This window comes from Asterias rubens, chromosome 1, assembly GCF_902459465.1.
Source record: "Asterias rubens chromosome 1, eAstRub1.3, whole genome shotgun sequence".
Classification (NCBI taxonomy): Eukaryota; Metazoa; Echinodermata; class Asteroidea; order Forcipulatida; family Asteriidae; genus Asterias; species Asterias rubens.
In genome coordinates, this window is record NC_047062.1 from 9,470,726 (window position 1) to 9,614,904 (window position 144,179).

Genomic DNA, 144,179 nt, shown 5'->3' on the forward strand with positions numbered 1-144,179 from the left:
GCATTTCTTTACAGCGACTAACAAGCGTTTTCTTCAAAGCGACTAACAACCATTTTCTTCACAGCGACTAACAAGCGTTTTCTTCCCAGCAACTAACGAGCGTTTTCTTCACAGGAACTAACGAGCGTTTTCTTCACAGTGACTAACAAGCGTTTCTTTCACAGCGACTAACAAGCGTTTCTTTCAAAGCGACTAACAAGCGTTTCTTTCACAGCGACTAACAAGCATTTCTTTACAGCGACTAACAAGCGTTTTCTTCAAAGCGACTAACAACCATTTTCTTCACAGGGACTAACAAGCGACTTCTTCACAGGGACTAACGAGCGTTTTCTTCACAGCGACTAACGAGCGTTTTCTTCACAGCGACTAACGAGCGTTTTCTTCACAGCGACTAACAAGTGTTTTCTTCACAGCGACGAACAAGCCTTTCTTTCACAGCGACTAACAAGCGTTTCTTTCACAGCGACTAACAAGCGTTTCTTCCACAGCGACTAACAAGCGTTTCTTTCACAGCGACTAACGAGCGTTTCTTTCACAGTGACTAACAAGCCTTTCTTTCACAGCGACTAACAAGCGTTTCTTCACAGCGACTAACAAGCGTTTCTTTACAGCGACTAACAAGCGTTTTCTTCACAGCGACTAACAAGGGTTTTCTTCACAGCGACTAACAAGCGTTTTCTTCCCGGCGACTATCAAGCGTTTTCTTCACGGCGACTAACAAGCGTTTTCTTCACGGCGACTAACAAGCGTTTCTTTCACAGCGACTAACGAGCGTTTCTTTCACAGCGACTAACAAGCGTTTCTTTCACAGCATCTAACAAGCGTTTCTTTCACAGCGACTAACAAGCGTTTCTTTCACAGCGACTAACAAGCGTTTCTTTACAGTGACTAACAAGCGTTTCTTTACAGTGACTAACAAGCGTTTTCTTTCACACCGACTAACAAGTGTCTTTTTCACCAGGACTAACAAGCATTTTTTCCTCACAAACTCTTGCCTGGCTTTAACAGGCTACTACTTTTTTCTTCACAGTCTGTATTCTGTTCTTCCAAGATGATTGAAAAATGAGTGACGGTGTTGAATCTCCCTTTGATGTCCTGGATTTGTGATCCGAGGTCAGCGGAATCAAAGCATCAAAGGTTAAGTATCGGGTAAGGTTTAAGTTATTAAAGCATGAGGGCGAGTTTTTCCCCACAGCTCTAACTTTTGTTCCTCTACAGGCTGTTATAATTATTATTTATTTTTACAGCATAAAAACACATACAAAATACGCAAAGAAAAGCCAGGGACATAATATGCCTGGAATTTTAAAAAAAAGTTCACCAAAAAAAATGTAGCCCGAAGGCCTTTATTTTCAGTATCCCTGGCCATCTATTAAAAATCTATAATTATTTAAGTCTTAAAGACATTAAAGTAAGAAGGTATAATGAGTTAAAATGCAAAAAAACCCACACCAGGGAAATAATAAATCCTACTCGTTCAAAAATTTAACATAAAAATGTATATTTATAAAAAATTAAACAATGTTTTTGGTTTGTCACAGTCCATTATCGAATAGTCCTAAGGGGGAACTGTGTCGAGCAATTGTGCACAGACGGCAGCATTTGGAACACCAAAGATGACATTGGTTTGGTCAAGTATTGAGGTCCCAGGTATTATATGGTGAACCTGACTTCGGCTGAGCTGAGGTGATGCTAGCCCACCTTGTTGAGCTGTTATAGGCTCTCTTTTAACATCGGTCTCATCACAGTCGCTGTGAGCCATAACCGCTCAACAAGGTGGACTAAAATAATGGGGACTGTAATGAACCGATGTTAAAAGAGAGCCATATTAAACCGCTCAACAAGGTGGACTAAGGTTGATGCATGCAACTATAGGGACAGTGGTCATGCAAAAGTGGGATAATATATCAGCAGGTTAAACTTGACTGGTGAAGAACAGACTATCTCTACAAATGGAACAGCTCAGTCAAGAATTTTGGAGGATCATAAACAAATCTATATGGATCGATTTATTGATAATGGAGGGAAAACTTAAATCTTGAAAAAAAGAAAAACCCTAGAAAACAACAGATTTCCAAAAAGATATCTAAAAAAAAAAGACAGTTGTAACCAGCCGTAAAATACTAGAATCATTTGATATTCTACAACAACAAGATGGATCCACCAGCCAGCCTTTAAGGTTAAACAATTTATAGAACCAGCTAAACTTGCTTTTACAAAAAAGATACTTCGTTTATTTTCGACCACAGAATGAGATGATTACCTCTGGAGGTAACCTACACCCTGAGCCAATCATCAATGCTTTTTGGACAGAGTAGCACCATCTGCAGAAAGGACTGTGTCAAGTCTGTGCCACATGATGAACTGATGAAGATGTCTAGCCCTGGCTACAAGTTCAAAATTTTAAAGTAAGTGAAGTTGTTGAGGCTAAGCAATATCTTTTGAAATGTCTGCCACTAACTGAGGGAACTGTGTTAAAGGAACACGTTGCCTTGGATCGGACGAGTTGGTATATAAAAAGCGTTTGAAACCGTTTTTCATAAAATGCATATGGTTGGAAAGATGTTTTGAAAGTAGAATACAATGATCCACACAAACTTTCCTCAAAATTGCATGGTTTTCCTTTTACTGTGCGAACTAACATGGTCGGCAATTTATGGGAGTCAAAAATTTGACTCCCATTAATGGCCGATCGTGTTAGTCGACGAGGTATAAGGAAAGCGTTCAATTCCGAGGCATGTTTGTGTGGATCATTGTATTCTACTTTTACATCATCTTTCTAATCATATTTTTGTTATGCATTTTATAACAAACGGTTACAAACGCTTTTCAAAGACCAAGTCGACCGATCTAAGGCAACGTGTTCCTTTAAGTCTAGCAAATTGATAATTATGCACAGGAACAAACTTGCAACCAAACATTTGATTTTAGATCTCCCAAACAAATATTTTATAATGCAAACAAATCTCTGAAGTAATAAAAACAGTTGTGGACCAGCAGCCAAAATACTAATTAGTTTGAGATTTTGTAACCTTAAGCAGAATGAATGACCAGCCAACTAATCAGTTTTAAAATTATAAAAGCATAGCAAGTTAAAACTTGCTTTGATAAAATTTACTGTTTTGTACAATCCAAACAAATTGAAATCCTTCCAGAAACAAAATGAGTCAACTCTTGATAATACAGATCATAATGCATAAAGATAAATATGTGCCAACTAAATTTTCCCTCATCAGTTGAACAGTCTCTTGTGAAGTGGTAACTGCAACTGGACCTGCATGAGCATCTTGGGAGGGAACAGGTGCCAAGAGTCATGATCAAACCACTTTGTAAGTTTGAACAAATTCATTCTGAACTTGTCTTTAAAGAGAAGATCATCCAACGCTCAGAATTGGTACCTTGAACATTTTTAAAATATAATCATTCTAGAACTTTTATATGAAGAGAAGTTTTATCCCAGAAAATTGACAAAGTAGTTCATGTTTCAGAATTAGCACCTTTGTAGTGGTTGTAAAACGAAGGTTTGAAAAATTTAATCATTGCCATCCATTTGCAACTAAACACACCATACAACCAACTGGTGGAAAACATCGTTAAAATAGGAGGCCAAGTTGTCTAGAAACGAAACACACACAAAAAGAAAAGAAAAACACCTGGGATTTTGCTTGTGTCTAACTACTATGTCACTGTGGTCAGGTGGAATAAGACTGCAGGACTTGCAATCACAAGATTGTGGGTTCGAATCCCACCAAGCTCAACCGCTGATTTCACAATGATTAGAATAATTGTCGTCTACTGAATCACAGTTTCTTGATTTTGTGCAATTCATTCATAATCATAGACGTTAAACCAATGTTTGTTTAAGAGATATTGGCTGTTGCCAGCATGGTGTTTATATCCCCTTGTGGGAGTTTGCCAAGTTCTCTTGATGGGAAGATCATCTAAACAAACAAACAAACGGCTACTTGAAGAACTGATTGGAATGTTCTTGAACATGATAGCATTCAAAATTAGCTATTCCTTTGAACAAAAGATTGTTGTTTTACAAGAGTTTATACAAATTATGTTTTATATTTTTTTATTACTTTCTACAGATTAAGATGATGCTCTCTCGAGAACCTACACCCAATCTTGATGCCAATCACTGCTTTTTGGACCAAGTTCCACCAACTAAAGGAGTGTGTCATATAAGTCCATCCAGATGACTCTTACATGTCACACGTTCTGTTGAGGTGAGTAGGGATGTTGAGGTTAACCAACACTTGTTGAACCGCGTGCCACCAACTGAAGGACTATTGTCAAGTCTATTATGATGATAACTTTGGAGGAAAAACAAAATATGCAACACCAAATCTGATTTAGAAAAAATTCTTTTAAGTAGTAAAGACAGGTCAAAATGCTAAGAAGTAAAATGTGAGATTCTTCAAGAAGTGTGAAAGACCAGCCAACCACTGATGTAAAACAATCAGTTAACTTGCAAAAAAACAACAACAACAACAACATTTGTAAAACCAAACAAATTGAAATCGTTCAATTGAAGTCTCTTCTGGCAATTTATCACAAAGATGATGTAAATAAACAGAGATTAATTTTTTTGCTACTATCTTTTCCTTAGTTGATGAGCAATCTCTTGTTCACTGATACCAACAGACTTTTTGAATGAACATCGTTGGAGGATGGAGGGGTGATCACAACTGGACCTGTTTGGATGAGCATCTTTGGAGGATACAGGTGCACAGAAACAACAATAAACCGCTTGGGTAAGTTAACAAAAGTTCATCCTTAAGTTTTCTTTGAAGAAAATGTTCATCCCACAAATTTGGCAACGGAGTAGATGTTTCAGAGACCTTTGAAGGTTTCCAATGGTCAATTTGAAACAATACATTCATTCACATCTTTTAGTTTTCAATAAAGTCATCACATAACCAACCAAATGGTGGAAAAATTCAACAAAATAGGAGGTGATTGAAGTTTTCAGAAACTGATTATAATCAAAAGACACGTAATAAGACTGATTTGGAGTTAGTCGAGTTATTGTTTCAGAATAAACACATTTGAGGGTTTAAAATTGTTGATATGAAAGATTTAATCATTCACCAAACAACCAACTGGTGGACAAATTTATTAAAATAGAAGCTCAAGTTTTTTTTAGAAATGAAAACACACGCAAAAAGAAAACCCGAAAACCTGGGATGTTGAGTGAGCAAGTCCGATACTAGAAGAACTGATTGGAGCTGGAGAAGAATTGTCTTGCACTAGAAAGCTTTCGGCCTGAACTATTCCTCAGAACGACTGATTCTGGGTGATAAAAGAGTTTATCAAAATCAATCTCTTTTAATTTTTAAATTTTTTACAGATTGAGATGATGCCCATACACCCAATCTTGAGGCTCATCAATGCCACTGTCTGAAGGAGCTGTCTAGCTTGGTGACTCTCTGCTTAATTCTTGAAGTGACGTAGGTATTTTGAGCCTAACCAATGTTTTGGGGACTGCGCTTGCCATCAACTTAAGGACTACGTCAAGTTTAGCAAGACGATTCTCCGCTACAAGTTAACGCTTTTTGGAAGACCCCATAGAAGAAAGACTGTCAAGTCTAACCAGATAGTGCTCAACAAATCAATGGACAAAGGGATGGTGAAACTAACCAACGTTTTTCGGACTGCCGGCCATCAGTTGAAAGACTGCGTCATGTATCTCCACTGTGATTTCACCTTGCGTAGTGATACTTTATGGAAGTCGTCACATTAGAAAGACTGTGTCAAGTCTAGCCAGATGGTGTTAAACTGGAACAATGAAGAGAGGACCATCTTAGTTCTTGTCCGAACATGCAGCTGGCTGTGGCTATTGCTATGGCTTCATTTAATGCTTTCATACATATTGACATGGCGGTCAGGCCACACCCACAGCCGCTACCTCAGTGACGGCTTTATATTATTGTTTACTAGACTTTTCTTGAAGCTGTCAAACTCCAATTACATTATTGTCAATGCAGCTTGTTAATCCATCAGTTGATTTGGAGATAGAAACCCTGACTTTCTTATGACAAAGTTGTGATGTTAATGTTTTCAACTATTTTGAGGGAATAAGATTTCAAGATTTGTAAGATTAAATTAATTGAAAGTATTCTAGGCCCTTCTAGTGAGGCAAACTTGACACATTGCTCAATAAGTGTAATATTCCAAGAAGTGTGGGAAAAAGAGTACACTGTGAGCGCCAAATAGACAAATGCATTATTGGAGTGAAATGCGCGCATTAGTGAAATGAGCGCAGAGCAGGGCCCAATTTTCATAGAGCTGCTTAAAAAGAAAATTATTGCTTACCTTTTTGTTTGTTTGCCACTTTATGTGCTAAAGCATGCAGCTCTATGAAATTGGGCCCAGACTCTGTTGCGATATGGCAACAATCACAACACCAGGGCTTGGTTTCACAAAGAGCTTAAGATAATAAATTCAGTCTGAGTTACTTGGTAACCTGTGATGCCACAATACAAATCACCATGGTAATATTGACAACTTGTCTTTAGGTAATTTTAAGTGTTTTTTGTGAAACCGAACTCTCTACTCCTCACCCTAATACAGACTAACATACCATCCGTCGATTTCAGCAAACTCTTCCCAACTTACAAATAATCTTAGGACTTAGGACGAGTCCCAACCCTGCACTGGAGCATGCAGACCTTAAGATTAAATTAGGACGAGTTACTCTTCCTAACTCGAGATAGGATTAATCCTAGCGTTTCGTGAAATCGGCTGCATTGCACACATTAACTTAACCAATAGCACTAAAACCTTAACAAAAAACACTCACAATATAGTATTTAATTATTAACACCACACCTTAGCACTAACCACTATGCAGTCTGCGATTTGAATCAAAATAGTAAAGTGTTATTTTATGAAAAGCATGCATTTTGTCTACATAAGCGCTCAAATACAACTTTGTGGTTGATGGGTGGAAGATAAATTATTAATTTGAAGTGTTTATTCATCTTAGTTCAGATGAATATGATGCTGTAGCAAAGCCTGTATTAGTAAACATTCATATAAGCAAATAAGTATGTATTATTTGTATTTATTTAGTAATTTGAATTATTGCAAACAAAAAATTACGCCCCGAGGTTTCGACCCTTAAGAATTAAGAATTTTCACAACAGTCACACAAGGTAAAAAAAAACATTTTGACCCTAGCAGTCTTTCTTGTAAATGCCTTAAAGGCACTGGACACTTTGGGTAACTACTCAAAATAATTGTTAGCATAAAAACTTCCTTGGTAACGAGCAATAGAGAGCTGTTGAAAAATCATTGTAAGAAACGTCTCCCTCTGAAGTAACGTAGTTTTAGAGGATGAGGTAATTTTCCACTAAAATATTTGAATTTTATTTCAAGACCTCAGAATTTGATTTTGTGGTCTCGAAATCTAGCATCTGAAAGCACACACCTTTGTGTGACAAGGGTGTTTTTTCTTTCATTATTATCACGCAACTTTGACGACCAATTGAGCTCAAATTTTCACAGTTTTGTTTAGAGATACACCAAGTGAGAAGACTGGTCTTTGACAATTACCAATAGTGTCCAGTGTCTTTAAGAACCTAGTAGACTTATCAGTATTTGGGAGGGGACTCGCACCAAGGTTGTCTGACCTGTATGATGTATGCTGGCAGAAGGGAGGCAGGATCCTTGTAAAGCGTACACTGCAACACAGGCCCAATTTTATCAAACTTGGAAGCACAAAAAACGTGCATGAAAAAGTATTAAACAGGTTACCAGCCAAAATTTAACTAAGTTAAGCCTACATTGCATCTGGTGCTCTACGCAAATTTGCCTAGCAACAGAATTTTTCTGCTTAGCTTTATGAAATTGGGCCAAGATGATTTGATATTACAGGTGATATAGTTCATAATGTATACCAGTTGGCAAACAACAATAGTATGGGCAGTTGAACGCTCTTGGTGGTTTAGCATAATATTGATTTCTCCACGTTAAATGTAATCAAGAATTGGTTAAGTATCGGTGTGTTGCCGGAGGAATAGGAAATTAAGTTTTAATTAAACCATTGTAGAGATTCCAATCATCAGGTTGGCATGAGAAAGCAAGCATGGGACCAAACAACGTTCTCAAATTCCCAAAGGGTTTTCGAGTTTGCGTAACTGGTAGCTGTGCAACTGGTAACATTTTTAACTGAAGATAGAGGGGCAACTAGGGGCAAGTTCAATCAGCGACTATTTGTCAACCACTAGTCAATGTTCCATGGTTACCTATGCATGAAATACATCCTGGGTACCACGCAAAATTGCCCAATGGTCGAAAATAGCTAACTTTAGTCCCTTGATCGACTTTGCTTTAGGCTGTCGCACCGGAAAAGACTCATTTCTGAAAAGGCGAAATGTTAACTGCTGTAATAATATTAACCAGTTGTTATGTTTATGAGTAATGATAATAGGCCCTATGTGATGTACATGTCAGATATTTTGATAATGTGAGAGGCGGCCAAGGTGCAAATTACACCATCAGAAACATGCAAACTATTGTGTATATAGTTAATTACTGTAATTAAAATTTAGGTGGTTGATTCATGGGTTAGTGCTGTAACTGTCGCTGCTTTTGCTAACAGAGGGTGTAACAAACCCTCGCAGAACAGCATGAAAAAAAATTATGAGCGAGAGGGCGCTAATGTTAAAAGTGAAGAAACAGGGCCTTTAATGGGTGCGTTCGATTAGCTTCCCTGGGTCTACCCCACGTTGCTCACTCTGGTGAGCCCCTGACAAGAGCTAAACGAACTATCACTCACCGCTCTCATAGTGACGTCATGAACCTGGGGCCAGCCCCCAAGTGACCCACTCCACAAGTAGGGCACTGGGGGCTGACCAGGGTGAGCCCCTGGAAAGACGTCAAAGCTATTTGAACGCACCAGGGGTAGACCGGGTCGACCTAGGGGAGCTAAACGAACCCATAATTACAACTTCTAAAATTTGTAATTGGACGCCTCATTTAAAACAATTGATTTCACAGATTCATGTGTGAAGGCCTCACTTTTAGCAGATTACAAACAAAAATATTTTTGCAATTTGTATTAGTTGGACATTGAGAAGCATTTGATAGCATTGAGAAATTGGCTTATCTAAACGAAAAAAAATTCAATTTCAAGCTTTCATTGATCTTAAAGCCATTGGACCCTTTTGGTTCAGAAAAAAAAAAAAAAAGTTCACAGATTTACAAATAACTTACAGGGTTTACAGAAGGCAATGGTGAAAGACTTCTCTAGAAATATTATTTCATGAAATGCTTTACTTTTTGAGAAAACAGCAAAACAATATAAATTCTCGTTAACGAGAATTACGGATTTATTTTAAACACATGTCATGACACGGCGAAACGCGCGGAAACAAGGGTGGGTTTTTCCGTTGTTTTCTCCCGACTCCGATGACCGATTGAGCCTAATTTTTCACAGGTTTGTTATTTGAAGTTGTGGTACACAAAGTGTGGGCCTTGGACAACACTGTTTACCGAAAGGGTCCAATGGCTTTAAGGATATGCATGTATTTTACTTAAAACTGCAGAAATTAAACAAGATTATTGGTGCAATTTCTTAAACAAGGGGAGATTTCCTGTATGAATGCAGCCTAAATACTATATTGTAAAATTTATGTGTGATAAGCACTGTATACTCAGCGATTAAAACATGAAACACACTTTGTACACATTTCTTGAAAAATGTCAATGTTAAATTTATTGCAATGTTATAGACGGTTTTCTCAGTCAATTTCGGCAAATAAGTACCTGGTAGCCAATTTAACCACATGTGCAACTCTATTTCCTGCAAAATCAAATGCTTATGAAAAAGGTCACATTTGATTAAGCAAAATAATTATACCATTCAAGTTCATATTTGGGCAGTCATTTCTGAAATTTGGGCAGTCAATCTAAATTGAATGATTGTGTGTCACGAAAAAGAGAGCTGATATTGAACACTTAAAAAATTTGAATGCCTCAAAGCGAAATTGAATTTATGAATTCTGATTTTGAAATGCTGCAGTAACAGCTGGAGAGGCAAAATACATGTCGCTTTAATTCGAACGCACACAAAATAAAACGGCTGCTCATTTGCTGAAACTGACCGAGAAAACCTTTAATACTATTTTTATAATTATATTCAATTTAAATAAGAATTACAATGCTTTCTTAGTAAAAAAAAACATATCTCCAAGTTTTCGCTCAATTGAAAGAAGTTTGTTTACAACCCCAACATTGTATGTGAAATTGTAAACAAACTATATACGATAAGAATAAACTATAAATAACAGTAAACTTGCGAGTACAACCATGGATGTAATGATTCTCTTTTGAAACAGTGTTGGCTCTGAAGAGAGCCGATTTGGACTAGACATTTCTACACCGCTGTAAGGAATCCCTCAGTTAGCTCAGAGCAGATCACCCATGTTGAGTTTCTTGCACTATAAATTAGTGACCGTAGTATGGACACATGCATGAGTAAATGGTGCCAGACTACTTTCACTGCCAGCCTCATTGTGGAAACAAAATGGATGATAATATCACGTAACTGGGAGCTTATTTAAATACTGATCATAAACCTGGATTAATCGTAAACAGCCCAAATCTAGCCTTGCTCAAGGCAGTCGCAATATTCACTCCGAAAAAGACACCCAACCATATACGCTGGCGTAGTGTGTATAATCACCCACCCGTATATACACACTCACATCACTCAATGCCCGCCAGACACTACTGTGCACAAGTCATCTGCACTCGTACCACTTTCTGCATGTGGACAGTACTGGGGGTGTCGTGTCGTGCGATGTGATTACGCACAGTGTATAATAACAGATGGGGGTTTCTTACAGTGGCGGTCTTTTTTGGCGGTCTTTTTTGGCGGTCTTTTTTGAATAATTCGACCGCCTTGAGCAAGGCTACCCCAAACCCTTCAAAACTAATCAACACATTTTATTTGATTCTCTTGGATTGAGGACTGCACCCATAATGATAATGCGTGACATGCGATCTGCAGACATACCACCCTAGTTAAAGTTTAGGTTGGAGTTTGTCTACCTCCATGGTTAGAGCAAGGAAGGATCCTAGGGAGTTAGAGTGATGGATTTTGGTCCTTTTGGTAACACAAAACACAATGTCCACAAATTTACATTAAACTTACACCATTTGAGGATAATGATAGTATAGAAAACTTACCTTAAAATATTACTTGCTGAGGTGATGTAGTTTTTGAGAAATAAATAAAAATGTCAAAAAAATACGTTTTACATGCTAACATTATTTTGGTCTCCTAAGACCGAAAATTGTTTTTGTGACTTGGTTTACTCATTTCTCAAAAGCTACAGCACCTCAGCAAGTAGTAGTTTAAGGGAAGCTTTCTACCATTACTATCATCAAGCTGTGTAAGTTTGATGTAAATCTGTGGACATTGTGTTTTGTGTCGTACAAAAAGTACCCAGACCCTTTAAACAAGGTTTCTCATTTTTGTTTGCAAAAATATAATTTTTATTTATTCATTATTAATTAACCTCCAATAACCCATGCTTTCAAAAATACCTTTCATATCGCAATCTGTTAACAATTTTTGGGATAAGCTTTTTCGAATTTGCTCTTAATATTTCTGAAATACCATGTTTATCAAGTTACATGTAAAACCTTCTATCCTGCCAAGTGCTCACTTTCTTAGGCTGTTTTGCAGGAGTACTCCTCGAGCTTACTCTTTCCCATGAACTCAGAGACTATCACTGTACAGAGCTGCTTCTGTTGTTATCAAAGAAAGACAAATAGATTGGAAACAAAATTAAAATGAAACAAAAAATAAACACTGCGATTGTCCCCCCAAACAGAGCGACAGAAACTTGTCCACCCAGGAAACCAACACTCTGCACATGTGTTGATAAAATTCTAAACACCGTGGATGACTCAAATAGAAACTAACTTTGGATAAATTGGTGGGGATCAGAGAGAGGGAACTGTTCCAATGCTACCAGGATACATGCAAAAGTCTGTCTGTCGTTTTTGTCTTGTTTTCCTATTGCGTTTAACTACTTTGTTTACTTTCTGCTTAGATGTTGTTCAGTGGGTTTCAATATGATTCCATTGTGGTTTATTATGTAGTTTTCTGATTAATTATTTTTATTTATTTCCAGTAGTTTATTTCTGTTAGTGTGTTAATAATTTTTCCTGTATTGCACGTATGCATAGTGAATTTCCTCCATGGTAGGACCAATCAAATTGAATTAAAAATTGAATTGAATCAATATTTTGGACATGATGCCGAGTAGGATCCAATAATTTCCATATTGGATGGGTGCCTGTCCAATAATAAAAAATTGTAGAGCATTACACTGCAAATTAATGGAAAGTGGTGCATATTCAACCAATCAAATGACAAGGATCATGTGTGTGGTACTAATAACAAGCATGTTTGAATTCAAAATGCAGGGGACAAGTCTGCGCATTAGATTAACATGGGATGCCCAGTATAACTGCTATACTTTTATTATGATGTCTTTGGTCAAAAATTACAATAATATAAGAATTTACAAATGTGTACATTCAAGTCTTATCAAAAGAAGAACAATTTTGTAAACTATAAAACATGTGTAAAGTGGCTTGATATTATTGATAATTTGTTTGTTGAACAAACAAGAAATTTACTCGATCTGGATTTGGACCTATAACAAACTGGATTACTGTGCCAGCACTCTACCAACTGGGCCATGCAGTCCTAATGTTTGTGGTCTATCTATTTTTGTCAAAGACTCGATGTATGCATCTTTTTTCTGCTAATAATTGTTAGCATAAAAAGTTACTTTGGTAATGAGCAATGGAGAGCTGTTGATAGTATAAAAATGAGAAATGACTTCCTCTGAAGTAACATAGTTTTTGAGTTAGTTGAATTTGTGACCTCAGCTGAGGTCTCTAAATCAAGCATTCTGAAAGCCAGAACTTGTGCGAACAGGGTGTCTTTTTCTTCCATCAGAAGACTGGCTTTTGACAATTAGATGGAATGAGATATAAATAAAAGGTAGGGTTTTTTTTTCCTGACTGGCAAAAAGCAACTTACCACTTTATTATCCGTTTCACATGAATCTAGGTCTAGGACAAGGCCATTATTGAGTTTGCATTTGGTCTGGGACATCTCAAAGGAAAGATAGTACCTCATTCCTTGAACAACCTTCAAAAGATAGAATGAAACAAAATGAAACGTTATCAATACATGTTTTGCAAAAGTAACTTCCTTAATTATGTAAGAGGGGTTTCTCTCATATGTAAGTTACAGGACAATTTAAAGCCATTGGACACTTTTGGAACAGAAAAAAAAAAGTTCACAGATTTACAAATAACTTACAGGGTTACAGAAGGTAAGGGTGGAAGACTTATTCCATGAAATGCTTTACTTTTTGAGAAAATATTCAAACAAGAGAATTACGGATTTACTTTAAACACATGTCATGACACGGCGAAACATGCAGAAAAAGGGTGGGTTTTCCCGTTATTGTCTCCCGACTCCAATGAACGATTGATCCATGCATATTTTATGCATCAAGTTGAAAGTTAACCTGATAATAAGGCACTGGACACTATTGGTCATTGTCAAAGACCAGTCCTCTCACTCAGTGCATATCAACATATGCATAAAATTACAAACTTGTGAAAATTTGAGCTCAATCGGTCATCGAAGTTGCGAGATAATAATGAAAGAAAAAATAAAGAGACCTCATATTCTAAATCTGAGGTCTCGAAATCAAATTTGTGGAAAATGACTTCTTTCTCGAAAGCAACATTACTTCAGAGGGAGTTGTTTCTCACAATGTTTTATACTATCAACCTCTCTCCATTTATACTCGTTTACAAAGTAAGGTTTTATGCTAATAATTATTTTGAGTAATTACCAATAGTGTCCAGTGCCTTTAAATAAGGGAAATAATGTGTGGTGAAGAGGTTTTCAAGTGGTTTAATCCCAACGAGGTAAATTATCAAGAACCAGGCCTCGGCGGGTTTAAACTACTAGTTGAAAACCGATTCAACACACATAGATTCCAGTTCATAAATACCTTTGGTCAAAAAAGAAAATAAATGCAAAAATTATAATTGTTCAATGATTTCTTTCAACACAACACCCCTCTAGCTATAAAATGGTAAGGCCCTCGCCGCCCTCGGGTAAACAACTCCTTATAGGGGAATGCTGTGCGAGTTGCGCGTATAGCATGATTTGGCACAACTGTCCCGGCCGTTACTCTCGACCAATAGGAATGAAGAAACTGTCTTATAAGCACAGGTGCAAGCTCGCGTGTCACGCCCATGTTTCAACACTTTTTAATGGTCATAAACAAAGGTTTTATACACACCCACATGAGGTGCTCTCCACCAATAGGAATAGCGAAACTGTCTGAGGTATTTATGAATTAAACATTAAACATGCAAACTTTTGATACTTGAAAAAGGGACACGTTGCCTTGGATCGGTCGAGTGGGTCTATGAAATGAGTTTGAAACCATTTGTTATGAAATGTCAATGATATGGTTAGATAGAAAGATGTTTTAAAAGTGGAGTATAGTGTTCAACCGTAGGCTTCGAAAATTCAGTGGTTTTCCTTTGATTTTTACTTTCTGGTGTTGGTGAATTTATACTACTGCACAAGCTCCACAAATCGGGATGTACCTGTGCAGGTGAACTTTGTGAACTAACCCGGTCAATCATTTATGATGGCGCGTCGTATTTAGTTCACAACAAACGACGAAGGAAATCCATGCAATTTCAAGGCATATTTTGTGTGGATTGTGAATAAATTCTACTATTATTTTATCATAAGTTGTATCAAAGAGTATTTTTGTCCTTCAGATTTTGTCATCAAATATAATTACAGCAAAAATTTTTTTGGGGGAGGTTATGTGCTTTCTCGTTCCGATACGTGCGAGACTTGCAGTGTGGCAGTCGCTTAATTAGTATTGGCTATGCCTACAAGTATGCGCACCAAAGATTATAGAGCGCCGGAGGCGCAAGATGGGGAACTGAAGCTTTATCTATACTATACTATAGACCTTATGCATTGACGTCATCCAGCCGCCATCTTTGAGGTCAAACGGTGACGAAACAATCGAAACGCACATAGATTGCCCAATGAATAACCTCCTTTTAACCTCAAGGCGAGGCGCCGTACTGAAATGACGTCATGTGCATAATGTCTATTGTTTAACGTAAAATATGCATGGGCGCCATTTCAGCAAGTGAATATTTTGTTTCCCATTAATGATAGGAATGGTCATTGTCTGCACTGAACTGCACTGGTCTATATAAAAATTGTTGTATCAAAAGAGTTACTTGCCGAAATGGCGTCCAGTGGGATCTCACATTTCAGCCAGAGTTACGCATCTTGCGCCTTAGGCGCTCTACAATCTTTTATGCCCACCTATCTATGCGCTCAATCCTCAACGCCCACCAAACATTATCACGAAATAGATGCAATACAAAAATAGCAAGTGACCCATAAAAAAAACTACCACCAGGACCACGTAAGCACAACCACGGACAGACGAAATGAATTATAAAATCCCTTTAAACAAGAGCTTTTATTTAGCACATAGAGATGAGTGAAAGTGGTCTAACCTGTTTTTTAGCAGATTTTATGTCAGTCAGCTTGCTCGCGAAGAGTGCATTTGATTTCTTGTTGAGTTCCACGACAGCGAAATGTGCCGCACGGACAACCCCATCATCGTGATCATCTGCAGGTTCCAAGCCACCTAGAAGTCCCCCTTCTACAACTAATGATGGAACAACAAGTAGTATCCCTACTAGAAGGGACAGAATCAGTATGGACTGCATGGTTGAATTATTTTAATGCTAAGATACAGATTCTTGTCGTTTTCTTTTTTTGACGTGACGCAGGACTAGACCACTGATCTCTATATAGGTCAGTGTAGATTGTGACATGCTCAGCAGCCGGCCAGCCGGAATCGATAGGTGGCGCCCTACCTACTCTCCAAGTCCCAAGCTCTAAAAGTAGGACCACTAAAAAAACACATTATTTACCAAATCTCCTTAAAAGTTGAAACCCAGAACCCCAGGTTGTGATGACTCTTACAATTACACAATATATTAATTGCATGACCCCAAAAACATATCATTTAAAAACAAGTTGTGGGTCTACAAATTATAATTTATAAGTAACTTGGCGCATGAATATTGATCGATTTAGAGTAGTGCATCCTAACTTTGGTTTTGTGCACACCCTGCTCACAGTAGTACAGTGTGTTCTAGTTCTGCAAGTATCGATTATCATTTAAGTATGAAGCAGTGTCACGATTAAATCTTAGATGAAACTAAATTATTTGTAATACTGCAGACATAAAACAAACGAATGATGTGTAGGCCTACTATGATGCTGCTAAATGCAATTATGTTCAACAGAACTACTTTTTTATAAATGATAATTAACAGAAAATCTTAGCCCATATTTGGGACAAATTGGATGTAAAAAAACCCAATAAACAACCTTCCCGTCCATATCTGTGCCTCAACTACATTGGACTCATTCAAGACTGCTCTCAAAACCCACTTATTTAGATCCATCTAAGCTTGCTACAGTGTCAGCTATTTCATCCAACTTAAAATTGTAATTTTTTATTGACCACACTTTGTCTTTCTATAGTGTGTTTAATTCCTTTTATGTTTCAGCGCTTAGAAACCTGGTATTAAGCGCTATACAAATGCATGTTGTTATTATTTTTACTATTTATTTATTTTTTTGTTTGACCTACCCAAACCCCAGAATTTCTTTTTTGCTAGTAAAAATGGGATGATGAGGCTTTTACAAAGAAAGGTTTGAGCTTGTTGAAAGATTCAGGTTACTGTTATGTTTGTTTTAAAACCGGGTTAAGGAAATTGAACCGGACTAACATTTTACCATTACCTTTGCAAATTTACCTCTTTATTCAAAATTCTTGCGCATGTTAAAAAGAACAAGTTACGTTTAAATATCGTGAAGCTTTTAACAACTTTATAGTAAAACAAGATTGTCACTCAAAACATCAGTTTGTATGAAAATGATGAGTTAAAAATCCTGAAAGAAAATACAACCCCAAATCACTACTGTTTGGAAAACTTAACGACCTAATTAGGTCGTAATTAATACGTGTTTCATGATCAAAACCAGCTTTCTTGAACCTTACCCTGACTTTTGATATAATGATCTTGAGAACTTAGGTACTTAGATTTGCTGTAGTAGGATTCTTCAAAAAGTGCATTTCTTGATTTTGACAGCTAAATTCAATCGAAGGATTACTTTGATTAAAATAAACAGAGCAGCAACCAAACAGATTATACCCCAAAACCTGCTCACATTATGTTTGAACTACTACTGCTCAAAATACTCTGCATACATTCAAAAATATTGGTATAAAAATGCAATTGCCTAAAATGTTTAATAAAAATACTTTACAACCAGAAAAGTCTGCGTACTTGATTGGCTCACTTGCCTGCATTCTGAATAATTAGTAATTTCTGTGTAACTAAATCTTGCGCACGATCCCAAGACTGAGGCCTAAAAACTGTGTCTTTTTATGATTGCGCGTCAAGATTTCCATCGAGCGACCAACTATAAACCGACCTTTAAACTACAATGTGTTTTTGGGTATGTCCCTGCACACAAACTACACACTGTGACAGCGTATTGGGTGTTATGCTCTGGCAAAATGTGTGACAAACTGGGTTTCAAGCTCATGTATAGTTTGCCAATCGGATGATCCAAAATCAGCCAATCACATTGCAGTAAATTTACCAATCAGAACAATGAGTTGAACAATTTATGACCATAATAATAGGGGGAAGTGTTTCTTACGACCAATCACAGACTGTGTTCAAGGCACAATTTGGAGCCACTTATTTGACACTTTGTCATCACTTTTCAATTACAATGGATGTGGAAAGAAAACTGACAACTTTAAGGCTTTTTGTTGTCACCCACCACTATCACCACTTTATTAGATGCATTTGTGTCATAAAATAAATATACAGCCAATGTAACAGGTCACTCTTTTGCTTTAAACCATCATATTTTCAAACTTCTAAACTAATGTTAAAACAGCCCTGATATACACACTTTATATATCATAAAAAGATTGCCTCAAAACAACAAAATATGAAGATTGTAAGTTGGCCAAGAATTTCTTAATATAACATTTAAAAGGTCTGCCATACTTTTGTGATGTTCAAAACAAAAATTGTATTTATTTTTTCTATCCCAAAACCTACATCTAAAACCCTGTATGATATAAAATGGTAAGCTTCCTCCATTTTTTTGTTCACTTAAAAATGCACCCACAATGGAGATCAATGACATGTAAGTCGAAAAAATTGAGTCTCCCTACAAACTCACAAAATTTCCATTTGGTAACTGCATCACTGCGCTAAGCGCAGACGATTATGACAGTTCTTTTCCTGTATTCAATTTATTTAGCTGAAACTTTCACAGCCGACTTTTACTGTATCTTTCTTGATATTTGTGCCTACAAATCAGCATTACTATGCCAAAAACCACACAATGACCCTGCCTAAAACCTTGATGTTTGGGTTCATTTCTTGTTCTAATACTTGTATAATTAGTCTGTTGTTTTCTTGCCACCTTAACAATTAATATAATGAGACTCTGAGTAAGTAAGGCGCAATCAATCCATTTATCTTGGTTTATCCAGTAAAGGGACTGTGTAAGTCTTGTGTAGTTTCAAACGTTGCAACCAGTTCAAAGTGTATGATTTTGTTTACTTCGCATTTTATTTGAACTCATTAGTTAGAAGTTACATGAGACTTGCACAGTCTTAAGGACTGATAAGCGAGAATTCAGACAGAGGAACCGGAGTGGCCGGCATGTGGTCTGCTACAGATGGATACACTCCTCTCTGCTGACTGATCCAGTATACAGAGTGGTAAATCCTCGTCGGCAGGTGTGGCAGAGTGTAGCGCCCTCTTGTGACTGGTAGGTTCCAGTGGGACACTCTCGGCAAGCGTCTCCATCATCAAACGTACCAGAAGAACAAGGAACTGAGTAGAAAGACAAAACCAAACAACATTTTACATTTAGAAATATGCTTCATTCTGTGTATATTAAGATTAATATTACTGTGTGGACTTAAAAGTTAACTCTTGGAAAGTCCATTGTACCCTTAGTTATCTAACAGTGCTGTCAGTTCAAACAAATGGACAAAAACACATATATCATGTTAAACACTTTGTGTCCGTGTTAAAAAATAAAGAGATTTCAATCATGAATTCTAGTACGATATGTCTCTCTTTGTATGAAGGAAATATTCAAAACACTGTAGCACTTACCACATCGTGCATCCTCCGGATCAACTCGAACCATTCCGGATGGGCAGACAGGCACGCCGAAGCTTGAAGACTTATTTGTGTCGATGTCATATGTGTCACTCTCAATGCTGATGGCAAAGTGACCACCCACTGTCTGGTTGACGAGATAACTTGCACCATCCTGAAGCTCACTAATTGCTAACACAGAACTGCTATGATTTGCCACTGGTCATTTAAAAGGAAAACAATAACGAAATGAATAAATGAACCTTTACACACCATGTTGAACACCATTTGGTAAACTCAAAATACCTATAGGTAAACTCAACACCCAAACCATTGGTAAACACAACACCCAAACCATTGGTAAACTCAACACCCAAACCATTGGTAAACACAACACCCAAACTATTGGTAAAATCAATACCCAAACCATTGGTAAACTCAACATCCAAACTATTGGTCAACTCAACATCCAAACTATTGGTCAACTCAACACCCAAACCATTGTTTAACTCAACACCCAAACTATTGGTAAACTCACTGGTTACAACAATCATAAGCCTAGCTACTGATGTAGGCCCCTACTTACCATGTTCATTAGTGAGGTTGTTGGTATCTGGAATATGTACAACATGCTCCAATATGATATTGACTGTAATCAAATTCTCATCAACTGATCGCTTACGTCGTCGGCCTTGTGGTTGAACTACAGAGGGACTACAGCCATTGACCTGAGGGGTACACAAATTCATCTTGCACCATAAGCAACAATATCAACTTGTCCAATGCAGCCCAACACACTATGGCTGCCTATGTCACATTTTATGTTATATTTATTACTACCTGGGACAGTTCATCCATTTTGATTGGTCGAAAAGAGATCACTTGGCCATGTTTAAACATGCGATATTAACATGGTGAAGAGTGTTTAAACATGGCCTGAGAAAATTAAATCAAAAGAAGGCACTGTCACATGATTGCCGGAGTGTGCAAATTTCATGGCCCAATTAAGTCTGTGGGTTAAAACTAGTGTGTAAGTTTAAACTAGTGTGTGATAGTTTGACTTTTTAAATTTCAAAGCAAAGTAGTATAAAAATTACTTTGCTCTCAACATGGATAGAAATTCAACATAGGTATCAATGTAAGCTGAGGCAAAGTGTCAGATTTGTTCTCAACATTTAAAGGTTTTTTAATGTTTTTACTAGAAAGGTATCTATGAATGTGAATTAGAGTGACTCAGTCTTAAAAACCTGCAGAGTGATGGCCTTGTGATAAAGGACCTCACCTCCGGTTCGCAAGCCAGGACCTTCCTGGTTTTAAGCAGCTATTTTATTTTTAAACAGCTGTTTAAAAGACCTCTTTCACCCCCACTAATATGATTAACCTCAAAGAAAATTTTAAGAAAAAAAGAATGAACCAAACTCAATGACAGTGAAACTTTTTGCAATATCAGAGCTCACAATACAAGTGTTCTAGTAAGGGCCAGCTGGTAGAGGGCTTCATTTCATGACTAATTAGTACTGTATCCGCCTGTATTCGTTTAAAGAATGGATGACAAAAGAGTCTCAATGAATTTCTAGCGCCTAGATTTGCTCTGTTGAAGCAATATAGAATCAATGCTCATTGGACTCTATATCCTCCTGCAATTTACACACCTTAGACTGCTTGACAGCGCAGGCATTGTCCTTGACACACTTGATAGAGTTGACACTAGATGAAACTGCGTTACTGACTTGCTGATATACCATGTTATCCTTGGCCACATCGATTCCGTTACACACCAAGTTGTCGTATTCCATGACTAACTCCAAGGCAAACTTGGATGGTGGTTTGTAGTCTGTAAGAAAGACACAATCATTACAGTACAAAAGCAGATGTATCCTTTGGAAAGTTAATCGTCCAAAATAAAACCTATTAAAAGAAGGAACAGGGCCCAATTTCATAGAGCTGCTAAAAGCACAAAATTAGCTTAGCATGAAATTTGTGCCTCGATAAAAACAGGGTTACCAACAAAAGTTCCAGGTGATTTTTAGGATAAGCAAACAACAGTTGAATACCAGTATTAACAAGCAATGTGCAACAAATGGAATTTTGGTTGTTGATCCTGTTTTTATCAAGGAAGAAATGTCATGCTAAGCAATTTTTTGTGCTTAGCAGCTCCATGAAATTGGGCCCAGTTGTCCACCCTAGTGACCTAAGGACCTACTAGTTTTCCCAGTGAGTAAATTTCTGGAAAAAAAAATTTAATTGGGAAAGATTGACCAACCTGTACACTTGGGGAAGTTGACTCTCGGGTTCGTATCCGTTTCATGTGACCACTGGTAATTGGTAGATGGACCACAGCGATAAGCTGACAGAATAGCCCTGCTGAAGCCATAGCCTTTGAGGCATGAGATGGTACAATTCTGCTCTTCACCGACAGTCTCGCAGTGTAGCTCTCCATTCAACGGGGGTGTCAAGATCTTACAGCCTGAAATCATACAGAGTTACAGAATGAATGTGTTAGAATATTATCCCATCCGTAACTAAAAACAAAAAATACAGTCTTATTTGTTTGCTTTTATTCTCATGGTCCAAGTGAGTGAAAGGTAGGTTTAAGTTTCCACTTTTTTTTTGTAATATCTCTGAAAATCAAACAAATTTTGATGTTTAAAAAAAGCTGAATTAGCTGCTGAAGGAAGTATCACTGCCTAGGTTCCATCCAATTAAACCACAATACTTTTGTGTTTCCCAAAATACGCAAACTTTCTGAGTGTTTGGTAGAACTCAAGTTTTTAATCAAATTCTGATAAAATTACCCAAAGTTACTCATTTCAAAGGCATTTCTTATGACAAAAGCTGTTCATTTCTTGAAGATATTGCGTCATTGTAAAACACAGCTGACAGACAAGTTCAATGATCATCTTTTCTTACATAAATTATCATCTCACTGCATTTCATCTGAGCATCTGATAATTACTGAAGCCAGTTTGTGTGAAGTGGGCATGGCTTACTGTGGAACAGCATCACACGATCAGGATAGTGTCAAGACCTTGTAATATTCAGACAACTATATATAGACTATTAAATCAATCTTGAATTCAGGAGAAACTTCTAAGATATGGGTGACTTACTTGGGCATGGTCCAATGTTGCATTGTTGGGTTTCAGTGAGAGCGCCAACACAAGGGTTACCTCCATGAGCTGGTTGGGGATTGGTACAAGTACGTTGATGTGACTGAGAACCACCATTACAGGACACACTACAGACACTCCAGTCACTCCATGAAGTCCAACCACCATCAACTGTTAGGGTGATGAAATAAAAAAACATTAATCAGATAAGTATGGTGGTTTATTTCCCTACATCTACCTAGTTTCTAAGGGTCTATGAAAGGAACTTTGGAATCGCAAAAGCAAAATGTCATTTCCCAAAACCCAAAGTTATGGCTCTAGCTCCTGGTAAATAATGTTGTGGTTGTGTAATTCTATGAGGCACCAATAGACCGATCCAGTAGGCTCCGCCCACAATGCACGTGTGAGCAAGAACCTGTGGGGCTCTCCAATGCCTTTCTGCACAACTCTGCCGCATGCGCCAAGCATACCCGCACGCCTGTCGGACCTTAGTGTCGGACCTTCGTTGCATTGTGATTGGTCAATACGCAATGGGCGGAGCTTAATGGATCGGTCTATTCATATGCTTAGTGAAGTTCTGTGTTTTAAGAGTTCTAGAAATGTTGCCACAGGGAGAGCTGCTGCTTCTGCAATGTTTCTATACTCAACAATACAAACTCAAGGTTTTAAAAATTGTATTATTAAAGGGTGAGGGAAAATTATTTTGAAAAATATAGTTTGGTATCCTTGTCAATCGTGTGAAATATCTAAGATTCCAAGATTTTAAAATACCAGTATTTGTACTTTGATTAAACTACCTTTTTCAAGCTCACACAGCTGTCCTGAGAATCCTGATGGGCATTGACAAGAGAAAGTTTCTATACCATCCACACAGCTGCCACCATTCTCACAGGGTGATGGTGTTCCACAGTCATCGATGTTAATCTCACAGTGTAGTCCAGTGAAACCAGAGGAACAAAGGCAGATGTAGTGACCCAAGTCATCTTTGCAGGTACTGCCAAACTGGCATGGGTTGGAAGCACAGTCATTCACCACTGTAGGGATTGGGTTACAAGAGAGAGCAATGCATCAATGAAGTTTGGAAGAGTAAGTTCATTCCATCCTCTAGTTTGCCATAGAAACACTAAACAACTTACCTAAGAAAATATTGTTTTAGTGGAGACCAATGAAACAATGGTTTAAAATTTGTCAGGGATTTGGTGTACTTTTTTCAAAATATGTGCTCGTGAACTTTTGGGGCAGTCTTTACTTTTTTTAAATATTTTATTTTAACAGTGATTCACATGGGAATTTCTTTGGAAGATTGGTGCTGTTATAAACTTGAGCTTTCAGATTGAAGTAAAACTTGTCTGAGTAAACCGACTACTGGGTACAAGATGATGTTAAATAGAGCCTCACAAACTGTCCGCATTGGTTCTAAACATTTAAAGAATTCATATAAATTCACACAACCACACACGATCTAGAGAGCAGAAAAGTCAGGCGCCTTGATGGGTCACAGCAGTATATCATTTCTTCACTCAAGGAATTGCACAAACAAACAAACTTTGATAAAATGTCTCTTCGATACCACAAAGCTGCTATATGAATAAATTGATCTGTTGGGTAACATTTGGGAACCTCACTAGGCAATATAAGTTGTTACTAGCAGGCATAATATTTGGTTCATTGGAAAATAAGGAGCATTTCATCGAGTACAGCGGCTGATATACCTAGTTCAAATTTCAACGAGCTGCTGTGCACAAAACTTGAAATAGCATGAAATTTTGTCCTTGGTAAAAACAGGATTACCAACCAAATTTCCTTTTGTTGCATAATGCTGGTTACTGTTATTCAGCTGTTGGTTGCTTATTCTGAAAATCAGGTGGAAATTTGATAGGTAATCTTGTTTTTATCAAGGAAGAAATTTCATGCTAAGCAAATTTTTATGCTTAGCAGCCCTATGAAATTGGTTTCAAGATTTCCCACAAGGAAAACAAAAGGAAGAATATCATGCCTGTACTAGCAGACATCAGAGAGAGACTTCAAGAAACACTGTAAACACAAAACCCAATCTATTTACCGTCACACTGTGAGGGTGTCTGAACCTGGACTCTTCCAAGGGAGGCTGTCTGGAGGAAGTCAGCTGCTGTGATGACATTACCAGGGTTTACAGAGCCACAGGCACTAGCAAGGTTGCTAATCACAGACCCCTCTAATGCTGTGTCCCACATGTTTACACCACTTACTGCACCATGTAGCTTAGTTGATGAAGTGGATGCTGGTACAAAAATTCAAACAGTAAAAAGTATACAAACAGATTTGTTAAAAAAAAAAGTTCGAAATGTTTGTTGTTTTAACTTCCAACAAATTTATCTGACAGTAGTTTTGTCAGTTTTAGGGACACGAACTAACAATGTAAAATGTTAACAAGTTTGTTCAAAGACTTAATTAGTATCGCAACAACTTTATGTAATCAAAATGGGAAAATAATTAACTTTTCTGTGAAAGCGTCATTGATTATGGGCCTTCTGAACAGTTTTGGCAGGAAGTGCCTGGCTTAGGGAAAACAATAGTAACAAAGTGAACATCCGCGTCATCCTGCTGATGAAGACCGAAGTGTCGATCAAAAGTATCGATTGAAAACAGTTTTTGTTGTGATCAAAAATTTACCTTAATTGTATCTAACTACCAACACAGATGAACTTTCACGCTAACAAAGTAACGGTAGTCTAGTTAGTAAGACACTGCTCTAGAATTGCAAGGGTCGAATCCCACTGAAGTAATATGCCTGTGATAATTTTTCACAGGACTCGGGAAAGTACTGAGTAAACAGTGCTATTAACACACATCGGTGTATGGGTAAAAATCAAAATTAATATTCTTTATCCCTGATGCAAATTTAACATCTATTAAAGTGGAACATAATGGTCTTTATGCAACTCACCTGAGCCTTGTATCTCTCCAAGTGTGAACTTCCCTCCACTATTGATACGGTGACCAGGTCGTATAAGATGTTGGTTCTGGACTACATGACCATCTTTATAGATGATTAGATTCCCTCCGTGTTCATTCCAAGAGACGGCAAGATGATGCCAAAGATCGTCGTTTACACTGACCAACGTGGAATACTGGTATCTAGGGTATGAACAAAAAGTGAGTTTTGTTTATATGAGACACGTACATAGAAACATAACGTGTCAACAATGTGTGAACTAATGTCTTTGAAAGTCTGTTGTGTGCAGATATTTTGTCTGGAATGGTCCATTTGACCTGCTTCCTCGTCAATTTTGCAAAAATTGCCTTTCAAAAAAGTTGCAATGCAAAAGGATTCATGGAAAAAGTCACTGAGTTACACCTCCATGGTTACTTGTATACTAGTGCCTGGGTAAGCTTGGGTGCTAACACCAAATTGTTCGTGAAGAACACTTTTTACCGTGTCCCTACTACACGTCTAATCATGGCCACATGATCTCCTCTCAACATATCAGAATGGATAAACAGGCTGGGGTATTTATGATGAATAAACTGGAAAGAAAACAACTATATCAACAAAGTTCTCTAGAACCACAAGGTAGATGACCCTTACCCCTTGATAAAGATAGTTAGGGCCTGAGGATCACTGATGGCAAACTCAGCTGCTTGAAGTGTTGGGCTACTACCTGGTGCCATGTGGGACAGTATTACTGCATCGGTTGACGATGAGCGGGTGCTTCGAATCCACAGGGACAGGGTGAAAGCTTGCAGGCTCTCCTCCACGGCTTGCTCTATGGTGACAAACTGGCTGGGAACATTGCATCGGAACACCATATCAAAATGACACGGTTCAACTGTCAACATAAAAACGATTTTCACATCTTGATTTTGTTTTTCTTTCTTATATTCAAGTAACACCCCATTCAGACTGTGTCTGAATTGGCAGCTGCGGCTATGGCTGCGGCTGTTGCTAAGGGTGTTGCTATGGGCCTCTTATGCTTTAACACATGAGGATCAAAGCCACAGCCGCTAATCCAGACACAGCCTGAGGCTGGAAAGGCAAAATAGTCTGACACTTTTGTATTTCAAGAGACAATATGCATTATTGTTAGTCGACACAGGGAACGTGACAAAGAAAGTGAGAGACCAAAGGGTTATCTGTCCTCATTTTTAACACTTACCTTTTTTTGGATTAAATATTCATAATTTTACAAATGACTTTTTCAACACATTTTTTTTATCCATATAACTGTCCCTCAGTTTGGTTCTGAAAGTGAAAATAAACAGAGAGTAAAAATAAACTTTTATTTTTAAATGAAATAGTATCATGTCTTACAATCGTTGCAATATCTGCCGACATATCCTCGTTGACACTTGCACCGGTATTCATTCAAGCCGTCAATGCACTGAGCCCCATTTTGACAGAGATGTCCCATACAATCATCGATGTCTTCCTGACACTGGTCACCACTGCAGAGAAATCAAAGCACAGGAAGCATCTGAATGGAGGCTACTATTTGGGTTATAATTCAGTACAGGCGAGTCACCCGAAACTTTATGCAACTACAAATTTACATCATACAAAAAAGAAACAATCAGAGATAATCAATGAGTACCTTAGTTCTTAGCCTATATTTTTTTTCACTCAACATAATATTGTAATGGACAATGCTTGGTGTGTAAGTTAGAAATGATTAAGTGAAGGAGCATGCGGGAGATGATCGTGGGTTAAGCACTGATCAGGGCATGTGTTGGCTTGCAGGGCATGCTGGTACAAGTTGGACCTAAATGCATTATGAGTATGCAGTGGAATTCCCTGAAGAAAACAGGTACATTCTTTGCTCTGATTATTACCCTGTGTTATTTACTTGTGCAATCCGGCTAGCGTGTGGTTGATAAGAGGTGTATGCAAGCGGGTTCTAGGCCTCATAGATTAACCGAAGCTCTGTGCTGTTTGAGTGTGAGAATATCTCTGTATGAGTTGATTGGCAAAGGCTGAGTGCTTGTCAATCTTTTGTGGTAGCAGTCCGTCGCTGAGTTGGCCAACTCTCACCGTGTGGTTGACTTGCAAGACAATTGTTCAGGGTATTGGGCACTGTGTGAAGTTGTAAATCTCAGGGGGGTGCACGTGAGTGAAGTGGGAAAGACTGTGCTGGGTGCTGGTCTATACTTCTCCTCAACATGGCGGCTGGGTGACTGCTGTGTGCTTTACCCCACTGTGTGGTTGGTTTAGCTGGGCAACTTCACACGTTGTTGACATTGATGTAAGCTGCTTAGGCGCAAAATTTATGGGTAAAAATTGCAACCTTTTATAGTTGGGGCAATATACTTCCTCTCAAATGAGTCTGGCCACTCATTAAAGTTAAAGTCGGTTTAGTGACTTTAACTTGAGCTAGCAAGAGAAAGGGTGCGAGTTAATAATCACAGACTGGTTAACAGCCTGCCCGCCACAATGTGGAAGCAATTTCAAACCCTGCTCCACTCAAACCCCAATGTTTCCCTAAAAATAAAATAAACCCTCAAAACCAGCAAATAGTAAGGCTATGCTAACATAATTTTGAGTTTGTGAATATTAAATTTTGGTTTGAGGTGTTTGTACAGACACAAGGCACTTTGAGATCAAAGCATAATTTACTTATGCATAAAATTTAAAGGAAACTTGTGATCAAACATTATTTGTTGATGAAGTTGACTTACGTGTACCCAGGTGGACAGAGGCAGGAGTGAGCGTTCAAACCATTGATGCATGTACTTCCATGAAGGCATGGGTCAGGCTTACAGTTGTTGATTTCAACCTCACACCCCACACCTTTGAAACCTTCAAGTGGAAAGATACAAATTAAGCTATTAACATATTAGACTAAGTGGAAAGATACTAATATTAACACATACGACATTAGGTGGAAACTCATATGAGATCAATTGGGTAGGAACTGAAACCCCAATCCCCATATTAAGGCTAGTCTTAGAATATACCCCTTATGCCATGATGATAGCTGATAGACAGACTAACAGAAACAATCAAGTAATGGTTAGTTTGAGGTAAAAGCAACTTGATTTACCTTGTGGGCACACACAGTGTCGAGTGCCGAGGGAAGATGGGACACATTGAGCATTGTTTCGACATGGCTCAGCAGCACAGATATCTAAAGATGTCTCACAGTGAGTTCCAGTATACCCAGCACTGCATCGACATGTATAACGGTTGGCCTAGCATCAACAGAAACAAACAAATAAACAGGTTTTGATCAGAGACTTTTAAACCAAGCATCAAATCCACATAGACATTTATAACATGGTGTTTGTAAGGGCAGATGTATTCCTGAAATCATCTCAATATATTCAGCATTAAAGTGGAGTGTCCCAGGCTCATGGGGAATCGTGCTGTGATTGGCCAGGCTGGGAATCCAACACACACTCAGGAACTTGTTAGAACATAATACAGTTCCAGCTTGTCAAAAACTGCTGGCAAGCTGGCTGCTTAAAATGGAGAAGTAGGCCTACTACTTTGTACAAGGTGTACTTTTCTAGTGACATGATGATCGTCATAGAGGTATTAAAGGTCAACCTATTGTAAATCAGTGCTTGAACTCTTACCTGATCAATACAGCTGGCTCCATTTTGGCATTGGTGACCGACACAATCATCGACATTAGTCTGACAAAAATACCCTTCAAAACCAGTTGGACATTGGCAAGTGAACCCAGCCTCATTAGCATTGCAGGAGCCACCATGCCTGCAGGGGTTTGGCTGGCAGAAGCCTGGGTTGATCTGACAGTGAACGCCTCTCATCTTATTCACACAGCTACAGGTGTAGGAGTTGATTCCATCAATGCAGAGGCCATGATTTTTACAGGGATTGCTGAAGCATTCATTGATGTTGACTTGACAGTCCTGGCCAGTAAATCCAGGGTTGCATTTACAGGTGTAGGATTGCAGGCCATCGATGCAGATCCCAGAGTTTTTGCAAGGGGAGCTCAGACAGTCATCTACGTTGATCTCACACTGTTCACCGATCCATCCGTCTGCGCAGTTACAGGAGAACATATCAACCATGTCATAGCATGTGCCACCATTGGCACAGGGGTTGGATTGGCACTCATTGATGTTAATGCTACACTCACGACCAGTGTAGCCTGAATCACATCTACAAAGGTACGATTCAATCCCGTCAATGCACTCACCGTGACCGCAAGCACTGGTGAAGCAATCATTCTTGTTGTTCTCACAGTAGATCCCATTGAAACCAGAAACACACTCGCACAAGTAACCATTGATCCTGTCCACACAGGTGCCTTCGTTCTGGCAAGGGGACGACACACATTCATCTATTTGAATATTGCAAAGGGTACCAGTGAAGCCATATTGGCATTCACAGATAAATGTATTATCGCCATCAATACAGATTGCATTATTGGCACATGGCTTCTTGGCACAGTCGTCAAAGTTGATTTCACAATATTCACCTATAATGGATAAAGAAAACCAATATAAATTATCTTTTAAAACTATCATCAAAACAAATTAGATAAGTTGGATTTTAAACTGTGTATGGGGTTAGTACAATCTAATATTCTAATAAAGACAATCAAATAATGATCAAGTTGATTCAACAATGGCTTTTCTTAGATCTACATGTATCAACTCAAGAGCATTTGATGTATTGGTGTGACTGCAAACATTACTAAAACACAGAAACAAATTATTTTCTCACAACAAAATTAAAATGCAAAGTTCCTGTTCCCCTGTGATATGTAAATACTGTCATTAAGAGCATCTTCTGATTTCCACTCACCAATGAATCCATCACTACAGAGACAGAGTTCGTCACTAGAGGGCGATGAACATGAGCCACCATTCAGACAGGTAACTCCTTCAAAGCAAAGGTCCAATTCAATCTCACAGTCTTGGCCTGACAGACCAGCTGGGCATGTGCAGAAGTAGTCATCCCCTTCGTCTTCACACGGTGCATCATGGTGGCAAGGATTGGGGCTGCATAGATCACTCCTTACTTCACAATTCGGTCCTAAAAAACAATGTGAATTTACTTGGTTAAGATGCCTAATACCTTGTAGTTGTAGAGGCTAAGCTTAGTAGAGGCAAGACAGTCGCTATCGGGTAGAGGCTACCTCTACGGGAGAGAAATGTATACAGAACAAGAGGTTGGTGGAGGACAGGTAGAGGCTACCTCTACGGGAGAGAAATGTATACAGAACAAGAGGTTGGTGGAGGATGGGTAGAGGCTACCTCTACGGGAGAGAAATGTATACAGAACAAGAGGTTGGTGGAGGAAGTTGTCTTTGTTAGGGTATCATGCAGGTCAGCCTTTTCTCAACAAAAGAGGTCATAATGAGTCACTTCTTATAATCAAATTTATACTAAAATATTGTGAGATTACCTAAGACTAAAATCCTCCACTATGCAAAGCCAAATATCTGTCATGCTTGAAGATGGAATGAACAGCCAGATTTACACTCACCCTCATAACCATCCGCACAGATACACTGATAGCTATTGATGCCATCGATGCATGTACCATTATTAGAACAAGGCTCATTCGTACATTCATTCAGGTTTGTCTCGCAGTGAAGACCTGTGAACCCAGGCTGGCACTCACAACTGTAGCCGACACTTCCAGTGGCTTCTTCAGAGCACACACCATCATTGTTACAGGGATTGGGATCGCATAAATTTAGATCCAAATCGCAGTGAACCCCTCCATGACCACGAGGGCAGGCACACTGATAGTGGTCATCTAAATCTTGACACGTAGCCCCGTTTGCACAGGGGTTGACAGCACATAGGTCCATATCTATCTCACAGTTGTCTCCCTCATAGCCTGTATTGCAGGAGCAGAGATAGGAGGCGTTTCCATCAATGCAGGTGCCACTATGCTGGCATGGGTTAGATACACACTCGTTGATGGAAGTCTCACAATTATCACCTGTGAAGCCAGCAGCACAACAGCATAGGTACTCTCCCTCACCGTCAGTGCATGAACCACCGTTCAGACAGGGTTGGCTTAGGCATTCATTGATGTTTGTTGCACAAGTGGCACCAGTAAAACCCAAATCACATGTACATGTGAACCCATTGGTCTGGTCATTGCAGGTTCCACTGTTCTCACAAGGTGCATCAGTGCAATAGTCTATGTCAATAGAGCAATCATCACCTGTATGTATCCAAAACACACAAAATTACATCAGGAGAACAATCAACAAAATGCAAAATTATAAACTTTGCAAAGTCACCCACAACAACCAAATCAACCCCACCTAGCAAGCTCCCATAAATGCCAGCGACTGCCCAAACCCCCCAAAAAGAAGTTAAAAAAGAAAAAATGATCATCTAGGAAACAAAAAGACAGTGAGATATTGGTTTTGATCCTGAAAGTGCTGCGCTCTTATGTGCCTATTCTGTACACTGTTTTGGGAGTCAAAATGTACACAAAGGAATTAACTCTCAAACTGGTGGAAATGCATTGTGCACAGGTGCGTCCTACATTGATTTGCTGAAGTTTTCTTTTTCATTGATTACCAAATTTGTAATAATAATTTAAACATTTTGAAAGTTGTTATTGTTTTAAGATTATCTTTGTTCAGATAAAACATTTGATATTAAACAGTCGATATATTTAATCAAGAGTAAGATGCTGTGTCAAACTCATCGCTAGCTTGATGCAAAAGTTCAGAACACAACAGGCATTATTTTGAAAAAGTAGTCAGACTATTTATCCCCCTTGTCTTAGTTTGGCTACGATAATATGAGTAAAGACTAAGATGGAAGTCTGGTTACCTTCGAATCCTGTCGGACATAAGCAACTAAAAGCATCAAGTTCATCTAGGCAGGTCCCACCATTGAGACAGGAATCTTGTTGGCAATCATCCACGTTGGTCTGACAGTGCTGGCCTGTTAAGCCCACTGGGCACTCACAACGGTACGTCCCTATCTGCTCTACACAAGTTCCACCATTCAGACAGCAGGAATCATCCAAGCAGAAAGTTTGCACTATGGAAATAAATTGACAGTTTTGTCAATATAAACGTTCTGGGCAGCTAATCTGATGGGCTATATTATTGTTGTTTAAAATGCCAAAGGAGTTCTTTCTATTCTAAAGTTTTCAGTTTGTATAAAACATCACATTCTGGACTTCAAAGTTTGAAGGAAAAACCAGAATCAGACTGAAAACAATCATCAAGTAAAAAATATAGCAATGGAATCAGGACTCACAACAAACACTGTTTACATGTAATTGTTAATTTTGTTTTTACCCTTACATCTATGTGTGTTTGCACTGTATACTCATTACTTTTTTTGAGTTCTGTGAAAGAAAAATCACAGGCATATAACTCGGATGTGATTCAAACCCCTGACCTTTGCAATTCTAGAGTGTCTACCAACAACTAGACCACCGAGATTGCCCGGCAGCTAGAAGTAAAACCTGAATTTATTTTCTTTATCCCTTATGCAATTTTTTTTTTTTTTTAATTTAACAGTAAAAACTGTTTACTTACTATGACACATGTCTGATGTTGTTGCACCAGTGCTTTGGGTTATTTCCCACTCAGGGCATGAATCACATGAACTCTGACCTTCCTCTGACTGGTAGCTATGAAGAGGACAAGAGGTACATGGCTGCACCCCTGTAGAGGAAAATGTTCCTAAACCGCACACATCTGAAATAAGGTGTTGCAGAAGATTAAAAATTAACTATACCAGCCTAGAATACTAAATGAAGTGGGGAATGAATCTACACATTACACAGCCATGCATGTACATGTACAAGGGTACATGCAGTCCTGCAGAGTTGTGCCATCTTACACAGCCAGTGAAAACTGTGAAAATTATCCCAATATGGTTGGTCCATTTTCCAATTTAAAAAGAGAAGGAGGTTTATTTGTTCATATAATGTTTAAAAACAGAGCTTGAAAATTGATTTTCTTAGAAAGAGTGACTTACTTCTTTCCAAATATTTTTGAGGCAATAAAAGGAAAACAAAAATCTTCTTGCAAAAGCAAAGCCCTCATAAGTAACTTCCACCATGCCTCTACTCACTGTTATATTTTACCATTTAACCATCTGTAGGATAATATTAAAAAGATCACCTTTTTGATGACCAATGATCAAGTATGAAGGCAGGCCAAGCAATGTTTTTTCTTTTGGTCCTTTCTTTGGTCATTACTTCAGCAAGTTCACTTTAGGAAATTTATAGGCTTTAGTATAATAATTTGATACAAAAACATGATAAGTTCATACCTGTACACTCCCCAACAGTAGAAGAACCCATTCTGGCTGTAGACTGACCGACCGGACATTGCTGACAGTAATTAGACCCTACCACGCCCTGGTACGATCCTTTCTCACATTTCAAGCATGGCTCAAGTCCAGTGCTCGAGAAGTGACCACATGGGCAAATACCTGAAACATATTTTACAAGAGAAAAAACAAACAAATGTCGTCAGAAAACAAAGGTACACAGGTGTTCTTGGCTTCTTCTCCGCTGGGAGAGTTTAGAATGCTAGGGGGCAGCAGACTTGCCAGGTAAACTCTGGCAGAATATTCTCAGCATGAGCACATTTCTGAGAAAAATAGATTGACTTGGTAAGTCTGCTGCCACCAAGTGTCCTTAAACGTCTCAAATTGATAGCTTCAGCGGTGGCTATTTGAAGAATGTAATTTTCTAGAAAGAATTAATTTTCCACTAAAAGTTTTGTATTTGATTTAGAATTTGAGGTCTCCGAAATCATGCATCTGAAAGCATACAACTTTGTGTGACAAGGGTGTTTTTTCTTCCATTATTATTGCGCATTTCGACGACCAATATTGAGTTAAAATATTCACAGGTATGTTATTTTAAGCATATGTTGAGATACACGAAGACTGGTCTTTGACAATTACTAAAGGTTTCCTAAAGGTTTTTACTAAATATAATGAAAACCAATGGTATCAGCATGTTGTTCTCTCTTTAATTTCCCAGAAAATGTTTTAAACGCTATTCCCATCTCTCAATGTCCAATTAAGATCGGGTCATATTTCATAATCATACAGAGCCGCAACTGAATCAGCTTGACCCTGACTATCACCCTGAAGGCCCTATCACAGCGGCCTCAATAACAAGAACAAGAACGAAAACGTTATCATAACAAACCCCTCAATTGGTTGAATAAGCGAGGGCGCATTCTGTGCTGAGCAATTCAACCAATAGAACCTTCTCTTTGCGTCGTTATCGTTATCGTTATCGTTGCAGTGGGACTGGCCTTTAGTGATAGTGTTCTCTTTCCACATATTATGGATCAACATGACACAACAAGTTCAAGAACACCTACCTAGACATTCTTCAGCGCTCTTGGTTGTATTCCCGATGGTTGATGTTCCTGGGGGACATGTCTTGCAGGTTAACTGTGCCTCTTCATCCTGATAGGATCCTACTGGGCAACTACTACATGTAATGGTTTCACTGTCAAAGTAAAATCCCAACCCACATTCCACTACAGTATAGGGAGAAAATCAAAATCAAAATTTGAAGTTTTTTTATACCATGCAACAATTACCTTAGAAACAAAAAGCAAAAGATTTTAACCTGAGACCCTAATTATAGATTCCCTTCAAAAGTATGTACAAAAAATATATATATATTTGGAAAACTAAAAAATCATGGTACATTCTGTACCAATGGGAGACTTTTGAATGCTAGGTGGCAGCAGACTTGCCGGGGTAAATTCTGGCAAGAAGTTCTCAGCATGAGCACAATTTGAGTAGTGAGAAAAGCTGCTGTACAGTATTTCAAGATTGTTGAATGTGTTTTCATAATATATAAGAGTATCTAAAAGAAAATAGATTTAGCTGCTACCAACTGCTGACAAACATGGTATAAATGAAGAAAACAAAATTATGGCAGAGTCTTTCTCAAAGACTAAAATGTGTGGCAAAGAAGCTTCAAATTGACATTGCCAAATTAAGTTGCAAACAAATAAAGACTAAAGCCGCATTCGCATTGGACTTTTTGGTCTGATAACTTACCCGCCCGGTAAATTAACTTACCGGCCCGCAGTGGAAACGCTGCTATGCCTTTAACCTGCATTTTTGGAGCAGCGCGTATTGCATGTGGTGGTTCAAACATCAGCAGACCTTTTAGATTGAAGTCAAGTGAGAGTATTGTTAAGTTACCGGAGTGGTGCGTTCGCATTGGACTTCTAGTCCCTGTTAAGTTAACATTGTTAAGTTACCGTGGCTAAAATCGGCCTGTTAAGTCAACAGCATCGTGGCGGTAACTTACCACCCAGGTTAGTTACCGGCTGTTCGCACTTGGACTTAATACTGGAAAGTTAACAATTTGCGGCGGTAAGTTGAGCATTTTTAGTCCAATGCGAACACGGCTTAATATGACAACACAACACACATAAACAGTCAAGTTGGGCAAAGAAGCTTCAAATTGACACTGCCAAATTAAAGGTCAAATTAAGTTGCAAACAAATAAATAAATAGACATACCACAATCCAAACTATATGTTGACACATGTGCCAATGGGCAGGATGGGCTTGGTTCATAATCGACATAAACATCTGATGGGTGGGGATCTACATCCAGGCCCTGAACATCCGGAAAAAGGTTCCCTTGATCGCATTCCTCCAGTACATTGTCTGATAGCTCAAAGAGAGTATCGTACCCATACCATTTCTCGTCCTCAAACACATCACTTTCCATCATTGGATCAGTGGGTAGGAGATATACCATATCAAATGATATCGTCAGCTCAAAGTCCATTGAGACATCCCTTTGATGGCGAGTTTGACTTCTTTTGCGATTCTGGAGTTTGGTGGGATGTCTACGACGATACCTCTTGGAGTTATCTCTTGGGTCTGATGGAAGTCTACCCTCTTTTTTCATATCACTGAGCCACTTCTGTGCATGTTCCATAAGCTCCATGTCAGAGTCCATCTCGAGATCGCTGCCATTCTTAGGTTGAAACATCTGTTGGATGCCACTGTGGACACTTTTAGATGAATCTCTCCATCTGGAGACATCACGGCGACCTCTTGATGATGTGGGTCCGCAAGTCACCTGCACATTGTCAACATTGCATTGGTCAGCATTATTGGTGCAGATGTCGCTGAACAACGACTCGTTGAGAAGCTGGATGAATTGTACTTTGATCTGATCTTGTGTTGCTGGATCAGAACAGTCTCCGCTGAAATACTGTAGCTCAGATAACATGCGTAACCCACCTGGGCGTACTCGTTCTGTTTTATGCATTGAGAAAAGATGGTTTGTCAGAGATATTTTTTTTACCTATGATCACACATTAGTTTTAAGCAACTGACAACAGCATTTCTCATGAAATCACAGCCTTCAAAAAGATATTGGTAAATTTAAAGCACAGATGAGAATATTGTTTGTAAACGTACAAACAAAGAATCCTGTCAATGTAAGTTATACAACGTCCTGCCTAGACTGCCAGTCTAAATAGCAACTTTGCACGTCAGTTTTGGGGTGTGCCTTACAAGTATTACCATAATACAGTGTCGTTGAAAACATTAACATTTGACTGGCACTCTTTGTTAATACTCACTGTTACAATCAGGAAACCGCTGCAGAGGTCTCCATAGGCCGGACAAGCCACAGACGAAGAAAGTCGTCCCCACATCTATTGATACATCGTAGTTCTCATTGCAGAACATTGAACAGAAGTGACCATACGCCCACTCATCACAAGCTTTAGCTCCGTTCCTTGGATCATTAAGCTCTGGACATGAAATGGCTATGAGTGTAAAAGGATTGAAAAAAAAAATTAACAATCTGATAAATTTTACCCGTTTTCATGATCAGTCCTCAATTCAACACACAAAGAAACCATAAACTTCACGTTGTTCTATTCACTGCGCAAGTCTTGCGCGTATGTTCCCCCAAACAAAATGGATTTTTACATGGGCAAGATTTGGTTTTGACAATTATTGTAGTTTAACGTGGTGAATAACCATGCAATTATAAATTGCTGTTGGGAACCAATACTAAGTGATAACAAATATGAAAGTAAAATCATTTGACCAGTCTAACAAAGAAAACCCAAGAGTTAAACTTGATCTCACTTTCCAGTTACTTGCAACATATTTTAATTTTAATTTTTAAAAGAATGTGTGCCCATCTTAAATTACGCAACTTTGTAAACCCTTGTTCCGGTTGCCCAATGATTATCCCAACATGATTCAATTGCCAGGTACTGGCAAAAAAATATTTAAAATAAAATAAAACAAATTAAAATAAATAAATCATTGTCTATGGTTAATTCTATGTGTAATAATTATGAATTAGAATTTCTGCTTGCAATATCAACAGAAAACAACTTTCAAAAGCAAACCCTTACGTGTGATTGTCACAGTAAACTGGCATATGCTGGTCTTTCCATTATCCAAATTGGTTGCAGTGCATTGAATGTTAGTACTACCCCATGGAAATGAAGCTCCGCTTGTGTGAGAGCACGATGTTTCCAATTCATCTCCAGTCAGCTCTCTGAATTCCGGCTGCAAAAAAATACAAAAAATTAGGAACAACTTATTCAAACAACATACAAGCAAATAGTCTGCCACGTTTTTTTAAGAAGTTAAAACTTGCCTGTAAACATGAAGTTTTGTTCCTTTCTGTTTTTTCAATTCAATTCAATTCACATTTATTTCCACAAAGGATTTTCACAATATTACAGAACTACATTGTAATGTATAAACTAGTGGGAAACCTAAATCTACTAATTTGATATAGATTTAAATTATTGAAAACAAAATGTGTGGCTATTTTTGTGTCCATATTTTGGGCACACTGGCTGATTTATTGTCTTGTATTGTCCTGTTTTATCTTAACTGCTGACTCTGGAAGAAGCAGGTATAAATTCTCAGTGGTTCAACTGATGTTCATCAGACGACTGACAATTATATACTGTTAAAGTAGCAGAGCTACAAACAATTGTATCTTGCAACTGGAAAAATTGTGTACAACAACTGGAGAGATATTTAGAATTACAATCGACATAACAGGGGAAAAGTTTCGAAAATCAGGGAAACTTTCCATTTTTTTTGTCAGAACTTATTTTTAGGAGCTTCAGGGAGAATCAGGGAAAGTTGGCAGCTCTGTAGAAGCCAAAACAATAAGCATGCTTCCAAATTCGTCTTGTGCTCAGTACTTAGCATTGACTTAAAGACACTAGACACTATTGGTAATTGTCAAAGACCAGTCTTCCTACTTGGTGTATTTCAACATAGCCTATGCATGAAACAATAAGCCTGTAAAAATTTGAGCTCAATTGGTTGTCGAAGTTGCAAAATAATAATGAAAGAAAAAACACCCTTGTCACCATGAAGTTGTGTGCTTTCAGATGCTTGATTTCGAGACCTCAAATTCTAATTCTGAGGTCTTGAAATCAAATTCATGGAAAATCAGTTCTTTCTTAAAAATTACATTACCTCAGACGGAGCTTTTTCTCACAGTATTTTTTTTTATCAACAGCTCCCAATTACTCGCTACCAAGTAAGGTTTTATGCTAATTATTATTTTGAGTAATAACCAACAGTGTCCACTGCCTTTAAAACCTTCAACTATCACAAGCGCTTAGATTTAAAACTAGCCATCTTTGTCTGTTAATGAATGGGGGAATAAACTCTGATACGTCTGCAAACTCCTTAATTCTTACCACTGGCCACCTGACGATAGTTTTTGTTTTATTGGTGATGATATCTTGATCATCCGGACATGATACGATGACTGGTGACAGGTTATCTAAGTGGAGAGAAATTAATGAAACTATAAAAAAGAATCTTAAACTCTTGAAAGAAGTCACACATTTTTATCTGTGTAAAACTTTTAGTATCACGACTTTGTAACAATGGTTGCACATTTCAACCAGGCAAGAGGCACACTGAAAACAAATTGTGCCCTAACGGTCGGTACATGTTTAAAAAAAAAAATATTTTTCCTAGAAACATATATATATACCTCTATGCAGTGCGTTATGCAGTAAAGTTCACATTTTAGGCGACAAGGCGTTAAAGACATTGGACACTATTGGTAATTGTCAGAGACCAGTCTTCTCACTTAGTGTATCTCAACATATGCATGAAATAACAAACCTGTGAAAATTTGAGCTCAATTGGTTGTCAAAGTTGCGAGATAATAATGAAAGAAAAAACACCCTTGTCACACGAAGTTGTGTGCGTTTAGATGGTTGATTTCGAGACCTCAAGTTCTAAACTTGAGGTCTCGAAATCAAATTCGTGGAAAATCACTTCTTTCTCGAAAACTAAGTCACTTCAGAGGGAGCCGTTTCTCACAATGTTTTAGAATATCAACCTCTCCCATTACTCGTTACCAAGTGAGGTTTTATGCTGATAATTATTTTGAGTAATTACCAATAGTGTCCACTGCCTTGTACATGTAATCCTAACCAAAAAGTCTTTTAATCTGTAATTACGTCTTTATGAAGCCTGGGATTGTAACTCATTTATTTTTTCCTCAAAAAGAAAACATAGATAACAACATTTTTCAAAAGCGACACATGAGAATCAACTTTAACTGCTTCCAAAACATTTTCCATACCTCTATGATGTATTATTGTTCAAAATATTTTTTAAAGGATTTGGGTACTTTTTGTAAAACAAAACACAATGCCCACAGATTTACATTAAACTTATACCGTTTGAAGATAATGATAGTAGAAAGTGTACCTTAAAATATTAGTTGCTTAGGCGCTGTAGTTTTTGAGAAATGAGTAAAACTATGTCATGAACATACGTTTTTACATGCTAAACTCATTTTTGTCTCATGATCACTGAGACAAAAATTATTTTCATGACATTGTTTTACTCATTTCTCAAAAACTACAGCACCTTAGCAAGTAATATTTTCAGGGAAGTTTTCTACTATCATTATCTTCAAACTGTGTAAGTTAAATGTAAATCTGTGGACATTGTGTTTTTTGTCCTACAAAATGTACATATTTATACCCTTTAAGCTTCCTGAGTTGTAATTTTCCTTTGAAATAGTGTTGTCAAAATAAAAAATTACTTGACAAAGGATGTACCACAAAGGTTCTCATAATAAGCATTGGTATTTTCTCTTTTAGAAAATGTGAGTTATGAGTGAATCAAACAACCTTAGCCGTAAAGCATGACCGATAATCTGCCATGGTATGCTGACCCTCAGGACGCACATTGAGCCAAAAACATAATAAAAGATGGTGTCATTCTTTCCATTCTTGTTTGCCACATTTGTTTAAAAAAAATTAAAAAGGAGAAAAAAGTCTGGAATCTGGGGTTACACAATGACTCCCTTGAAAAGGGGAGATGATGAGCATGAATACCAGCACCGATCTGTTCCTATTTGTACAAAGAAAACAAAGTGTAGCCCGGTAAAGTACATTGTGTACAGCCTACACAATGGAATGTATCTCGTAGATACTTCTGCCAGCCGTCCGACTGACTGCAAAAAAATAGGGGACACTCCAAAGTTTTTCCCGAGCGTTAAAAAATATTTTCTGTATGCCAGTTCAGAAAACTTCGATGTAAAGTAGTTAAAGCTATCCTGTCGCAGATTTTCACAAAAATGTTACAATGGCCAAAGGGATATAAGGAAGAGCAATAGTAGCTTGATAGAGTATTTTTCTCCGAGGCAACACAGCTGTTGCAATAGACTTGATTCAAGTCTACTGTTGCAAGGTATTCACCACAATGGTACTCACCATCATGGCTACCATGTAATTCCAAGTTTACGGTAAAAAAATATCCAAAACAAACTTACCCATGATATTAACACTGAAAGTACACACAATACTGTTCCCGGCGCCATCACTGAAATTGTAAGACACTACTGTGTCCCGGGTGAAATTGTATGGTGAGTCGATGTCATTGGGTGTCTTGATAACTGTAAGTTGATCACCGGAGTTGTCAGTTGCCATGGGAACATCAAAGGAGAGGAGAACCCCAAGGGTCTGGCCAGACATTGATCCAACTAAGGAGCCAGGGCAGACTTTGAGTATTGGTGGAACGGTATCTAAAATTCACAACATGAAAATACAATTTTTATAAATTGATGACATTTTTTCCTCCGAGGTTGACTGATGAGATGGCTCTATTTAGAGAGAAATTGTTCATCTATTTAACTGACCTTGGCATGTCACAGAGAGCATGTACAGATTTTGATCCCATGTACCATCAGCGAGGCACGTCACCATATCATGTGAGGCTGTCAGCTCAAATCCATTACGGCAGAAGAAACTGCAGGTGGTACCATAATAAGGTTGTCCTGGACCTCGGCAAATTGAAGGATAAACACCTCCATTGCTTGGGATGAGATCTGCTGGTAAGGGGGCACATCTAGCCACTGCAAATAAGAAATTAAATAATTTTTCTTTCACTACACACCAAGAACCAATAAGAGAATGAGTAGGAGTTGACAATGAATAGTTTAGTTTTAGATGTTGGAAGAAAACTGAAAATGAGAAAAACTGAAAGTTTGCTTCAAAAGCTGCAGTTGTTTTTCAGGTAAGAATAAGATTAAGTCATCAATTCAGACTTTTAACTTAAGATTACCTCTATTAGAGACAACAGATTGGACGAGTTGGGATTTGAATATTACAACCAATAGCAGAGATGCCAACATTGAACTTTAAAAAAGAGTAGCATCTCCCAAAAGTTAAGGGGGAGCGTGGCTTGGGCTCCCTAAACCGATCTTTCTATTACTCTCTACAATGCTAATTAGCTCATTTTCAGGCATTGTCGTGAAATAACAATTACCTCTGTATGCACTACCAGAACGGCTACACATGTTTATAATGGCCAGTGAAAAAAAAATCCCTTATCTTCTGACTTTGTTTCAAAAAAAAAAAAACATAACAAAGGGTGGCCTTACTTAAATGTTTTTGTTTTAATGGTCAGAAATGCAACAACAAGCTATTGGGAGAGAGAAAAAAAAAAAACGTGTCCGGATTTTGGGCAAAAAATACGTGTCCGTATTTTGGGCATTGTCTGGACATCGGCGCTACATTACTAGTAAGAAAACATGGAAACTGTCTAGCTTAGATCTCACAGGCCACTCAGTTGAAGGTATTTTTTTTCAGAAGGTCTCCTTTTTTGTCGCCATTATTTTTTACTTTTTGTGCCAAGCTTCGATGAAGAACATGTACAGACAGCGCGGGCACAATAATAGTGGATACATGAGGAATGAGGTTACTGTGACACGTTAGCTCACACACAACCTCATTCCCCACGCACGTGTGCACTATTCCCCATGGTGTAATAGAGATCAATGGGTACGATCTTGCAGCAATGCACTAGCGTAAAAATACTCACCGGCCAGCCAGCGGGGGAGAGGGCACGCAACAATCATTACGTCGAGACACGTATATTGTTCGAGTGAATTCGCCACTATTATTCAACACTGCGTTCTAAAATTAAGTGTTTTTTCTTTTCTGTTACAATTATTTTGATATTTTTCTTAATTTTTATTTCCACTTAATAGTTCATTCGTTGTTTGCATGTATTGTACGATTTAATACAATTATATTGGGCGGTTGTTTGGCGTGTTTTATTGAGTATTATCGTAGCGTCGTAGTCACGGCTCGAAATCGTATTTGCTACGCCCAAATCGTGTATGTTGGTATCTCTGCAATAGCTCAACTGATGCCCATCACTTTATGAGGGAAAAAATCTCCCATTGATTCCACAAGGAGAAAAAATCAATTTAAACTACTTTAAATAAAGGATCTATTCATATTTGTAATAAGGGGATAAAGAGTAGGTGACGAGTTCTTAAGTGGTCGTTTAAAACCGGGAGGGTCCTCGCCGTGCAATAAAGACCGATCCAAAGGTGAGGTCCTTTATCGCCTGGCCACGACCCTGCAAGGTTTTTAATTGCTCTTTAAGACCGAGTCAGGTTATCGGGCTAAATTTTGCAAAGGGTCAAAATTGCATTGATGCTCACCGGTTGTGCGTATATGTGCATGCTAATAGTTTGAGTAAGCTTGCACCCCTTTGTTTGAACACTTCTCACCGTGTTTATATCGCATGTTTAAACATGGCCATGTGATGCCCTCTCCACCAGTCAGAATTGATAAAGCGGTATTTATGAATGAACAGCAACACTACACTTCTGTAGAGTGGCCTAATTGACTTACATTGACATGATGGTCTTGGACCGTCCCTGGTCCAAGACAAAAGACTAGTGGTAGCATTCCTGGAGCATTTTGCGGTTTCCGAACCTCGCAGGGTGTAGCCATTCAGACAGCCAACCTGGCAGGTACTTCCAAGTTGATCCTCACATGTTCCAATAAAATGCCCGAAGAACGGTGGGTTGAGGGGTCTACATCTGGCAACTATTTTGTGTTTTAAATAAAAATATACCTAAATAAAATAAAGGTCACTTTGTCAAATGCTTATTCGATACAATTTCTGGCAGAGGTTTCTTTGTTAAGCAGTGGTATTCATTTCTTGTCTTGTTGAGTAACTTATTTAACTTTGTAAGAATGATTTTTAGTCATACATTTAGGCATATTAAACTATTTAGCATTGGTATTGTTTTAGATTCAGAAATTATTCCAGTGAATAATTTAGCCCAATGTCACTGAGATGCTTACCATTCAGGCAAACTGGTGATTAAAGGAACAGATACCTCTGCATTTACCTAAGCTCTTTTCCCTTAATAGAAAGGTGCGAACAAACTTCATATTACAAAACCTTATTGCTTTGGCCCTTTCCAGTAACCAGCAATGAAGTTGGGATGGTACAATGTACAATGTACATACCTCTGACACTGACTTCAAAGTTACAAGAAGCTTGATTCCCTGCTGTATCTGTAGCAACACAGTTGATAATATTATCCCCAACTGGTAGCAGTGCTGGTTGTGCTGGATTGCAGGTAATAGTTGGCGATTCATCAGAATTATCTGTAGCTTCTACTGTCCATGTAACAATTACATTTAGTGAGGTGTCCGTTGGGTATGCCACAAAGTCAAGTGGACAAGTTGTGAAATGTGGGCTTTCATAATCTACACATTTAAAAATAAATCAGCCAACAGTAAGTTATTTGTGGAATTTCTCTAGAATTCCGAAAAACCTACTGCACGGTAGTAGAATATAAACACGATTAAAAGAACATAATCTACATAGCAAGTAGCTGCACACATGGTGTAAACGCATACCAAATATATATTGATAACTCACCATGCAATGCCTCAAATCCCAAATAGTTTGTGGTTATAGTTTGGCAAAATCAAAATCGTTTGATCAACAACAACACTTCCCATGGTGTCTAGGAACAACCAAGGGCCAAATGACATTTAGAATAATTGTCCAAGGAATAGGGAATGATCTGCTAAAGTTCAGACAAACACTTCCATGTGTAGATTTCTAGAGATTAAATCTAATCTTACCAACACAGCTGAAAGCAGTGCTATCATGAGACCAATCTCCACTACCAAGGCATCGGATGAAGGTATAGGAAGGAGGGTCTACTCTATACCCAGATTGAGAACAGCGAAGGTAACAGATGTCATTGTAATCTGGAGAGATGAGGCATTCAGCTGGAGATATCTCCAAGCCCTCAGTAACAACTAAAGCTGGACAACTTCTCTCTGTAAAATAGTATTGTTTGAGTTGTTTCAAGAGAATTAGTTTCTGGATAGAATGATATCTGTTTTAAAGTTAAAATTAGAATTGTACACACACATTGACAATATTGATACAATACTACACTCAATAATGAAATGGTATAACAGTGTTAAAGACACTGGACACTATTGGTAATTGACAAAGACCAGTCTTTTCACTTTGTGTATCTCAACATATGCATAAAATAACAAACCTGTGAAAATTTGAGCTCAATCGGTCATCGAAGTTGCGATATAATAATGAAAGAAAAAACACCCTTGTCACACGGAGTTGTGTGCTTTCAGATGCTTGATTTCGAGACCTCAAGTTCTAAATCTGAGGTCGCGAAATCAAATTCAAGGAAAATTACTTCTTTCTCGAAAACTATTCCACAGAGGGAGTCGTTTCTCACAATGTTTTATACTACCAACCTCTCCCCATTACTCGTTACGAAGTAAGGTTGTATGTTAATAATTCTTTTGAGTAATTACCAATAGTGTCCACTGCCTTTAAACGGCTATTGAAGGATTTTACAAACATTATGAAAGTGGTTTTATTAAACATAATTTTAGTGTGAAATTCATGTGGGGCTGCTTAGAAATAGGGTTAACAACTGCACACACACCTTCACAGGTAAAGTCCACCACATCCCATGTACTATTGGCAAGGCAGGTAGATTGCGGGTTACCAACACCTCCATAGCCATAAGGACAGTACCAATGGCAGGTGGTACCCAGCAGTTCAGTTGCAGGTGGGTAATGAAGGCAGCCTGAACGAAGCACTAGACCAGGCCGGTCAGCCAGGGCAGGACATGAGATTGCTGTGAACAGTATAACAAAGATAAATACCGTTATAGGAATGGTAACAACTCATAGAGAAATGGAATGGTTTGTGATGAGCTACACAATGTATATAGACAAGGGTACAAAAAATATTTAAAAAATGGAATGGTTTGTGATGAGCTACACAATGTATATAGACAAGGGTATAAAACAACTCTCATGAAAAATGACTAAAGACATCAATGAAACTGTTAATTATTGCAGTGATTATTGTATTGCATATAATATGTATATAGCACCATGGACAAAATTCACAAAGTTAAATAAATTAGTCACAATTGTCATCAATGATTATCAAAATCGATGACGAAATTTTGGTTGATTTCTCATTCATTTCTAGAAGTGTGTTCAAAACACACCACTGTTAAGTAACGAGTGGCTCTTATCAGAGCCATCATTTCTCAAACCTCACATACTTTTACAAGCATCAACTCTTACTAACTTTTTTAGGCAATTACTTTCACATTACTAATACAGCTGTCAACAAAATTCAGGGTAACTAAAAGAAATATGGAAATAAAACAACCTGAACTCTGTGAACCATGAACAAACCACAGGCCTTTTACTTACGTGAGCATGTAGGGTTTTGCTCTGTCCACTCCACTAGAGGAGCTTCACCGTTCTTTTCACATTTCCTGCTTTCAGGGCCTGTCAGTTGGTACCCCGTGTTGCAGGTGAAGCTACAGGTAGATCCATAGATGTTACTTGGGCACTGGACAAGGGAACCACTGGCTGGTGCTTGTAGGGGCTGGCAGCGTAGAACTGTCAAAGTACATCAAGAGTTACAAGGAATGCCAACAAATGCACACACACTTCAGGTCTTTCAACAATGTAGTTGATATTCTTGATATGTTTTATTTAATGATAAAAGTCGCTTTAACTTTAAGAAACTCATAAAAGTCTAAGCTTTTCAGAGTAAAACTTGTTTCAAGACTTTTCCAGAACCAATTGGTAGTTATAGAGTCGTCTTAAATACTAGTATTGTACTTTTCAAGAACCAATTGGTAGTTATAGAGTGGTCTTGAATAGTGGTATTACACTTTTCAAGAACCAATTGGTAGTTATAGAGTCGTCTTGAATACTAGTATTGTACTTTTCAAGAACCAATTGGTAGTTATAGAGTCGTCTTGAATACTAGTATTGTACTTTTCAAGAACCAATTGGTAGTTATAGAGTTGTCTTGAATACTAGTATTGTACCATCTAAGAACCAATTGGTAGTTATAGAGTGGTCTTAACCAATCGGTAGTTATAGAGTCGTCTTAAATACTAGTATTGTACTATTCAAGAACCAATTGGTAGTTATAGAGTTGTCTTGAATACAAGTATTGTACTTTTCAAGAACCAATTGGTAGTTATAGAGTGGTCTTGAATAGTGGTATTACACTTTTCAAGAACCAATTGGTAGTTATAGAGTCGTCTTAAATACTAGTATTGTACTTTTCAAGAACCAATTGGTAGTTATAGAGTTGTCTTGAATACTAGTATTGTACCATCTAAGAACCAATTGGTAGTTATAGAGTCGTCTTGAATACTAGTATTGTACTTTTCTGGAGCAAGATTTTACATTATCAGTAACTCTTGCAAAATTATCTCCTGTCAGTGCATTATCCCCCATCTTACCTTATTTTTTCCATGGTGGCCATTTTATTTGTTTCAAATTAATTTGAGATTTGTTTTTTATACCAAATGTTAATGGGGGTAAATGAATCTAGAGAAATATGAGACATGTATTTCTGTCTAGATCATAATGTTTTCTTACCCCGCACAGTGATGTAGACATCACAGCGTCTGCTATTTGAAGCTTGGTCTGTGGCAATGTAAGTCAAACGTGTTGTGCCTTCAGTAAACGATGACCCAGATCCCTGGGAAATATCCAAGCTGGAGACAAAAACAAACCAACATGATCACAGTCAAAACAAATCAATACGATCTCAGTCAAAACAAATCAACACGATCTCAGCCAAATTAAATCAATACAATCTCAGACAAAACAAATCAATATGATCTCAGACAAAACAAATCAATATGATCTCAGACAAAACAAATCAATATGATCTCAGACAAAACAAATCAACTCAATCAAAACAAATCAACATGATCTCAGTCAAAACAAATCAATACGATCTAAGTCAAAACAAATCAATACAATCTCAGACAAAACAAAACAAATTAACATGATCTCAGTCAAAACAAATCAATACGATCTCAGACAAAACAAATCAACATGATCTCAGACAAAACAAATCAACATGATCGCAGACAAAACAAATCAACTCAGTCAAAAAAAATCAACATGATCTCGGTCAAAACAAATCAACATGATCTCAGACGAACTATACCAAAGGTCAATACAACATTTACAAAAGTGAACATTGTTAACATAGGCAAAAAGAATGTTTAAACCTTAGTAACAGCAGAAATTTGACAGCATAGGGGTGAAAACAGTAACTATGTGAAGGTGACGTTAGGTGGCAGAAGACTAACCAAAAATACGCATGCTCAGATTTAAGCAAACAACGGAATTTACCAGGTATATCCAATGCTGCCTAGCATCCCAATGTTCAAAACTAAAAACTATTTTTTACATGTGATCAATATATAATTTATTTAAAATATTTGATGATGCAGTGATTTGGAGACTAAAATTTACAATACTGGAAAAGGACACAGTAAGTTGGGAAGGGTTGGGGGTCTGGAATGTTAAGTCATGGCCAAGTGATTCAAATAATATTAACTTTGTTCTAACACATACCTGGCAACATTTACATCCCCAGAGTTATCAGTTGCTACCGGTGTTTGAAAGATGACAACAGCTTGCCGCATTCCTGGTGGAGCAGTCTTCTCAATATACATTGGGCAACTCTCAGTAAACACTGGTGATTGATGATCTGTTACATACAAAGTTAGGGATAATATTAACAACCTCAAACAATCATAGTTCCTGATCAGCATTCTCTAAATAATCATTCATAATAAACATTATCCCATCCTAGTGAATAGTTTACCTGTGCATGAGACGACCCGTGAATCACTCCAAACACCCTGAGCAGTACACGTCTTACTGTAAGGACCATTCAAAGAGTAGCCCTCATCACATGTAAATGTACATCTTGTGTTGTAAGGAAGTTCAGACTCAGTGGAGCAACTACTCGGTTGAACTGTGCCCTGATCAAGGCTCAAGAGCCCGGTGCAAACCACAGCTGTCAATAAAAGAAACACTTGTTTACTTTGTTGATTTCACTAACCGTTCAAATTTGCAGGCACTTGGTACGTTTCATTGCATACATACCTTACTGATTCTACACAACCTGCAAAATGCTGAGTGTAGTTGTATTTGCACATCTGTTTTGAGTCAATTTGAAACAAATGCTGTTTCAACTGAGAAGTTCTAGCTCATTCCTGTTGAATGTTCCAGTTTTTGCAAAACAGGCATACTTTATGTCCACAGTTGTTATATATAGAGGGCAGCAGACAAAGACAACAGTTGAGTTCACTATTTTTCATATTCTTTTTCTATGTTCTAAAGCAAACCTGCAAAGACTTAACATTAAGGAAATTGAATAGTGTATTGCTATATGTATACAGGTAATTGGTGGCTTGTGGCTTTTCACCAACAATGTAAGAATGTTTTCCATTACAGGCCCTGATTCATAGAGTGGTGGCTGATGAGTGGCCTAGCTGAAGTGGGATTTAAGTTTTGGTGTTGTCAAAGATTGGGTTTGGCAGTTTGTTTTCAACTAATACACAATTATTGCTTTGTCTTTCAAGCTAATACTAATAGGTCTAGTGTAGTATGTTGTATGATGCACCTAAAAGAAGAAAATCACTGCCATAACTGTTCTTACCTTCACAGAGTAGGTCAGAGCCAGTCCACGATCCATCAGCAAGACAACTTCTTCTTTGACTGCTCAAATATGTCTGGCTGCTATGAAAACCAGGATTACATACAAATGTACAAGTAGACTGGTAATCCACCTCCTGCCCGATACAGCCCGACACATAGCCATTCGAAATGACTGGTACTCTGCACGTGTTTGCTGGTGATGAAATAACGACATGAGTTCAGGTTAGAATGAGACATTTGGATTGAGATTGTTTATCTGTTTACATCACTATGGGAATCTCAGTTTATACCTCTAGGAGGAAGACATCTATTAAGATATCTGCTCAACCAAAACTAAATGAAAGAAACTTTCACAATCAAAATACATGGTATTTTGGCTGAATTATGCTAAGCTCAAGTTAACTGAAATGGAAACTTACGTATGCAATCTACAGACGGGCCGTCCCAGTAGCCAATGGTCGATGATGATACGATCTTACTGCAAACACTGGATACTACTTGGTTCTGACTGACTGAGGTCACTGTGTAGCCTTCTTCACAACTAATGTTACACACTGAGCCATATACTACAGAGCTGTCACAATTACCCTGGCCTGAAGCAAGGCTAGTCACACTGTGCTGGGGGGCAGGCAACGGTCGACATCTTGTGACTAAATGAACAAGAAAAGGAAGTAACAGTGAAGGTGAGGGAAAACCAACATCCATTTCCTTAAACATGTTGCTCATGTAGAAACAATTGCGCACTTCTCCAGAAAACTGATCAATGTGCCTACACAAAAGAAAACGTTATACAATTGAAAATAAAGAATATACTTGTAGTTAAATTAAACCCAATGTTTTTCAATTCAATTAAATTCAATTACACATCTATAGGTCTATGTGAACAAGCTTTGAACCATTAAATCAGTTACACCATGTAATTTCCTTTTGTTCAACCCAACCAGTGCTATGTGTGACACCATGCATTTTTTAGCTGTAAATTACTTTTTTGTTTGAAAAAAAAAACGCACATAAAACAATAACTACAGTAGAGAGCATAAAGTCATGTTACAATCATGTGTTGTGCTGCACCCAATTAAAACTATGTGAACAAGCTTTGAACCATTAAATCAGTTACACCATGTAATTTCCTTTTGTTCAACCCAACCAGTGCTATGTGTGACACCATGCATTTTTTAGCTGTAAATTACTTTTTTGTTTGAAAAAAAAAAACGCACATAAAACAATAACTACAGTAGAGAGCATAAAGTCATGTTACAATCATGTGTTGTGCTGCACCCAATTAAAATGAGTTTGGGCCAATTTCATTAGCTCTGCCATTACACTGTCCCAAGGGCGCATTGTACAACTCTGACAAACCAATCTTCATTATACATTTTCAATTTACTTCCAAAAAGAAAGTTATTTTTCCCTCACCTCTCACATCAAGATAAATGTCACATGTTGCTGAATTGCCGCTGCTGTCTGTGGCTCTATAGATCAGGCGATAAGTCCCTTCTGTAAATACTGTGCTCTTATTGGCTGGTACAGATGCTCCATTTATACTCTCAAGCGTTGCTACAGTGTCACCACTGGCTTCCAAAACCTGTGTAGTTAGACACGTACAAATTTGAACTAAACAAGCAGACTGTAACTTTATGGAAAATACCAGTACAAATTCAGCATTTGCAGGACTTCAACGAGAAGGGTAGCATTGCAATAAACTGAAATTAAGCTTAAAAAAGTATAAAACATGAGTTACTCCGTCATGTTTGTCTCTCTACAGTTTCCTCTCATCCATGAAATCCCAAATAAAGCTGATAATCATACCTGTATGGGCTCCCAGTTGTAGTGAACTTCAGCAAAGTTGGTTCCCTGTTCAGCGAAAACAGTGATGTCAGGCGGGCATATCAAAGTGGGTGGAGTTATATCTGTCAACCGAACAACACAATCGAAAAAAGAGAAATATAAGAAGTAAAACTTTCTAGGAAAGCTCAATGATGGTTTGCTCAGAAATCACAGCAAAAAACCTTGAAATGTTCACTTAGACAGTTATTGATTAGGATTACAAAATCCTTTCTGCATATGACAAGTGACCTATAGGCTTAGGTAGAAAAACATACAGCGAAACTGAACTGTTGAAAACACCTCAGCTTTTGTCAACTCTAGCAACTTGTTAAGGCTAAATACACAAATAATTACAATCGAAATTCAGGGAAAATTTATTCCAAAATAGAAAGGAAATATATTTTTACAAAATAAAATAGGAAACACACAACAAAGATAATGACACTGGTCTACAAAAAAAAGAACCAAATGAAATACAAATCAAATCTGTACAAACAGACTTCATCAGTTTCTTACCGTGACACTGTATTGGCATTCCATCCCATTGACCAGACAACAGACAGGAACGACTTCCTGAGCCACTACCCATGTATCCCAGATCACATGGTGTAACACACACAGTGCCATAACTCAGTGGTTGGTCTATCTCTGTAACCTCTACCCCATAAAGTGTGCAGGTGACGGCCATATATCCCGCTGTGATGTCTGGTACAGGTAATGGATCACACTTTACCTCTACAGTTGGGAAGAGGTAACACATCTATTAACTTTTGTTTAATAAGTTTTTACAAACCATTTAAAGTTTGGTGGCATTCATCTCAAGCGACCGTTTCCTATAAACTGTGCCACTAATTATTTGAATTTCATCTTATTTTTATTTTTGTTTTCTGAAATTAAAGAGCACAGTTTTTGTTTGTTTCACACAAAGGTCACAAAAATGTGAAGAAAAGCAACTTCATTGGGTAGCGTGTTTCACACAGAGGTCCAAAAATTTAAAGTTGTTTAGGCTGCTTTAAGCGGAAGCACAATTTGGAAGAATTCTTTGCACGTTTTTCATAAACTTGAAATTCACATCTATATACACAGAATTTTACCTTTTGATCATGGATAGCACAAACAGTGACTGTTGAATTTATAAGTTATTTACGTAGGTTGTTTTTCAATGTCGGCCTGATTTAAAAACATGCTATGCAATTTATTTACATAGTGTTGTTATTATAAACCAACCTTCACATGTGATGGTGTTGCCATTCCATTCACCCACACCATTTCCATCATCAGTGCATGTTACATAGGTGGGTTGTGTTGGCATGAAGCCAACATTACAAATCAGTGTACACGTTGTGCCGTACGTCTCCTCGGAGTGGGGGCAGCCATTTTTAATGCCATTTCCTGGTGGAGGTAACGCGCTGTTGTCACAAGTTACAGCTGAAAAAATATGAGAGAAAACTGATTTCTTTTGACAATTGACCAGAAAGGGAACATTCTAAACACGTGATTTATTTTCACATCAACTTGAGAAAAAGGGTATGCTAGCTGCTTTCTTTGTAAAGCCCACTGCTTTGTACACCATCACCCACGGTTCAAGTTTTCTGTCCACAACACATTGGACGTCAGGCTTTGAGACCTTCGACCAGGACGGCTTCACTTGAAAACTAAACCATATCAAGACAGTTTTAAACCAATCACTGCATGCAACAACCAATATGTCCCTCTAGCTAACACCATACCCAAAGACCTTTTCAAAGATCAAAGTATTAAACTTCACTGCTTACCTTCACAATAGGGAAACAATGAATCCCACTCGCCATCCAGTCCACATGTGACCTCTGATGACCCTACCAGTACATGGCCCGGCTCGCAAGCATAACGACAGGTAGAACCAGCAGGGACCTGATTGGTGGCTGGACACTCATCTCGGTTGGTGATCAGACCGTAGTTGGAGATATAGGCACGAGGGCAAGTTTGCACTGGGTTAAAAACAAAATGGTTTTGTTAATCTCCGCACAAACTCGATGGTCTTGTTGGTAAGATACTAGAATTGCAAAGCACATGTTTTACGTGGGTTCAAATTCCACCTGAGTAATGTGCCTTGTGACTTTTTTTTTCACAGAGCTTGGGAAAGTATTGAGTATACAATGCCAACACACATCAATGTTATATGGGTGAAAGTCTTTTTTTGTCACATATTGCTCATTAATTTTTAGCCATGAACTTTGCTCATCAAAAGCTTAGTGAGTTTTCTTTTCGTCAACAAACTAATGAACCATGTTTTCATACTTCTTTTTAAAAGTGAGCTAACCTGTATCCAGATCCATAGATTTCTCTCTAAGAAATTGCTGACAATGCTCGTTTTTTATTGATAAACAAAAAGGATTGTGTGCCCCTGCTACCAAAGTACAAAAGGCTCTCGTGCACTTTTAATGTGCACTGACTTGATATTTTGCCTCAACATTTACCACATTATTTTCTTTCGTACGAATTACCCTGTTGTTTCTTGAAGCCAAACACTATGTCTGTTAGTTTATCTGCATGAAATGTTTGTTCTTACCTTCACATCTAGCATCATCACCGTCCCAGTATCCTTCAGACGCTCCAGACAATGCAAGACACCGAAAAAATCCACTTCCTGTGAGTTCATAACCATCGTCACATTCAATCTCACACAATGATCCATATTCAGTAGGGCACTGTGGGGAGTCACCAGAAACTCTACCATTCACTGGTGGGTTGAGTGCCGGGCAGTTAATGTCTGAAATTGTAAATTTAATTTTAACATTTTTAACAACTGTTGATTCGGGACAAACATAATATAAATAAATCAAAAAAATTCTAACTTTGACCCATAGAAACTGATTCATAAGCTACTTATGATTTGGGCAATACATCAAGGAAGCTAGGCATATAATACAAAGAAATGAAAATGACTGGTTCTACAAAAAAAATCTCATTCCCAACTTGTAGTTATTCAGTAATACAATGTTAACATGTTAAAGTCAAAATAAACATGGCATGTTCTTGAAACTGGGGTCCATGCATCATGACTAAGCAGCTGTTTAAGCACTAGACTTAAGGTTTGGTGACGCCACAAGAGGGCACGCTCTTCTGATAGACCGCTAATGGGAGTCCACTGTGTGATAGCGGTTGTCAGGGTAATAGTGATTTGTGGTTGATAGCGCCTTCTCTTAACGACTCACTATAGGCAATTCTCTTAACGACTCACTATAGGCAAAGGAAATTATAACAGCAGGGAGTAGATTTCTAGATTACAACAGGAGCGCCTTTGAACCAAGACTACAGTGATGCTTGAGATAAACATTCTTTAATATGAAGATGGTTCACAAATGCGTTGAGCGACACGGGACTTACTGCAAAATCTTATAGACCTTATGCACATGGTGTCATATCAGTAGGGCGCCCTCACCTAGAGGTCAAAATGAGGCTGGAGATTGGCCAAACCTATGCGCTGCACTTACAAATCTGTGCAATTTGATTGTTGCGTACGTCATCGTTTTACATCTAAGATGGCGGCTGAACGATGTCAATGCATAAGGTCTATTGTCCTACAACTGAGAGAGAGCTAAAAAAAACCCAGAATTTTAAACATTCCAGCTGGTACTATGTAACCATAAGCATGGCCAGCACACAAGCCATGGACAGTCGTTTACCTTCACAAGTTGGTTGTGGTGCACTCCAAACACCATTAGCGGTATCCCCTTGTCGTAAGCATTCATTGGTGTTACTTCCATCCAACACAAAGCCTGATGAGCATTCAAACTGACAAACAGAGCCAAAGTTGAACTGTGATGTGCACATCATCCGCTGGCCAGGGAGGAAGGATCGGGCTGAACACTGAATAACTGGCAAAGAAAACATGTGTAAACCTATTGCCCACCAACATGCTGAGCGTGGCACAGTCGCCGCGTATGATGTGCGTGCAAGGGGTTAATACCAGGCTTTTTCAGGCCTAGTGTAGATCCCATCTACATCTACGGTAATCGTCAACGCCTTTCAGCAACAAAACTTGGTAAAAGATATTCTAACTAGTCACTGGCCATGGCCATGCTTTACTGGCATTAAGGATACAATGGGCACACAAGTTGAAAACATTTACGTTATTGGGTTTTTTTCTGGTAATGAAACCAAAGATACCTCTGACATGTATTAAGTGAACTTAAAGGGAAGGTACACGTTTGGTAATTACTCAAAACAAATATTAACTTAAAAACTGACTTTGTAACGAGCATTGGAGAGCTTTTGATAGTATAAAACCTTGTGGGAAACGGCTCCCTCTGAAGTAACATACATTTTGAGAAAGAGGTAACTTCTCACTAAAATAATAAAAGACTTCTATCTGAAAGCACACAAATTCGTCAAACAATCAAGGGTGTTTTTTCTTTCATCATTTTCTCACAACTTCGATGACCAATTGAGCACAAGTTTTCACAGGCTTGTTATTTTATGCTTACGTCTGGATACACTAAGTGAGAAGACTGGTCTTTGACAATTACCAAACGTGTACAGTGCCTTTAATCACTGTAGCTACCAAGCCTGAGGAAACCTGCAGAATGGGTGTTTGCTATGTGAACCATGACCAGCGGGGTAACCCCTACTCTTCTATTCTATAATAAGTGTTCTAGGTTATCTTACGAGAACTACTAATCCTAATCCTAATCCTACAGACAAGTCAACTATTGGTAAAGTATCTCGCTCAAAGCAACAAGAGCCATGACCTGGACTCGAACCAACACTCTGCTGATCAGAAACACCAGAGTTTGAGTCCAGTGTTCTTAACCACTCGGTTAGACACACCACAATAATTTTATCCCATGGTTTGATTTCCCTGACACTGTTAAACTGTAAACTAACCTTGCACAACAACGCTGAATGAACACCTAGCGGTATTCCCACTGGAATCACTGACTTCATATTTGATGACATGTGAACCTCTGCTGAAAGCAGCTCCAGGAGGAAGCCCTTCTATTCTCTCTGCGGTAAGTACCTCGTTCGAGTTGTCTGTCACAGTCGGAAGGTCCCAAGTGACTGTTGTGGTGGTTTGACCAGACCCTGCATAAGCCGAGATAGTACCTGGGCAGTTCATAACTGGACGCTGCGTGTCTGTAAAGAAAAATGTTACTAAATTATACAGGTTAGGGATCAGTTTTAAAACTGAAACATTACATGCTATGTCTTTGGTTGCCTATAACAGCATTTAGGTTTGAGTCTGATTCAAATTATGTGGGTTTTTTTTTTCAGGACATTCATATGTGCCTCTCTCAAGCAGATTTGTGTGGCCCGCATAATTACAATGCATTGGTTTGCATGGTTGGCTTGTGCGTAAAGCGCTCGCCTCTCACCAAGGTGACCCCGGTTCGATTCCCGGCCAGGGCCATATGTGAGTTGAGTGGTGCGATGGTTCTCTGCTGTGCCATAAGGGTTTTCGAAACCATCCCGTTTTCCTCCCTCGGGAAAAATCAAACACTTTCGATCTTTGGCTGTGGTCCGTAGTCATAATGGGTTGTTGGGCTGGCAGCCACAGGCGCCCTTGCATGCCTGTTTCTCGAAAACATTGTAGCCGCGTCCTTCGCAATTCAGCTCTTAGCTAGGAGTAAGAATGATTAGCCCCCCCCCACCCCAAATTATCAATTATTAAAATTCTTATAACACTTCTAAATTGTACAGATTGTTATTCCCCAAAATTATTTGACAGATTTTCTCACCAACACACACTGGATTCGCTGTACCCGTCCAAACCTTATTCGCTCTACATGTTCTTATGCCAGTTGAACTGGACGGTAGGCTGTAACCAGGTTGACAGGCAAAGAAACAAATGCTGTTATAATTGTGGCCATCTGTGCAGGTAGTGGATGTATCTGGCAGGTTGGGGTAAGGGTCAGGGCACTGGATTGCTGTTAAGAACAAAATGAAAAGAGACATTACATAACATGCTCGTCTATGTCATGAGGAATCAGATAGACCGGATGCAAGTCTTGCGCAGAATCAAACATTTTTGTGACCACTATGGTCCGACAGACACTGTTTTCATGCATGAGACTTGCGTAGTCCATACCTACCTCATACAGCATTTTTTTTTTTGTACAAATGTCTTTCCAACTCTTTCTTCTCAAATAATTAACCTATAGTTTTATACAAAATATAATTCATATCAACATGTTGTTTCCTTTTACCTCAAGTGTCTAATTTTTCTTAAACCTCCACACACTCTTTTGACATCAACATTTTTATTAAAAATCTTCTTCACACAAAGTCATTATGTTTCTCTGTCATGAACAACTTTATGTAAGTGAGTAATTGACTCACAGAGCTGAAGAGACTCAGCAGAGCTAAAGAGACATCTCAAGAGAGAGCTGTACCAATGTAGATGCATGCCATGAGCTTTAGGCCCCATTCGAATTAGCTACAGTTACGGCTTTTGCTACGAGGGTTATAATGATGCATTGTGCCATGGTGACCCAGCTGTAGCCATAGCCTGAGCCACCGATTCGGCCATTGCCTTACTTACGTGTACATGACGGTTTGGTCCCTGACCACATACTATTACTTTGACATGTACGGCTGCTCTGTCCTCCTGTAATGGAATATCCATTGGTGCACCTAATTGTACACGTCGATCCATATAGGTCTTGATGGGAACAGGAGACATAACCCATGGACACTGCTGGATGGAGCCCACATGTTATTTCTTGAAACAAACAAAACATTAAATAATTAAGAGTAAAAGTTAGAAGACAGAGTAAAAGTTAGAAGACAATAAGAGCATACTGATCGAAACATTGAGCTGTAAACCACCGGTCCTTCTCAGACCAAACTATTATAAAAATACGCAAAAGATCACCTGAATACAAAAAGGTTTTTTTAAAAGAGGCAGAAATTGGTGGTGAGGTCATAAAAAGGCCATTTTAAGTGCAGAAAAGAATTGCTGCAGAAAACAGAACATTTTGAATTGATAGTTGGATAGTTCCATTGTTTCACATATAATACAGTAAACTTGCTTAAATTTATAATGATAACTTACACAATACACAGTAATACACTACAGACAGCTGACAGAAATTGCAGAAATATTTGGTAACTAAATAACGTAGCGTCATTATCGACCCTCATATGTTTTCAAACCCAAACTAGGATTCCCGTTTACCGCGAGACTGTGCAAGCTCCGCCGGTGACAAAAGCTCTGTTGTTTACTTACAATCTGTATTTTAGTCAGGCATAATCATGCTGAGAAAAAAGTTTCCTGTCGTAGGTTATGCTCAAACATTTATAAAATGATTGACTTTTGGTATAAATCACTAGTGCATTATTATGGCTAAAATTAAATTAGTCAAAGAAACATCATCCAACCTCGAAAGTTCAAAACAAAATTATTATCTGATAGATTGAGTTTCATTCTGCTTTAGTCACTAGATAGATCACATGATGTGGTTGCTATTTTGGATTCTATGGCATGCCAAAATGGGGAAAATATTAAAATATTTTAAGTGAAAATGGGAAAAAAAATTGTTTTGATTATTGCATACTGTAACAAATTCTGATAAACGTAATAAATATATTATGTCTACATTAAAGAGAAAATATCATAGATTGGTTTCTTATCTCCTGAAACCAAACATTACTGTCTGAAATGGGGAAAAACAGATTGTTATGCTAAATGTGTTTGTGCTTCAAGGGGGTGGGGTGTTTTACTGTCATGCCTTGTGATATCCGGAGTCTTAACCTAAAGTAGCCATGCCTTAGGACAAAAATAGAATTAAATTTGTTTAGTATAGTAATTAAACAATATTTTTGATTTATTTTGCATGGCATACTCGCTTCTGAATATTCAATAAAATACCAACCAATGAAAGGTGTGTAAAAAACATATGACTTGCTCCAATGTCCAGTATGCATTAGCACTGTTAATGGCGGACTATCTCTCGCAACGTAAAACCAAAAATTTCAACACATTATGAAGTGCAAGTGTCATTTTTAAAAGGTTGGATGGAAAAGTTTCCGTATGGCGCCACCACTTTTGCATTCGATATAAAATAATATAGGAACTTATTTACCTGATTGATATATCCCTTTTTGTAAAAATGAGTGAAAAAGTGGTGGCGCCATACGGAAAGTTATCCGGTTGGATAGACGATTTAAAAAAAAAAACATTTAATTTTTGATTGTGAACAATTTTCCTGTTATCCTACTGAAAACACATGACACCAGTGACCAGGATACTTAATTAAGTATTTATTATTATTTAGTTAGGGCATGTTGTAAATGTAATGTAAAGGCAAAGCTTCTTTGTTTGTCATTTATTTTTATTTGAGTCTGGGCCGGTAAAATCCCCACACTGTTACCGCAAAAGTAAATTGTTTATTCCGCGGTGTGTGAATGGGACCTGTGGATAAATGAAACTCGGCTATACGACGTGTACGTCGTCGTCGTCCCCACACCATGCATTTCGTACTGCTTACCTGTCACTGTGATCTTGAACGAACACAAATTTCCGTTTTTGTTCCCGTATCCATCGGTAGCACTATATTTTATGAAGTACGGAGAGTTATAGGCACTAAACCTATTGCCAGAATTCGGATTGTTGTCCTCCCTTCCAATACTGAAGAATGAGAAGAAAGAAAGACAGTAAAGTAAAAACCACAGCAGCAGAGCAGACGACTATAAGTTATAAGACTTCAACTCTCCTCATCAGTGTCCAAGGTTCATTAATGGTCAAAATGGACCGTTCCGGCTTTCCACTAAGCTCCGCCCACCGCGCACGTGAGCAAGACACGTGTACGAGCACTCCCAATTATTTACATTCTGCACGATTCTGCCGCGCGTGCCAAATATACGCGCACGCATGACCGAGTTTGTCCGACCCATAGAGCTATTAAATCTATATATATATTGACTAGAGCGCTAACACCCCGTTATACACGCACTAAGGTTTTGAAGCCGTGATGGCGCATCCATGTTTATGTACAAACCAATACAAAAGCTTGAAATTTTGTACGGCAATTGTACGGCTATTTGCATGATAGTGCGTTTGTTCTTTTCTATGTGTCATCGAACCAAAAAGTGCAGAAAATGTGAACGCACAATCTGCTGATGAGCGTACAAAACTGCGAGCGTCATGTGCGTCATGTTAAAAATGCGCGTATATGGGCAGACGCGTACGAAAGCGCACATGCCGAATTAAAAAAAATTGCGGCAATGTGTGTTATCTAAAAAAATTAAAATCGTTCCGTAGTCACGCAACACATCAAACATGTCTGTGCTCAGGGTGGCTTCAAAACGCGAAGCAAGTTAGCGCTGTAGTCAATATATAGCTCTATGGTCCGACCACAATACGCCTTTTTCGAGGCTCGCCGTCTACTGGGCCTAATTTCATAGAGCTGCTAAGCACAAAAATTTGCTTAGCATGAAATTTCTGCCTCGATAAAAAAAGGATTACCAACAAAATTGCCACATGATTTTCAGGATGAGCAAACATCAGCTGAATACCAGTATCAAGCAATATGCAACAAATGGAAATTTGTTGGTAATCCTGTTTTTCTCAAGGAAGAAATTTCATGCTAAGCAAATTTTTGCGCTTAGCAGCTCTATGAAATTGGGCCCTGATCTCCCCTACAAAGTACACCACACCTGCGAGGGGCGACGTTATAGGCACCTTTTCAGCATTATTTGCATAAACACTTCGAACAATATTATACTTGAATCTTTGTGAATAAATCATCAATATTTGGAAAAAGGCCTCGTGACATCGAAAGTTGCGCGACCGCGGCCGCGTCACATTCATTAGGCATATGCCTGTATACGGTTGCAAGTGTGGAAGTGTCCGTCGGGTTCGGGTAATCATGGGAGCACCAGTACATCTCTTACCTGACGGGATCACTTGGGTCTGTAGCATGTGGTTCTTTCCATTTAACCACAGTGCTGTGCAACCGAGGGTCCGTGTAGACATTAAATCCAGAGGGACAGGGACCTTCCAACACTGGAGGGGTCTTGTCAGCTGGAGGACTACCAGGCCCGCGAGCTAAAATAAAATGAATAATAATTCTTGCGTCATTAGATTTCAGCGTGCGCATGCACAATAATAAAATCAATTCAAGAGCAGCATTCAAATAGATTCATGATTGTAACATCAAACCTCGCGGGTTAGTGGGTCTCAGGTGGGTCAGACTGATCGACTTGGGTCCAACAATTAGATTTTGACTATCCTGCGCGTCACTTTGACCCATTGAGTTCAGGCCGACCCCCATGTCCCAGGTTCAACTCAGACCTGGTAGTGAAACTCAGTGATAGGACCCCCCCCCCCCCCACCCCCCCCCCGACATTGGCCCTTGGATCCATTAGCCTATGGGCGAGTTAGAGCTGCTTAGACAGAAAATCTGCTGAACAACTTGTTTTCTGCTGAGCGCAGTTAAGTTACCTTCTAATTCTGGTCACCGGGTCATTTTGTGCTGAGCTACTTGTGCTTTTTGGGCAGGAGATTCTGCCCCCCCCCAGATTCTGTCGCCCCACCCCCTTTGGCGAACTGTGTACAGACCATAGAGCGGCCAGCTCTAGAAAAAAAACTAGACTCATGGTACAAACTTGCGCCCCCTTTTTGAATCATCTCCTAGCAATGTTTGTGATGAATAAAGGCCCAGTATTCAAGACGTGTTTATTTTATGTCACTCATGTTTGTATAATTTATTATAGCTTTGACAGCAACACAATCACCACTATTATTTAAAGTTAAATAAAGACATTTAGTCGTGCGATCGATTGAATGGGGTTTTCCAAGTTTTAGATTTCGTGGCATTGGTTGTTTGCTTGCACAACGAGGAAGTGAAGCGCATAATTCTCTGCGGGGGGGGGAATGGATTTTTACAATTGTTATTAATGATGTTGAGCAAAAGAGAAAATTCTCATTTTTTGTAGGCCACACACGGTATTTTAGTTCAAGTTAAAGTGCAAGAGACTTACATGAGGGAAATAACAGATTGGAGCGCGTATAGGTGTTTGCTTTTAGAAATGGCTGGTTTATATGGGATCAAGTATTGAACAGAGAAGGCAAACTTCTTGCGTTGTAATAATAGCATTAAGAAAAGATGATGCCTTATTATATACCTAATAGTATGTAAAGAAAGGCAAAACATACTAAACGTAGAATGTCTTCAAAAAAGTACAGTAGGCCTACTTCACAGTAAAAAGTTTGACATTTTTAGTAGTGTGGTTTATAGTTATAACCAAAACTGACCGTACTCTGGTGGCTCTAAAAATTGAATAGTTGTTTTGCGGCGATCGTCGAGTTCTTCAACCTTATCACTTGAGTTGGTCATTGGCAGAGAAGAAAATAATGCAACAAGTCACTACTATTAACTTATGCATAAACACCTTACCAAGTTACATTGATTGAATACTTTTCCCTAGTCCACAATAGGCACATCATCAGAAAGTAACTTTAGATTTATACTGAATTAAGAACACCCAACCTCCTTCCTTTTATGACAACCATCCCGGGAAATTTAAGAAGTCTTGCGTCCGTAGTTCGGTTTTAATAACAATTTGTTCATACAAACAAATGTATTTATGTTCACTTTGGGAGGCGCGGGTATAGAGGTACGTTGCACGATATAAATTACCTCGATGTATGGCGTATGTAGTTGTATAGGCCTTTTGTACTGCCACTGACATTACCTCGCTCCGAAACCAAAACCAACTCACTCAAAACTTACATTAATAGATTATTTACCATCGACAAATAAGCCAATATTAGTAATTTAACTATATTTTACCATAGGCCTACAAACAATGAACAACATTTGGTTTTGAGTGATAGATTGCTGGAGTTTAATCGACCCGTTTTTCTCATTCACATTTTATCAGGCCTAAAGTTAACTAGGACCCTCTTCTAGATTGGTTTATTTTCTAGATGTAATATTATACTAATTTCTTGTATTGTTCATGTTGTTTCACCCACGTCGGCCTCGGCTTCAAGGTGAGCAATAACAAAGGGGTAGGGTGTTGCAACAGAGTGTCTTCCATTCTTCATTTCCATTTTGTTCAGACACAGTGACGTAACCGTCTGTGCAGGGACGTAGGCTCTTTTCGAAACCACGGCTTCGGTTTTGGATTCGGCTCATGCAGGCTAGCTTGGTCCCGCGGTCGTTTTGCCAAATTGCGCATGCCTTGCGTACGTGCCAATGGCTTCAGACGAGAGAACGTAGCCCGAGCCGAATCCAAAGCCGAAGCCGTATAATCGAAAAGGGTCGCCGTTTGTCCTACTACCGGTCACGCTTTGAAAGCTTTGAAACAAAATTGGAGAAAAACAATGTATAATACCCTGTTCCCCCAACAAAAAATAATGGAAATCCCCCATGGTTTCTGGAATGGCGCAATGCCTCAACATACTTTTGTGTCTATTGCTGGTTGACTAAGTTTTTTTTTACTGCGGTGTTGAAAGAAGCACAAATAATAATAATATTTTTTGGGGTGGGGCGGGGTCCCCTTCTTCTAACAGAGTGACGATATAATTAAGGGAATCAATGTATGGTGAAGAGGTTTTCAACTAGTGGTTTAATCCCAACGAGGCCTGGTTCTTGATAATTTTACCGAGACGAAGTCGAGGTAAATATTATAAACAACCAGGCCTCGGCGGGTTTAAACCACTAGTTGAAAACCGATTCAACACACTTTGATTCCCATTCATAAATACCTTTTCGGTCAAAAACAGCATCACTTTTTGGTCAAAAAGTAATATAAATGCAAAAATTATCATATTATTGTTAAATGATTTCTTTCAACACAACACCCCCAGCTATGAAATGGTAAAGCCCTCCGCCGCCCTTGGGTAAACAACCCCCTGTAAGGAAATACTGTGCGCGTCGCGCGTATCGCGTGATGTGGCACAACACTGTCCCAGCCGTTGCTCTCGACCAATAGGAATGAAGAAACTGTCTTATAATTACAGGTGCAAGGTCGCGTGCCACGCCCATGAATTAACACCTTTTACCGGTCATAAACAACGGTTTATACACACACGTGACGCGCTCCCCACCAATAGGAATAGCGAAACTGTCTGAGGTATTTATGAATAATTATTAATAGGTCTGATTTGGGTTAAAATCGATAACATTAACGAACACATAGGGGTCCAATTCTGTAGTGGATGTCTATACAATGGCATGTTATTTTGTGCGGATGATCTCATACCTACTTAATATATATTTTGATATTTTTCTTCACATTGAACAAGTTTTCCAAGATTGATATTCAAGCACATTACCAGTATGCATTTAAAAAAAAAAAAATTATTATTACAATATGGTTTATACAAAATAATAAATTTGGTTGCCACGGGCAAAATTACATTGAATAGCTTTACAAAAATGTACAGTTTGAGTTAAAATGAACATAACAGACATAGGCCTATAGTAAAATTGGGTTTAACATTTAAAAAGGAAGCATTTAAACTCACACAAGCAAACAAATTAAACTGCCTTTGGTGCGGTTTAAAGGCATGTCCATAATATCCCGACGTAATAAATAAATAGATGCAAATTGGGGGATAAAACCTGTCATATTTTTAAGAGAACCAACTTTTAAAAGACTGCGCAATTTGTTATTAATTTGTTACCTTTTTGCCCCAGCCACATCCAACAGCGCACAGCGCCAATTACAGGATGGATAACAGCATTTAAATACATAAAATGGCACAATAAAGTTATTTAAACAGACAAAACAGACAGAGATTAAAAATGACGAGAAGTTCTTGCATCAAAATAGTTAAAACATAACTTACAGTCTGGACCCGACCTCATAAATAAATTCACAAGATGTCGTCGTTTTTATGTTTGACGACAGAAAGAGTGCGATGGAAAAGCCAATACTGGGATTTCTTGAATGGTTATTTTTGTTGTAATTAGAAGACAAACAAATTCATTTGCTGACCTCGACTATAATGTGAAGACCTTATAATAAAGCATTGTCGGCCCACTCTTAAAGTTAATACTCACGGCAAAAAAGAAGACACGCTACGATGACGACTGGAACTGCAACAACTCCTCCCATCTTGTGTTGAAAGTTTACAGGAGCGGTTCAATCTCGAGTGAGTATTGCTCACTATCGTCTGGCTGGTCACAAAGTAGACTTGTGGACAAGTCGTTAAATCGGCCCCACGTGCTGAGATAGTGCTCCCCCGACAACACTGCTCTCGCGCGAACTCACTGCTCTCGCGCGAACTGATGGCTCCCCGATTTTGAAAATCGGGGAGCCATCAGTTCGCGCGAGAGCAGTGAGTTCGCGCGAGAGCAGTGTTGTCGGGGGAGCACTATCTCAGCACGTGGGGCCGATTTAACGACTTGTCCACAAGTCTAGTCACAAAGTGGTCCAGGATAGACCCGTCTAGGGTTTTTATAGTGCCTCTACTCCTCTGTTCTGCACGTGTTTGGTGTGTGTGTGGGGGGGGGGGGCAGGTTGGCAAAGTGGCACACGAGTACAACAGAGCTTTTTAAAGGCAAAATCGGGACGGTTGCTAACCAAAAATGGGACATGTGAAAATGTTTTGTAAATGCAAAACAAGTTATGCGAGCATAGAGGAAGGATGCGAGGTATGGTGACCATAAAGCGATGATTGCGTTATAAAAATTGACTGATTGGTTCATTAAGGTTGACACAAGTTCAGATTTATAGAAAGGTTTGCGGTAACACCATGTAATAACTATCTCTAATGAGTTGGGGTGGTTCTGAAAAGAACCGTTGGTTTCAACTCGACGTTTCTATCAGTATGCTCTGATCGTCTTCTGGAGAAAGCTCAGATTTATTGTCTTCGTACTTTTTATGAACCGTCTTCCCTCCAAAAACGTTGAGGTTATGGACGTATAATTCTGTATTAATTATGAAACGAAAAGTGAAATTATCTGTCATTACATGAAAAGCCAGTTATTTAACAATATTCCCTTCAATTATATCAGAATCGATATTGAGAACAATATGAGTATTATATTAATTTACTATTACTTCGTTCGAATGATGATATATCATGACGTATACATCTCATTCAGCAAGTTCCACAATTAGCCTATAATTTTTGTCTATTGCAAGAACTGGACTTTTCACACTTCGTGCAAATGGTGAGAAAGCCTGCACGACGTTAAAAAAACCTTATAATTACGATTCAGCAAAACGTCATAATTTGCCTAAAACGTGTGCCTATTACAGTACTAGTCACAAGGCATTATGACTTTAATTTTCTCACTCTCTCCGTGCCTTTTCAAATGTGTTGAATTTGAATATAAACAAAACAATACGGTTCATTGTTGAATGCCTGACTGGTATACCTGTATCGCATCACTGCCGGAATTGAAACATTACCCAACAGGGCGGTCGCCTTTCAAGTTAAACAAACCCTCAAAAGTGGGAGAAAATGGGGGCGTCCATTTAGTCGTCCCAGTTTTACAAAATCTAGCACGCACTTGGGGTAAGTTCCGGTTCTTTATAGTTCAGCATTTACCTTATGACATTTAACAAAAACTATAAAGGAGTTTGTTTATATGGGGTATATTATTTTGTATAGTCGTCTGCATTCATGAATACCACGGTCAATTGTTTGGTGATCTTTTGCTGTCAGTGCTGAAGTTCAGTTGCTGTTGTCCGAGTTCGAGACCAGTCTCGAGTCGTCCTCCAGAACTGTTTGCTATACCTCTTTCTTTGCGGTTCCACTGAGAGCTAAGAGCATCATTACTGACGACTGTTTTGTTTAAGATAAATAAACCAGCAAAATAAACCAATTGCCGTACTATAACGTGAGAATTGTGTTTTTCAATTGAGTTTAACGTTTGCTACGGAAGCATTATAGGTAGTGAACACATTGGTAATTACTCAAAATAATTGTTATGGATAAAAACTTACAAGAAATCGAGAGCTGTTGATAATAAAACATTGTGAGAAACGGCTCCCTCTGAAGTAATGCAGTTTTCGAGGAAGAAGTAGTTTTCCACTAAAAATATATTTGATTTTGACACCTCGGAATTAGATTTTGAGGTCCCGAAATCAAGCATCTGAAAGCACACAACTTCGTGTGACAAGTGTGTTAGACGATTTTGGGGGGTATTAAAAATTCTGTAATAAGGTTGTTGTTGCACAAAATGACACCCTATTTGGCTATATCAACACACAACACACAAACAGTGTAAAAAGTATTAATTTTGGCCTTTGGAACGTAGGTGTGGGACAATAATTATTTTTGGTTGGTAAGCAGTTTGCAACACACTTGTTTTTATTTTTTCAAAACGTTGTTGGCGAGTGCACAAAATGACAACCGTATACTGGGATAGCAGATTACACACCCCAGCATCAACATCGAGCAATCATAACAACGTAATCAAAACTAACTTCGTTGTCTTTAGATGAGAAATTAATAGTGCTGAGGGACAGACTTATCGAATCTACTCCTTGGCATAGGAGCAATCTACACAGCAGAGAATCAACATCACGAGGTATTACCAACCAGCCATTTTCGTGCGGAATGATGCTCTTCTAACATTAACACATGCGCACAGGTTTATAAATACCTGCTGTAATCGAGGCCTATAATTCTGAGTTCGAAATATCCTATATAATTTGTACGGTTTAAATGACATTGTCGACTGACGATAACGTGGAACCGGGAGTTGTGATACACTCTCGACTGTTATAATAGTCAACAACAAAACAAAGGGAAACAGTCAAATCCTTATTTAAAAGTTTGTTTTCAAAGAATCTTCCCAGTCGTTGGTTCTGGATAAGCACCACTAAAACACCGAAGGATTTCAAACTTGTATTATTGAGCACACTTCAACCCTTGCAAATTATTCGTTGCGAATATGTGACGTCAGCACTCGCATCGCATTCGCATGAAGTATATGAACCGGGATTAATGCGTATTGAACATCCATTCGAAATATTTTGGTATCCATCAAAAAAGTTAATGAACTAATGGACTGTCCACTTTTATCATGAATTGTATTAAGTAGTGATTACAAAGTGTGTCATCCAGCTATCTGAAACGACCCTAAACGAAAACACGATAGAAAAGGGGGAATCAAATAACAAAGCACATGCACCATCGAGCAAGTCAAACACTATTTTGTTCTTGTGTCAGTGTCTTACGGGCTTATTCCGATTGCCGCACTAACACTGCTGTCGGGCCTTGAGCTACTATTCTTATCTTGAATGTGGCGCATTTGATGGCAATGGACACCTTTGGTTAACTTCAAAGACCAGTATTCTCACTTGATGTATCCATGTATCCAAACATAATGTGCATAAAATAACAAATCTGTGCAAATTTGGACCCCGTTGGTCATCGAAGTTGCAAGAATATAATGACAGACAAAAACACCAATGTGTACTTTCAAATGCCTAAGTAAAAGACTTCAGGCCTGAGATCTGTTATTATTTGAGTTATTTGTTATTTATTAAATGTTAAACAAAGAAACTTGCGCCCCCTTTGAATCATCTCCTAGCAATGTTTGTGATGAATAAAGGCCCAGTATTCAAGACGTGTTTATTTTATGTCACTCATGTTTGTATATAGCTTTGACAGCAAACAAAACTATTATTTAAAGTTAAATAAAGAAATTTAGTCATGCGATCGATTGAATGGGGTTTTCCAAGTTTTAGATTTCGTGGTTTTGGTTGTTTGCTTGTACAATGAGGAAGTGAAGCGCATAATTCTCGGGGGAATGGGTTTAATACAATTGTTAGTATATTAATGATGTTGAGCAAAAGAGAACATTCTCATTTTTTGTAGGCCACACACGTTATTTTAGTTCAAGTTAAAGTGCAAGAGCCTTGATAAGAGGGAAATAACAGATTGGAGCGGGTAGGTGTTCACTTTTAGAAATGGCTGGTTTATATGGGATCTATTGAACAGAGAAGGCAAACTTCTTGCGTTGAAATAATAGCATTAAGAAAAGATGATGCCTTATGCCTAATAGTATGTAAAGAAAGGCAAAACATACTAAACGTAGAATGTCTTCAAAAAGTACAGTAGGCCTACTTCACAGTAAAAAGCTTGACATTTTGAGTAGTGTGGTTTATAGTTATAACCAAAACTGACCGTACTCTGGTGGCTCAAAAAATTGAATTGTTGTTGTTTAGCTCGAGTTCTTCAACCTTATCACTTGAGTTGGTCATTGGCAGAGAAGAAAATAATGCAACAAGTCACTACAATTAAATTATGCATAAACACCTTACCGAGTTTAACATTGATTAAATACTATGTTCCCTAGACCACAAAAGCCCATCATCGGAAAGTAACTTAAGATTTATACTGAATTAAGAACACCCAACTTCCTTCCTGTTATGGTTCATTACATGACAACCATCCCGGGAAATTTAAGAAGTCTTGCGTCCGTAGTTCGGTTTTAGTAACAATTCATAAATACCCCAGACAGTTTCTCTACTCCTATTGGTGGAGAGCGCGTCACGTGGGGGTGTTTAAACGGTTTATAGTGACCAGTGTTTATAACCGCTGGCTTCCGCGTTACAGGCGCGCAAGATTATCAGGTGGAACGCAATTCATAGCTATTAGTAACAGCGCGTAATCTATTTCTAAGTGCGCGCGTACACACAACCCACGCGCATGAGACTCTTCACAAAGTTTTCGAAAAAATATTTCAAACCTCGAATAAACACAATGCGACGATTATGCTGGAGCAGCTCCTTGAAACTGAAGTCTGAGATACTTCTGTTCCCTCATTAATCATCGTTGAAGTTTATGAAAACTTGAAGTTCAGATGTGTACAACAATAATCAGAGTTGTTGCTTTTATTGCACCTTCTCAGTGCCCAGTTGGAGATCATAGGCAGGCCTATAATGTGAACGGGTTATCCCGACATAATAAACAAATAGATGCAAATTGGGAGCCTATTATAAAACCTGTCAAAATCTTAACAGAACCAACTTTTATAAGACTGCGCAATTTGTTATTAATTTACTACCTTTTTGCCCCAGCCACATCAACAGCGCACAGCGCCAACGACAGGATGGATAACAGCATTCAAATACATAAAATTGCACAATAAAGTTATAGGATTTGAGGCATTTGGTTTGCGGTAACACCATGTGTGTATCTACTTGCCATGTTGAGTTTGTTCTTTGAGAACCGTCTTTCTTTATTCTACTACCGCGGAGTAGATTTTTCGGGTGTTCGGGAGACTTCTCGGGACTCTGCTTTAGCTTATGGATCGTAAATAACTGTAATACCGCGGAGTCAGTTCTTAAATTGGTCTCAACGTTTCGACTAGCTAATGCTCTAGTCATCGTCAGGAGAGTTATTTAAACAGACAAAACCAGAGATTTAAAATGATGAAAAGTTCTTGCATCAAAATAGTTAAAACAAAATTCATAACAAATACCCCAGACAGTTTCTCTACTCCTATTGGTGGAGAGCGCGTCACGTGGGGGTGTTTAAACGTTGATAATTACCAGGAGCCAATTTTATAGAGCTGCTTAAGCAACAAATTTGCTTAAGCACGAAAATAGCTCGCTCTTTTTACACATGTTACTGGCCAAAATTTCATGCCATATACATTGCTTGTGACTGGTATTTAGCTGTTGTTTACCTAGCATAACAATTGAGTGGAGTATTGGCCGGTAATCTGATTTTACTAAGCAAGGACATTTTGTGCTTAAGCAGCTCTATGAAATTGGGCCCTGCTGGAGCTGTTTATAACCGGCTGGCTTCCGCGTGTCGGGCACGCAAGATTATCACGCGGAACACTATTCATAGCTATTAGTAACAACGCGTAATCTATTTCTAAGCGCGCGCGTATAACAACCCACGCGCATCAAACAGATTCTTCACATTTTGAAACAATTCAAACCTCGAATTTTCATTTGTCAAAGTGTCTAGAATTTTATTTTTTAACGTTTTTTATCAAAAGGGCATTTATGAATGGGAATAAAAGAGTAGTGACTCGCTCTTAAACGTCCGTTTAAAACCTTGAAGGGTCGTTGCCGTGCGATAAAGGCCCTCGCCTTCGGCTCAGGCCATTATCACACGGCAACGACCCTGCCGGTTCTTAACGGCCGTTTAAGAACTCGTCGCTACCCTTATATTATTCCCTTAGTTACACTCTGGACAGACAAAAACAAATTTACAAGATTTCATTTGTTTAATGTTTGAAGGCAGAAAGGGTGCGGTGGGAAATGTCAATACTGGGATTTCTTGAATGGTTAACTTTGTTGTAATGACAAACGACTTCATTTGCTTGCAGTGTAGCAATACATTTATCTCGACTATAGCTTGAAGACCATTAAAGCATTGTCGGCCCACTCTAATACTCACGGCAAAAAAGAAGACACGCTATTATCTTGACGACTGGAACCAAAACTGGAACCAAAACTGCAACAACTCCTCCCATCTTGTGTTGAAAATTTACATGAGCGATTCAATCTCGAGTGAATCCCTGCTCACCATCGTCTGGTCACAGAGTGGTCCAGGGAAGACCCGTCTCGGGTTTTTATAGTGCCTCCACTCCTCTGTTCTGCACGTGTGTGTGTGGGGGGGGGGGGGGGGTGCGGCAGGTTGGCAAAGTGGCACACTAGTACAACAGACAGCGTTTTTAAAGGCAAGGTTGATAACCAAAATGGGAGAGGTGAAAATGTGTTGTAAATGCAAAACAAATTATGCGAGGTATGGTGACCATAACGCAATGATTGCGTTATAAAAATTGACTGATTGGTTCATTAAGGTTGACACAAGTTCAGATTTATTGTCTTCGTACTTTTTATGACCCGTCTTCCCGCCAAAAACGTTGACGTTATGGACGTAATTGTGTATTAATTATGAAAGGAAAAGTGAAATTATCTGTTATTACATGAAAAGCCAGTGCACAGTTTGAGAACAATAAAAGAAGGTCATATTATAGTTATGATTATATAACAGACATACAGATCCTTGTCATTTGATTGGTGGAACTTACTTCACGTGCCATTCACCATTACCCCCATCCGCGGCGGCGATCAAAAAGACCTATTCGCCCACGGGGAATAGCATTTCCCATTCAACAGTTAGGATCATCCTTGTTCCCAATGTTTTTGAGCTGTACAGTGCCGCCGCGCCGCTGCTAAAACAAAGGAGCACCTGTGCAAAAGGTTGTGATCCGATTGCTATTAAATTTGTGCATTGTTGCCGCTACGCGGCGCTATATGATTTTTGGTTGTCAAACATCCTCACAATGTTATACTTTTAAAATACATCAAATGACAAGGATCTATATGTCAGTTATATAAACCAAATATTGAGTGGCTTTAATTCGTGGAATGGACGGAATATTATCGCTCGGTAAAATTTGGACTGTTCCTCTTCACTCGGCTTCGCCTCGTGAAATGGAAACAGTCCAAATTTTACCTTGCTATAATATTCCTCCCATTCCACTCTGAGCCACTCAATATTTGTATACTATTATATGAATAACTATTACTTTGTACAAATGATGAGATATCGTGACGTATACATCTCATATTTTAAGATTCAGCAAATGCCATAATTAGCCTCAAACGTGTGCCTATTACAGTACAGGTCACAAGGCATATTTATGACTTTAATTTTCGTTCTCTCTCCATGCCCTTTAAAATGTGCCATCATCACATCATGTTGAATTTGAACATAGACAAGACAACACCATTCATTGTTGAATGCCTGACTGACACACCTGTATCGCTTGCATCACTGCCTGAATTGAAACATTACCCTTTCAAGTTAAACAAACCCTCCAAAAGTGGGAGAAAATGGGGAGTCCCTTTTCGTCCCAGTTTTACAAAATCTATCACACACTTGGGGTAAGTTCTGGTTCTTTTATATTTCAGCATTTACCTTATGACATACTAACAAAAGCTATCAAGGAGTTTGTTTATATGGGGTCTATTATTTTGTATAGTCGTCTGCATTCATGAATACCACGATCACTTGTTTGTTGATCTTTTGCTGTCAGTGCTGAAGTTCAGTTGCTGTTGTCCGAGTTCGAGACCAGTCTCGAGTCCTCCAGAACTGTTTGCTATACCTCTTTCTTTGCGTTTCCACTGAGAGCTAAGAGCATCATTACTGACGACTGTTGGTTTTAGACAAATAAACCAGCACAATAAACCAATTGCCGTACTATAAAGTGAGAATTGTATTTTTTAATTGAGTTTAACGTTTGCTACGGAAGCATTAAACGCGGTGGACACTATTGGTTATTACTCAAAATAATTGTTAGCATCAAAACTTACTTGTTTCAACGAGAATTCGAGAGCTGATGATAGTAAAACAATGTGCGAAACCGCTCCCTCTGATATAATGCAGTTTTCGAGGAAGAAGTAATTTTCCACACAAAAAGAAAATTTGATTTTGAGACCTCGGAATTCTGAATCAAGCATCTGAAAGCACACAGCTTCGTATGCCAAGTGTGTGTTTTTTCTCCTATAATTATCTCGCAACTTCGACGACCAATATTGAGTTCAAATTGTTCACATGTTTGTTATTTTGTGCATTTTGTCGCACTAAATGTGCATCTGTCAGCAAAGTTTCTCATAGCAACAGAGGGGGTCATTAGGGGTCATTAGTTTAGCATAGACCTTATCGCAAATACCAATGCGCAAGCGCAGACTGTTGAATGAGGTGCATTGTGGGGTAGATATGGATCAAATTTGGATACCAGCTAGACCACAATGCACCTAATTCCAAGCGTTACACGCGCGCCCCGATATTTGCGAAAAGGTATAATATTGCAACTCTCTGCCCCGACATCACACTACGTTTTTACCATCCACTAACAGTTGCTGGCAGCGTAAGCACTTTATGGAATCCACGATAAACATAAACATAAATTGACAAACCTGTAAAAGTTTGAGATAGATCGGCCATCTGGGTCACAAGAAAATAATTAAAACCCGATTACACATAATTTTTTGCATGACATCGATTAGGGAAAAAAACATTAATAAAACGCTCAGTAAACGATAAACTCCAAACGAGATATATTAGTTTTATGAAATATATGACATTTCAGACAGAAATATGTGATCTTAGACGAATGTTGTTTTTTTGGCTAAGGTTGTTGATGCAAAAAATGACACAAACCAGGGAATGATACACGGTTTGTACACACAACACACCAGCAGTGTAAAGAGAATTAATTTTGGCCTTTGAAACGTAGGGGGACAATCATTATTTTTGGTCGGGTAAGCAGTTTGCAACACAACTATTTTCTTCTCAATACGTCTTAACTTTGTTGTCTATATAGATGAGAAATTAATAGTGCTGTGGGACATATTTATTAAATCTACTCCTTGGCATAGGAGCAATCTACACAGCAGAGAATAAACATCATGAGGTATTACCAACCAGCAATTTTTTCGTGCGGAAATGCTCTTCTAACACTAACACATGCGCAACGGGTTTTGTTAAAACAACTATATAATGCAATCGAGGCCTATAATTCTGAGTTAGAAATATCAACAATATCAACGGATAGTCAACAAAACGAAGGAAAACTGTCAAAACCATATTTTAAAGGTTTTGTTTTAATAGGAATCTTCCAAGCCGTCTTTCGTGTGTGCTGGGTAAGCACCACAATAACTCAGAAGGTTTTCAAACTTGTATTATTGTCTTGTGCTGGGAAAGAAGCAAAAGTATATGACAGCGAAAAGGGTATATAAAGCAAAATAATGTGCAAAATTGTGTTACGACAGAACTTAACGTAAAAGAATCATGGGTTTCTGTCATTCATGCCGTTGTAAAGGAGAGTCAGATTCTGCATGGCCAAATATGTATTTCGAACTAATTAAGCAACATAGTATAAAGCGATCTTGTTTAAAGAGTTATTTTTATTAATTACGACCTTAATTCTGTAACTGGACCAAGAGTATATTTTGCCTTGAAGAAGGGGGTAGAGCGTTGAGCCCAGATCATACCTGCGAATACGAATGCGATACGAAGTTTGACGTCACATGGCTCCTTTTGCTGGGATGTTTTGCAAAAGTTGAGCACATTTTGTCCAACCCTTGCAAGTTATCCGTTGCGAACCTGTGACGTCAACATTCGCATAACATTTGCATGAAGTATGAACCGGGATTAATGCGTATTGAACTCCTTTCGAAATATTTTGGTAGGTAATGAACTAATGGACTGTCCACTTTTATCATGAATTGTTTTAATCAGTGTGTTCATTGATTAGAAAGTGTGTCATCCAGCCATCTGAAACGACCCTAAACGAAAATACGATAGAAAAGGGGGAATCAAAGAACAAAAACACATGCACAATCGAGCAAGTCGGGCACAATTTTGTTCTTGTGTCAGTGTCTGACGGGCTTATTCCGATTGCCGCACTAACACTGCTCTCGGGCCTTGAGCTACTATTCTTATCTTAAAAGTGGCGCATTTGAAGGCACTGGCCACCATTTGACCAGTTCTCACTTGATGTATCCATGTATCCAAACATAATGTGCATAAAACAACAAATCTGTGCAAATTTGGACCCAATTGGTCATCGGAGTTGCAAGAGAATAATGACAGACAAAACACCATTGCGATACTTTCCAATGCCTAAGTAAACGACTTCAGGCCTGAGATCTGTTATTGAGTTTAAAAAACTGCGTTACTTCAGAGGAAGCCGTTTCTCACTCACAAAGTTTGATACTATATCAACAGTTCTCCATTGCTTGTTACCAAGTAAGTTTTTATGCTGACAATGTTGAACTTTTATACCAATAGTGTCCAGTGCCTTTCAGACGAATTTGTCTAAAATACTCTTTACGGCACACTGTAAACAAATTGGGTAAAAAATGCCCAACTTTTTACCCAATTAAGGGCGAATAGTGAACTCCTCCAACTTTTGGGCAAAATATTACCCATCAAAGTTAGGCATTTTGATTGCCAAATAATTGGGTAATATTTCCTCATCAATAGTTGGGTATATTTTGGTAACCAACAGTTGGGTAATTTTTTGTTTACCCATTTTCTGGGTATTTAATACATTATCAATAACCCACTAATTGGGCGATGATTTTATTAATGATTTACCCCTTTTCGGTGTTATCCAACAAATGGTGAATGTATTTAACCCTTTGATTTACAGTTTCTTCTGTGATACGTCATACAAGCAGCAGGCGTAGAAAATATATTTTCCACGATGGTAAACGGTGGTGAGCTGTGACCTTCCAAGGCCTTGGCATCTCTCTCAAAATCGAGAGGGTGCTCAGTGGTTCGTAGATGCTTTGGAAGGTTAGTTTTTAACTAAAATACAGTTTGTTTCCTGTTCAGTTGTTGTACACAGTCGTGACAGTTGCAGCGCAAGCACACGCATACATGCCACAACCGGCGTTGCACATAATGGCACGATAAAACTGAAACTAAAAACTGAAACTAATTCAACAGTAGTGTCACTTTGTTGCTCCCTCTGCAACTGTCACGACTATGTACGACTGAATAGAAAACACAACTTCATATTTAGTTAAAAATTAACCTTCAAATTTGATCTATATCTACTGGAAAACCCCGCTCGTCACAGCCACTCCTCCACTCGCCATATGGGAAAATATCAAATATCGTTATGTTTTTTCATACCTTGCCCAACTTTTGGGCAACTCTTTGATCGTAGTGCGCATGATCGGATGAGTTTGACCAACTTATGTGCATCATTTTAACCAACAATCGAAATTAACTAAAATTACCCAAAAAGTTGCTCCAATAAATAAACAAAAGTGTAATCAACAGTTATGATAAATTCAGATTACGAATTATTTGCCCAACACTTGCCCAAATTTTGTTCCGCTTTTTAAACACAAAATTGGCAAACAAAATGTTTGTCCAACACCAATTGGTTTTGTTGGGTAATTATCGACCAATAATTGTTGAAGTTACTTTGCCCAACAAATGATTTTACCAACGTTTTTGCAGTGCATGCATAGACGGGGCATGGCGTTAAATAGCACTGTATAGGTCAGGGTATAAGTTAAATGATTTAAACAATAAGTAGAGCCTTTAGGTAATTTACATATCGAGCAATATTCGTGTAATAGCAATAGCAAAGAGAAAGTAGTAACTAGCTGCAATGAGTTACACAGTGCAGACGGTGCACGTCACTTCACGGTATTGAACGTATGGGGGACATGGGATTGAGCCACACTTAATTTCCATGATGTAAAGCAGAGCTGCACTGCTGCTAGCTTGACTACTGGGGATAACCTCGGGTGCTTCATCCACACATACAGCCTGGCTGCGCTGCTCAGTTGAGTAGAGTCCGGACATGAGGAAGCCTTGGTATTCTTGGGTCCAGTTCTGGGGGCAATCTCTCTTAGCCGGAATCAGAAGATGTGTTCCACGGTTTGTGAGACGGCACACTGCACACGGTACGTCACGCTGGTCGATAAACTCGGCATTTTCGTGTGAGAATGGGTCAAATGATGCTACTTCGTACTCCATTCCTAACAGATAGGATTGTGAGTTTGCTGCATCGTTGAACGTATCAGCCCAATCCGGAATAGCAGGAATGCACAAGAAGTCGGAAGTTCCGCCCTTGTATCCAGAACTCGCCCCGGATCCAAATCCTGAAAGGAAGTATAGGGGGAATAATAATCTTTAAACCAATACAAACAAATCTGAATGCTATTGTATTTACAAATCCAGTTAAATAAATGTTTTCGTAATTTGTGAAAAAGATGTATGGTTGAAAGTACGAAATAACCTTCAAGTTTAGTCACATAGTGGCGTTTAGTTCCAAGTTAACCTTCTCAGGGTGAACACATTATGTGAATTTCATAATTGATGACGTACCTTGATACACAAACTCAGTGCCTTCATGTTCTGGACAAGTAGTGCGCCCCCATCGGATGTAAGTAGGTCCCCCTGCTGGATTGGTGCCTATGACAAAATACATTATTAATAGTGGAAAGTCGAAAACTTTTGCAAACTTAAAAGTCTATAGTAACTTTCATTCTAATTCCCTTGTTGCTTAAAAAAATACAGCCAATATTGTTGAGCCCACCAGATCCTTCCCTCGATAAAGTTATGATGTTTTTATTACCAATAACTATTCTATGAAGCTGGGCGGGGAGGGGAGAGTTGTCCCTTTTGGCCGTTGCGAGTTATGCGACCTGCTTTAAAGGATTTGGGTGGTTTTTGTAACACAATGTCCACAGATTTATGTCATGAAAATACGTTTTTACATGCTAAATCATGACCACCGAGACGAAAATTATTTTCATGACACTGTTTTACTTATTTCAGCAAGTAATATTTTCAGGGACGCGTTCTACCATCATTTTCTTCAAACTCTGTAAGTTTAATGTAAATTTGTGAACATTTTGTTTTTTGTCCTACAAAAAGTACCCAGACCCTTTAGGAGTGGGTTTGTATGAATTTGTTGTTAGATAAATATATTATATATTATGAGAGAATAGAAACTTACTAGAGTCGGGGGAACCAATGTCACCGGGGTCTCCTTTCATGCCCCGTGGTCCGGCTTCTCCCTGCAGGCCTGCCTCACCAGGACTCCCCTTACAAAAATTGTCAAACAAATAACGTATGAATGTTATTTTCTGTTTGAATAATGTTATTCTTTTACATCTATTAGTTATTGAGATCTCTATTAGTATATTGAAGCTTGGAGAAACACTGTTGATTCTCAGTCACGCCACGACCGACGTATCGCGTTTCTGGTAAGAATCCTGTCGTTTTTATGTTTTGTACTACAAAGTATGCGTAGCGCATTATACTTTATGACGATTACATTCATTGGCATAGCGTTGATAACCATCCTCTTTTGATTGGCCTAAATAATTGTGTAAAACTCGGCCACGATCATTTGACAAAAATATTATGTTATGAGGATGTTGTCCCCGATGTTTGTGTCCCTCATCAAATCCTACAGGCGGTAAACGTGGGCTGAAATAAGAGGGCGTTGTCAAACGAAATCTGCACAATACGATTTTTGAACGGTAGGTGAAATTCCATTATTTATGTTGTTCTGAGCATGCGCACACTTCCAACAACAATGGATTTACCTACCACCTGCTGCCACTTAGAGTTACAAGTGTCTTATTTGGAATGTAATTGTTAATGTTTGCACAGAAAGTTTTGTCCCAATATTGCAAACACGACTGAATGTTTTGCCAACATTCGGCCATAAACCATGCCAACCAGCGCGGTGTGTACCATGCATTAACATTTCTATTTGGTCGGACAGAATCTCCGGGGGACAAAATCTCCTGCCAAACCGGTGTCCCGGTGAATTCTGTCCGCTGGAGATTCGTTCTCCCATATATGGGAAATTAAGGTGGGCTGGGTGAAGAGGATTCAATTAGAGGGCGCTATCAGAAGACGCTTGTACACAGTTTGCCATACGGGGGGACAGAGTCTCCTGCCAAACCGGTTCGTGTCCCGACTGATGAACTAATGAAGAGCACACTACCTTCTCTCCCTGAGCTCCTTGCCGGCCCTCCCGTCCATCCATACCATCTCTTCCATCCCGTCCGTCTCGACAAGGTCTTGTCATGAGTGGTCGATCTGGTGGTCGAAAGTTAAAAAGAATGGTTTTTCCATTGTCAAAAAGGGGGAAAGGTTTGGCGGCAACGGCCTAAAAACGTACCATTGAGAAGTTTTATTTTTCATTCAAGAAATTAGGGTGTACCTTTTGTAATACCTCAACTCAACAAAATAATATCAATATAATAAAAACTCATTTGGTAAGAAGCATTGCGGAAGCTGTTGATAATATTTATAACATTTTGCAAAATGACCCCCTCCTAATGAATGTAATTTTAGAGAAAACTGTTCGACAAAAGAACAATGAGAAACTTTTCATGCATGATACGTTTCTCAGATTACCAGTGACGGTTATTTCTTCCTGTGTGAACCGCTCCAAATGTTCGGCAAGAAACGCTACCAGCTTTTGAAATGAGATTTTTACAGATAAGTTTCTTTGTGTCCTGTTACACTAGGTTATAAAGTGGACCTAATGATAAACTTCTCACTTAAGATGAAAAAACATACCCTCTGGATCAATTTTCTGGTGTAAGAACACCGACGAAGCGTTGTTCTCGACATTGAACGGGTAGTCCATGGACTTGGGTCTCTCCAGACCTCTTCTCTGTCTCGACAAGACCTCATTGAGGGCGCCCGGCATTTCATTTTCTTTTTGGCTTGTTGGTAGAGGAACTCTCTCCAATAACGCCAGACGCTCTCCGTGAGATTCCATCTGGACCTGAAAATGAAAGGGAATGTAAAAAGTCAACCCATGCGATAGATACATTAAGGAAAACAATGTGAAAAAATCCTATAGAGTGTCACACATCAATCAAAGGGAGGGGCAAAAAATACTGATTTTAATTATACAAAATGAAAACTTATTTTGAGATGGTGAAAACATGTGACGATCCGTTATAGGTCTATAAGCCAGACCAGTCAATTCCTTCCAAAGCTCATAAAATGGATTAATTTGGGCATCAAAAAGAACGTCATTATAATTATAGCAGCTTTCAAATAATACCAATGTAGGATTTATTAATATGTAAAGTATTTATCAACATACAGGGTGTTTCAAAAAAAGTAAACATTTAGAAAAATGTATCCCAATTGGATTTTTTATAAGTTTAACAAAAAATTGCACCAAGAACTGGTGGACCAAGGTCATAGCTTTTAAATTTATACCAAATCAATCCTCAGCTGTTCAGCATGAGTGAGCACTATCTAATTACTTTTGTCAGATTTTAATTAGCTTGCGCACAAAAGTGAAAGGATTTTAACCGAATCAAACACCTTAGTAGAGAAGGTGGGGTTGTGCTTTACTGCTCAAAAATTGTCAATGTTGTGACATGACAGAATGTCAAGCTTTGGTATAAAACTGCTAGTCATCTCAGGCTACTGGTGCAAGTCGGAATCTGACAAAAAACGATCTGGCCGACCAAGAACTGGTCGATCTGCTGCAAACACCCAATGTTGCATTTCAATTTGGCCTGCGTCCGAACTTGGTAGACCCATGGAGGACTGAGGGTTCATCCGATTTCTTAGCAAATTTGTGAGCAACAAAGCACATACCTCACCTTCCCTACTACAGTGTTTGATTGTGTTAAAATCCTTTCACTTTTGTGCGCAAGCCAATTAAAATCTGACAAAAGTAATAAGCTAGTGCTCACTCATGCGGAACAGCTGAGGATCTATTTGGTAGAAAGTAAAAAGCTATGACCTCGATTTACCAATACTTAGTGCCAGATTTTTGAAAACTTTAAAAAATCCATTTGGGATGCATTTTTCAAAATGTATACTTTTTATTGAAACACCCTGTATAATATTGACTGATAGGCCTATGATGACATCCACAACAATGCCGACATGGCTAACGCTCACTTTTCACGTTTATGTTCAGAGTTAAACTTTTAAAGTTTACAATCTGAGCGGTGCATGATTTGGCATTATCCCTTTAGAAGACAATACGCTTTAGATTGACCGAGTTCGACATTACGTGATATGTATCTATAAGACTACAAACAATATTACATCAAAATTCAACCATGCTAGAAAGCAGGTTTACAAAACAGAGCTGCAATTGAACAGAATTACACAAGGCTAAACATTGTCGAGTGTTTAAGAAGTTAATAAGTCTTGGTGCGATAGGGGAAAATACTATAAGAAGGCTTAGTCATAAATCTCAGAACTTGGGGTAATTTTGAGAGAAACTTTGACACGAAGAACCTTTAAAGCGCACCTCGATCTTCTGTTCTAGACAGAGAGTCAAGACCCTGCATGAAGCTCTAAGACTATGTCCCTAAGTGATGAACAAACAAATGATAATGTTAAGGTTTTCATGAATATGGAAACTAAAATAATGTTTACCCTGACGGACTGCAACTCCGTGCTGAAGTAGAACGCCGTCAAGCCAACCAATGCAGCGGTGATGCACAGGTTGAGCAACGTTCCAGCAATAAACCATCGCCAAAGCTGTCCACGTCTCTCAGATGGTACCAGGATTTCGCTTCCATCAAGCGATGGAAAGCCAGACAACTTTTTCATCGAAGTCATTTTCTTCGAGGACAGTCCCACAAATGTGGTGTTTCACCGGCAAAGAGGCCCTTATACAGACCCATACCCATTGTTTAAAGGAAAGGTCTGGCTGGCTGGCATGAACCGGGCCCAAGCTTCCACCAAATCAGGATAACGAAGTTGTTCATAAAAAGTTTTAACGTGGATAAATAACTTGGGCATCGACTCTATGATGTAACTAAGGAGGGGCGTGCCAAAAATGATGTTCCCTGTGTGCCCCCCCCCCCCCCCCCGATTGAAAAAAATGTAATAAATTGTACAACTTATTGGCTTGTATTATTTTAAATTATTCTAAACTGTTTATTATAATCAAATGTGGAGACTGTTTTTATCTCAATGTGAGATTGATTATCTTTTAAAAGCGATGGAACAAATGGAAGGGCCCGGAAATTTTGACCAAGTGGAGTCTTTCTCGAAGGCTAATAGTAATACGACAATTCAACACACATAAACATAGTGTTTCTTTTAGCGCCATGAGCACTTTTTGTGGATTTTTTCGGCGCTTTATAAGGTTGTTTTTTTTTTTTTTTTTTGTATCTAAGCAATCAGTGGACACAAAATAAAGATGTAGAGGGGGAGGGGGTGAAGGGGAGTTGCATAAAGAAAAACGAAAGGCAGAGGAGACAACAGGGGAGGGGGTGAGGAGGGCTGATTAACCAAAAGATGTTGGAAACACACAGATTTAACCAAGACAAATCAAAGGTTAGGAAGAAGGAGAAAAGGTATAATCAGTGATTGTGACATACTAAAAAGGGATATCTGCAGCAGGAGGAAAAGCCAAAGACAAACAGTGTTGTTAATCATTACCTTCTTGAATGCTCAGACACACATTGGGGATCAATGGTATCTGAGCGCAGCAGCGTCTTATCCACAGTGTCTCCATAACGACAGTCTCTCTGCAGTTATAGTGCCTCAATGCCATGTAAAATCATGTCAGAAACGGGCTAATTTGGAAGGTTGAATCATGACGTTCAACAGGTGTGTCAAGCTTTTGGATGTTGGCTTTGAATAGAAAAGGTTCTTCAGCGCAGTACTTGTTTCACCTATTATTGTGAACACCACTCTATGCAAGATGAGACTTATGGAGTATGAAATAACTGTCTGATCCTATGGGGGTTATAGGCCAACCACCGGTGTGCCTGGTTAAGGAACCCGATTCTTGAGCTGTCTTCAAACAATGCATTTAGTGGAATGCAATGGGGAATTTCGGGCGGGGGGGGGGGGGGGGGGGGGGCTTCAGCCGGGACAATGAAACGGGGCTGCTGAGAATGGGTGGGCGTTTTTAGACAACTATTTGCTCTTTGTGTTTTTCCAGACCTTCGGACATTGTCTTTAAGGCTGCTTTCATGGCCACAGATTTAAAGTTCAAGAAAGTATGCCATCTTACTTCCACAGGATGGTCAATAACTCAGATGCAGGAAACTTAGGAAGCACCCGGGGATTGGGGAAAATCCCCAAAAATTCCCTCGAAACTTTTAACTTTTAAAGGTATATGCTATATGAGAATAATAATGGAGTAGGCCCACATTCATTCAGGGTTTTTTCCCCACTGATCTGAAGGCCTTATATTAAGAAAAATACATTAAAAATCACCTGTGAAAGTTTCAGAGAAAACAAAGGAAAAACTTTCATGACATTTTCAACAAGCGTTGAATCTATTATACGTTTAGCGATTAAGTTTTGAAAATATGATATATCACTCACAAATAGGGGACTTTAGAATGAAACATGTCGTTCATCTCCATTTCAGATTGGTGTCAGTGAAGAATAAAAAAATCTTCTGACAAAAGTTGGAGGAACACGTTGTCTTGGATCGGTCGAGTTGGTCTTTGAAAAGCATTTGTAACCGTTTGTTATAAAATGCATATGGTTGGAAATATGTTGTAAAAGTAGAATATAAAGATCCACACAAACATGCCTCGAAATTGCGTGGTTTTCCTTTTACCTCGTCGACTAACACGCTCGGCCATTTATGGGAGTCAACTAACACGGTTGGCCATTTATGGGAGTCAATTAACACGGTCGGCCATTTTATGGGAGTCAAATTGTTGACTCCCATAATGGCCGACCTTGTTAGTAAAAGGAAAACCGTGCAGTTTCGAGGCATGTTTGTGTGGATCATTGTATTCTTCTTTCAAAACATCTTTCCAACCATAATATGCATTTTATAACAAACGGTTAAAAACGCTTCTAAAAGACCAACTCGTCTGATCCAATGCAACGTGTTCTCTTCGCCATATTATTATTAACCCGGGTTACACAATGTATCTATCTAATCTGGGTAAGGGGTGATAGAATCACCAGTGGACCACCACCCTCATGTAGAATTTCAGTGTTGATAAAGAATGAATCAGATTTTGTTTTGGAGTAAGAACAGCAGGCTGACACTGATCTATATAAGCGAAATCACGGTAATTTTATACAAATAAATGAGTCTATTTTATTTCACTTTATTTATTTTGGTTATACCATGGATATACCTTTAATAAGTTGAGACATGCATTGAAATATGATCCGGGTAACAGGAAAAAACACACAAATCAAACAAAGGACGTTATGGGAAAAGTCATTTAACGGCAAGAAAATGTCAGAACAAAACACTAAATGTCCTGTTCATACACCAGCTCAAGTTGGTCAAGGTTCGATTAACTTTGACAATGGAAAGAATGTTTCATGTAAAGCAATAAAGAGGCAACTTATATAATATTGTTTAACCGGGGGCAATAAATTTCACAACGCCTATGTTTTTGCCGCGGAACAAAACTCACGGTAAAGTCCCCCCAAATCCCTAAAGATTGCTTTATAAATAATATTCATTGTGACTTTGAATTCATTAGACACATACATACTTCAAGTCCGCGGGAATGCGGGGTGCTTTTTTACTCAACAAAGCACCCCCATATATTATAAGATATGATGCTTCAGAATTAGTTCACCCCTTTACGTAAACGATAAAGCTTTGGCAAAATCAGAATTTTAAAACTCGGCAATAACAATAATTATTGTGCACTGTGAATTGTGATACAATTATGCCAATTTTCGTGAGTGCCCGGTATGTGATAGGCTGTCAAATTATGTGCATGTGTTTGTTTTAAGTTAAAACAACAATATTTAACGAGGGTGACCCATCCAGCATAACTGATCATCTGTGGCTCTCATATACAAAAAGACAACAAAATAAAAAATATACAAAATTAATACTTGGCATAATGAAATACATTACAGTGAAAAAATACGCCCTACATAAACGGACAAAATGGACGAAATTAAACACTTACCACAGCCAACCACGCAAAAAGTTGGAGATTACAAACTTGAGTTAGAATTAAAGAATTAAATTATCTTCATACTGCCCCCCCCCCCCCCAAATAAAAGGGGGATATAAGTGCGTGTCATATTGAACCACAGAACATCTATAGGAGTCCAAAGCTTATACGAGGCCATGACAGGATGCGCCAACAACCGCGGACCTTCTATCGCCTCTCTAAAACTTTTCTGCACTAGCTCCCGTTAGTTTTGTACACGCCAACAGCGGACCTTTCCCGAACCTTGAACCTATAAGTGTACTTTTTTGTTTTAGGTTCCCTGTTTGAATGTGTTTACGGACACTATCTGGCAAAGGACGTGCCAAACTGCCTCAGTTTGACAGCGAACATTTTTTGGCATGACATCGCGTTCGGGATCCCCCCACCCCCTGCAGCTCGCCAAATGTCTTTGACTACCCATCATCCTCCTGGCTGAATGGCAATAATGTGTCCCAAAAAACACGCCCCATTTGCCCTTTGTCGCCCTTTGTAAATCAACTTCGCCGTTAGACTGTCTAACTTTCGGGTTTGGGGACTGTTTATAAAAATAAACTTGTGTGTGTTTCAGGAAATGTTTTCTGCCTTAAAAAATAGGTTGCAGTGCTACGATCGCAATATTTTTAGTCGGTTGACGGACGGGAACATTTTCCTTTTAGGTTATGCTTATGATGTATCCATGTTATACAATGAACTAATGGATAAGCCCACTATCATGGTTTGTTTCAAACAATGTATTCATCATATATGATAGATGTTCACATTTGCATCGGGGATATATAAAGAATATGAATTATTTGGCTTTTTACCCATACACCGATGTGTGTTAGCACTGCAAATACTCAGTACTTTCCCGAGTCCTTTGATGATGTATTCATTGATTCGAAAATTATATGATACCCACCAACATACGAATAAACCTGCCAAAAGAGAGGGTAGAGAACAACACATTTTCAAAAATCACGTGAACCATCAAAGAAAACTTGCGATATATAATATTGTTGTCAGTTGCGTCCTGCTTTATTCCGAATGCTGCATATAAGATAAGCACTGCTGTCGGGTCTTTGACAACTATTTCTGGACTATGGCATTAGACGGATTTATACAGGCAGGACTTTTGTAGGGCGCATTCAGCTTGAAATAATTTGTTTATTTGGATTCTTGTCATTACGATAGGGACAAATTACTCTTTATATACGGCATCCTCCTGCATGGGAGGAGGACGACGAAACAGCACTGCCAGGTGAAAGAAACAAACCGACTAAAATACATATCGAGTAAATTATTCCTTTATAGATAGCAATCAGCGAGGAAGTAGAACAATATAAAGTAACTGCAATAGTTCTACACACTGCAGACGGTGCACGTCACTTCACGATATTGTACGTATGGGGGACATGGGATTGAGCCACACTGAATTTCCATGATGTAAAGCAGCGCCCCAGTGCTACTGGCTTGACTACTGGGGATAACCTCGGGTGCTTCATCTACACACACAGCCTGGCTGCGCTGCTCAGTTGAGTAGAGTCCGGACATGAGGAAGCCTTGGTATTCTTGGGTCCAGTTCTGGGGGCATTCTCTCTTAGCCGGAATCAGAAGATGTGTTCCACGGTTTGTGAGACGGCACACTGCACACGGTACGTCACGCTGGTCGATAAACTCGGCATTTTCGTGTGAGAATGGGTCAAATGATGCTACTTCGTACTCCATCCCATAAAGATAGGAGTGGGAGTTTCCTGCATCGTTGAAAGTATCAGCCCAATCCGGAATAACAGGAATGCACAAGAAGTCGGAAGATCCACCCTTATGTGTGGAAGCTGCTCCGGATCCAAATCCTGAAAGGAAGTATAGGGGGAATAATAATCTTTAAACCAATACAAACAAATCTGAATGCTATTGTATTTACAAATCCAGTTAAATCAATTTTTTCGTAATTTGTGAAAAAGATGTATGGTTGAAAGTATTAAATAACCCTCAAGTTTGGTCACATAGTGGCGTTTAGTTCCAAGTTCACCTTCTCAGGGTGAACACATGATGTGAATTTCATAATTGATGACGTACCTTGATACACAAACTCAGTGCCTTCATGTTCAGGACAAGTAGTGCGCCCCCATCGGATGTAAGTAGGTCCCCCTGCTGGATTGGTGCCTATGACAAAATACATTATTAATAGTGGAAAGTCGAAAACTTTTGCAAACTTAAAAGTCTATAGTAACTTTCATTCTAATTCCCTTGTTGCTTAAAAAAATACAGCCAATGTTGTTGAGCCCACCAGATCCTTCCCTCGATAGAGTTGTTATGTTTTTATTACCAATAATTATTTTATGAAGCTGGGCGGGGAGGGGAGAGTTGTCTCTTTTGGCCGTTGCGAGTTATGCGACCTGCTTTAAAGGATTTGGGTGTTTTTTGTAACACAATGTCCACAGATTTATGTCATAAAAATACGTTTTTACATGCTAAATCATGACCACCGAGACGAACATTATTTTCATGACACTGTTTTACTTATTTCAGCAAGTAGTGTTTTCAGGGAAGCGTTCTACCATCATTTTCTTCAAACTCTGTAAGTTTAATGTAAATTTGTGAACATTGTGTTTTTTTGTCCTACAAAAAGTACCCAGACCCTTTAGGAGTGGGTTTGTATGAATTTGTTGTTAGATAAATATATTATATATTATGATAGAATAGAAACTTACTAGAGTCGGGGGAACCAATGTCACCGGGGTCTCCTTTCATGCCCCGTGGTCCGGCTTCTCCCTGCAGGCCTGCCTCACCAGGACTCCCCTTACAAAATGTCAAACAAATAACGTATGAATGTTATTTTCGGTTTGAATAATGTTATTCTTTTACATCTATTAGTTATTGAGATCTCTATTAGTATATTGAAGCTTGGAGAAACACTGTTGATTCTCAGTCACGCCACGACCGACGTATCGTGTTTCTGGTAAGAATCATGTCGTTTTTATGTTTTGTACTACAAAGTATGCGTAGCGCATTATACTTTATGACGATTACATTCATTGGCATAGCGTTGATAACCATCCTCTTTTGATTGGCCTAAATAATTGTGTAAAACTCGGCCACGATCATTTGACAAAAATATTATGTTATGAGGATGTTGTCCCGATGTTTGTGTCCCTCATCAAATCCTACAGGCGGTAAACGTGGGCTGAAATAAGAGGGCGTTGTCAAACGAAATCTGCACAATACGATTTTTGAACGGTAGGTGAAACTCCATTATTTATGTTGTTCTGAGCATGCGCACACTTCCAACAACAATGGATTTACCTACCACCTGCTGCCACTTAGAGTTACAAGTGTCTTATTTGGAATGTAATTGTTAATGTTGGCACAGAAAGTTTTGTGCCAATATTGCAAACACGATTGAATGTTTTGCCAACATTCGGCCATAAACCATGCCAACCAACGCGGTTTGTACCATGCAATAACATTTCTATTTGGGGACAGAATCTCCGGGGGAGAAAATCTCCTGCCAAACCGGTGTCCCGGTGAATTCTGTCCGCTGGAGATTCGTTCTCCCATATATGGGAAATTAAGGTGGGCTGGGTGAGGAGGATTCAATTAGAGGGCGCTATCAGAAGACGTTTGTACACAGTTTGCCATACGGGGGGACAGAGTCTCCTGCCAAACCGGTTCGTGTCCCGACTGATGAACTAATGAAGAGCACACTACCTTCTCTCCCTGAGCTCCTTGCCGGCCCTCCCGTCCATCCATACCATCTCTTCCATCCCGTCCGTCTCGACAAGGTCTTGTCATGAGTGGTCGATCTGGTGGTCAAGTTAAAAAGAATGGTTTTCCATTGTCAAAAAGGGGGAAAGGTTTGGCGGCAACGGCCTAAAAAGTGTACCATTGAGAAGTTTTATTTTTCATTCAAGAAATTAGGGTGTACCTTTTGTAATACCTCAACTCAACAAAATAATATCAATAGAATAAAAACTCATTTGGTAAGAAGCATTGCGGCAGCTGTTGATAATATTTATAACATTTTGCAAAATGACCCCCTCCTAATGAATGTAATTTTAGAGAAAACTGTTCGACAAAAGAACAATGAGAAACTTTTCATGCATGATACGCTTCTCAGATTACCAGTGACGGTTATTTCTTCCTGTGTGAACAGCTCCAAATGTTCGGCAAGAAACGCTACCAGCTTTTGAAATGAGATTTTTACAGATAAGTTTCTTTGTGTCCTGTTACACTAGGTTATAAAGTGGACCTAATGATAAACTTCTCACTTAAGATGAAAAAACATACCCTCTGCAGCAAACTTCTGGTGTAAGAACACCGACGAAGCGTTGTTCTCGACATTGAACGGGTAGTCCATGGACTTGGGTCTCTCCAGACCTCTTCTCTGTCTCGACAAGAGCTCATTGAGGGCGCCCGGCATTTCATTTTCTTTTTGGCTTGTTGGTAGAGGAACTCTCTCCAATAACGCCAGACGCTCTCCGTGAGATTCCATCTGGACCTGAAAATGAAAGGGGATGTAAAAAGTCAACCCATGCGATAGATACATTAAGGAAAACAATGTGAAAAAAATCCTATAGAGTGTCACACATCAATCGAAGGGAGGGGCAAAAAATACTGATTTTAATTATACAAAATGAAAACTTATTTTGAGATGGTGAAAACATGTGATGATCCATTATAGGTCTATAAGCCAGACCAGTCAATTCCTTCCAAAGCTCATAAAATGAATTAATTTGGGCATCAAAAAGAACGTCATTATAATTATAGCAGCTTTCAAATAATACCAATGTAGGATGTATTAATATGTAAAGTATTTATCAACATACAGGGTGTTTCAAAAAAAGTAAACATTTAGAAAAATGTATCCCAATTGGATTTTTTATAAGTTTAACAAAAAATTGCACTAAGAACTGGTGGACCAAGGTCATAGCTTTTAAATTTATACCAAATCAATCCTCAGCTGTTCAGCATGAGTGAGCACTATCTAATTACTTTTGTCAGATTTTAATTGGCTTGCGCACAAAAGTGAAAGGATTTTAACCGAATCAAACACCTTAGTAGAGAAGGTGGGGTTGTGCTTTACTGCTCACAAATTTTCAATGATGTGACATGACAGAATGTCAAGCTTTGGTATAAAACTGCTAGTCATCTCAGGCTACTGGTGCAAGTCGGAATCTGACAAAAAACGATCTGGCCGACCAAGAACTGGTCGATCTGCTGCAAACACCCAATGTTGCATTTCAATTTGGCCTGCGTCCGAACTTGGTAGACCCATGGAGGACTGAGGGTTCATCCGATTTCTTAGCAAATTTGTGAGCAACAAAGCACATACCTCACCTTCCCTACTACAGTGTTTGATTGTGTTAAAATCCTTTCACTTTTGTGCGCAAGCCAATTAAAATCTGACAAAAGTAATAAGCTAGTGCGGAACAGCTGAGGATCTATTTGGTAGAAATTAAAAAGCTATGACCTCGATTTACCAATACTTAGTGCCAGATTTTTGAAAACTTAAAAAAATCCATTTGGGATGCATTTTTCAAAATGTATACTTTTTATTGAAACACCCTGTATAATATTTACTGATAGGCCTATGATGACATCCATAACAATGCCGACATGGGTAATGCTCACTTTTCACGTTTATGTTCAGAGTTAAACTTTTAAAGTTTACAATCTGAGCGGTGCATGATTTGGCATTATCCCTTTAGAAGACAATACGCTTTAGATTGACCGAGTTCGACATTACGTGATATGCGTCTATAAGACTACAAACAATAATACATCAAAATTCAACCATGCTAGAAAGCAGGTTTACAAAACGGAGCTGCAATTGAACAGGATTACACAAGGCTAAACATTGTCGAGTGTTTAAAAAGTTAATAAGTCTTGGTGCGAAAGGGGAAAATACTATAAGAAGGCTTAGTCATAAATCTCAGACCTTGGGGTAATTCTGAGAGAAACTTTGACAAGAAGAACCTTTAAAGCGCACCTCGATCTTCTGTTCTAGACAGAGAGTCAAGACCCTGCATGAAGCTCTAAGACTATGTCCCTATAAAGTGATGAACAAACAAATGATAATGTTAAGGTTTTCCTGAATATGGAAACTAAAATAATGTTTACCCTGACGGACTGCAACTCCGTGCTGAAGTAGAACGCCGTCAAGGCAACCAATGCAGCGGTGATGCACAGGTTGAGCAGAGTTCCAGCAATAAACCATCGCCAAAGCTGTCCACGTCTCTCAGATGGAACCAGCATTTCACTTCTATCAAGCGATGGAAAGCCAGACAACTTTTTCATCGAAGTCATTTTCTTCGAGGACAGTCCCACAAATGTGGTGTTTCACCGGCAAAGAGGCCCTTATATAGACCCATGCCCATTGTTTAAAGGAAAGGTCTGGTCATGGCTGATGGCATGAACCGGGCCCAAGCTTCCACCAAATCAGGATAACGAAGTTGTTCATAAAAAGTGTTAACGTGGATAAATCACTTGGGCATTGACTCTATGATGTAACTAAGGAGGGGCGTGCCAAAAATGATGTTCCCTGTGTGCCCCCCCCCCCCCCCCGATTGAAAAAAATGAAATAAATTGTACAACTTATTGGCTTGTATTATTTTAAATTATTTTATTATACTGTTTATTATAATCAAATGCGGAGACAGTTTTTACCTAAATGTGAGATTATCTTTAAAAGCTATGGAAAAATGGTTGGGTCCGGAAATTTTGACCAAGTGGAGTCTTTCTCGAAGGATAATAGTAATACGACATTTCAACACACATAAACATAGTGTTTCTTTTAGCCATGAGCACTTTTTGTGGATTATTTTGTGCGCTTTATAAGTTTTCATTTTTTATTTATTTTTTTTTTTTTTTAAATTAAGCAATCAGTGGACACAAAATAAAGAGGGAGAGGGGGAGGGGTGAAGGGGAGTGGCATAAAGAAAAACGAAAGGCAGAGGAGACAACAGGGGAGGGGGTGAGGAGGGCTGATTAACCAAAAGATGTTGGAAACACACAGATTTAACCAAGACAAATCAAAGGTTAGGAAGAAGGAAAAAAGGTATAATCAGTGATTGTGACATACTAAAAAGGGATATCTGCAGCAGAAGGAAAAGCCAAAGACAAACAGTGTTGTTAATCATTACCTTCTTGAATGCTCAGACACACATTGGGGATCAATGGTATCTGAGCGCAGCAGCGTCTTATCCACAGTGTCTCCATAACGACAGTCTCTCTGCAGTTATAGTGCCTCAATGCCATGTAAAATCATGTCAGAAACGGGCTAATTTGGAAGGTTGAATCATGACGTTCAACAGGTGTGTCAAGCTTTTGGATGTTGGCTTTGAATAGAAAAGGTTCTTCAGCGCAGTACTTGTTTCACCTATTATTGTGAACACCACTCTATGTAAGATGAGACTTATGGAGTATGAAATAACTGTCTGATCCTATGGGGGTTATAGGCCAACCAACGGTGTGCCTGGTTAAGGAACCCGATTCTTGAGCCGTCTTCAAACAATGCATTTAGTGGAATGCAATGGGGAAGCGGGGGGAGGGGGGGGGGGGGGGGGGCTTCAGCCGGGACAATGAAACTGCTGCTGAGAATTTTTTAGACAACTATTTGCTCTTTGTGTTTTTCCCGACCTTCGGACATTGTCTTTAAGGCGGCTTTCATGGCCACAGATTTAAAGTTCAAGAAAGTATGCCATCTTACTTCCACAGGATGGTCAATAACTCAGATGCAGGAAACTTAGGAAGCACCCGGGGATTGAGGAAATTCCTCCAAACTTCCCTCGAAACTTTTAACTTTTAAAGGTATATGCTATATGAGAATAATAATGGAGTAGGCCCACATTCATTCAGGGTTTTTTCCCCACTGATCTGAAGGCCTTATAATATTAAGAAAAATACATTAAAAATCACCTGTGAAAGTTTCAGAGAAAACAAAGGAAAAACTTTCATGACATTTTCAACAAGGACGTTGAATCCATTATACGTTTAGCGATTAAGTTTTGAAAATATGATATATCACTCACAAATAGGGGACTTTAGAATGAAACATGTCGTTCATCTCCATTTCAGATTGGTGTCAGTGAAGAAGAACAAAATCTTCTGACAAAAGTTAGAGGAACACGTTGTATTGGATCGGTCGAGTTGGTCTTTGAAAAGCATTGTAACCGTTTGTTATAAAATGCATATGGTTGGAAATATGTTGTAAAAAAATATGTTGCCTAGAAATTGCATGGTTTTCCTTTTACCTCGTCGACTAACACGGTCGGCCATTTATGGGAGTCAACTAACACGGTCGGCCATTTATGGGAGTCAAATTTTTGACTCCCATAATGGCCGACCTTGTTAGTTCGCAAAGTAAAAGGAAAACCGTGCAGTTTCGAGGCATGTTTGTGTGGATCATTGTATTCTTCTTTCAAAACATCTTTCCAACCATAATATGCATTTTATAACAAACGGTTACAAACGCTTCTAAAAGACCAACTCGTCCGATCCAATGCAGCGTGTTCATTTAAAGCCGTTTCTTTGCCATATTACTATTAACCCGGGTTACAGAATGTATCTATCTAATCTGGGTAAGGGGTGATAGAATCACCAGTGGATCACCACCCTGATGTAGAATTCCAGTGTTGATAAAGAATTAATCAGATTTTGTTTTTGGAGTAAGAACAGCAGGCTGACACTGGTCTATATAAGCGAAATCACGGTAGTTTTATACAAATAAATTAGTCTATTTTATTTTATTTATTTATTTTGGTTATACCATGGATACACCTTTAATAAGTTGAGACATGCATTATTGAAATATGATCCGGGTAACAGGAAAAAACACACAAATCAAGCAAAGGACGTGGAAAAGTCATTTAACGGCAAGAAAATGTCAGAACAAAACACTAAATGTCCTGTTCATACACCTGCTCAAGTTGGTCAAGGTTCGATTAACTTTGACAATGGCAAGAATGTTTCATGTAAAGCAATAAAGAGGCAACTTATATAATATTGTTTAACCGGGGGCAATAAATTTCACAACGCCTATGTTTTTGCCGCGGAACAAAACTCACGGTAAAGTCCCCAAAATCCCTAAAGATTGCTTTATGTATACCGGGGACTATAAATAATATTCATTGTGACTTTGAATTCATTAGGCACATACATACTTCAAGTCCGCGGGAATGCGGGTTGCTATTTTACTCAACAAAGCACCCCCATATATTATAAGATATGATGCTTCAGAATTAGTTCACCCCTTTACGTAAACGATAAAGCTTTGACAAAATCAGAATTATAAAACTCGGCAATAACAATAATTATTGTGCACTGTGAATTGTGATACAATTATGCCAATTTTCGTGAGTGCCCGGTATGTGATAGGCTGTCAAATTATGTGTAAGTGTATTGTTTTAAATTAAAACAATATTTAACGAGGGTGACCCATCCAGCATAACTGATCATTAATTGTGGCTCTCATATACAAAAAGACATCCAAATAAAAAATATACAAAATTAATACTTGGCATAATGAAATACATTACAGTGAAAAATACGCCCTACATAAACGGACGAAATGGACGAAATTAAACACTTACCACAGCCAACCACGCAAAAAGTTGGAAATTACAAACTTGAGTTAGAATTAAAGAATTAAATTATCTTCATACTGCCCCCCCCCCCAAATAAAAGGGGGATATAAGTGCGTGTCATATTGAACCACAGAACATCTATAGGAGTCCAAAGCTTATACGAGGCCATGACAGGATGCGCCAACAACCGCGGACCTCCTATCGCCCTCTTTTGTTTATACTCTTTTCTGCACTAGCTCCCGTTAGTTTTGTACACGCCAACCGCGGACCTTTCCCGAGCCTTGAACCTATAAGTGTCCTTTTTTGTTTTAGGTTCCCTGTTTGAATGTGTTTACGGACACTATCTGGCAAAGGACGTGCCAAACTGCCTCAGTTTGACAGCGAACATTTTTTGGCATGACATCGCGATCGGGATCCACCCACCCCCTGCAGCTCGCCAAATGTCTTTGACTACCCATCATCCTCCTGGCTGAATGGCAATAATGTGTCCCAAAAAACACGCCCCATTTGCCCTTTGTCGCCCTTTGTAAATCAACTTCGCCGTTAGACTGTCTAACTTTCGGGTTTGGGGACTGTTTATAAAAATAAACTTGTGTGTGTTTCAGGAAATGTTTTCTGCCTTAAAAAATCGGTTGCAGTGCTACGATCGCAATATTTTTCGTCGGTTGACGGACGGGAACATTTTCCTTTTAGGTTATGCTTATGATGTATCCATGTTATACAATGAACTAATGGATAAGCCCACTATCATGGTTGTTTATGTAGTTGTATATAATCGATGTTAAATTTGCATCGGTGATAAAGAATATTAATTATTTTGACTGTTTATACCCATACACCGATGTGTGTGTGTTAGCACTGTATACTCAGTATTTTCCCGAGACATGTGAATGTATTCATTGATTCGAAAATGATATGATGCCAACCACCATACGAATATACCTGCCAAAAGAGAGGGTGATAGAGAACAAAACGTTTTCAATAATCACTTGAACCATCAAAGAAAGCTTGCGATATACATAAATTCACAAAAACAATTCTTGTCGTCGGCCTGGGGCGTCCTGCTTATTCCGATTACTGCAAATAACATAAGCACTGCTGTCGGGTCTTGGACAAGTATTCTGGATTTATACAGGCAGGACTTTTGTAACCAGTGAGCATTTAGATTGAAACATTTTGTTTATTTTCGATAATAATATCCTTGTCATTACGATAGGGACAAAATACTCTTTATACACGGCAGCCTCATGCATGGGGGGGAGGACGACGTTGAAACTAGCACTGGCAGGTGATTGAATAAGAAACAAAACCGACTATAATAGCATACCGAGTAATATTTCTGTATAAAAAGCAATGAAGTAAAACAGCGATGAAGTAGAACAATGAAAGTAACTGCAATAGTTCTACACACTGCAGACTGTGCACGTCACTTCACGGAGTTGAACGTATGGGGGACATGGGATTGAGCCACACTGAATTTCCATGATGTAAAGCAGCGCCCCGGCGCTACTGGCTTGACTACTGGGGATAACCTCGGGTGCTTCATCTACACACACCGCCTGGCTGCGCTGCTCACTGCTGTAGAGTCCGGACATGAGGAAGCCTTGATATTCTTGGGTCCAGTTCTGGGGGCATTCTCTCTTAGCCGGAATCAGAAGATGTGTTCCACGGTTTGTGAGACGGCACACTGCACACGGTACGTCACGCTGGTTGATAAACTCGGCATTTTCGTGTGAGAATGGGTCAAATGATGCTACTTCGTACTCCATTCCATACAGATAGGAGTGGGAGTTTCCTGCATCGTTGAAAGTGTCAGCCCAATCCGGAGTAGAAGGAATGCACAAGAAGTCGGAAGATCCACCCTTATGTGTGGAAGCTGCTCCGGATCCAAATCCTGAAAGGAAGTATAGGGGGAATAATAATCTTTAAACCAATACAAACAAATCTGAATGCTATTGTATTTACAAATCCAGTTATTAAATCAATTTTTTCGTAATTTGTGAAAAAGATGTATGGTTGAAAGTATTAAATAACCCTCAAGTTTGGTCACATAGTGGCGTTTAGTTCCAAGTTCACCTTCTCAGGGTGAACACATGATGTGAATTTCATAATTGATGACGTACCTTGATACACAAACTCAGTGCCTTCATGTTCTGGACAAGTAGTGCGCCCCCATCGGATGTAAGTAGGTCCTCCTGCTGGATTGGTGCCTATGACAAAATACATTATTAATAGTGGAAAGTCGAAAACTTTTGCAAACTTAAAAGTCTATAGTAACTTTCATTCTAATTCCCCTGTTGCTTGTTGCTTAAGAAAATACAGCCAATGTTGTTGAGGCCACCAGATCCTTCCCTCGATAAAGTTATGATGTTTTTATTACCAATAATTATATTATCAAGCTGGGCGGGGAGGGAAGAGTTGTCCCTTTTGGCCGTTGCGAGTTATGCGACCTGGGTTTGTATGAGTGGGTTTGTATATGAATAAATACAGATAAATATATTGAATATTACGATATAATAGGAACTTACTAGTATCGGGTGAACCAATGTCACCGGGGTCCCCTTTCATGCCCCGTGGTCCGGCTTCTCCCTGCAGGCCTGTTTCACCCTTGCAAAATGTGGAAAACATTTTAAATACAGTAATTATCTTATTTTGGCGCCCGTACGGTACAAGGGCTGAAGGAATTGTTTCACAGGAGGGGGCTATGAGACTAAAATTCTGCACAATTCGCTGTATGGACGGGGACAGAATCTCTAAATAAGAGGCAAAATCTCCTGCCACCCCTTGATCGTGTAGCGACTGACGAAACTGTATTAATGCAACAAAAACATACTTAATGGCCTGACGTTTTGCCACTATAGCAGAGTCTTTCTCAAAAGCTAAAATAAACTTTAATATAGTTCAATACCTTTTCTCCCGGTGGACCTGCCACGCCCGAATCTCCTTGCCTCCCGTCCCGTCCATCCATACCATCCCTTCCATCCCGCCCGTCACGACAAGGTCTTGTCATAAGTGGTCGATCTGGTGGTCAACATAATTTGAAAGGAAATAGTTTTTTTTCTGTTGCAAAAAGGCAAAGAAGTTCGGCGACCATTGGCTAAAAAGAATTTTCAGTCAGTATTCTTATTAATTATTAATTTTAGTTTTACCCTAACACTGATGTGTGTGTAGCATTGTATACTATGTACTTTCCCGAGTTCTGTATAAAACAGGATCAGGCATATTACTCGGGTGGGATTCGAACCCGAGACCTTTGCAATTCTAGAGGAGTGTTTTATCAACTATCACCGAAATTGCGCGGTAGCAAAGGCAGGTCGAATCCTACGTTTTAGCAGCGGGTACCGCAACAATTTGGATAGATGTTAAATTAATTTGCATCAGAGGGATAAAGAACATTAATTTTGGTTGTATAACCTTTTCCGGTGTGCGTATTAACTCTATGTTTACAACTTTGAACTGAACATGAACTGAACATTATATCAAAACTCCTGTGGCCTATAACATTTACAATTGGGTCGGGCAAAAGAGGACCTAGTAATAAATAATGACAGACTTTTTGCTGATAAAAAAAACACCCCTTAGACCTGAGTTCGGTACGAGCGCTGACGAGGCGTTCGAGTCATCTCTAACACCGGGCCCGTATCCGTAGTCCATGGACGAAGCTGCGTCCCGGCGTCGTCTCTGTCTCGACAAGAGCTCATCGAGTGCGCCTGGCACATCGTTGTGGCTTGTTGGTAGAGGAATTTTCTCCAATAATGCCAGACGCTCTCCGTGAGATTCCATCTGGACCTGAAAATGTAAAGGGTGCAATTTTAAAGACACTGGACACTATTGGTGATTTTAAAGACCAGTCTTCTCACTTGGTGTGTCTCAAGGTTTAAGATGAGATTAAAAAGAACATTTATAACTGTAAAAGAAACAATCATTTTTAAAGATCCTCACCGGTGTGTGAGTTGTTTCAGATTATATGAAGTCTGACATAAATTTGGACTATGCCGTACATAAAGGTCAATAACAACTGGTTATACATGAACAACTCGGGTTTTTTTAGAGAAAAGAAAACATTTTTATTGGATTAATGAGAAGATCAGTAAGCTTGGATATTTTTCAAAATAAAGAACACATTGGGAGAGGTCAAAGAATGAGAATGCTTTTTTTGGTTTACATTGTACAGAGAGTCAATAATTATACCATGCAGAAGTTCTAAGAATTTTGTCAAAATGTATAAATAATAATCAAAAAGTAAAGTTTTCAAAATGTTTACCCTAACGGACTGCAACTCCGTGCTGAAGTAGAACGTCGTTAAGCCAACCAACGCAGCGGTGATGCACAGGTTGAGCAGCGTTCCAGCAATAAACCATCGCCAAAGCTGTCCACGTCTCTCAGATGGAACAAGCATTTCACTTCTATCAAGCGATGGAAAGCCAGACAACTTCTTCATGGACGTCATTTCCTGCGAGGACAGTCACACAAAATGTGGCATCTCGGCGAATGGGCCCTTATAATACCCTAAACTTTTAAACTCGTACCAGCAAAGTCGCCCCTCACAATGTCGAACCAAACAGACTGAGTCGCCCCGACAAAGTCGCCATGTTTGTGTTTCACGGAAGTGTCTCCATAATGGCATTAAAGCCAAAACTTCCACTGAATCCGGGTCAAAATATACGTTTCATATCAAATATTCAACATGCAGAAATAAGAGCTGGGCACCAATGGGGCGTGCAACACGAATGGTTTCCGTATCCCCCCGGGTGACCGCCCCCATTGAAAGTTAAAATGTGTGTATACCCTTTGAGATTAAAACTTAACTGGAAAAAAAATTGAGAATTAATGTTACAGTAGTTGCTATATCTATGAAAACTATGGACCCCTACGTTTCGACCATAAGCGCCGAGTCTTTATGGCAACTCTCAATACTTTAACATGGTGTAACTAAAGCAGTCAGTGGGCAAACATATACAGAGTGGGGAGTGGGGAGGGGCAATTTAAGGCCACTCAGTGCCGGTGCTAATGCATTATTCAGAAGAAGAAAAAAAAATCGACTTTTCAAAACTATTTTGAGTTTTGTTTGCAACCTAGATATTTATGTTTGTTTGATCTCTCTATTCCTCTTCTTTTTTATAGCCTAAGTTTGTGCCGTTGTCACAGGGAACTCTGTCCCCCGCTTAAACGGTCCGGGGGACAGAATAGTATATTCTGTCCCCCTAGCTAGGGTTTTCTGTCCGCCCCGGGAAATTGTCCCCCCTCTCCTTTTAGATTGAATTAAATGTACTTTTATTGTTATATCATCATTATTTTGTTTCCCTTTGTGCGACTCTTGTATAGTCTCTTTAAAACATGAATCTCCGTCCACGACGTGAAGACAGATTTGTTAATGAGCCATTTTATCTATCTATATACAGGTTAGGAAGGAAAGGCCAGTCTGTAGAACTCCAGAGTGTTCTGGAGTAAGAGCAAAAGGCTGGGTCTATGGTACAACTCGTCAAGTCATCAAGGTATATAAACTCATCTCGCATATAGCCCCTTTCACACTAGGCCCTTCAGTTCTTTCCCGGGAAATTCCCGGCAAATTGTGGTCGATATGATCAACACTACAAAAAACTACCGAGAATTTCCCGAGCAAACTGTGGTTCCCGGGAAATGGCTCCGTAGTGTGAAAAGGGCTTATTTGTTTCATGTATCTTAAGTAAGTTGAGTCAAGCAACTACGTATCATTATACGTTAATCAATCTGGTAACGGGAAAAACACACACTCAAACAAAAATGAGGTCACTGAATCATTTCAGAATCCAGAAATTGCTAGAAAAAACCCTTTCCTGTTGTCAAAGTTCCAATTACTTTTGTAAACGGGAACAATGTTTATACTAAATAAATAGAGAGGCAACTGTGTCATTGAAGGCAGCTTTATCCAAGAATGAGTCCCTGTAATTTTGTTTTAAAAAAAAACAGCAACAACTCTTACGATTTATTTCACGAAGAACATTGAAAAAAATCGGGTCACTAATTCAAGCTTTCGCTGTTGTTAAAATGGTATCTTTGAGCACCTGGAGAGAAAGGTAGGTTTTCGTATGGTCAGAGGGGAATACAACTCCTCAATTCATCACGGTTTACAACACTCTATAATATTATTTTCCTTTGCCTGCTAGTAAGTTGAGATAAATAATGATACGTAAATCAATCTGGTAACAGGAAAAAACACACGCTCAAACAACTGAATCGTTTAAGAATCAAGATGCCAAAACAAAACACTTCGTCGGTATCATAGGACCTCGAGTTACCAAGAGTCAATTACCTTTGAAAACGCCAAAACGGAACAGAAAATGTGTAAGATAAAAACATCAAGAGGCAAGAACTTATTTACTGGTTGTTTCAACCTGGGTCACATTCTTCAAGAATAGTTCCAGCTAGGCTGCGTTTTAGGGTCTGGAAGGGGAGTTTACCATGAGAAATATAGTCTGGTTCCGCTCCACAATATTATTGTTGTTGTGGACTTTTTTTTGTTCATGAGATGTAAATCAGACCATTGTCTGAAAAAAGGTCAACCCCATTCCCCCTTAACCGATGCGTCTGTGCAAGCAAATTTCATTTGTTTATGGGGGAGGATAAGATCGATGGGGCTGCGTGACGTCATCCGGGATGGGATTAGGGTGATGGAGTGTTTATAAAAATAGTTACATAAAAATAGTCACTCTCTTAATAACGTGTGAACGTACAAACTTTTATTTTTTTTAAACTTCTTGTTGTCCGAAGTATGGCGTCAAATGTTCGGGCCTAGCTGTTTCTTTTACAACAATAATAATATTATAGTTCTCGAGAAAGTTGCGGATTCCATCATCAAGAGTAGCGCTGTCTAGCGCCACCTCGCGATGAATTTGGTTCCGGATACCAATCCGTGACCCCTCGCATGACAGGTCATCGGTGGGTCGTGGCGGCGATGTGTGTGATGTGGTGAAATGGCTGCTCCGTCCGGAAGATCAAAAGATACTTGGATTCGAAGCTTTCTGGTCACAGATCCAACCACACATCAAAAGGGATTTACAGTTTACAAAGTGACATACAGGGTTTGTGTGCAGTTTTTGCGATTTTACATAAACTGTGATTATTTAATGAATATTAAAATTTCAGCATTGCCATTCCTTCAACTGAACTTACAATTAAAATTAAATAATTCGCCCCTTCCTTTTTTAAAAGTTCATTCATTCCTCTCTTCTCTTGCATAGTTTTCGTGTGAAGTAAATAACAGAGTAGATCTAGAACTTAGGCGGAGCTTGATGCTTTTCTCGGCCCCGGTCCACTTAGTTTTCCCAAAATAAGGACTCACAATTTGGCACCAATCTCAAGATCAACCTCGAACCTGAGTCCTGACTTTTGTTTTCAGTAGGCCTAGGGTTAGCCCCACTTGTGTGTGGCCAAGGCTAGCTGAATTATTCTAGCCTTGGTCACACAAGTGGGGCTGCAGTAGTAAAGAAAGATACAAAACGAAAACCCTACTGAAAAGTGAAGATTAAGTCTTGTCTTGAGAAGGTGATCTTGTTGCGTGTTCCTACTTTTTTAAGAGTCCTTACATTTACAGTGAAGAATATATTGCGGGACAGACTAGTTCCCCATACATCCTCCATACTCCTAGTCCTAGGAACTATGTTGCTATACATGATATAATATGAGGTTCGTTCCGCTATCCTCTCCACGAACCCCGTAGAGGGTGAATCTCACATCACACACGTATCGTTTTGCCCTTTAAAAAAAATATATAAATTACATTCCCATAGACCTTATGGGCATGACGTCATTTCAGTACGACGCCCCCGCATTGAGGTCAAAAGGAGGTTGTTCATTGGCCAATCTCTGTGCGTTTCGATTGTTTCGTCACCGTTTGACCTCAAAGATGGCGGCTGGATGACGTCAATGCATAAGGTCTATTAAACAGATCTTGCCAAAATTAGGCTGTATAGCTCTTTGAACTCTCTAGACTTATGTCGGGGGAGGGGGGAAAGAAAATACACTTTGAGACAAACCTCTAGGAGCATACTCCTCTACATCAATAGTTCTTTATAAGATAAAGTGAAGTTTTTTGCCTCCATTTGTTATTTTACAGGCTTTCTCCTTGAACAAACCAGAAGATGTGACTGAGGTGAGTACGGAGAATCAATACAGAAAATATTCTGTATCGCATCAGACTGTCACTTTTTCACTAATAGGCTATGTCAATAGTTTGTATTGTAATAAACCAATGATCTAAATATAGACACTTTGCGTGGCAGGTCAAACCGCTATTTCTAGGGCAACTGATCCACAATTGTTGATTGACAACCTTGCTTGTATTTTCTTACAGATTGTTGTGTGGAAACGTTACAATGACTTCAAGAAGCTCAACAAAGCATTGTCACTTCTCCATTACAACCTCCGTAGACCAGAAAAGTTTCCTGTGTTTGCCAAAGCAAAATTCTTTGGTAATTATTAACATATAAAGTTATGGAAATTTGCATCAGGGTTTTCTTTGTTTTTGGTCTAGTTGGTTAAGTACTGCTTTTGAATTGCAAAGGTCATGGGTTCGAATCCCACCTGAGTAATAATAATGACTGTGGTTTTGTTCAGAGTATACAGTGCTAACACACATTGGTGTATATGCGTATACGGGCAAAACCAAAATTAATCTATTTATAAAGTTGCTATATAATCTAGTTTTCATGAAACAAGAAGGATACAACATTTAACAAGAATAACAAAAGTCATCTTTACTAAATTCACATGCAAGCAGCAGCATTGGTTGCCCAAGTCTTTGCATTGGTGCCCCATCAAAAGTTTTCCACAGATTTCTTTTCATAGGTAGTGCCTTAAGGCCCTATGAATTTGCACGCCCTTGCACAGATTGAATTCCAGATCGAGCGAATTGGTCTTGTTTTCTCCTAAACTTTCTCAAAGTAAAAAAATCTACACTCTGTGACTTAATCACTAAAAAGGGAGGGAGTATAATCTTAAACTTTTGAAGGTTTGTCAGTTAATGTATTTGGTGGATTACGTAAAGAGAATACACTGCTAGCAACTGTTTTGTTAGCACAAACAAAAACAATATTCCTTTAAGAGGATAAGTCTTTTATTTATTTACCGATGCTAACTGTTGTATGTTTTTTTGTTTTTTATGTACTCAGGACGGTTTGATGATGAAGTCGTTGAGGAAAGACGTCAGAGTGCCCTTAGGCTTCTCGAGTTTGTTGTGAGCATCCCGCCCCTCACAAGAAGCAATTACTTCCGTAGCTTCTTTGAGGTAAGGAAAGTCTGATATCCATAACAAAAATGCGCCGTATTTCTAACCGTGTGAGGGCGCTCTCAATAGTATTTTTATCACTTCCGCCAATTAGCGCGAATCGTCATGCACAGTTTTATATAGGTGTTTTGTCACTTTCGTTGCCTTGCAGTCTTAAGATGCTTTAGAGGTAAACTAACAGCTCTTTTAAATGTTTAATTGTCTGTGAAAGATAAGATGTCTGTGGTGTTTAAAATGTGTTCCAGTCTTTACTAACTGGTTTTGGTATGAATGAATATACCCCCAGAAGTGATACAGATTATATGTTTGAGAGGGCCCCTCAAGCAGTCAAAATTACAGCGCATTAAAGATATTTACATCCTGTGTTTGGCCATCTCAACAAACACAACATCCAAACAATTCAAAGATTTTGTTAAAAGGTCATCCTGTTTTGATGGAAAGATAAAATGCAGTTTCTGTTTTTGTGTAAGGGATTTTTTAGATACTTAGTAAATTTTGATTGAGAGAATCAAAATCACTACTTTGACTTTAAAAAGCTCTTCAGATAGTTGTTTTTAATACTGCCTACAACCTTCTACAGGCATTATTAAACCCCCTTTGTTGGAACCCCCCCCCCCCCCATCTCCCCCCCCCCGACAAAAAAATTACAAATGATACAAACAGTATAAAAAACACTGACAGCTGAACAAGTAAACTTGAACGACAAATGCAATTACTGCTTGACACATTCTACGCCAAGCAAAATTAAGCACGCATGGTCTGCTTTCTAGATGTACAATGTAAATTAAGGATGCCCGTCAGTGATGATATTGACCCCCCCCACCCCTCCCCCCTCTCATCCGTGATGACCCTACATAGTTGTTGTGTTGGGTGCCAGGGGGCATATTTGTGTACAAAGCCAATAAATCAATTCAAATCAATTCACTCTGTTTTCCTTCTTTTTTTTTAGGGTGGGGAGGAGGTTGCGCTAAGGCAGTCTCCACACAGAGAGATTCTACAGCCCAAGAAAGTTTCCCCCGAATTCACAAGTGGGAAGTCCCAGTCACCTGGTCACTCCCATTATGATTCAGGAGCCAGTACTCCATCAGAGGGGAGAGATCATGTGTTGCTTACAGAGGGGCAACCCAGCCCGTCTCTTGGCGGTGTGTGGCTCCATAGACAAAATGAAGAGGATGTGTCGGAGTATGGAACTGTTGAATATGATGATGACGATGACGATAGGACGACATTCAGCGAAGATTCTGTCCCGTCGACACCCTTACCACAACTTCAGGAATTGTCATTTTTTGATCCTCTGTCAGACACAGGTTAGTCCGTCCTTCAAGGATCAAACTATTCTATTGCTTATGTGTTTATCATTCATTGATTTGTTCATTCACAAAACCATAATGACTTAAAAGTAGGGTCATTAGTTGTTTTTTGTTGACAGATCGCTGATTTATTCGCAAATGTATAAATATATATAATGTATAAAACAAAATACAATAAAAGTCGAATGGGACTTATTAGAGGTCCAATTAGCTGTGTGTTGAGTTGAGGAGTAATGTGATGATTTGTGGCATAGCTTCTGGCAAGGGACATACATGTATAGCTGTTTACCAGCAAGCTATTGTAGAAATATGTTTATAAAGCAAAACTGTTTTTCGTAAACGATAAAAAAACACTTTAGGTTACGTGTGCGTGTTTACAACGCATTTGTGAAAATATTACCTACCATGCTAGTAAACTGTGTTTTACTTGACCGCAGGATAGATCTAATATGCATTAGTGCTGGGCGAATAGTGAAGTTTTGGTATTCGGATACCGCTGGCCAACTTCGTTTGTGAATGAGATCTTATGGGCGGATTGATATTAGTTTTAGACAGTGTCACTCGGTTCATTCATAAAAATAACCGGATCTAATTTAAAGATGGCGATTTGCTGTTTCTTTTGATCGTGATTGACTCTACGTGAAGGAAAACTTTCGTAATCTTTGAACAAATTATGTCAGAAATGTCATTGTTTTAACTCTTCACTGAGGTGAGCATAGTTAAATACTTAATTTATGCTGTTTTATGCTGTCTTAATAGAAGTTTCATAAGGATTCAGACAAAATATTCCCATCAGTTGTCGCCCGACGTCCGCGGATATTCATATATTAAAAGAATATCCGGTTACTTGGTTGTAATTACAGAACTATCCGGTTTATAAATAGGTATTCGCGCCCTATGCGGATATGCGGATATCCGGTTAAGAAAAAAAAAGCATTCGCGGTTACGGATAGGAAAACCTATTCGCCATTAATCGGATATTCGAATTACTCGCCCAGGCCTAATATGCATTACAAGTTGACAAATTTCTTATGAGGTTTATAGATAAAAATTTTTACAATAATCGCCCAAACTAGTAACAAACAAAGTAAAGCAAAGTAAATCATGCAAACTCCTGCTAAAAGGCTTAGCTTAAAAAAAAGTCTTTAAAATGTTATTTCCAAATGGATTTAAACAAAATCTCCAAGTTACATTATGATATACCAGTACTGAAAGAGTGATAAATGACAAGGAAGTAAAAATGACAAGTAAATAGATAGTGCTTCAAAACAAGTAAGCAAACTACTGAGTGGGGGGACGGAACATACTTATAGCATAGTGTGTCACGCCACCCCTGAGTAGATCATACTCGAATGAAGTTCTGTTGTTGTCGGAGATCAGGTTCAGTTCCTGGTCATGATACTTGTGTTTCAAAAAGCAAACACTTCAGCGCAATAGCTTCCTGCTTTGAATTGAATGAACCAAAATAATGTAGGTCCTGTTTATTGTGTATTATGCATGTAGAAGAGCACAGTACTCTCTGTTACAAGAGAAAGGGTTTGCCCCTGGTGGGTTTTGGTTTTTTATCACCATGGGTGGCTGCAGATTGAACATATCACCTTGTAAAACCCTTACAAGATGCTGTATGATTGGGTCTCATGATTCAAACTAACTTCCACAGGACATTGTGTGATGAGTGCTTTGAAACTGAGTGAAAATCAACAATCCACACATGTATGCATACACATGCATGCATACAGGGATTGTGCATAAGGTTTTTGAAAAGTAAACCCACCATGCTAGTAAACTGTGTTTTATTTGCCCCAGGAAGTTTAATTAGCCCAGGTTTAAACTTGTGTTGTCAGAAATGTGTCTTTCTGATGTATTAGCGCTGTACTCGGCCTTCCCAGGGTTCTATTCTATGACTGTTATGGACACAACTCCCTGAAAGATTTCCTCATTTCTTTAACAGAACCTCCAGGGGTTACCAGCGAGGGGTCATCAATTCCTCAGAGCAATAGTTGGTTATTCCAGGCCATGGATATGTGTGCTGTCCTCAATGAAGAATCCCAAGACTCGCAGGAGAATTCCACTGCAGCAAACTCAACAACTGACCTGTCATCTGACAGTGGTATTACCATCAACTTCACTAAGGTACAGCTCCCCAAACACAGTGGTATTACCATCAACTTAAGGTACAACTCCCCAAACACAGTGGTATTACCATCAACTTCCCTAAGGTACAGCTTCCCTAAGGGACAACTTCCCAAACACAGTGGTATTACCATCAACTTCCCTTAGGTACAGCTTCCCTAAGGGACAACTTCCCAAACACAGTGGTATTACCATCAACTTCCCTTAGGTACAGCTTCCCTAAGGGACAACTTCCCAAACACAGTGGTATTACCATCAACTTCCCTAAGGTACAACCTCCCAAACACAGCGGTATCACTATCAACTTCCCGCCTAAGGTACAGCTTCCCTAAGGTACAGCTCCCCAAACACAGTGGTATTACTATCAACTTCCCAAAGGTAAAATTCCCCAAAATCAGATTTTCCCAACTCCAAGCAAGCTTTGACCCTGTTCCTTAAAGAGTTTGGGTACTTTTTGTATTACACAAAACGCAAACCTCCACAATTTCACACGGTTTAAATATAATGATGGTAGAAAGCTTCTCTTAAAATATTACCTCCTGAGGTGCTATAGTTTTTGAGAAATGAGTAAAACAATTTAAAATTATTTTCGTCTCGGTGAGACAATTATTTTAGCACGTATATTGTGTGCGACTCTCCTGAAAACATTGCTCTGTGATTTTCACCTGTTTAGGGCACTAGACTGAAGCTCTGGTGTTCCTGATTAGCAGAGTGTCGGTTTGAGTCCCGGTCTTGACTTTGGTGTCCTTAAGCAAGTCACATGCCATTATTGCTTTGCCTTCAGATGGGACGTCAAGCAATAGGTATAATGTTATGTAACACTCATAAAAGAATCCAGCGCAGTTATTGTTAAGAGAAGAGGTTTGTCGAAGCACCTTTTTTCATTTTTTCATCAGGCTCCAACTGAAGCCCCGCCTGTCCAACTAACACCAACTAATGAATCTAACTGGAAGGGTCAAGAAAACCAGGAAGGCTGGACAGTGGTACCCCCAGAGTCCAGCGATGATTCTAAGGACGCTCGTAACTCGATGGCCAGAGCTTACCTGCACTGCATCAGAGCTCAACAGGCTGCTGAGAGGGACGCTATGTACACTGATGGTGGCATTGTGGATTCTCGTTCCCCACAGGTACGTTCCCATTATGTTATTGGTGGTGTGTGTTTGAATACTGGGACCTGTTAAGTTTGTTTCCTTCACAAGTGAAAGGAAAGTAATGGGAACCTAGGGTTGCCAGATATATTTCAATACGGTTAAATATTTGACTGCAATGGGACTGACAACATTTGTGCACTTAAAAGACATAACATGCATGAGCTAACTTCAACCGCTCTGGACAGGGAGGCTTGAAGAGAGTTTATTTCTCGGATCACCACGGGCAGGGGACACCCTAATGGACTTAAAAGAGAGCAATGGGACACCCTACTTTGCATTCGTTTGCACATTGAGCTATTGAACCCCTTGCACCAACTTCACAACCCGCATGTCTGCTACGCTTGCCGTTTTTTAGAGTCAACTCATACACATGTAAACGCCATGTAGCCCAAAATGCAAACTGCACTTAATAACACACATGGAAATTGACTACCAAAATGGTGCAACCAAGAAAGATTATTGTGATGATGGCTTCAGGTGAATTGGGTCAATGGACCTATCCAATCCCTCCCTTCTTTTTGTTGACCAATGAGAACGGCAACTGCATGCCCCAGAAATTGACAATCATTATATTATTGTTTAACAGTTTTTTTTTTTTTTACCCATATAGGCCAAACCAGGGCTTGATGAAACGGACAATAGAGGCGTGGCTGGAATGACAATAGGGGGTGCAGAAGACTATCTTTACCAGGCAGCTTACCACATCAGTCTTGCACTGGACAACGAGACTAATGGGAACTACCAAGCGGCCTTTGACCTCTACAAGTCGGGCGTTGGCGTGCTCCTAAAAGGTGTCATCGGTCAGTATTTATTTTTATTTGGTTAGTTTTTGTTCAACAATGCAACACCCAATACAATCCAACTTTATTTCCCTGCATGTAACATACTCTATCTCTGGTGTTGTTAGAGCGTGGGTTCAGGTCCTGGCAGTGACACTTGTCTTATTTTTACGCCATAAATTGTTTTGGATGGGACTGAAAGCCTAAGGTACAGTGTGTTGTGAAATCGTAATATATAAGAATATAAGAGACTTATTGTGGCAGAGAGGGTATTTGCTCCAGTGTTTTAAGGCATAATATGACTGCAGTGAATAACCGGGCACCATGTCAAGTTCAAGTCGGTGGGACTTGAAGGAACACGTTGCCTTGGATCGGTCTTTGAAAAGCGTTCTGTAACCATTTGTTATAAAATGCATAAGAGTAGAAAGATGTTGTGAAAGTAGAACACAATGATCTTCACCAATATGCCTCGGAATTGCGTGGTTTTCTTTTTACCTCGTCGACTAACACGGTCGGTCATTGATGGGAGTCAAATTTTGTACTCCAATTTTTTACTCCCATAAATGGCCGACCGTGTTAGTTCGCAACGGAAAAGGAAAACCGTGCAATTTTATAGACCAACTCGTCTGATCCAAGGCAATGTGTACCTTTAAACTTGACACGGTGGCCTGGTTATTTTTTGAGAAATGAGTAAAACAAGTGGCACACACAAAAAAAAATTCTCAGTGAGACGAAAATTCTTTTAGCATGTAAAAACTTATTAACACGTTATGGTAAAACACCATAACTGGTTAATACGTTTTACATGCTAGAACTGAGACAAACATTTTGTTTGTGACAGTGTTTACTCATGTCTCAAAAACTACACCACCTCAGCAAGTAATATATTAAGGGAAGCTTTCTACTATCATTATCTTCAAACTATGTAAGTTTAATGTAAATGTGTGGACACTGTGTTTTGTGTTACAAATAGTACATAGACCCTTTAATGGTTTACTTTGATGGCAGGCTTTTGCATACAGTGTAAAGTTTAAAGGAGCAACATAGCTGTAGTTTTATTTGTTTCCAACCTGTATTTGTACATGTTTTCCAGGCGATGACAATAAAACTCGTCGTGAGGCCGTACGGAGGAAGACGGCACAGTACCTCATGAAGGCAGAGGATTTATACAACCAATATCTATCAGCTGAAGTCACTAATTACAAGAGATGGGAGGTGGGTGAATTTGCCTCAGTCATAGATTGATATGAAAGTGAGGCTGTCGTATTGATATGAAAGTGAGGCTGTCGTATTGATATGAAAGTGAGGCTGGTGTGTTGATATGAAAGTGAGGCTGTCGTATTGATATGAAAGTGAGGCTGGTGTGTCGATATGAAAGTGAGGCTGTCGTATTGATATGAAAGTGAGGCTGTCTTATTGATATGAAAGTGAGGCTGCCGTATTGATATGAAAGTGAGGCTGCCGTATTGATATGAAAGTGAGGCTGTCGTATTGATATGAAAGTGAGGCTGTCGTATTGATATAAAAGTGAGGCTGGTGTGTTGATATGAAAGTGAGGCTGCCGTATTGATATGAAAGTGAGGCTGTCGTATATATCTGAAGTTAGGCTGTTGTACTTACTGCCAGCCACCATAGATTTGAAAGGGACTTTCCATTGTTAATAAACAAACCACTCTGGTTGGCATGGACGGCGGAATATTAGCAAAATATTTTTCAGAATTTGTTGTTCAATTCCATAAGTAATTGATCCCACCTGCTTTAAATCCTCTTGATACTTTGAGACAAATTTTGTGTATTATTTTGTCCCCTCAGTCGGAGCATCCATGCATCGATGTTGATCCACGCTCAGCACATCTCAGGGGTTCGGAGGAGGAGCTCAAGAATTATAAGGTCCTTGGATTGATAGACTCTGTGCTGCTTGTTCTGGATTCAATCTCATATCAAACATTCATTATAAAGGTGAGGTTAAGAGTCGTCCCGTGGCATGAGCTATGTTTTGCCTAAGCTTCCAGGAGTTTATCTTTGATGTTGAGACCAAAGACTGAAAATGTCCCATCTTTTGGATTACAATTTTAAAAGGACATTGAAATATATGTCTGGATGCCTTTGACTTTGATGCATCCTTAGAATAATTCTTGTTTTGGAATATCTACAGGTACTTCAGAAATGTTCAGTGGCTACCAAGCGTACAATCGCTGTGCCTGCCTACTGCAGCTACGTCGCCAAGCTTTACAAGTTCATCGAGACGGATAATGCAATCTATCTGATCCTGGAGCATGCAAGCGGGGGGAAGCTTTGGAACTATGCCAGTGGCTACCTGAGCCACGGGGCTGAAAAGTCCGTCAATCAAGCCATGGTGAGCAGCTTGGAGAGGAGCATCGGTAGCTGCGGATCACGAAGATCTAGACACAGTACGACGAGCTCAAAAGACGATAAGAAACAGAAAGAGGAGATTTGTGAGGAGAACGTCTTTCGAGAGCCTGAGATGAATCCACAAGGCTTGATCCGCTCCCTGGAGAATCAACAACAAGTGTCCGTTGGAGGCCAAGAATCAGAGGGTAGGGGTAACAGCTATGCAAATCTTATGATTGACTACGTTGAGAAACCCAACCAAGAGGTCCTAACGCCTGATCCCATCGCGAGTGAGTTCGCTGAACTGGATATTCAGGACACAGAGGCCAACTTGAATGATTTGGTCAAGCAATGCTCACAGTATGATATTGTTTATAACGACGTTAATGAGGCAACTCGTAATTGGGGTGGCGAGACAAATGGTCAAACCAACGGTGGATTGAGTATTCCCTCACGTAATGTTCAAGACTTTAACAGCAACGCTCCTATCAATTTATTTAGCATTGACAGTCAAGAGAGTCCTGGTAGTGAACTTCACAGTGTTGGCAGTGATGATAAGACTGCTTTCGCTTTTGAAAGCCCCAAAGGGAGTCCTAAAGCTGGACCTGTTGTTGACGAAGTGTTTAGTAACGTTGGGCCTGTTGTTGACGAAGTGTTTAGTAACGTTGAGCGCATTGATAGCGATGACGTCAAATCACAGCCAGCTTTGTCATCTTGGGTTGACCACAATCCTGAAGATGTCATAGCTGATGCCATGAAGGTCATGCAAGATTTAGAACAAGAGGATGAGCTTGATTTCAATCTCATACCTTTGAATAGCACTGCTTCAGAGGTCACAGAGTCCAACTCGTTAATATCACCAAGTACGACCAAACTTGACACCTTGCCCGACACAAGTGGATTTGCCACTGCCATGACCGATGAAATGACATCATCACAGCCTGGTACCGACCTTGCCGAGTTTTTTGACACTAATACTGTAGCAAGCACTGTCCCTTTTGCAGAGTCATTCCCTAGACCGACGCCGTTACAGCACAGTATGAGTATGCAGGAACAGGGAGTGTCTCGTGCCAGCCCTCTGAGCCAGAGGAAGTACTCCAATCCAATGGACTTCAAGGTTAGGAGTGCAACCTTTGAGGAGAAAAGGCCAGACAATGGGCTTTCCTCTCTACTGAAAGTGGACCCTAGTATTGATGATGGTGGCTTTGGATCGGCCTCTGTGTGGGAGACAAGTAAGGCTGATGCGAGTAGGAGTGAGCCTAACCTCAGTAGGATGCTTAGTGAAGCTGCCTCATCAAGAGGTACTGATACCTTAGAACCTGATCAACCTGGGAGGAATTCAAATAAACCACCCCTGCCACAAGATCTTTACGTCAAAACTAGTGAAATGTTCTCTAACCAAACGAACCCTCCCTTACTGCCCTCTGTCACAACACCAAGCAGTTTATCCCCAAATCAGGAGAGTATAGATACCACATTAAACAGCTCATGTGAATCCACGCCTAAGCACACTATATACTCCCCCGATTGGGACAGCGGGACTGTCATGGACTCCCCACCCATTGAAAGCCCCGACCAGCACACAGCCAATCAGAAGACGACCATTGCCAACTCTGATGTTTATGCGAATGTGAGCCTTTCTGATATGGATAGGACAAAAGACGACAGTGACATCACCCCGACCCACAATGGTGCACTGTTGCGTAAAACCATATCCCCGCCATCCGCCAATGATACAAAGAAACCCGCTCCAATAATCAATCCACGCGATGCACCCTTGCCGTCTCTCTCGACCCTTTTCTCACAAATGGACGAGCAGGTGAAAGTTACTAAATCCAACACCCTTCCAGAATCCTGCGTTCGACTATGGGCTGCCGAGATACTCCTTGCCCTGACAGACCTACACGCAGTGGGTATCATCTGTCAAGATCTACGGCCGGATAACATCCTTCTGGCCGAGGGTGGACACATCAGACTGACATACTTCAGCCAGTGGCAGTACGTCGAGAGGACGCTGAATCCATTCGCCAAGGAACATTTTTACACTGCACCTGAAGTGAATGGGATTTTTAATGTGACACCTACGTGTGACTGGTGGAGTTTTGGAGCTTTACTTTATGAACTGCTTACTGGAATGGTGAGTTACCTATCAATCATACTTCTTGAACTAAAGGAATAAAGCCTACTTAATTCAGTGATCTCCAATATTTTCTCCTGGTTGTATTCAGTTTATATATAAAATGTAGGGTCATAGATTGGTTTTAATGCTGATTATATTCTGCAAAGTTATAAAGAACAATAAAAGTCACATAAGAAAGTTTCAGCTGCAATAGTTACTACTAATTAGAAAACAGCAAAATACTGCAGTAAGAAATTTTCACACAGGTATTTTCACAAGACAGTGAATCCATCCACCTTTCATGATGAAAAAGTATCATCTGTCAAAATTCATTCAAAGAAAACAATTATTTAAAAAAAAATTCTTTGCGTGATAATCAGGCCATGAATACGTAACAAAATATCAAGCATTCACAATAGTACGCCTAGGATGTTATGAGTTGACGAAATATGACAAGACTCCTAATCTTTTAAGATTTTATTGACTAATAATATTGCTGGTTATGATTGGATTCCACAGTCTCTGCATAGTTGTCATCTGAGTGGGATTGGCTCCCACACTCAACTCATCATCCCTGACCATGTATCACCAGAGGCTAGCAGCTTAATCAAACAGGTACATGTACAACAACAAACCATTTGCGGGGTTTTTTTTCCTAAAGGGTTGAGCGAAACTTGTGACTAGTGCTACTGATTCCAATCAGAACTATGAGGCCATCAGTAAAAAAGAACAGATGAAACATGATCGCTCAACCAAATCAGAATTGAAAAACTGTCCCAGGTATTTATGAATTAGAAGAGAAAAAAAGGGACTGCAACGTTGCATGCCTGCAAGTTGTATGTTTGGTATGGCGGCTCTCCAGTTCTGAATCAATCAAAATCGTGCAAAACTAACGGGGGGATTCTGGAGGATGTCAAGGAACTAGGTTCATGAAAAATTCACCAATTGATTTAACATATTGTGTTCACTGTTGCATATTCAGTAAAAACTAATAATAAAAAGAAGAATATAGACCGTTTTTATATAACGCTTTTCACGCCCGAGGGGTGTCTCAAAGCGCTTCCGACATTATTACCCCTGGTCACTGGGCCTTAAATCATTCCTTGAACCATCTCAGCTCCCTGGGGAGTATACAGCCTGTGCGCAATATATGCGCTACTCGGCTAAACCAATCACAAGAACCATCTCTGCCCTCACAGGTACCCATTTACCCCTGGGTGGAGAGAAGCAATTATAAGTGTCTTTCTCAGGGACACAAGTGTCACGACTGGGTTTCGAACCCACACTCTGCTGAACAGAAGCATCAGAGCTTAAGTTCGGTGCTCTTATCCACTCGGCCACGACACCCCGCAATAGCCCCAAAAGCGTAGTCTGGTGACAATGGGAGACTATTAGAGACTCAATGTGGCTGCTAACATGTACCAGACAATTCTAAACAATGTACTCTACAAAAGCCACATTTGCAGAATGATCATTTGTCAAATACCAGATGATATTAATTGATAATCATGCTAAAAATTATATGTGGTGGGTCTCCTTAGAAGACAATTATTTTCATGATATGGTTTTACTAAATTCTCAAAAACTACATCACCTCGGGAAATAATATTTTAGGGGAAGCTTTCAACTATCACTATCTTCAAACTATGTAAGTTTAATGTAAATCTGTGGACATTGTGTTTTGTGTCGTACCCAAACTGGATATCTATTTGTGATTTTTTGTAGTTATTACAAGCCAACCCCAATGAGAGGCTGGGCAGCCATCGAGCAGGAGGAGCTGAGGAGATTCGTCTCCATCCATTCTTTAAGGATGTCAACTGGATGAGTCTACAGAAATCGGCTCATTCGTAAGGCAATATTTAACCCATCTACTGTTTGACCATTCAATATCATCCACTGTGGTTTTGGATGATCCTGAAACTATGCTAGCCTGCAATAAGATCATGTGGTGATTGCACCTACAGAGAACACAGTCAACCCTCCTACTGTCTGACAATTCAATATCATTCACTGTGGTTTTGAATGATAGATAAACTATGCCTGAATGCAATGAGATAACGTGGTGAATATATCTACACAGTATGCCATTTACATGTAGTTCGGTGCACAGTTGTGCCACCATACACATCCTGTTTAGTTGAACCGTTTCAAACAGTTGTCAACTCACTGTAAAATGTTGCCAAGAGTAACAGGGACATTGAGGCTGTGTACAGAGTTAATTACTCCCTGAAATAATATCTTAAGTTTAGCGTTCATTCTAAAGTTAGATGTTGTTATCAAAGGTTTGTGACGTGATTATTGGTTCAGCATTCATCATTCATTTGTGTCTACTAAAGTGCAATTCAAAAGTCCCTAATTATGATATGAACCACACCAAGTGTTTTATTTTTATGTGCCAATGGAAACTTAAATTCTGAAATTTAATGATGCGGAACAATAAATTCTTAACTTAGACTCTAAGTTGTTTGATTTGTGTGGGTATAGGGTTCTCCATTCATAACATCTCAATGTAGAAAATTGTTACTTAAAAAAGACAAGTCCAGTTGTTATTTTCTGACCTAAATCCTCAAAAGAAAAATTGCTCTTTGCATTTCTAATGGACAAGTAGTAAGCGTTCGCGCCAGTTGGCATAGTATGGTGGAATTACATCTCAGTTTAAGAACAGGATTATCAAAAGTGTGATTCGGGCAAACTTCATTAGTCTAGTCATCTTACTGTAGGTTGAGCAAGATATTTAGATTTGACAGAATTAAAGTAACTGCACACCACTGGTACTTGTCATAGGCCTGTACCAACATGTACATGAAATAACACACCTTGAAGCAGTCACTGAACAAAAAGTGAAGAAAACCTAATATGTTTTCATAACATATTTGTTTCAAACATTGAGTCTTGAGAACAAAAACAAGGGTAAAAAAATATATACATTTGTCGTTTAAGGATTTAAGACCATCTTTATACTGTGGAAGTTGTGTGCCCATCTATAAACATTTATATTTTCAATCTTGAAGTAAAACTGAAAAGTACTAAATTTGTCCTTTTTGCTAAAAGTTTTACTCCATGTTCTCTAAGAGAGAACAAAATTGCCATTAACTCAAGTTGCACTATAAAAGATTTGTATTATTGGTGTTATCTCATTGAAAGTTATTTATGTATTTTAGCATTATTTTGTTGATGATTTTCTTGTTCAATTTAAAGCCTTATTTTACAAAATTATATAAAAAAAAAAGTTGTCAATGCATGGATAGTTGATAGCCATTGCTATATTTTAACTCATGCACCAGTTGTGATATATGCAATGTAAAAAAATATACAAGGTTTGTACTTGATAACAGTGTCAGGTTTTCATTATGTGTCAAGTGTATGGCCGTGTCCGAAATGACGGCTTCGGCTACAGCTACGTCTAGATCAGCGCGTCTACCAGTGTTGAAGAATAGGCAGACGCGCCCGATCTAGCCGTAGCTGTAGCCGAAGTCGCCGTTTCGGACACAGCCTATGGTGATACCAGAAGTAGTTCTAATGACTGCTGACTAGTCATTGGTCTAAATAAATTCAGTTGAATCTGAGCAATTATTATTAATTGCTGTTACTGTGGGATTACAATTTCATGCGCTGTACCAGTGTTAAATTTTTTGGGGTTTTAACACAGATAAATTGACTGAATGACTGGAGCGGGAGTAGAAACAATGACCTCCTGGGCCCAATTTCATAGCGCTGCTTAACAGTAAGCAAATTTGCATGCTTCCTAAAGCAGAAAAAATTGCTTATTAAGCCTTAGCGTATTTCACAGGTTAGCAGAAAAATGGAGCGGCCATATTGCGTGTTTACCGTGGTTGCGTGCGGTAAGCACCAAAAGGTTAGCATGCCTTTTCATGTGCTTACAGTTAGCATTGCTATGAAATAGAAATTGCACAGTAAGCACAAAATCGGCTGCTAAGAAGCGCTATGAAATTGGGCCTCAGAAAAGAGTGCGATGAAGTATGAGCACATTGGGGGGGGGGGTATTCCTCTGCCACATACTGGGTTCGGTATACTTTTTGTCAGTTATGGACCATGGATTTACATCTTCATGTACCATTACTCACAGGCATGGTATTTGATCTTTGGGAAAAGAAGTAGGAAAACTTTGTAGAGTACAAGTGCCGAACCTGCATGTACAGTGTGTAGGCTTGTGAATAGACTTTGCAAGCTATTTGATAACCTGCATGTACAGTGTGTAGGCTTGTGAATAGACTTTGCAAGCTATTTGATAACCTGCATGTACAGTGTGTAGGCTTGTGAATAGACTTTGCGAGCTATTTGATAACCTGCATGTACGGGTGTGTAGGCTTGTGAATAGAACCTGCATGTACAATGTGTAGGCTTGTGAATAGACTTCGCAAGCTATTTGATAACCTGCATGTACAGTGTGTAGGCTTGTGAATAGACTTTGCAAGCTATTTGATAACCTGCATGTACGGATGTGTAGGCTTGTGAATAGAACCTGCATGTACAATGTGTAGGCTTGTGAATAGACTTTGCGAGCTATTTGATAACCTGCATGTACAGTGTGTAGGCTTGTGAATAGACTTTGCAAGCTATTTGATAACCTGCATGTACGGATGTGTAGGCTTGTGAATAGAACCTGCATGTACAATGTGTAGGCTTGTGAATAGACTTTGCGAGCTATTTCATAACCTGCATGTACAGTGTGTAGGCTTGTGAATAGACTTTGCAAGCTATTTGATAATAGACCTCATGCATTGACGTCATCCAGCCAAGATCTTACTGGTATTGACGAAACAATGGAAACACACAGATGTGTACCCGTGGCGCACAGGATTGACCAATTAACAACCTCCTTTTGACCTCTAGCCTAAAGACATTATATGCATAAGGTCCGTTTTTGACTTCTTTTTTTCCGAGGGTAAATAAAATCGGAAATATGATTAAAGTAAGAATATCATGCCTGCCTGTACTGTACCATAACATTATGTTTGTATTTAAAGAACCACAGAGAGCCATATTTATCTATAATCTATTAATCTATATTTGGTGGAAGAAAACATCCAAGTCTTACATTTTATGGAGATCACAGCTGATGCATTGCAATCTTGTTCAGCTGTTTTTTTTAACAATACTAAAGTTAATGTTGAACTTTTGATATGAATTGTAAATATCAACAGTGTAAATGTTGTATATTGCTTGCCAAGAAATGCCCTAAAAAGCACAAATTCAATTCGTTTTTCATTTTCTTCAATCCAAGTTTTAATTGGCAGCATATTGAGCCACAGCACATTGTAAACCATTACACGTTGCTATAAAGAATTAGGTCTCATAATCCAAACGAAGTCCCACATACCTTGCACAAATATTGTACAGCGCCAGGAGCGTCACTGACTGACCGATATGCACGTTACATTAGAAGCCAGTATTATGTGACATGGTGTTCTTAAAAACGAGTGACAAACCTCGAGTTTCAGACAACATTCTTAAATTCCTTTTAACATACAGACAAACTATACATGATGTGTTTACTTTCCCAAGCAAAACATTGTATTTATAATCACTTTATTTACAACTGGAATCTTTTTATCTCAATTCAACAAAAATTTGTTATTGTACATCATTTATTTACAGTAATAAAATATTTATCAATTTAAATAACAAATGCAAATCCATGTTTTGAATCAGTGTTTACAAAATTGATTATTTAGCTGCCATACATGTATGTATACATTTATTTCTTACTTTCACTGCATTGAACATTTTTCGTCATTTTGTGATATAATCCCATCCCACCTCCATTTATTTATCATATCAATCAACACAGTCAAGATCTCAACTACTTAGAGATTTCGTTTTAAAATTTCAATCATGTTAAAAATACTAGTGGGAGACGTAAACGGAAGGTATACATTTGGTAAACACTCTAAAAATGAAAACAATTAAAAACTGGAAGCCTACTACAGCTTTCGATGGTACAATGTATAAGGATTTTTGTGAAACTTATGCAAAAAAAATGGACAGAATGACCCTGGATTTTTGTTGACATTTTGGGTCCAAATGTAGCACAACCGAATATGCAGGTTAGTTCACTAGTTAAAATAGTGTTAATTGTACATGTACATGTACATTGAAGGCACGATACAGTGGTTTTTGCGATTTGACAGAGTAGAGATCTCATTTGCATAACTTGTATGAGTTTATTTACAAACCAGGGCCCAACTGCATGGCTCTAATTACCGCCCAATACTGCGCTTACGATCACCATTCTCCGCTCGCACGACAAGTGACAAATTTCTTTGTGGAGCATGCACGTGCAAAATCCGAAATTCCACTCTAACCCAAGACATAAGTGCAGAAATTCCCTGCTTCCGCAAGCGCTGATTATTTGCTTACAGTAGAGCCATGAAATTGGACCCAAATGATGGACGGAGTTTCATAGATTCTTCTCTTCAATCGGACTATTTAAGAAGCACCAGCAGCAGCAGGTTCTTGTCTGGTGTCTAGGGGTGCCACAGTGAGAGATAACTGGGCAAGGTCTGGAAGCACTGGGGTACTACCCCTCTTATTGGCTGACTCTTGCAGTCTGGGGTGTGAGTGTAAGTCATCTGCTGTATGCTGTGTTATGAAGGTACCTGGTTCAGACGGTAGAGGTCCCTCAATGGCAAGGCTGCATTACAACAAGAAATAAGTTGATAGTTAAGAAGCTAGCTATTAGAAAAACTTTATACGAGTACACCATTGGCATATTCCAGGAAGACTGCTTGGTCTTTAACAAATAATTATTCCTTTTTGAAAAGTATTTTTACATTCATGATTTATTTAAAATACAGCAATACAGCCGCTAAAAGCCGAAATGTATAGTTAACAAAGAACAGTCAGTAAAAATAATTATGCCACATTTACAAACAGGATTTGCAATACATTGATTTTCCCATTGCTTTCAATTTACCTGGCAGTCTCCTTGTCACTGATGCTCACAGGGTGTCTATGCAGGGCTGAGGGACCCAGGTTTTTAGGTGGTCTAGCGTTTACTCGTGAGCCGTTCATCTTAGCAAAGAGTAACCTAAGCACTCGCTCACGCTGTTCCCATGTAAGCTCACTCACATCAATCTTACCACCAAGTCCAGTCCTGAGGAAAACAGTATACAAAAGAGAACTTCTGTTATTTGTTTTAAAAACATAGTATCGCAGTGTTTAAATGCATGTTACTTGTTTTAAAAGAGTAATAGAATAAATGTTAAATGATTCTCATCCAACCTTTTTCAATAAAACACACCATACATTACCAACCTATGAAAATATTAATATAAGAAAGAAGCGCAGTTTCTTTTGACAATACATTCAATTGGAATCAACATTTATTTCCATATTGGTGATATGCAATTTTACAACAAAACTTGATCGTCCCCACATTGGAAACTGAAAAATGTTTTCTACTTGATAACTGCCAATTCTTTAAAAGAAACCGTTTTTGAGCTGAAAGGTTGCTGCTGCTCACATAACATCATGTGCATAAGGGTCTTGTCACACGAGGCAACTTTTAAAGGCAACAGAATTGCTTTAGAAGCACATGAGTAACTTGTTTAATAGTGTCTTACGATCAACAAACAAAATATGTGAACATTGAAATGTAAATGCATATTCTTCTTAGAGATTGCCTGGAACTGGTTGCCTGTTAAAGCCATTACAACTGTATACTCTTTCGGAACAGAAAAAAAAAAAAAATCACAGATTTACAAATAACCTACAGGGTTTACAGAAGGTAATGGTAAAAGACTTCTCTTGAAATATTATTCCATGAAATGCTTTAGTTTTTGAGAAAACATTAAAACAATTATCAATTCTCGACAACGAGAATTACGGATTGTAGTAAACACATGTCATGACACGGCAAAACATGCGGAAACAAAGGTGGGTTTTCCCGTTATTTTCTCCCGACTCCGATGACTGATTGAGCCTAAATTTTCACAGGTTTGCTATTTTATATATAAGTTGTGATACACGAAGTGTGGGCCTTTGGACAAAACTGTTTAACTGAAAGTGTCTAATGGCTTTAATTTGCCTTTTGTGAGATGGTCTTAAAGGTCTATTCTAATCAGAAGACACTTACCAAGCCTCAGCCGCTTTGAGGTCCGAGTAAACACTATTAGTGCTCATATCAGACGCCTTGAAGGTCCGAACTTTGGGATAGTCTCCTTTGGTGGCGTGAGCGTCCAGCATTCTCTTATGGTACATTGCTGCTGCATCTTTGAGATACTTGGATCGGTTAGCAATGATCTCCTTCTTAACTGTCTCCAAGGAGTCGAGGAAAAACTGCTCCATTTCTGTCCTCTGTAAAAAAAAAAATTGTAAAAAAAAACTGATGAAGAATTTGTCAAAAATAAACGAAAATCATGGTAAAGGAGTACAAATTTCTTATTATTATGTAAAGTTAACAAATAGGCCTACTGTATGTTTGACAACTATACAATGTACTGCTAGTATGTTTTATTAATAAGTAAACAATGTACTACCACATTTAACACAAACTCATTAAAGGAAGGGTAAGAACAAAAACAATTTTTAAGCTGGATTGTGGGATTTGAACATTTCTATGGTGGAAATACATTTGATCCAGTGAGGTCTATGGTAACACCCAATACACAATACAATACAATACAATACAAAAGGCATTTGCATACTGCTATTTTATTAAAATTACATCGATGATCACACACACAAGATTAAGATCACACACAGAAAGTGTTTGAAACTTTGCATGTTGGAGATACAGTCTATTGGTAGGGTTTGTGAATTGTTGAAACAGCAATACATGTAGTTGTAGCAGTAGCTGGCAATTTGAGCATCAGATTAATGGGTGTCCAGCTGCAAATGGGGTCCTTCTAAATTAGTGTCTTAATCTACAGAAACAGGGATCACTACTTCCATACAAAATATCAGAGCATGATAAAACCAAAGACAAGCTGAAAAGAAGAGATGTTCCTAAAGTAAAAACCAAACAACAGTACAATAGAAGTTTCTAAATGCCTGATATTTCCAGACAACATTTTCATACAATGTTTGACTCATACCTATATATTTGTTCACAAAGGACTCCAAAAGTCCCTCATATTAATAACAATAACAATGTGAAATTCTTTATTTAAATTGCATCAATTCAATACAAGCACATAAAAATCATGAAATAAAATACAAGAAATGACAATGATACAAAGTTACAAGGGAAATCACAATATGAACACAAATAAATTGGTAAAAAAGCTAGAAAATACCACAATAAATTCATAACAGTTATAGTAACACAAGACCTGAGAAGAACTCCCCATACAAGATCCTGTTAAATTTACATTAAGAGCACAGGAAATTGGTAAAAAGACATAAACAACAAGAAACTGGTAAAAAGGCATAAACAATAAGACAATAAATGTATAAAATGCTGTTACTCATCAGTTTTGGGACAAACATTTTTAGTTAAAGATATCTGGGTTTGAGCAATTTAAAAAATAGTTTCCAACACAAACCTAAATCAATGTAGCAGGTTCTTGGGTTTATTTGACAAGTTATAATCAGCTGTGCAAACTGCTTACCAACCAAAAAGAAATACGCGAAATAGTTGATGGCCTAGCGTTTCAAATCAAGCAGAGGCTTTCTCAAAGGATTTCTTTATATCAAATTTTATCAAATTTTAAACAAAACTTGAAGAGAAGATCAGGAACAAATTCAAGCATTTACAAAATTGAATCTCTGTCTTACCTGATCCAGGATAGTCTTAGCTAGTCTCTTAACTTTCTTCATCTCTTTACTCTGTAACTCAATGGTCCTCATCAGCTTAGTGATCTCTACACGTCCAGCCTCCGTCTCTACGTGTGCTTTCCTGACGACGATCTGCCTCTCCTGCTCAAACTCACGCACCACGTGGCTCAAAGAGACCTCCAGGCTCTCTATCTTATTCTGGGACTAAAACAGACACAAAGGAAATCAGTCAGTTCAGTGTGTTGACTAAAAGAAAAAGTACCGGGTCCAATTTCATGACTCTGCTAACCGCAGACTTCTGTGCTTACGATCACCATTCTTTGCTTACAGGGCAAGTGCTGAAAAAAATGTCAGCAAAAATTCCATGCGAATCTGTGAAACATGCTTGACGTCAGCACAGTATTCCCTGCTTCCGTAAGCCTAGATTCTTTGCTTACAGTAAAATGGTATTTGAAGACTTTTGCTTTTTTTCGGAGCCAAAGCCATAGCCAAAATTGGAAAAAAGCATAAGTTTTGCTTAGCAGAAATATGTTCAGCAACATATTCTGCTAAATAAGCAGCTCTGAGAACAGGAAAAGCACTTACTTGTTTAAGTTGCTCCTTCAGTTTAACATTCTGCACCACTTTCTCCTGGATCATGAGTTCATTCAACTCTTTATCTCCCTTCAGTTTCTTGTTCTCTTTGAGTAGGGTGTCTCTCTCAAGCTTCAACTCGTCTGATTCCTTCATGTGGTAATTCAACGCCTCAGTGACTCGGACATTCTCTTTGTAGACTGAGCGAGTTGTCTCATCAAGCTCACTGTAGATGAGTAAAACAAATTTGAAATTAAAATAGGACTTTAACGCTTGTTGGTTTTTTTTCTGTCTGGAACATCATCAAATTTGGTGGCAAAGTTTGAGTGAAATAACAACAAAACACTTTCATTTGTGGGCATTTCTTAGCATGTTTAAATTGGCCTGTATTGCTGCAATTAGAGAAAGCAATGGTGCAGTTTTGTTTTAGGGGGACTTCAAATGCTTTATAAATTTTTGTATTTGATAACTAATAACCCTGTACTTATTTATTATATCTTTTTGGCAATAAAACCAACGCAGCCTAAAAAGCAATCACACTATTGCCTGCAGGCAAGAAGATAACTGTGTAGAGAAAATGATGAAGGTATCTCAGTTTTAGATGTAGGTATGGACTGAAAACCAAAACTAGAAAAAAGCTCCGTTTGGAATTCAAACCGGGGTCGACAGCTGTGAAAGGCAGGGAAGAAACAATTGAGTCAACCTACCGTGCCTTAAAGAGTCAATCATTGTTGTACCAACCTTATTGCCTCTGTATGAGCTCGTTCAGCCAGCTCTGCAATCTTTTGGCTGGCTTCTTGCTGCAATCGGATCTTCTCCTCGAAGAACTTATGTTCCATTCGCTGCAACTGCTCCACGTGCTCTTTGTTGGTCAAGAACATTTCATCTTTGATCTGAGAACGCACCAAATGGAGAACATTTTAAGTGTGGTACACCTTACCCTCATTCATTAATGCATCTGGGTTTTGCAAGTATCTTTTCTTTTTGCTGTGATTTGTAGTACTGTTAATCTATCGTCTTTAGCTCCAGTGTTGTTTTACCATAGTATGTCTTAGTTGATTCTGTTGGACTGAGGCCCGCGCTAGTTTACTGATTCCGCTTTCCATGGGATCATGCATACCACCATAACCAGAGTCCAACAGACCAGGTGTTACTGAATTAATGAATGGTGTTGCAGCCCTGATACTTCACGACGGCAACGACGGCAATTGCCGTCGTTGCCCCTACCGATTGCCGCAATGCCCTTCAAAAAACCAATTTTTCACGGCAATGATTGCCGTGCCCTTTTCTCATCATTGCCGCCGTGCCCTTCCTCCCAAAAACAAATTATATTCAACGTTGTCAAAGTTCGAAAATAAGCCAAAAAGTCCCGATGTCTGTGTAAATTTCACGCACGTAAGGCCCAACAGCAGATTTCAGGCCAGTTAGTCGTTGTTCTTTGCGTGCGACAAAAAAATACTCGAAACATCGAACGCTAGAGGGCGTTTCGGAACAGAGCGATAGCGTGAGAGTAAACGCCCTCTAGTGGTAAAATTACGTGAACCAACGCTAAACGCCTTGAGAAAAAGACTCGACGTGCCTTTGCATGCTGGGATAGTGGTTTTCCCCATGCTTGGTACACGTGATGTACCATCATGTACAGCATAGCCGTCGCGCACCGCATGCATTTATTCTGTCAACATCGTGTCAAAATGGAGCAGTTACGTGGGAATTTTAGCGTCTCTACGAAAAACTACACAACGTGCATGACCAATAGTAGGATTACATATGAACAAAAATTATTTAGGAATTGTGTATTGTAAGTAGTTGTTCTTTATTTTGTTGAATTAGATGAATGCTTTCTTTTTTCATTGGGTAACAGTTAGAAAATGGAAAAATTGGAAGCACTATTTTTTATAGGCAACTCGGAGGTTTTTTTTTCAAACTGCCGTCGTGCCCTTCGCAACTTTTTATGATTGCCGTGATGCCCTTCCAAATTTTTGAAAATTGCCTTGGTGCCCTAAATTTTTACAAAAAGTCAAGGCAAAACTGCCGTGCCCCTTAAAAGCCGAAGTATCAGGGCTGGTGTTGGATTGAAGACTGCACTAGTAAACTGACTATGCTTTACATGGGACCGGGCATACCACCAACCATAATTAGAGTCCGACAGTTTGGGTGATGAGTTTGTATGGTGTTGGATTGAAGACTGTACTAGTATAAATTGATATGCTTTACATAGGACCGCAAACCACCATAATCAGCGTCCAACAACAAGTTGGGTGTTGAGTCACCATCTTTCTGTTTATTCTTACAGTTGTTTTTTATATTTCGGTATGTTTTCTCGCCTGCATGTTTTACTTATTTCAATCTGTAAAGCCCCTTGAGTGTCCTTTCTGGGTAGATTTGGGCTATATATAATTTTCTTTTGATTATAATCATGGTGTTATAATTTGTCAGAATGAGACAGAAACCTTGTGTACCATAACAGCGACGTATGCTCAAACTTTGGATTGCTTTTTTGTTTACCTCATCCAGTTCTTTCTGCATTTGTCCTCGTTTCCGTCTGAATTCCTTGACAAGTTTGAGCTCACTCTGCATCATCTTCACTTCATCAGTCTTCTCTGTAAGATTGCTCTCAAGCTGGTTCAGTCTTGTGGTGAAATCTTCAATCTAGAAACATGTACAAAATTTGAATAAACATGATAATATTCAGTTCTAGTAGTAGCAACCAAGGTCTAATTTTATGGCTCTGCTCCCAAAAGCAAAGAATCAGCGCTTAGGAAGCATAGAATTCCGCGGAATTGTATTTACTTGTGCTCGTGTGTACTCAACATTGTAAGACATTCTTCGCTTTGCATACAGCTAGCACAGCAAATCGGCGCTTGTACAGTAAGTGGAGAATTAAGATCTTTAGTGCAGTAATTGGCGGAAAGCAGAACCATGAAATTGGGCCCAGGGCATCTTCAGGGCAACCCATTTTAAATTGGACATTTTATTTTACAGTTAGGAGAAGGGCTTCATCCAACAAAGGATGAATATAGCCTGATCATGACGAGGAAACAATCAGTTGTACTTACAATGTGTTGTTTTTCTTTTCTAGATTCTCTCCGGGTGTCCTTAAGTTGTTTCTGCAACTTGGCAATCTGCAAAAAAAAAACATTAGTCATACTTGTTTTATTGAAAGGAAAATCACAAGGTTCCCCCACTTATGTTTTAATAGACTAGGCCCTGAATTTCAGGGCCCCAGGACTAAATTTATTTCCAGATTTTAATTTGAGACCCTAAATAATAACAGACTATTCATTTTTACCTTGACATTTGGGTTTCAATCTGCATTTTTTCGCAAATGTTAACCTTTGATTCAATATCCGCTGCATCAATCAGGCATGCAACTCTTCAGTCGAAAAAGAGGAAAACTACAAAAAGCTAACGCAAAGCCAATTGAATAACAGCTAATGACGCGAATGCTTGGAGACGTTTGCCAATTTTACCAATCCTTTGCTGCTGCTACCAGTAATTAATTTCTTTCTTGCAAACTAAGCAGTATCAAGCGGTAAAGCTTCTGAACAACTTCTGCAAGCAGAAATGTATCCACTTGTTTCTCCAACCAGTTCAATCTCCATTGATTTTGTATGCCTATATTGTAAGTTTTTGTCAAGTTTTGTCCTTGATTGCGATCAATGATGTCTTTCCTTGAGGACGCCATCATTATTTTTCAAGCAAACACCTATTCTATTGCATGGTTCACTTGCACTCTTACAGCGTCTGGTTCCCGCCGCATCCCCTTACAAAAAGCAATACAAACACTACAAGAGCCAGACTGTGAAAAAAATGGTCTAGAAGGTATGCTGTAGGGGGAGAACTTGTGTATGTCTTGTCTAATGCTTTTGTATAATGTGTAAACTTTTGTGGAGCAAGACTTTTTAAGAATTCTGAACCAGATTTCCTTTCAATACAACAAACGGCATTTTCTTTCAATTGTACCACAGAATTTTTGTCTAATGCAGCATGAATTTTTTTTACTCTGAAAATATTCCTAGCAGCGGATTTCTATTTTATTAAACTTAGAAAACCGCAGACTCACGGAAGGGTTGCACACCACACTTCCAAAATTCATCCTAAACTTTTTTTTTTTTTATCTAAAAGGATCTATAGCGGTGTGCAAGGATGTCATAAATTAACAAAATTTCTTTTTTCTTAAGATACTTACTAATTCTTCCTTGGAATGGTCCTCTTTCTTCAAGTAGGTTATCACATCTATAGTATCTTTCTCTGATTGTAGCATGTTATGCTGCAACAATTCATTCTCCAATGACAAGTGCTTGGCATTCTCCCGAAATTCTTGGCGTGATTTCTCAGTGGCGTCCAATCGAGCCTCCCAGATTCTTGTGTTGGCAACGACCATGGCTGTATCGGAGAACTTCTTGTCCTTCTTTTTCCTGATTGATGATAAAGTCAGTGCAACTAATTTATGAAGAAAGGGAACAGTTTGAAGGGGCTTTTCAACAAATTGCATTAACACAGTGAAATGTAGGGACAAATATTATAAACCAAGTGAAGCTTTTGTCAAACTTTGTTTACAATTTTTGGGCATAGATTTTACGGTCATTTTTACACAGAAATATGACTGCAGGCAACCAAAACTCCCAACTGGCCAAAGGAACACTTTTCTGTTCAGAAGCAAAATAAATATTTTTCTGGCAGATTTAGTATGAGTAATATTATTGCCTCTTCCTGAATTTATTATTACCCAAGAATGTCTAGGATTTGTTGTCTTTTTTTCCTAAAGAAATGAGGGCAAGGCGACTTTTGGTGTACAAACACACACACAAGCCCTGAATGAATACATTTTAATAGACCGATCCACTAAGCTCCGCCCCATTGCGTATAATGGATCAATCACAACGCAACAAGCCGTCAAAGGTCAGACAAATAAGGTCCGACATGCGTGCGCGTATCTTGGGTCCTACTACTTGCCGACAACTCGCCGTCAACTCGCCGTCAACTCACTTGCGCCGTCAACTCACCGTCAACTCCTCCAATATACATTTAAAATCCACAAAAGAAGCATAGAACTGTAAAGTATCAGCTCAAAGAGAATTCGCGTAATTTTAGGTCATATTTCGGAATAAAAATTGAGTTTTTTTCTCGTGAAAAAATTATCTCGAAGCAGTTAAACCGTCGGCCGCCATCTTGCTTTTTCACATTGATTAGTCTTGGCCCAAGATGTCAATGATTGGTACTTTTTTTTTATCAACACAAAGTCGTTTTTTTGAATGAATTTTTACCGAAAACCATGAGAAATATGTAGTTTAGCCCAGACTTAACACTTCCGTGCCCCTTATATGAATTATTAATGTAAATTTAATGAGTTGACGGTACGAAAATGAGTTGACGGCGAGTTGACGGCAAGTCGGCGAGTTGACGGCAAGTAGTAGGACCGCGTATCTTGGCGCGCGCGGCAGAGTTGTGCAAAAAGGCATTGGAGAAACTCACGTGTTCTTGCTCACACGTGCGTCTTGGGCGGAGCCGTACTAGATCGGTCTATTGCAAGTGCAACACTGCAAAGTGTAAGCAAGGTCAACAAGGAAGGGCAAGCATGCTAATTTAATAAGCTTACCCGCTAAGCTAGGATAGGATAATAAAATAAAATAAAAAATGTACAGTCAGTGATATGTTACACCTTTCTAATTTGACAACATAAAAACAAAATAAAACTATCACACACAATGTAATGTGTCATGTATCACGTATCATTACACTTACCCTTTTCCTTTTCCCTTGCCTTTTCCTTTCCCCTTTCCCTTCTTGACCTTCTTCGGCATGATGGACTTTTTTACGGACGAAAACACACAGCACAGAAACCGAGTTGCGAAAAATCACACCCTAAAAAGTCAAATGTTGTGCTGTTCGTTGACCAACTTAAAATACGCAACCCTGGCAACAAGATTGCTAAAATACTCTTCTATTACTCTAACTAACTTACAATTGAATAACAACGACTGTAAACTAAGTTTTTATAGAAGAAAACAAATAAACTACCACACTTGATTACGCGACTACCGACGAAGTCAGTCCAGACGGGAAAATAGAGTCTATTTACAAAGGAGTCTGGTTGGAGAACTTGTTATCCTGCTACAGTCAATGTGAGCAAAGTGAAAAGAGGCGGAAACCACACTAACGTTGACTTGGCAACAGATAGGGCGCCCTCCATTGACAATTCAAAAAATCTTCCGGGGTTTCTCGTTATTTTGGTCGTGGGTTCGGGATTATTTTGGTCGTGGGTTCGGGCGTGAGTTCGGGTGTGGGTTCGGGCGTGGGTTCGGGCGTGGGTTCGGGCGGGGGCGGGGAAGGTTGGGGGTGCAAGTTATTTATCATTTTTTGCAGGTTGTTGCTCATCACAAAGGTGATTCATACGACATACAATAGACTGTTCACATAAAGTTAGGAAATTTTTTTAAATCATATATATATCGTTATTATTTTGTATTAGGCCCTACTCTCTTTGTAAATATTTTATTATCAATGCAAAGCTGAAGTGTTTCCAGTCTTCTCATCACTTGGTGATCCCATCATAAGCATAAACAAGTCTGTGAAATTTGAGCTAAATTAGTCATTGAAGTTGCAAGAAAATGATGAGAGAAAAAAACACCCTTGTTGGACGAATGTGTGTGCTTCAGATAGGAATGATTTTTTTTTTTTTTAGTGAGAAACTACCTCTTTCTCAAATGCTACTTCAGAGACAGCCGTTTCTCACAATGTTTTATACTATCAACAGCTCTCCAATGCTCGTTACCAAGTCGTGTTTTAAGTTAAGTTGCTTTGAGCAATCAAACGTGTTCCTTCCCTCTAAAATGATACCACATTTGCAATTCGGCTACATGAATAACAATGAGGCAAAAACACAAATCAATTGTGCCAAAATTTGCAATTTTGTGCTTTCTGTGAACAAGCAGGTTGACACTACAATGCACTGTAATCCAAACAAGCAAGACAACTTACTGCTCCACTTTATCTACAGCATTTTGTGTAATAATACCCAAACGTGTTTTTCAAGAAATGAGGGCTAATTGTGGGTGTTATGCTCACTGGTGCAAACCTTTGTGTAAACCATTCATGGTTCTGGAGTTTGACCGGTTTAATGACCTGCTACCATTTTAAAGAGGAACACTTCAGCTTTGCATTGATAATAATGATATACAAAGAGAGTAATGAATAATCAAGATATACTTGATAAAGAAAATGTTTCCTAACTGGTTGTGAGCAGTTTATTTGCGTCACTTTTTTTCAAGTTTTTCCCCAACATTAATACATGAATCAAATAAAACTGCGAAGTGATCCAGATGAGGTACTAAAATTACTGTGAAGTTGTAATTTTTATTGCTTGATGTACAAAAATAAATACAAAGTTTAAGAATCAAAGACTTATTCTCCATTATTCACAAAATCAGAGTTTTAAAAGACAGTCAAAGTTTCTAAAAATATATTTTTAACTAATAATTATTTACAGTCTTGCTCGGGTTGTGAGAAAATTAAATTAACACAATTTTTGTAATCATAATGTGGAGTTCAGTTTGTGTCATTATAGTGAATGTGTTTTAAAGACACTGGACACTATTGGTACTTGTCAAAGAACAGTCTTCTCACTTGGTATATCTCAACATATGCACAAAATAACAAAACTGTGAAAATTTAAGCTCAATCGGTCTTCGAAGTTGCGAGATATTAATGAAAGAAAAAACACCCTTGTCATACAAAGATGTGCGCTTTCAGATGCTTGATTTCGAAACCTCAAGTTCTAAAATTGAGGTCTCGAAATCAAGTTCGTGGAAAAATACTTCTTTCTCGAAAACTATGTCACTTCAGAGGGAGCCGTTTCTCACAAGGGTTTATACCATCAACCTCTTCCCATTACTCGTCACCAAGAAAGTTTTTTTGCTAATAATTATTTTGAGTAATTACCAATAGTGTCCACTGCCTTTAACATGAACAATAAAGTCTAACTTTGATGAACAAACACATGCACCATCCTATACTTGAGTATAATAACAAGGAGTTGCATTTTCTTTAAAACAGTCTTGAGTTAATGTAAAAGAAAAATAAAGAAAACCTAATTGTGCCTGCATCCTACATTAAACAAAGAAATTACTACCACACAAACCCCAAATGTTGTGACCATGGATAATTGGAACGTTTTTGTTATGGGGGTGGGGGGGGGGGCAAGGGGACAATTAAACACCAACAAAACAGCTTCCAATACTGGGTAAAAAAAAACTTTTTGCTTTCTCTGTCCATTCCCCCCCCCCTTATTTCCCCACTGCCAGAACTTGGGAGGGCAGTAAACCCCATCCAACCTGGGTGATATACCTATGCTGACGACTGACACCCAAATTAATTTGTCAGGGTTGCGGTGAACAGCGTAGAAACTGTTGCTAAAGATGCTCTAAATGCCTTTCAAGGTGGTCATAATTAAACAAAATCAAAAGAATGTTCAAAATGTGGATTAGCTGTTGAAATCTTGCAATGATTATACAGTTTACCACAACAACTCCCCCACCACCTGTCTGAAATGCTGTTGACTATAAAAAAAAGGGCACAGGGGTTATGACCATGAAAAATCACATTGCTCATTCTGATCGATTGCTACAAATGAAATCATCATTAAATCCCCCACAAAACATGAAACCTATTTCCATTGTGAGATTAATGTTTGCATAGGTTGGCTGGATGGCGAGTTGAAAATAGAAAAGAACATTCACTTATAAATTGCCTCCCCTAATAAAACGAACAAAATACTGACAGACCATCATATTTTACTGTTCAGCCTCAGTGAGTAAATCCTGAGAAAGATGTTGCCCTTAAAAAATATTTCCATTATTCATAAAGTAAATCTACTATACACTCAATAAATACTCAAGAGGTAAATGTAAAATACTTGAAACTACAAATGTTGAAACTTTTCAAAGTGTATGATAATCTGTTTGAAATACTTGCAGAGTGGATGCTATCTTTTGCATTTTAATTTATACAGAATACCAGGAGAAAATTTCAGCAAAAACTGTTGCTTAGCAAAAAAGCTTTGCTGAGATGAAACAAAAAAGGGGACTGTCACAACAACACAAAATACAAGATTCTCGGTTGCCAACTTTTGTCCAATAAGCCTGTTCTTCAATTAGCCAAATTTGTTGTGCTTTTATTGCAAACAAACAAACAAACTTGTTGAGCTACCTTTTCTGTATATACAAAATTTGTAGAAGTATTTTTGTCATGGACCTAGGTAAAAGTTTGCAATATTTGTTTCTGGTGATTCGTTAAATCAATTGGATGTTAGGATACTGACATCATTGTTGGAAGAATGGGACCAGCCCATGTGGGTCACTGAAAAACAACAGGTTATATATCTCAAGAAGGTCCACAGTTTTGATCGAAAGATTAGGCCATCCATCATAAACAAATTAATCATATAAATAGTGTGTAATTTGTGAGCTGGCTTAGGGATATATAAAACAACTCCTATAAATTGATGTTAACATTATTCACTTTTAAATGAAATGATAATAATATAAACGTACATTGTCTTAAATGATATGGAATATTCCTTCAGACAGAGTGAAGCATATTTTCTCAAGATGATATGGGACTGCGTCCCCTGGCACTGCCTCCTCGTGACACAGGATCCATAGTCTTCATGAGGAACTTTTCCTCCTCAGTGTATCTCGCAGCATCCGGGCGGAAATCCACAGTGTAGTCCAGGGAGCGAATGGCATCAGTCACCACATCTTCTCTTCTCCCTTCCTCATTCCACTGGTTCATATCTGGCCTCATGTTGCTGCTAAGTTTCCGCTGACGCTCTTCTGTCATCGTCTGGGCGATGTCCTCCACTTTCAGGGTGCCAAACTTCTCGGCGACCGGAGCGTAGATGGCTGTGCGCCGTTTCTCGTGCACTTTGGACATACGCTGGCGACGTTCTTCACGATTGGTCTCTTTGAGTTCCTTATGAGTGGACACGATCTCACTGTTTGTTTTTGTGTGTGCATTAATGGTGTTGAGGGAAGGGAAGGGGGAATGTAGGGGCGGGGAAAAGAGAAGGGGGAATGGCAGATGGGGGTGTTTACCAAAATTCCAAAAGTTTTGTTAATTGAGGTGAACAAGAAGTTTTGGAGAAAAAAAAGATGTGGGTGACAAGGGATCAAAAAATATGGCAGGTAACAAGTGGAATGATAAGATTACATGTTATTGAAAAATTGAATGACAGACAGAAACAAACAAAAAGCAAGGAAGAGGTTAATGATGTTAGGTTGATATGGTTTATTTGAAAAATGAAAATGAGTGCATGGGAGAAAAGAAAAAAGAAAAAAAAATGAGTAAAATGACAAAAAATACATATTTTTTATGGATGGTGACAACTTTACCATTATGCACACTTTAAATTCTGTAAATTATGAAAGCTTTTATATTTTAAATTTGTAAGGTTAAATTCATAAAACTGCAATTTGCACACAGTCCGGTAAATCCGTTTTTTGAATGATATAGAAAAACCTCAAATAAAAATGTTACTAAATGCTGGAGAATACAAAAATACCAGCAGGCAAGCTTTTATCTTTATCTTTTATTAAGAATACTAAATTAAAAAGATGATTTATTTTAATTTTAATTTTTTTCAATTTTTTCAAATACGCCCAAGATTTTTTATACAACAGTTTAGATTAAACTAATTTGATGCAAAAGATTTTTATTTAGCAAGTGACTTTGGTTTGTCCCATATCTCCACTTCTAGCGCCCTCAATGTCGCAGCCTCGAGCTGACCATCCTGCCTGACGAAGGGCCATAGGTCTTTATCATGGTACAGCTATCTTGTTGTTTTCCATTTGAGTCAATCAATTCACCAACACCATGACAGATAGGGTAAAAGTCTGAAACCCTTTTTTCAAGAGGTATTTATATTGCTATTGCACACGACCAAGATGTAGCATCCATCTCATTTTTGTCTTTCATTTAAAACAATGTAACCAAACTGAGGCTGGAAGGAAAAAGTAGTCTGGCCCCTCTGTCCTATTCAGGGGGGGCAATTATAAGTATTGCAGGAACTATACAATGATGGCTTATGCATGATAAAGAGCTATTCCAAGAGTTACGCCTCACTCATCAGTTCAAAGCCAGTCACTTCAGATATGCGTCTATCAATGAGTAATACAAGCAAACAGTGTCCAAGTAGAGTTTAAAATCAGCATCACCTACAGTTGCCTCATTATAAACAAATTGTCTATCAATTAGTGGACAAATACAAAGACTTCTAAAGAAGAAAAGTCCTCAATAATTTTTTTTTTTAGAAAAACAGCTGGAAAATGTTACCCCGCAAAGGATGTTTAAAATCAAAGATTCAACCTGTATGCCACACTTATTGACACATTCATAAACTATAAACAGGTTTGCCACAAATTTTAACTTTTTTTAAAGTGAGTTATTATGAGCAAAACAATGCAATTTTGTGTTCGAGTTTGATGGTGTTTTGGGTTTGTGTTCCATAGACTGATATAGCTTTGACTCTCTTTGTATTTGTATTTTTGCTGTGTGTTTTTTTTTTAAAGACACTGGACACCTTTTGTAATTGTCAAAGACCAGTCTTTCACTTGGTTTATCTCAACATATGCACAAAGTAACAAACCTGTGAAAATTTGAACTCAAGTGGTCATCAAAATTGCGAGATAATAATGGAATAAAAAACACCCTAGTCACACTAAGTTGTGTGCTTTCAGATGCTTGATTTCGGGACCTCAAAATCTAATTCTGAGGTCTCAAAATCAAATTTATGTTACTTCAGAGGGAGTCATTTCTCACAATGTTTATACTATCAACAGCTCTCCATTGCTTGTTACCAACTAAGATTTTATGCTAACATTTATTTTGAGTAATTACCAATAGTGTCCACGGCCTATAAAGGGGGCATAGTGTGGACTGCAATCTTCTGGCAAAGTTTTGCTTCACCTTATTCAGATTTTGTGTTTTTAAAGTTTAAAATAAAACAGATAAAATATTTCACACTATGATTTAACTTACCTATAATCAATCTCCCCATCACCATCTCTATCTAGAGTAGCAACAAGCTTATCGACCTGCCTAGGCGTCAGGGGTATGTTGGATCCCTGAAAAGTCAGAATATTTATTATCAACACAATTTCTATACATATTTGTTCTGAGTTAATTTTTATTCTGAAACATTTTTCACTAGACATGCTTGAGCATCCTCCCTGAAAAAATTAGCTACATCAAGGGTTTGAACAATTTGTCACAAGTCCGACACACTGATGACGAGTAAGTCATAATGATTCATAGCTTTGTTTTCACTGGTATATCAGATTTATGAAGAATAAGATGGCAGCAATTTTACACCACTGGCAAATTTTATTTCCATTTATTCAATTTTTTGTTATATTGATATTTATTGATAATCTTTGTTTTCAATTTATTTTTTGTTCTTTGTTAACTTGTTATCTGTCCAAGAAATGAAATAAATACTATCCCTACACAACCTACCATGATGCCGTTTTTAAATTCCTCCCTCGTGACTGTCAAACTATTATCTTTATCATATGCTTTAAAAAGATCCCATATTCTCAGGTTGTTCTTCTCGATGTACTGAATAAGAAGCTTCAGAGGATCTGCTTCTTTCTCAGCTGGCTTCTCAAACTGTCCAACGGCTCCCTTGTAGAAGACCAAGAAGTTGGTGCGACCCCTTTTTAGGTCTTCCAGGAGGTCGACAAAGTCTTTATTAACAACAATGTCCTACAAAATGAAAGATAACACAAATCTTAATGTTCTGTAAATAATAATAACATTAATTCAGAGGTTGTTGGCTCAAATCCCAATCTATTCCATTTGTCTTTGTTTGAACCCAAATCATTTCAAATGTACCCATGAGTAAGCTTCCCTTGAGGTAAAATTTTTTGGTAGACCCTCCTAATAAAAACACTTTCAAAAGATTTTTCAAAAGCACACAAATTTTGAAAGTCAAAATAATCCCCTTTCACAGCTTTCATCAACTGTCAACTGAATGGATATTCAATGTAAAATTCTGACAAAGTGGGTTGAAGAGATTGTATAATTATGATTTGTATTGCTTTTGGTATCAAGAATTAGGGTGAACGTCTCAATACCTGTTCAGATGATATATTTCTAGACTACACAACTTATTTTAAAAACTATGATACAAACAAAAACTTCCCACACACTACTTGACAATATCTTCCCTGCAAAGATTCTTTATTCAAACACTTTTATTTGTAAGACGGGTTAGAATATGTATTAAATTTGATGAAATATTTATTGCTGTATGATAAAATGTAATTATACAGTTCAATTGTGATGTAGATCTGTAAAGACAGAACTAAAACAATAATCATTTTTATTTGAGACACAACACGACGCAGAGGCAAATATGGGGGCAGATTCAAAAGCAAATCTGTATAATACAAGAAACTTGACTTCTATTCATGACAACTAATTACTGCCAATAAATGTCCATTCTTTAAAACCTATGTTTGACCCTGTTGACATAAGTAACCTGATGGGGGCAATGATGTACCAACCCAGACACTATAGTAATTAGGCCAAAGGTTAAAATGTAATCAGTCTAATTGACTGACAAATTGATTGGTCACAAAATCAACAAAAGTGTGTAGTAAGGACAAACTCAATTAATGTGATTTGAGTAGGTGTAGTTAGCTATCCTGAAAGATAATAACTAACTGTAATTGGTTCCAGTGGATGGGTTAAGTGTTTGTTTATAGTGCAATTAGTTTGCAATTAAGTGACAGCACTGATGTAATACATTGTAGAATCCTGGGAGTTGTTTTTTCTTTAGTATGTCATGATAGAATTAAAGCATGGACAGTGCAACTTCCAGCTCCAGACATTAACACCAATGATCCATGGGCCTTGATCCTTCATTCATTTACAGCTATGTATGCACTCGAGTTCAAAAATGCGTCTTAGTTACAAAAAAACATAGAACCATAATAAAGCCCAATGATTTTGTGCCTATTTTTGAGAAATGATTCGAATTATTTTAAGACAACTTTCACTACCCTTTCTATAATTACAATAGCTTCTGACATCACTCTGATCAGGTGAAAACTGTTTAAAAAGGGAGGCAAAAAACCAAGGTGAGCCCCTCTCCAATGTATTACAATTACAAGACATACCAGACCACAGCTGTATGTCCCCAAAGGTCATCAGATTATTTTAAGTGTCTTGAAAAAGACAGAATTGTCACAAAGAGTTTAGCAGTCCATCTATTTTTCTAGTCTCTGGTAAGCACTGGGCATTTCAATGTGCATCCAGAGAATGTAGTTACCAAAAGGAGTCTTAAAAATCAAAGACCTAAACCCACTCTATGTTGTTGTCCTTTCACTAAGCTGTTAGAAGTGATTATTGGAGTTCAGGGTTCGAACCCCAAGTACAAGCTATGTATTATGGGCAACACACAGGAAACAAACGAACACACTTTTTTACTTTTTTTTTATTTTTTTTTTTACTTCAGATCAAATTCACACGAATCATACATATTCAACCATTTAGAATGCCCTACACTGCAAAGTAAGGGTTTAAAAAAAATACCAAGTAAAAAACATTCTGAGGACCTTGTTTGATTTTTGCACATTATTTAGCTCAACCAGTGCCCCACAGTTTTGTATAATCCTGGGGAGAACCCTTGAGTTATTATACAGAGATACTCACAGTGAGATCTAACTCTTCCAATGCACTGTTGTTGTTGTTCTTGATGGCTAGTAAGAGAGCCATTGCTCCTGCTGCTGTGATAGGATTCAGTCCAAGCTACAGGGGAAAATCAAATATTGTTTTGTCAATTATGAAGTTGTAATATTTAACACAAGCATGTTTATAAAATGCTTATTTCAATTGCAGATATAGAAATAAGCAACAGTGATTTGTGAAAGGAATTCAGAATCAGGTGTTTCTGGATATTGGGAACTGGAATGACTTAAAAATCACAGAGCTTTTAGATCGACACAATTTTAAACTTAATGTTATTTAAGTAAAGAGAATATTTTAAGGATTAGGCGTGAACCTGGAGATGAGAAGAAAATATGACAAAATATGAAGTTCAGTTGTGATGAGGAGACCCACAAATTCCAATTCATACAACACTAGTTTTTAATAGTCTTTTTACTACCAATATAGGTTTATCTTCATCCAATACATATGACTCTGGAGTGTTGAAACATACATGAAAAGAAGACAAGACTTCGTGAGTATTTGACTAACAACGAAAGACTTGAAACTCCCCCTTATTAAAGAAGTTGATGTATTTTCAGAACCACATGTTAAAACAAAACAGAAAATTTCACAGTTCCTCTCCAACAACCTGAAAATTTAAATGCCTACCACTACACCAACAACCAGACAACCATCTCACCTTGAGCACTTTGAGCGAGTCATTGACTTCCAGGCCTTTAGACAACAAGAGCGCCCCCTCATCCATGATGCGGTTATTGCTCATATCTAACCATTGTACGGTACTGTTGAATTTCAGCGCTTCAGCCATGGCTAGTGAGCCCTCGTTCCCGAAACCATTCCACGACACGTTCAAGTTCTTAATCGACATATTTTCCTAAAATATCAAGTACAGAGCAATGTTTTAAAAAGACAGTTACACACCAGAGGACGAAAAATAATCATACAATACTTAAAGTTTCAATACATTACAAGTTTTTTTTAGTAGTCCTCAAAACTACAGGGTAAACCTTTGCAAGGAAAAAACATCAGCCATACGGGTTTCAAATCTTAAAAAAATGTTTTGGTTGTGTCAATAATTTTTTTGAGTTGCAAGTGTACTGTGATGGATAAATCTGCCCTATCTTGTGGAATATAAAAACATGTATAAGGGTTTTCTATTCCGTATTATGCATCTCAGTTTATGACCCTGTAAGTTATGGGCCACAGAAGTGTCAATTTTGTCTGTATTCTACTTTGATGTGAATGAATTGTGAGTAGACTTACTGCTAGTCCTCTGCACACTGATATTGCACCATTCCTCCTGAGATGATTCCAGCTGAGATCCAGATCACTGATGGATTCTGTTGCAGCTGTATTTAATAATAATCACATCAAATCAATTAATTGATTTATCATCACTAATGCAGAGAGTCTGATAGATGGGACAAAGAATGATTTAGAGGGACAACCCACTTTAATAAACCTACCTGTTTAATTTTCAAATCAGTTGACTCATGAGTTTGCCTGATGATGGCAAGTCAAACAAATAAATTAATTAACTTTTGAAACAAAACAATGAATGTTTTATGATTTTAGTACTAAAGAATAGAAAATATAATTGTATTTTTTTACAATTTCTAGAAAGTTAGTTCAAAAGCTATTAACTGTATTTTTTTTTAACTGTTTATTCTCAATGGTGAAACACAATATTGCAATAATAATAAGCAGCAAATCTTCAAGTTTGACAAACAGAACTTTTTAGAAAAATGTATTCTTCCAAAAACAAGTTAAAGGAACACGTTGCCTTGGATCGGACGAGTTGGTCTATAAAAAGCATTTGTAACTGTTTGTTATAAAATGCATATGGTTAGAAAGATGTTTTAAAAGTAGAATACAATGTCCACACAACAATGCCTCGAAATTGCGTGGTTTTCCTTTTACTTTGCGAACTAACATGGTCGGACATTTATGGGAGTCAAAAAGTTGACTCCCATATATGGCTGATTGTGTTAGTCGACGAGGTAAAAGGAAAACCGCGCAATTTCGAGGCATAGTTGTGTGGATCATTGTACTCTACTTTTACAACATCTTTCCACCCATATGCATTTCGTAACAAACGGTTACAAATGCTTTTCAGAGACCAACTCGACCGATCCAAGGCAACGTGTTCCTTTAAGTAAACAGGCCATAAATCTTTTAAGCAAGATGGTGAAATGCTAAGCAATTTTTGAATACATGCTGTAAGCTTAGCAAAGTTTGTTCAAGATCCCGCACTACATAGCTTTCAATTGTTGTCATGTGGGGTCAGTTTTGTCAAGGACCTGGGTGCGTTTCATGATAACAAATAAATCATCAGAGCGAGAACACAGTCTGCATATAGGTCTGATATCGATATCAATATTAATGTCAATAGGCCCTTGGATGAGATTACTCAATTCAATCTAATGCCTGTAATCTCAATCGAATGAACATCACTAGGTGCAGAGGGCAGATGATAGTGAATGCAGTCTCAAGTTAATCATTAACCAAATCACATGTTGCATAATAGCATAGGATATTTTGTTAACCACCACACTAACAGTGCCGTTCGTTTTTATAGTTTTCATGGGTACATTTGCTTGTTAGGTATTTCATTGATCTTAAATACACAATTGAAGAAAGAAACTGTCATACAATGAAAGAAGTAAATATCAATCCTCCACTATGGAAAAAATCCCATCTGAAATCTCTCAAAATTTAGCAAACAGAGCATGAATATAGCACCTGACGGAATTCCTTTCGGTTGTTGTTATATATGTATTGGTGCGTTTATCAATTAATCTACCTAAGATTTTTATTTTAAATGTGAATTTTGTTGTTGTGGGATCCACACACATTCTAAGCCAGGGTGCCAACTATCACCAGAAGCCCTTGGTAAAAAAATTGAACAATGGTGTTGCTTCGGAACTTATGACAGCATAAAAATACTGTTTAACACTGACATTATATTTCACAGAATGGGAAGGAGCATTGTTATTGTGTGCATGCGCACTTTATAAAAAGTCACAGAATTCCACCGTAGAAAGAGCCATGTAATTGGACGCTTGTGTTCTTTCTAAAAGATATAACATCAAATTCTTCTCTCTTACCGATTCCTAACCCTAGGATTTCACCACCAGCTTCTGCAAACTCATTATGACTTAGATTCAACTCTTTGATTCTGTAGTTGCTCTGGGAAGACAAAAGCAAATGTATTACAATCAAAACATACCTTGAAACATTAATAAAATCCTGACATTGTATAAAAACAGTTGTAACCTTTATTATTATTTATATAAAAAATTCCACAACCATAAACAAACTTGATTGCAAGCCCTTGTTTTTAGGATAATGGTTCTCTTAAAGGAAAGTTTGCGATATTTGTTTGTTTGTATGATTATTTCGAATAATGGGAACTCGGCAAATCTCCCACAAGGGGATGTAAATATCAAGGTGACAACAGCCAAACTCTTTATACAAGCATTGGTGTCATTGTGAAATAAGGAGTTAGCTTAGCTGGATTCGAACCCACAACTTTGTGATTGCAAGTCCTGCAGTCGGACCACGTGACCATCATGATTTCAGTCAAGATTCTTCACTGGCTTACCTTCATAGCATCTGCAAAGGGTTGGGCATCTCTATCTTTGAAGTCATTCCCTAAAAAGAAATAAAAATGTTAATTTACATTTGTATCACAGTGAATATAGCCATCCAACTTTCCAAAATAATTTACCCTAAAGACCGTCAAAGAAAAACCATTTCTGTCATCAAAGTTCAGTCAACACTAAGGGACCATTCAGAAGAAGTACGATGTTTTGATCAACAAAACTAACCAAAATTTATATTTTAAACATGAATGGCTTCAATAATATTCACTGAAGAAAAAAGTAGTGCCTCAAAAGGAGCAGACATTTCAGATACATTGTTTAAACATCAGTAGTTTTCAGTGGCTGTTCCAAAACAACTTATAGCTTATAATCTGAACTGTATCGTGGCTAGCACGGTATTTTTTCTTCTTTAGTGAAAACTGAATTTTTGATTTTCAGTTATTACTTATAACCCACCAACAATTTTGAGAAGAAAAAAAATCAACATAAAACAACATAATATAAATAGACTATTCTAAATGACCCCAATGGAATATCACTTTTTGCCCGACTAGTGACTAAACCAACCCTTCCTCGTCTTAAGAGTGTCACAGTTTAAGAAAACTGACCTGCAACGTTTATTTTTTTTATACTTGTGTTATCAAACAGCATTTCTCCTGTAACTATGGCTCCCTTGGATCGGATCTTGTTGCCAGCCAAATTCTAAGACAAAAAAAAACAATTAGAAATTACATTATTGTTTGTTCTAAATTGCATACTATAAAGGATAATGTGAATAGAAATACAATTTCCAAGTTGTACCTTTTTAATAAACGAAAAACCAACAAAGTTAAACTGGAGCAATTATTTTTTGCAACCATTAACACCAAATAGACTAAAGATAGACCGAAACTGTCTGAGAACATCTGAACTGTCTGAAAGTTCATCCAACAGTGAAGCAGATTTAGCAAAATAATAGAAGTTTTGGGTTTTTTTC

The 144,179-nt window shown here is 38.6% G+C and overlaps 8 protein-coding genes and 1 long non-coding RNA gene across 10 annotated transcripts in view; 2 read left to right on the forward strand and 7 right to left on the reverse strand.

Moving 5' to 3' along the window:
• The first annotated feature begins 611 nt into the window (after positions 1–611).
• Positions 612–6,675, forward strand: LOC117305675. 2 transcript variants are annotated; one of them, XR_004520715.1, is made up of 6 exons: positions 612–1,149; positions 2,250–2,408; positions 3,237–3,329; positions 4,095–4,232; positions 4,616–4,760; positions 5,357–6,675. It is a non-coding gene; the product is annotated as an uncharacterized LOC117305675 (long non-coding RNA). The 2 variants fall into 2 exon arrangements; XR_004520710.1 differs by having other exon boundaries at positions 612–1,137.
• A 4,935-nt stretch (positions 6,676–11,610) lies between these two features.
• Positions 11,611–15,923, reverse strand: LOC117296928 (cystatin-C-like). The gene is made up of 3 exons (XM_033780037.1): positions 15,619–15,923; positions 13,076–13,186; positions 11,611–11,766 (listed from the first exon to the last, which is right to left on the reverse strand). The coding sequence occupies exons 1-3, from the start codon at positions 15,832–15,834 to the stop codon at positions 11,689–11,691; spliced, it is 405 nt and encodes a 134-aa protein (XP_033635928.1). The 5' UTR covers positions 15,835–15,923; the 3' UTR covers positions 11,611–11,688.
• Positions 15,924–18,534: 2,611 nt separating this feature from the next.
• LOC117299240 (sushi, von Willebrand factor type A, EGF and pentraxin domain-containing protein 1-like) lies at positions 18,535–65,635 on the reverse strand. The gene is made up of 49 exons (XM_033782722.1): positions 65,524–65,635; positions 61,403–61,556; positions 59,998–60,137; positions 58,050–58,229; positions 57,247–57,435; positions 56,396–56,644; positions 55,195–55,386; positions 54,078–54,278; positions 53,302–53,496; positions 52,754–52,954; positions 52,043–52,261; positions 51,509–51,609; positions 51,116–51,284; positions 50,119–50,349; positions 49,701–49,892; positions 48,861–49,055; positions 48,608–48,743; positions 47,615–47,733; positions 46,424–46,615; positions 45,637–45,831; positions 44,795–44,995; positions 44,168–44,410; positions 43,541–43,738; positions 41,533–41,748; positions 41,167–41,418; positions 39,065–39,150; positions 37,748–37,904; positions 36,956–37,144; positions 35,877–36,626; positions 34,712–34,873; positions 33,642–33,803; positions 32,900–33,061; positions 32,181–32,393; positions 30,865–31,557; positions 30,181–30,411; positions 28,983–29,851; positions 28,448–28,595; positions 28,083–28,203; positions 26,722–26,855; positions 25,999–26,239; positions 25,357–25,547; positions 24,493–24,690; positions 23,228–23,464; positions 22,431–22,601; positions 21,584–21,787; positions 20,973–21,154; positions 19,907–20,048; positions 19,336–19,539; positions 18,535–19,047 (listed from the first exon to the last, which is right to left on the reverse strand). Exons 1-49 carry the CDS (start codon positions 65,576–65,578, stop codon positions 18,884–18,886), a joined length of 10,626 nt encoding a protein of 3,541 aa, XP_033638613.1. The 5' UTR covers positions 65,579–65,635; the 3' UTR covers positions 18,535–18,883.
• A 10,552-nt stretch (positions 65,636–76,187) lies between these two features.
• LOC117300716 (short-chain collagen C4-like) lies at positions 76,188–82,580 on the reverse strand. Its single transcript, XM_033784477.1, has 6 exons — positions 82,365–82,580; positions 80,526–80,736; positions 79,945–80,039; positions 78,943–79,030; positions 78,309–78,395; positions 76,188–78,082 (listed from the first exon to the last, which is right to left on the reverse strand). Exons 1-6 carry the CDS (start codon positions 82,548–82,550, stop codon positions 77,592–77,594), a joined length of 1,158 nt encoding a protein of 385 aa, XP_033640368.1. The 5' UTR covers positions 82,551–82,580; the 3' UTR covers positions 76,188–77,591.
• A 2,406-nt stretch (positions 82,581–84,986) lies between these two features.
• Positions 84,987–92,204, reverse strand: LOC117288873 (short-chain collagen C4-like). The gene is made up of 6 exons (XM_033769735.1): positions 91,979–92,204; positions 90,146–90,356; positions 89,567–89,661; positions 88,570–88,657; positions 87,935–88,021; positions 84,987–87,708 (listed from the first exon to the last, which is right to left on the reverse strand). Exons 1-6 carry the CDS (start codon positions 92,162–92,164, stop codon positions 87,218–87,220), a joined length of 1,158 nt encoding a protein of 385 aa, XP_033625626.1. The 5' UTR covers positions 92,165–92,204; the 3' UTR covers positions 84,987–87,217.
• A 4,090-nt stretch (positions 92,205–96,294) lies between these two features.
• Positions 96,295–100,073, reverse strand: LOC117288865 (short-chain collagen C4-like). The gene is made up of 6 exons (XM_033769722.1): positions 99,707–100,073; positions 99,027–99,231; positions 98,351–98,463; positions 97,971–98,049; positions 97,566–97,652; positions 96,295–97,336 (listed from the first exon to the last, which is right to left on the reverse strand). The coding sequence occupies exons 1-6, from the start codon at positions 99,890–99,892 to the stop codon at positions 96,846–96,848; spliced, it is 1,161 nt and encodes a 386-aa protein (XP_033625613.1). The 5' UTR covers positions 99,893–100,073; the 3' UTR covers positions 96,295–96,845.
• A 2,300-nt stretch (positions 100,074–102,373) lies between these two features.
• Positions 102,374–117,632, forward strand: LOC117292108 (ribosomal protein S6 kinase delta-1-like). Its single transcript, XM_033774033.1, has 13 exons — positions 102,374–102,503; positions 103,538–103,573; positions 103,775–103,892; positions 104,592–104,707; positions 105,657–106,014; positions 107,969–108,150; positions 109,047–109,277; positions 109,912–110,101; positions 111,174–111,295; positions 111,893–112,039; positions 112,236–114,569; positions 115,071–115,166; positions 116,277–117,632. Exons 1-13 carry the CDS (start codon positions 102,396–102,398, stop codon positions 116,400–116,402), a joined length of 4,164 nt encoding a protein of 1,387 aa, XP_033629924.1. The 5' UTR covers positions 102,374–102,395; the 3' UTR covers positions 116,403–117,632.
• A 2,989-nt stretch (positions 117,633–120,621) lies between these two features.
• Positions 120,622–130,899, reverse strand: LOC117297557 (basal body-orientation factor 1-like). Its single transcript, XM_033780657.1, has 11 exons — positions 130,831–130,899; positions 130,611–130,730; positions 129,055–129,283; positions 127,922–127,987; positions 127,371–127,514; positions 125,607–125,758; positions 124,878–125,091; positions 124,293–124,496; positions 122,650–122,870; positions 121,489–121,668; positions 120,622–121,206 (listed from the first exon to the last, which is right to left on the reverse strand). The coding sequence occupies exons 2-11, from the start codon at positions 130,667–130,669 to the stop codon at positions 121,002–121,004; spliced, it is 1,674 nt and encodes a 557-aa protein (XP_033636548.1). The 5' UTR covers positions 130,670–130,730; positions 130,831–130,899; the 3' UTR covers positions 120,622–121,001.
• Positions 130,900–132,757: 1,858 nt separating this feature from the next.
• LOC117299920 (leucine-rich repeat-containing protein 74A-like) overlaps positions 132,758–144,179 on the reverse strand; it is an 18,762-nt gene continuing 7,340 nt past the window's right edge. The window contains exons 5-13 of the mRNA XM_033783525.1: positions 143,812–143,905; positions 143,203–143,252; positions 142,706–142,787; positions 140,862–140,947; positions 140,278–140,472; positions 139,581–139,676; positions 137,379–137,627; positions 136,902–136,987; positions 132,758–134,859 (exon numbers count right to left, since the gene is read on the reverse strand). Of these exons, the coding sequence (XP_033639416.1) occupies positions 134,469–134,859; positions 136,902–136,987; positions 137,379–137,627; positions 139,581–139,676; positions 140,278–140,472; positions 140,862–140,947; positions 142,706–142,787; positions 143,203–143,252; positions 143,812–143,905 (1,329 nt within the window). The 3' untranslated portion in view covers positions 132,758–134,468. The remainder of the gene's footprint in view (positions 134,860–136,901; positions 136,988–137,378; positions 137,628–139,580; positions 139,677–140,277; positions 140,473–140,861; positions 140,948–142,705; positions 142,788–143,202; positions 143,253–143,811; positions 143,906–144,179) is intronic.

Coding starts and splice junctions, on each gene's coding strand:
- LOC117296928 (XM_033780037.1), bottom strand. CDS start 15,834: ATGCAGTCCATACTGATTCTGTCCCTTCTAGTAGGGATACTACTTGTT. Junction 13,187..15,618: donor TAAAATCTGCTAAAAAACAG/GTTAGACCACTT, acceptor TATCTTTTGAAG/GTTGTTCAAGGAATGAGGTA. Junction 11,767..13,075: donor GTGAAACGGATAATAAAGTG/GTAAGTTGCTTT, acceptor TGATAACAACAG/AAGCAGCTCTGTACAGTGAT.
- LOC117299240 (XM_033782722.1), bottom strand. CDS start 65,578: ATGGGAGGAGTTGTTGCAGTTCCAGTCGTCATCGTAGCGTGTCTTCTT. Junction 52,955..53,301: donor ATTGTTTCCCTATTGTGAAG/GTAAGCAGTGAA, acceptor ATATTTTTTCAG/CTGTAACTTGTGACAACAGC. Junction 19,048..19,335: donor TCCGGAGGATGCACGATGTG/GTAAGTGCTACA, acceptor CTTTCTACTCAG/TTCCTTGTTCTTCTGGTACG.
- LOC117300716 (XM_033784477.1), bottom strand. CDS start 82,550: ATGACTTCGATGAAAAAGTTGTCTGGCTTTCCATCGCTTGATGGAAGC. Junction 80,737..82,364: donor CGGAGTTGCAGTCCGTCAGG/GTAAACATTATT, acceptor TTTCATTTTCAG/GTCCAGATGGAATCTCACGG. Junction 80,040..80,525: donor CCAGAAAATTGATCCAGAGG/GTATGTTTTTTC, acceptor TTCGACCACCAG/ATCGACCACTCATGACAAGA.
- LOC117288873 (XM_033769735.1), bottom strand. CDS start 92,164: ATGACTTCGATGAAAAAGTTGTCTGGCTTTCCATCGCTTGATAGAAGT. Junction 90,357..91,978: donor CGGAGTTGCAGTCCGTCAGG/GTAAACATTATT, acceptor TTTCATTTTCAG/GTCCAGATGGAATCTCACGG. Junction 88,022..88,569: donor CATTGGTTCCCCCGACTCTA/GTAAGTTTCTAT, acceptor ATTTTGTCATAG/GCACCAATCCAGCAGGGGGA.
- LOC117288865 (XM_033769722.1), bottom strand. CDS start 99,892: ATGACGTCCATGAAGAAGTTGTCTGGCTTTCCATCGCTTGATAGAAGT. Junction 97,653..97,970: donor CATTGGTTCACCCGATACTA/GTAAGTTCCTAT, acceptor ATTTTGTCATAG/GCACCAATCCAGCAGGAGGA. Junction 97,337..97,565: donor CACTGAGTTTGTGTATCAAG/GTACGTCATCAA, acceptor ACTTCCTTTCAG/GATTTGGATCCGGAGCAGCT.
- LOC117292108 (XM_033774033.1), top strand. CDS start 102,396: ATGGCTGCTCCGTCCGGAAGATCAAAAGATACTTGGATTCGAAGCTTT. Junction 108,151..109,046: donor TTACCATCAACTTCACTAAG/GTACAGCTCCCC, acceptor TTTTTTCATCAG/GCTCCAACTGAAGCCCCGCC. Junction 111,296..111,892: donor CTAATTACAAGAGATGGGAG/GTGGGTGAATTT, acceptor TTGTCCCCTCAG/TCGGAGCATCCATGCATCGA.
- LOC117297557 (XM_033780657.1), bottom strand. CDS start 130,669: ATGCCGAAGAAGGTCAAGAAGGGAAAGGGGAAAGGAAAAGGCAAGGGA. Junction 125,759..127,370: donor TGCAGAAAGAACTGGATGAG/GTAAACAAAAAA, acceptor GTGCGTTCTCAG/ATCAAAGATGAAATGTTCTT. Junction 122,871..124,292: donor CTAAGACTATCCTGGATCAG/GTAAGACAGAGA, acceptor TTTTTTTTACAG/AGGACAGAAATGGAGCAGTT.